Raw genomic sequence first — 144179 nt, 5'->3', positions numbered from 1 at the left:
CTGCTACGTTCTCTCCCACTCCCCAAGACTCACCGGGAAAGGGGGAGCAGTTGGCTTCCATTATGCTTTCTAATCCCACTTTCACACCACCTGTTTCCTTTTCTTTGATGCCTATACTATCCGCCTCTATCACCCATTCCCAGTGTTCTGCACACAGCAAGCACTCAATAAATACCATTGATGGATACACAAAATGTTCTCTGTAACTTCTCAAAAGTCTTCCTAACTTATAGTTCTGGGAACATCTGATGGGCAATTGATTGGCAAGTGCTTCACCTCAGGATTCATATAATAATTGTGATGTTTGTTAAGTGCTAACTATATACCAGCTGCTGTAGTAAGCGCTGGGGTAGATGCAAGATAATTGGGTTGGTCATATTCCTCCAAATACCATGGGATCCTCAGATGTCCGACCTTCCACCTAAATGTACAGAAACCAGGTGGTCCACACATCCAGTTCCATGAAGCTCAGACTTTTAGCCCTTGGTGTCAAAGATAACTTGTCAGGGCCTCTTCCTAAACTCCTGAAGACACTGGCTATAAAAGGAAGAGTGTGGTGGTTATAGTTGTATTTAACCCCATAGGAGAAAATATATTATTGAAAATTATTTTACTCTCTCATGACAGGAAATTGGTAATTCTGCTATTAAAGTTTCCCATAATTCTGAACTTGCTTTCACCAATTAGGAGCCTATTGGTTTGGCAGGGGATGTACCTTCTCTTTCCTTTTAAAATCTTAGTAAAGATGGACCTGTTCTTTGAACACAGTGGGAGCTCAATATATTTTATTACCTATATAATCCCTCAAAGAATGTTAATGAGGGGTGTTGAATTTCACTTGGGAAGTGTTAACTGTGTGTCAACAATAGGAGAGCAAACAACTTGGCTAAACAGAGGACTGTTTATTTTAAAAGCTTCCTGGCCTCAGCCTCAAGGAATAGCTCTGCAAGCAGACCTCAGCTCCACCCTCTTGATCATTATTAAAGATTTCCATCCTCTTCTTATCTCATCCTCCCCACCCAGCCAGCCATTGCTACGATCTGGAATTCGATAGTTTGGGGTTTCACTTTGCTGGGCAAAACGATCGATGTTGACCAACTGACAATGGCTTCCATTAAAAGATTCTCATTAAAGATTCAAATAAAGGCATCAAAAGCTACTACCTGAAATAAAGACTTATCCCATACACAATTCTACTGTATGAGAAATTGATGGAGGGTGAGAAACTAAAGGGGTCTAAATTATGTAGTAAATTTAATCCTAAATTTAACTTAAAGGAAAACTAAGACCTTTTCCAGTGGTATTTTTCAAAATACTCAACATAATTTACTTCCAGATTTAGGGCTTGAGAGATTCTCAATTGGCCACCAGAAGGCTATCAGGGTTGGTCTCTGTCACCTTCAGTGGGTCACAGAGGTGAGGAGAAAAGCAAATGACTTTTTCTGCCAAAATAATTCCAGGTAGAGGTCTTAACTGCAAAAATGTTTACAGCCTTGTTTGCAACATAATGAATGTGAGATCGGTGATCATGTTTTTTGTTACTGTTTATAGGGGTTAGCAGATATCTGAGGAGTTGAGGAATAGAGATAGGTAGGGCTCTTCTGGTCAAAAGTGTGCTTCTTGATTGGCTGGTAATGACACACTTGACAAGATGTTCCCTAAGGGCTGCTGATTATGTGTTTTTCCTCTATCCTTCTGCCAGCTCACCTGGATTCTGGCCCTAAAATAGTAGGACTGTGGATGTGCAGGGATGTTCTAAGCAGCTGACCAATTCCCATAAAATAAGATTACTCATATCAGGCCAATAAAGTCCTATCAACTTTTTCACGGGGTGGACACAGTGTAAAGCAAATGAAATTTTGCTTTCTATGTTATAAGCATCCCTTTCACTGCTAAAACACCAGAGTTACATGTGTAATGAACACATAGGAGCAGTGGCTAGACATTACTGATGCACATTCAAATTACACCTAAATTCCCACTGTGTGGAGGGTTTGGCGGGGTAAGCAGAAAAGGGGAGGAGCTAAACAGAGAGGAAATGTAAGCAGGCAACACCTTGAGGGGGCCTGTGGGTCTTTGTAGATATCTTCTTTTCTTTATATTCCCCTCTGCAGGCTCTGTCACTGATAATTGGACAGCTCTAACTCAGCCCATAAAAAATTGTAAAATGCAACTCCCCAGAGAGGAGGTAAACTCACTGTAAACTCGAAGTGAGGTGTAATATGATTAGTGGTAATAAAGGAAGTTAGATGCACCACACCTCGGAAGCTAGCCATCCCCCTGTCTGGTCACTGTTGGTCACTCTCCAATAATAATAATAATAATGTTGGTATTTGTTAGCCCTCCTTATCCAGGCTGGGAAGGACTACCACCACTGACAACTGACAGTGTTTCCCAGGGGTAAGAGCATGGGCCTGAGAGTCAGCGGACCTGGGTTCCAATCCTGGTACCACCATGTATAATAATAATAATGTTGGTATTTGTTAAGCGCTTACTATGTGCAGAACACTGTTCTAAGTACTGGGGTAAATACAGGGTAATCAGGTTGTCCCACGTGGGGCACACAGTCTTAATCCCCATTTTACAGATGAGGTAACTGAGGCACAGAGAAGTGAAGTGACTTGCCCACCGTCACACAGCTGACAAGTGGTAGAGTCGGAATTCAAACCCATGACCTCTGACTCCAAAGCCCATGCTCTTTCCACTGAGCTATGCTGCTTCCCCTGAGCTACGCTGCTTCTCTAATCTGCTGTGTGACCTTGGGCAAGTCATTTAACTTCCCTCAGTTCTCTTGTCTACAAAATGAGGATCTAATACCTGAATACTTGTTCTTCCTACTTATTCTGTGACCTCCCAGTGGGACCTGATGACCATGTATCCACCCCAGTGCTTAGTATATAGCAAGCACTTAAATACCACAATAATTATTAGGATTGTCATTATTATTACCTTATGCGATTCTAGACTTGCACATCAAGACACCCAGCAAGGCATCCTTTTATGCACCATCCCCATTTGGGTTGTAGATATCTGTCCTTCTCCCTCCTCCTAAACACACACCCCCTTCACACGGGGTGCAGAATAAGCTCAAGAAGGCTGTCTCTTCCTAGCCCCCATGCTAAGAATTCATAATTAATCTAGAGAGTCCTGGTAATGATCATGAACAAAGGAAAATACCTTTGCTTAAGGGGAGAAGAACGAGGAAAGTGATGGAGAAAGAGATGTGAATGCTTTTTTTTCCCCTTCACTGCATCTCCGGAAGCACCTTCGCCTAATGCCCTCTTCTCAGAGGAGGAGGTACTATACTTTCCAACTAGAATTAGCACTGGCATTTTCCCCAAGTAACTAAGTAAGGCCAATCCCTTGTAATTATGCTATTATGCTGAGATGTGCCAAACCATCTGGATGTGTTATAATTAACATAGCTGGCAAAGCATGCAATCTGTAGGTTCACAGACACACCAGGTGCTAGCTCGCTGCCATACAGTTGTCAGGTGGATTCTGTCATGTCAGAGCAAAGCTCACAGATGTGTCACTCCAGACCACTGCCCGGAAGAGGGAGAGCCTGTGGGTTTAGGCATCGGGATAAAACAGTTATTTTAATTCCATACCCCTTTCTCTATTTGCTTAAGGAACACCCAGCTGGCCACCGTGGGGCCAGAACAACATGTGTCTGGGGATACAAAAGCTCTTAAAATGAATACCTAACTCCTTGTGCTCGGCAGAGGCGCTCTGAGACGCTAAGGAGGAGTTGACTATGTATATTACGTGCTGCTTCACATGCTATCAATCAATCTGTGGTATTTATTGAGCATTTACTGTGTGCAGAGCACTGGAGTAAGACCTTGGCAAAGCATACTCTCACAGAGTTGGGAGACGTAATCCCTGTCCACAAGAAGCTTAAAGTCTACAGACTATGCTACGTAAATGCTTTTGTGTGGCTTTATGATTCTCTATTTATATAAATATCCATAAGTGGAACATTCTCAACCGCAAATGTGAAGTAAACTAGTATAGCAAAGGCCATTGTGAATGGTTGCACGGTGACTAAGTGCCCCTTTCAAGCAACAGAAGACTGGAGCTGAGAGCTAAAACATTTCCTTAAAAACCTTTCAAATAATAATAATGATCGTGTTTTACATTAATAAAGCGCTATTTCATTCACAGATCTTCAAGGGTTCGAAAATGGGAATTAGATCTCATAAGGCTCCTTCAAAATGAATGGTCCCTTGAGGAGCAGAAAAGGACACCTGGGTTGTGGGTGGTTTACATAAATAGCCCAAGCAGGTTGTGGCTGGTTCAGCAGTATAACCAAGAGTTCATCATAAACATGATTTCCTTTGTGGTTTTGTAATGCTGGGTATCAGCCACGAGCAGGTGTATACTGAGCACCCAAGGAAAGCAGTCCCAATCAACCTATTCTTTGCTGTCATGCTTCAGTTCGAGGCAGGGATGTGAAACCTAAACAATCAGTGGTATTTACTGAGCATTTACTATGTGTCATAATACACTTCTGATCCACCTGTAAACTCTTCTGCTTCAAAAGACCCTCAGCAGAATCCAATCCAATCCCTCTGAGATAGTTACCCAGGCATTATTGTATGCTGATGTCTGTTTTATTGGCAGATGTCTAACACTTATTCACTATCTATTGCTTCCTATGTTATTTACTGCTTAAGATCTACTTACTATGTACGAAGCAGTGACTAAGCTCTGGAGTAGATACAGTCCATCGGGTCAGATATTATCCCTTTCCCAACCAGGGAAAAAATTCAGATTATTATGGGTTGCCTCTGAGAGTAGGCATACCTTGAAGAACTGACAATGTTCTTAAAAATAACTGAATTGATATGCAATCCTGCAGGAAGGAATCTCCCCACAAAATCAAAGATTTCCACCAGCAACATAGAGCTTAATGTTGCCAGCCAATTCAGTTCTCTAAATAGAATGCTCCACATCGGGTGCCTAGATAAACAAAATAGGAGGAAAGTGATTTAAAAAAGTTAACATCCTTTGGGAGGCTGACAGTGGGTAACAATGAGACTCAAACACAGAACTCCCAAAGATCACGCAATCAATCAACAGTATTTATTGAGAGACTGCTGTACACAGAATAATGTGTTAAGGGTTTGGTTGAGCCCAATAACATTAAGAAACATGATCTCTGACCTCAAGGAGCTTTCAATCTTGCCAGTAAAACGGCCAATAAATTACAGGAAGGAGGAAGAAATGGGAGTCAAAGATGTATACATAAATGCTATACAGGGGAGTCAGTCAGTCGGTGGGTCAATCATATTTTTTTGAGTGCTTACTATGTGCAGACCACTGAACTAAGCACTTGGGAGAGTACAATATAACAATAAACAGACACATTCCCTGCCCACAGTGAGTTCATAGTCTAGAGGGGGAAGGGAGAGGGGAATGAGTACCCAAGATGGCACATTTGTTCTCTTTGAGCAATCGCACCATTAAAAATTATAATAATTGATAATAATAATAATAATGATGGTATTTGTTAAACGCTTACTATGTACCAAGCACTGTTCAAAGTACTGGGGTAGATACAAGGTAATGAGACTGTCCCACGTGGGGCTCCCAGTCTTAATCCCCATTTTACAGATAACTGAGGCACAGAGAAGCTAAATGTCTTGCCCAAAGTCTCACAGCTGACAAGTGGTGGCACCAGGATTAGAACCCAAGACCTCTGACTCCCAAGCCCAGGCTCTTTCCACTAAGCCACGCTGCTTCTCGTGGCTTAGTGGTAAATTCTCATATTTACTATGTACTTAGTATGTGCCAAGCACTGTTCTAAGCACCGATTACAGGATAATCAGGTTGAACATAATCCCTGTTCCACATGGGACTCCCAGTCTAAGTAGGAGGGAGAACACATATTAACCCCTTTATTTGCAGATGAGGAAACGGAAGCCCAAGGAAGTTAAGTGACTTGTCCAAGGTCCCACAGCAGGCAAGTAGCAGAGGCAGGATTAGAACACAGGTCCTCTGACTCCCAGGTCCATGTTCTTTTCACTAGGTCAGGCTGCCTTATCAACATCACCTAAGAGCCATACTCAATATCAAGGCTCACTAAATAGGTCCAGACTGCAGTGTAATGGCACTGAGACAACACTCACTGCAACGGGCTTTGGCGGGAGGAACATGTGTGGAGAATGGGTCAGAGAGGGATACTCTATTTTACAGTCACGTGAAATGGTAGAGTACTGTTCAAACACTTTAAAGATATAATGAAATATATTCTGAAACAACAGTGTCAGAGACAGCAGTGCCAAGTAGACAAGAAGGTTCATGAAGATCAGGATTTAAAAAAAAAAATCCAAAATATTATTCCAGGAGGTTTCCCCGATAAATCTCTAATCTCCCCCAAACTATTTACGTATAGTGGGAGAGCACAATGCATCTGGGGCTCTTCAGGAACAGACGCAGATCCTTTTTCTGCAATGTGGAGAAAGTATCATTTACTGAGTTTCTTTGCCACCTGCCACCCTTCTCTGTCACCAGCTCCTTTTGGGGGAGTGGAAAGATCAGCAGGGACAAAGCAGGCTGAGCAGGAAAACGCAAAGTCAGTTTGATGCATAAGTGGTAGAGAGCATGATGCCACCCAGCGGTGAGAAGAAGAGAACTGGCAACATCTGACCAGCTCACAACGAGTCCCAGAAAGTCTAAGGAAACTTTTAGTTGGCAGCTGGACTTTAAATATTTAAATATATTGAGCTCTCGCTAAGAAGGCCGCCAAGTTTCTCTGCCAAGTTTCTGCCTATAAAAAGCTTTCAAAACTGCTAGTCTAAACTGAAGTAGATTAATATAAGTAAAAACCAAAAGAATATACCATTTAATCAATCTCCATACAGGAATCCTAATATATACGATAGAAGTTCTTTGTTACACATAATAACAATCTTACCCGCCAATATTTCTTGAATATAGCCATCCGTCATTAATTTCCTAAGGGTGGGTGGTTTGTCTTCACATGATTGTCAAAGAGGGCCAAGATAATGGTTCCCGAATATGGACCTTCCCTGGAACGGAGGCCCACCCAGCGGTGGTGGGAGGGGGTGGACAGAGGTGGCCTGTGAGAACTGGGGAATCACAGCTAGGGGGATCAGTACAAAGAGGGAGCTGGAGTGCTGGTGGTGGTGGCGATGGGAGGGGGCAGCTACTCTGGGGCACAGGCAGGAGAGCCAGGGAGAGGGCTAGTCCTGCTATTGTACCTCCACAAAGCTTCCTGGGACCGTATCCCTCTCCCAGCCCTGAGTAGGAAGAAAATGACAAAATCAATAAAGACAGCAATATGAGTCCTAGCATCTCACTTTCCTCTGTCTCCTCTTCCCCATATATGTGTGTAGCAAATAAGGCCAGGAGTTTGGGAAGCCGAATATGCTGAGTTGCAACCATGCTTCTGTGGTACTTCATCTGCGGGCATTAAAACTCTCTAGGCAGGGGTCCTTATGCATTAATTCTATATGACCAATCAATCAATCTTACTGTGTGCACAGCCCTATACTAAATGCTTGAGAGATTATAATACAAATAGAGTTGGTAGACATGAACCCTGCCTCAAGGAGCTCACAATTCTAGTAGGGAAGAACAGTTCTATCATTAATTTTATAACTGTACAGATGGTCTGATTTTATTAAACATGTTGCCCAGCACAGGACTCTTGACCAAGTAGTTTGACTGATAAGGATCATCATGCAACAGACAACCCAGAAGCAAACACTGCTATAGTCTGATGCTTCTAAACTTTATTTTTATTACATAGTCCTGATATGATAATGTTTAATGGATTAATACAGATCCATTGGTATCAAAGGATAGTGTTTTCTTTCAGGACACTTTCTGTATGTAGAATTGTTAATTAAAATTAGTTGCAATATAGGAGAATCAGGAGAAGCATTTTCTTTCTAGCTTAAACAGACATCCAAGAAACACAGATGTTCTCCTTGAAAGAAAGGTGCCCGTTCTTTCCTTAGGGCATCCAGCAGCTATATTTTGCTTTTCTTTGTTCAGAGATGCATATCTCGTGAAGATCAATAGCACCCTTTTTTTTTTTTTTTACTTTGCGCAAGCTTAATTGTGAGAGTTACTTGAGGAAACTCAAAAGGACCTGAAGGGACTCCTTAGGCAAATGAACATTCAAAATAAGGGTGGAATCCAGCAAACTGAACCTTTATAGGCAGAATTCCCATCTCCACCACACCACAGGATTCAAAATAAACACGGGGATGCAGGCCAGGTTTTACCAAGCCTCCTAATTAAAATAAACATTTGTTGGGATTTGGCACTCCTATACACTAAAATATTCTACTTACAAAACCCACCGGAACCTGTTCCTGTAAACATCCCTAGTGAGATGATAAACACTACCTACAGATACAATTTTCTCATCTCTAAATCTCTCAAGAAAAAAGGGCATAGTCTTCTCTCCTAAGCATGGATTATGACATTTTTATTGGTGTCCAACAGATTTATGGTGCACTACACTGTAAGCTTCTTGAGGGATGTAATGGCACTTTATTTTGTTTTTTGTAACTGTCATTAGCATCAGCTTTGAAAATAAAGGGCAACCAGGTATATGCTCATATATATTTGCACAAACAAGCACCGGTGTACACAGGCAAATCCACTGAAAGGAAGCCATTAAAGCACTCCAATAAAAGAATTCCCCTACATAAGCCATCTGGCCCTTTCACCCTTATTAGAGGTACTCACCCCACCCTCAGCTCCACAGCATTTATGTACAGATCCATAATTTAATACCTGTACCCCCTCATGAGACCCTAAGATCCTCACAGGCAGGGAGCATGTCCACCAACTCCGTTATATTGTACTCTCCCAAGCATTTAATTCAGTACTCTGCATATGTCAGGCACTCAATAAATACCACCGATTGATCAAAGTGCTTTTTGAATCATTGAGGATTCATAAGTGCTTTAATAGAGCCTGATCAACTGTTCATAAATCACTCTGCACACAGCCAGTGATCATATATGGCTTTCTTCAGAACAAACACCCTCAAATAATATGGAAGCTCAAGAAGGTTCATGATACACAGCATGCTCCCTAAAACTCAGCTACTTTTATTGCGTTCCTAACCCTAGGTTGCCAACAGCAAAAGTGGAAAACAAATATTCTCAGACTAGTGGGAAAGCTCCACATGCCATGTTCCAATTAATCAAGCGAGTGGGCCTTGATAAACAGAACACTGAATACTTTAAATATCAGCAATTAAGGAAAAGTGTTGTGTGCGGGGGCTATGTGACCCTTTGGGTGTTGACAGACACCTAGAGAAAGAATACTGAGGCCCTCTCTCTCCTCCACAATACTGACAAAGAAAAAAAAGAGATAGAATGAAGGCAAGTTAAACCTCCTGATGAAAGAAGAAGAAGAAAAAAAATTAAGTGCTTTGCAGCTCCACCTTCAAGAGCAAAGAGCTATTTTCCATCTGGATCATCCTTCTTTTGATTGCCCAGGAAGGAACAAAAGAACTGAGAAGTAATTGATTCACTGAGAAACCCAACTGCCACCTCTGCCAAGTCCCTCAATGGCTCAGAACCTCAGTTTCTACTTCTGTCAAATTGGGATAGGAAACTTGGGAGTCTCTGAGAATAATTATGACCAGAGATGCTAAAGCAGTTCTTTGGGAGAAAAGAATGGAAAAAAAAAGCCCCGGTATAATTATTACTGTATCATAATCTAATAGCTAATTTAATAATAATAATGTTGGTATTTGTTAAGCGCTTACTATGTGCAGAGCACTGTTCTAAGCACTGGGGTAGACATAGGGGAATCAGGTTGTCCCACGTGGGGCTCACAGTTAATCCCCATTTTACAGATGAGGTAAGTGAGGCACAGAGAAGTGAAGTGACTTGCCCACAGTCACACAGCTGACAAGTGGCAGAGCCGGGAGTCGAACTCATGACCTCTGACTCCGAAGCCCAGGCTCTTTTCCACTGAGCCACGCTGCTTCCCAATTTAGAAATTTGTCCTTTAATACATTCAGTCCCTATGGGAGCCAGTGCTACTCAACTTTGGTCTAGTAACCTTTGGATCCAGTAGTGGGTTTTAGGCTGCTTTCTGTACGTTTATCAAGAAACTGAATGCTTTTCTCACGGTCTGTTTTATGCTGTCTTTAAAGAGGTGGGATTTTGTCTTTGCCTCCCAGATAATGGGGGAATTCCCCACTCCCCAGGCCTCATGTACTCGTCTTTAAAGCTGTTGCTTCATACACGTAACTAATTTAGTATCTGCCTTCCTCACTATATTGTAACCTTCTTAAGGGAAGGCATCGTATCTACTGTTTCTATTGCACTTTCCCAAATCAGTCAACTAATCAGTTGTATTTACTGAACACTGACTGTGTGCAGAGCACTGTACTAAGTGCTTTGGGAGAGTACAATAAAAGAGTTTTTCCACTGTAAAACGGGATCCATCAGCAGAGCTCAGGAATTCCTTTCACATCGTAACTTGGGGGAGGTCATTTGGGCAGCCCATCCCAATTGTGGTCCTGCTCTTCAAACTCTGTCCCTCTTCTCCCCACGGTGAAGTCCACTTCAGACTGCTACCCTCCCTCCACACCACTGCAACCTGTCCTTTCCTCTTATCTTTGCAACAGTTCCGATACATGATGCATAATGATAGGAATAGCTCCACTTATTGTTACAGTGTCTATTAAGTGCTTGCTCTGTGTAAAGCACTGTGCCAGCTATGCACCTGGGTAGATAGAAGATAACCAGATCAGAATGTCCCAACCCCGCCCAGGACTCACAATCTAAGGGATAGCGTGTCCAGGTATTTTATGCCCATCCTACAGAGGAGGAAATGATAATAAAACGTTGTGGTATTTGTTAAGCCCTTATTATATGCCTAGGGACAAGCACTGTGCTTAGCACTAGGATAGATATAAGATAATGAGGCTGGACACAGTCTTTGTCCGACATGGGTCTCAGTCTAACGGGGTGAGACAGCAGGTATTAAATCCTCACCCTTGTATCTTTAAATAATAATGATGATGCCGAGCACTGTTCTAAGCACTAGTAGATACAAGGTTATCAGGTTGTGCCTCGTGGGGTTCACATTCTTAATCTCCAATTTACAGATGAGGTAACTGAGGCACTGATAAGTTAAGTGACTTGCCCAAAGTTACACAGCTGACAAGCAGCAGAGCCGGCATTAGAACCCACAACCTCTGACTCTCAAGCTCGTAAAAGAAAATGCACAGTAAGTTGCCATGTGTGTGAGGAAATAGGAGGCTAATGGCAGGTCCCTGGTAGAATTCTTGCTTATTAGCAGAAGAAGGGAAATCTATAGTAATTTACTGCAATTTAGTAGTAGTTCACCATCTCTGTGGTATAGAACCTAGTAATCCATCACAATAATCTAGGATGAACATAGTGCAGAACACAAAGAATGGGTTGCTGGTGTAAGTGTTTATATGATTATCTCAAACTAAATGTGACTTGGAAATTGCTACCTTACACTGTCATCGTCTTTGCTTCATCACAAATACATAAGCCTAATTCCTTGGCAGTCTTAAAGCTCCCATCGTCCCAGTTCCCCCTCTCTAGCCTTGACCACTTCATGCAGGGAATTGTTAGCTCACACAAAATCTAGTTTTTAATAAAGGAAAGTATTACAAGTCCCAGGAGACAGAGACATATCCAGGTCTTCTGTACCTGATTCACTATCTCCACCCAAAGCATCTCCTATGCCGGTGCAGGTTCTTGTCTTTTGTAGCTAATTAAGACTCACTAATTTGTCTTGCATGAGACTCCTGCACATATGTGGATGTCAGGAGATAATAGAGCAGTTGGAAACTGGGTTTTCTATCCAATTTCTCGCTAGATTTCAAGTAGCTACAGAAAATAGCACCAGCAAATAGGATAATGCTCCCAGAAATCTATGGGCCACCACACTGAGACACTCCATCACCGACAGAAAAATAGATGTTAACTGGGTACCACTGCTAGCTCTTCAAGATGATGACTTCCCTGAGGTTCCTGCTTATTTTTTATGGTATCTGTTAAGCGCTTACTATATTCCGGCCCTGTACTAAGTGCTTGGGTAGATAAAAGTTAATTGGGTTGGACACTGTCCATGTTCCATATGGGACTCACAGTATGAATTCCCATTTTACAGATTAGGTTACTGAGGCACAGAAAAGTGAAGTGACTTATCCAGGATCACTCAGCAGAGAAGTAGTGGAGCTGGGATCAGAATCCTGGAAATGGCTCTTAACTCCACAAACACTGATACTCGCCCCAGCCCCACAACACTTACGTAAATATTCTTCTATTCTACTATTTCCCCTGTCTGTAAATTATTTTAATGTCTGCCTCCTCCCTGTAGACTGTACAGTCCTTGTGGGCAAGGATCACATATATCAACTCTATTGTACTGTTCTTTCCCAAGCACTTAGTACAGTACTCTACACACAATAAGTGCTCAATAAATAGCATTTATTACATAGAGGATTTTCATTGTCTTAGTAGTCATCACTCCTCAGCTCTCTGTGACATACTGATGATTTTTTAAAATCTGCAATCCAGACCCACCCTTAATTATTGAAAGCAGACCTAAGAAGAGTTTATTGTTCCAGATACTCCCTGAAAAAGAGAACCAAATGAGGCTCTATTTTCCCCTTTCCAAAAGCATCTATCTTCTCAGAATGACTGAAATTCTGACAATGCTCTGCTGAGATGGACTCTGAAATCTTAGTACAGAGTGAAAACTCCCTGTGGGCAAGAAACAGGACACTTCATTGTTTTGCATTTGTCTTGTCGAGCACATAGTACACTCAACTGTCCTACGGGGCTGCTCAATAAATGTTACCACTACTAGGAAAATCAATCTCGCAAGCACCGGGTCTTCCTATGTAATCAATTAAACCACCCATGAAATCCATATTAAAAATATGCTATCATTGGATATAAAATCATGGGGTTTCCTGAGGTTCAGCTTTCATAATATGACCCTTGGACACACATGGAGTTTGAAGTCCCTTCCCTTCTGCTACCAAACCTTCTGAGATTTCCACTTTTCAGCGGGTGAGGGGAAGCTTCCAAGGCAACGGGGCAGTTGCTTGGGAAGGCAGCAGCACCCAGCAGCAGATGTGCAGGGAGGGGAGCCGGGAGAGCTGAGCCGACCCTTTTCTGCTTCAATCCTGTCCCTGCCACGCCGGCTGCCTTACCTGCTGTGCTGCTTTCACTGTGTGTTCTCTGGATTTTTCTGTCACAGAAAACTGTGTCTGCATGGGCTACTCCACTCCGGAAACCTCCATGAACTAGTCCCTACCTGCTAAGAAGATGAGCCAGCAGTAAAAGGGCAGCCAGAGATCATGCTCCGCTCCAGGCAGGTGGGCAGATCCTAGTGCAAGGCAGAGCTACTCTATGCCTCTTCCCTGCCACTGGGGAGATGGCCAGTGTGAGGGATATGTGGGTATGTGTTGGAATGTGAGTGTATTTGTGTGTCTCTTCCATTATATGTGTGTGGGACTATGAGGTCTCTCCCTCTGGATCTGTGTTTGTCTGCTCTCGCACTTAACTCAGTCTTCCAAATGTGGGTTTTTGATCTCACCTCTGGTGGCCCCACCCCTTGGAGGTGCCTCCATTAGAGGGTCCCACTCTGAATGGTTACGGTACGCACGCTCCCTTCTCAAGGCACCTGGATTAAGACCCCTCTCAGAAGGAGGCCGCCTGCCCCTGACGATCGGTACCAATAACAAAATCGATCCCCACTGATGAGCTGTCCCTCAAACTGGGCCTTTCTTTGCCTGTACCTGCAGAGAGCCACATCCCAACGCAGCATGGCCTAGTGGATAGAGCAAAGGCCTGGGAGTTTGAAGAACTTGGGTTCTAATCCCGGCTCTGCCGCTTACCTGCCGTACGACCTCGGGCAACTCACTTTACTGTGCCTCAGTTACCTCAAATGTAAAATGGGGATTGAGACTGTAAGCCCCATAAGAGATAGGGACTGTAAGCCCCATAAGAGATAGGGACTGTGTTCAACCTGATTGGTTTGTATCCACCCAAGCACTTATTACAACGTCTGGCACATAGTCAGTGCTTAGCAAATACCATAACTACTATTATTATTTTAAGGAGATGGAGGATTCTCAAGACACAATACAGAGTATATGCCAAGATGCTGGCCTTCCCTTTTGAAGACTCAGGATTGGTGTCATTAGCACAAACTTGTCTCGGGCCCCAGGGCCATTACTGTTTGGATGGGAACCATGAACATCAACCATTAAGAAGTAATGGTGTTTACTTATTAAACGTTTACCATGAACCCCGGTCTAAGCACTGGGGTAGGTACAAAATAATCAGGCCAGGATACAGTCCCTGCCCACCAGGGGCTTACAGTCTGTGCAGGAGAGAGAATAATTGTAGGATTCCCATTTTACTGTGGACTAAAATGAGTCGCGGTGAAGTTGAATGACTTGGCACTAAAGTTTAAAAACATGTCCAAGTTTATATAGGAGGCAAGCGGTGGAGCTGGGATTAGAACTCAAGTCCTCTGACTCCCAGGCCCATATTTTTACACTGCTTTTCATCAATACCACAGTCCAACTAAATCAGATAAGAAACATCCATGAAGGATTCTTGTCAGCTACTGTGCTTCATTTAAGCTTGTGATTGTTCCTTATGAAGATGTTTTATTAAAAGAACCCCCCAAAGCTACTTCATTATTTCTCCTGAAGGAAGACAAGAACAGATTTGCATTATTAAAGCCACGGAGAAAACTTCATGATCTTTTGGATTCAATGAATGCCTAGACAACACTAAAGCAATCACTTTTGGGAGGCTGACAACCTCTTTATCCTGGGCTGACCTAGAGGCCAGGATTCCAAGAAGGAACCACCAGGAAATCAGGAAACCTGTGCTGGCAGATCCTAACAGCCCAACAAAGGCATAGGCAGAGAAATATGAGGTGTGCTATTAGGATGGAGAGCTTTAGTAAGTCTAAGTCACTGGGATGTGGAAGGTACTGGCCTCCAGATTTACACAAATTCCAATTGCAAATTTAGGGAAGCGAGAACATTCAGAAATCTTCCAATCAGCAAAGTGGATTTGAGGTTTTTCTCTCCCTACTGTTTCCAGGAGTGACTGCCGCAGCATGGAAAGACATTTTATTAATCATTTCTCTCTTCCAAAGGTTACTGGCAGAAAAAAGAGCACCTAGGTTTATTATTTTTTAATAGTTAGAAATTAGAAGTGCTAGAATCAGTACCAGGCTTTCTTCTTCCAATGCCTGCAGCAGTAAGTTGTGTTCCTATTATGTCTTCCATCATTACACTCTGCATTTTGACGTTTAAAGGCTTTATCCCAGGCAGGCTGTAAGGGATCCAGACACACTATGCAAAAATCACACTAATATGCATTAGAGGGCTACAGTGTTATCTGGCAGGAACCATCTGGGGCAGATTACGCAAGCTGTCTCCAGCCGCCGAAACAGGGCACAACCCAAGACAAAGCAGTGTGTCATTTCAGCACTAGGCTCGGAATATCGCAGAGAGCAAACACACTACTTGGGTTAAATTCCCACATTTAAATATCTTCTCCATTTCAATCATTTCCCCCTCCCTCTTTTATCCTCACTTTCAAAGATGGATGGGTGAAAACACACTTCACTATGCTATTCTACTAGAGAAAAAGAAAAAAAAATAACCTCTGACTACTACTCCCTACCTGCTAAGTAGTATTGCTTAATGGATAGAGAACAGGCCTGGGAGTCAGAAGGTCATGGGTTCTAATCCCAGTTCCACCACCTGTCTGCTGTGTGACCTTGGGCAAGTGACTTCACTCCTTTAGCCTGCAATCCCACTGTGGGCAGGGAATGTGGCTGCTTATTGTTGTATAGTACTCTTTCAGGCACTTAGTACAGTGCTCTGCACATAGTAAGTGCTCAATAATTATTGAATTGAATGAACTTCTCTACATCTCAGTTACCTCATCTGTAAAATGGGGATTAAGACTGTGAGTTCCATTTGGTACAGGGACTGTGTCCAATCCAATTTGCTTGTATCCACCCCAGTGGTTAATACAGTGCCTGACACACAGTAAGCATTTACCAAAAACCATTATTTGGATTACTTATCCATATGAATGTTGCCCCTCTAGCCCCCCTCCCCCTCCTGTCCTATGGGAAACAGATGTCAACTATCTTCTCAAAGCCATCCTTTCTTCCTGGGGTTAGTTACAAAAACTGACCTGCAAGTGCAGAGAAAGTCAACTGAACATTTGGAGCCCTGAGTAAAGCTGACAGAAGACTGGGGAAGGGAAGGGCAAGAGAGAGAAGGAAGTCACTGAGGGACACATGGACAGGTGGCAGTCCATAACCTCTTCTTCTACAGGTTGGTGACCACCAGTGGCTTTTACTTGGATGAAATGATGCCTCGTTTGGAGGCCCCAGCACTAGCCTCTCTCCCTCTCTCACTAAGAAGCCAGTCCCCTGGAAAGAAGAGGAGGGGAGTTGATTTGTAGCTCTGATGCCACATGCTGTTTGCTATCAAAAAGGGATGTTACAGCTGCCAGATGCCTTCCTTTCATCTCTTCAAATGAAAGTGGCTGTTCTGTTTGTTTCGGCACTTGCATTCACCCTGGGGGGACTGTGCAAGTGCCCAAACCTCCACATTCTTTTTCTCCCATTTTATTTCTTCCTCTCTGTCTCTCTCTCTCTTCTACACACACACATACACACACACACACACACACACACAGCTCTTATCATAAATCTCACTCATGCTAAACTAAGTCCTTCAGGGCTCCACGCACTGCTACTTGTTTCATGTTTGACAGTTTCTTGCAGAACTAGACTTAGAACATTCCTGGAGACGTGTTATAAATAATTAAAGTAGACAACTTTTTTCTTAATTTTTTTTAGAGCTCTGGAAAGAATACAGTGCCACTGCTGTGGCAAAATCCTAGCAGAGATTTGGGGCACTTGGCTGGGGGTGGGTTGGATTTTTCTTTCTTCTGAAGAGAAGGCAATAGACCTTTTGGAGTAAATAAAAACATTAAAAAAAACCCAAAACAAAGCTGAAATCTATGGGCTTCATACTGTGGTGCTGTGTTGGGTAAATTATAGCATATTTTTGATACATTAAAATTTGTCATTCATAGGTACATTTCATTTACTGAAATGTAGTTTCAGAGCAACTTTATTAAAGATGCAAGACACCAGAACAATACAGCTTTATTTTGAATTGATGCTTTCATAAAAACTTTATCCCCAAACACTTTTGAGAATTAAATAATACAAGCCATCAGGAAGTATTCTGTATAAATTATGGAACACCATGGCATAAAGACAAGGTGTGATGAATAAATTAAAACCTTCAGTCCAAAGGCCAAGTAGTAAAAGCTTAGAGAAATTAAGGAGAAAGAGAGAGAGAGAAAGAGAGATATAGAGAAAGAGAAAGAGATCATCTGGGGATGAAATCTGAAAGGTGAGGAATGGATGCTAAAATATGGCAGCAGAAGATTCTTGCACTTTCTAATTCCTTCTCTCCCACTTCTCTCAATTTGTAGAGCAGAGAATGGACTACAGTGATCTAGGAACTGATGGGGCAAAGTGAAATTTATTGGTACCTTCTGCCCATATTCCTATTCACATACCTATTACCTTGCTTAGCCCTGCTATTGGTCCAGTGGAAAAAAATGCTCCTCTGGAATCAGAAGATTTGGGTTTTGTCCTGGCTCTGCAAGTTGGAGAAATGTATGCTGGAACTATGGCATCAGTAGTGAGGTTTCTCACCAAATAAAGATCACAACAGCCACCAAGGTTGGTCACCTACTGGGATAGCATAGCTTGAGCATTTTGCAATGGATACTTGGGCCATATTTTTTTATGGTATTTCTTAAGCACTTACTACATGCCAGGCACTGTTCTAAGCATTGGAGTAGCTACAAGATAACTAGGTCTGACAGAGTCCCTATCCCACACGGAACTCACAGTTTCAGGGAGAGGGAACACTCCCTCTGCTCTACCCCCCTTCCCGCCCCACAGCACTTGTGTATAGTTGTGCATATTTATTATTCTATTTTATTAATGATGTGTATACATCTATAATTCTATTTATTTTGATGCCACTGATGCCTGTCTACTTGTTCTGTCTTGTCTGTCTCCCCCTTCTAGTCTGTGAGCCCGTTGGTGGGTAGGGATTTTCTCTATCTGTTGCTGAACTGTACTTTCCAAGCACTTAGTACAGTGCTCTGCATACAGTAAGCACTCAATAAATAAGACTGACTGAATGAATGAATGAGTATAGGTACCTTGAACGGGAATGCAAGGGCCCTGGAGTGAATACTGTAGTGGGAGTCTGTGACCCTTATTTATAATTGTATTATTACATAATAATTAAACAATACTACTAATAATAAGTGGTGGTATTTGTTGAGCACTTACTATGTGCCAAAACTGTACTAAGTGCTGAGGTAGATAAACAATAAGATCTGACACAGTCTTTGTCCCTCTTGGGGGTCCTAGTCTTAGTGGGAGGGAGCACCTGTAATGAATCCCCATTTCACAGATAATAATAATTAGGATATTTGTTAAGTGCTTACTATGTGTTAGGCACCGTACTAAGGACTGGGGTGGATACAAGAAAATCGGGTTGGAGACAGACATGTAGGGCCCATGTAGGGCTCATGGTCTCAATCCCCAATTTACAGATGAAGGAACTGAAGCATAGAGAAATTAAGTGACTTGCCCAAGGTCGCACAGCAGACAAGTGGCGGATCCAGGATTAAAACTCACGACCTTCTGATTCCCAGACCCATGTTCTAATCACTAGGCCATGCTGCTAGGTAGCACAGAGAAGTTGTGAGTTGCTCAAGGCATCACAGCAGGCAAAAGGAACAAGCTAGGTGATCTTCTCTGTCCCTACAAAGGGTAGAAGATGAACGAATGAATTCTTACTAGGTGCTACTCCATCTCAGGAGATGTAAAATGGAAAGGTAATAGAACCTTCTAGCTCTCAAGAAGTGCTTCTTTAGAGGTAGTGAGAAAATAACTAGTCAGATAAAACTTTAAGGCTTCCTCCCCAACCCACTTGGCAACCTTATCAACACACAGCAGTAAGATTATTAAAGGAAAGTAGAGATGGGATTGGAAGTAAAAAGGAAATGTCAAGGAAGCAATATAGGCTTTTTCTCCCATTTTTACACATCCAGGATTGAGATAAGATCTTTCGACATTGGATCTTGCACATGAAAAATGAAATGTAGGCCATTAACCATTTCCTCAGCACCAGTGGACAGAGGACAATAGTTGAGAACAACAGGTGGACACAAACTGAATCATAAATTCAGGTAATTCAGTTTTCCTGATGGCCATTTTCCCAAAAATGCAACCCTCTCTGTTCTGCAGTCACAGATATCCCAGAAGCATTTGATGCCAACAAGAAACGGGGACTCTGATCATTGCTAAGCAAATACAGCTGCCCTGAGAAATTCATCAAGATCCCTAGACTCCTCCAAGAGAGAACCATCAGTCAAGTCAGAGTTGAAAGAGCCCTGTATGATTCCTTCCTCATCTCTAGCTGTGTTAAGCATAAAGTGAAGCATATTCATGCTGCCACTGAATTCTCTTGTAGGGGACAGTGAGTGCACTATTCAACGGTACATGGATAGACAAAGTAGTCACACCTTTTAGGAGTGTGGTCTAGGGGGAAGTTGACAGGCCTGGGAGTCAGAGTACCTGGGTTTTACTCCTGGGTCTGCCAGTTGTCTGCTGTGTGACCTTGGGTAAATGACTTAACTTCTCTGTGCCTTAGTTTCCTCAACTGTAAAATGGGAATTCAGTAAATTTTCTCCCTCCTAGTTAGACTGTGAGCCCCCATGTGGGACAGGTACTTTGTCCAACCTGATTAACCTGTATCTATCCCAGCGATTAGAATAGTATTTTCTTTTTAAGGGTATTTCTTAAGCATTTACTTTGCATCAACTGCTAAGTAACCTAGTAAGGGCTTAACAAATACCATGATCAATAAATACATAGACAGTGAGCTGTGTATGGGACACAACTCTGATTATTTTGTATTCATTCAATCGTATTTATTGAGCACTTACTGTGTGCAGAGCACTTGGAAAGTCTGCCTCAACTCTGAGTGCTTACTGCTTGCAGAGCACCATACTAAAGTGCTTGGGAGAGTACAATATAACAAAGTGGGTGAATGTTCCCTGACACAAGGAGCTTACAGTCTAAAGGGAGCTCACATTTTAGTAATTACTTAAATATTATTTTTATTATTATTAAGCTCCATAACAAGTAAAAGGTCTATTAAGCTGTTGTGATGCCTAAACTTCATTGTGGATGAGAGATGGGACCTATTAGCAGAGACACATCCACTGCTTGGAAAGTTTTATCAATGTCACCCACAAATCTTACTTAGCATCAGATGGCATTTTATCAACAAGAAGATTCTGGAATGCAGGCAGCTCTAGACCAATAAAGAAAAGCCACATCAATACAGCTTCAGTGGGTAGAACCCAGGAGAAGAATGGTGATGGCATGTCACCCAGATAATATGGTGAACTGAAAGGGGGCACGCCCAAGCCACAGAGATAAAAGCAATAATTTAAAGAAATTCCAAAGGGAGCAGTCTATTGGGAGAACATTACAGAACACTGACCAGCCTGGGATGGAACAACTGGGAAAGAGGCTTGCTCTTTTTGAGCAAAGACTTTGTTTTCAATGATGGGAGTGCCAAGAGGCAGGTGTGAAAGAGATGGGGCCCTGTATGGGAAAATTCACCAGTGCCCTGTGAAAAGGACTGCCAGCTTTGCATCAGTCTTTTTAGCCACACTTGCATGCACAGATATGACCGCACTATCAATAGCCTCGCTTTTAAGATGAAGGAGAGATGAATGTATACAGACTATAAATGAATTTAGACTGGCTTTGCTCTACTTTGGGCACATTCGTGTCCACCAACTCTATTGTACTGAATTCTCCCAAGTGCCTAATGCAGGGCTCTACAAACAGTAACTGCTCAAAAACCATTAACAGTTTGATTCAGTTTAATTAGGATCTGAGGATGCACTGTAATGGGGAGAGCCGAGTAGTGTGTGGTGCTGTTCTTTCTCCTTACGACAACTAACATATACTTTCTGGTAACAAAGAGAGAAACCCATTCTCAGAACTGCAAACCCAGGTCCTGGGGTATTTGAAGTGAAAAACAGCAGAATACATGCTCATATCATTGCCCAGAACTTTGCTGGAATCCAGAGATATCCTTTCTCATTCTTCAAAACTTTCCCTTTCTCCTTTTGGGACTTCACGGACCCAGTTTCAAAATGTTATTTGAGAAACACGTTCACATTGGCCTGAGATGATCTCCCTTGCTTCCCAAGGATTAGGCTTCTGATTTCAACAGGAGGTGGGTGTTCAAAACTGAGACAACTTTCTCATACCAAACTTCTAATTCGGATTTTTAAGGTAGCAGCTTCAGCCTGTCTAAACTTCTTTAACAGCCTGCCCTGGTGTTTGCTGTCTTCTCCCTCAGGGAACACACAATCAGCATCCCCATGTTTCCAGGGCACAAAATAATAGCTGGACCTTGACATTTTCAGGTCAGTGCTACTCAATTGTTTATATTTAAGAGTTTAAGGGAAAAAAAGCAGGAAGCTGGCTTTCTCTAACACTCATTTTCAGGGCAGGTAACTCCCATTTCCCTTCAATAAGACAGTACAGGGAAACACTAGTGCATGAGTGATAAAGTTGCCAAAGTAACGATGAATATTTCTTTCAAGACAGATAAAATAACCTCTCCATATCCTCGCCCATCAAATCACTACAAACCTTGAATGCAATTTGCATTACGTTGGTTTTATTTATTTCAATTTTAAATGAATGGAACTTTTCAGATGGAAAATGAAAACTAGAATTGGTTAGCTATGAAACTATCACAATAGGTACAGAAAGAAACAACGGAATAGTCTTACCCAATTTCAATCCAGTTGAGGACGACAGTTGATTCTACACATTGAGTTGAGCCAATCTTCATTAAAGACCAAGAGCAGTAAGAGGAATGACATTTTTTGTGCTATATTCAATGTGGATCATACAACCAACTGCAGAGACGAATGAATTAACCAGTATCTCCCGGCAATCCTTCACTTTCTGCATTAAATGCAGATGGAGCTTAGTACAGTTCTCTGCACATAGTGAGTGCTCAAGAAATACCACTGATTGATTGACAGATTTAAGAGGGAAGGTGCCAGAGGCAGGGAGATCAGTTGGAAGGCTAAAAGAGGCTAGGGAGAGGAAAGGACAGATCCAGAAGGTTCTGTTGAGTAAAAATGGACAGGGTTGAGAGACAGACCAAATCTCAGCAGTGAATGTCAGAGAGGAGTCAGTGTGGTCTCCAATACTGTGAGCTTTTGTGGCAAAGAGGATGGTCGTTTTGTCCACTGTGATAGGAATATTAGGAGGATGAATGGGTTTAACGAGGGAAGATGAGTTGCTTACTTTTTGTCCATTTGAGGTTAAGTTGCTAGCAGGTCTTCCCTAAGGAGATTTCCTGGAGACTGGAAGCAAAGGCTGTAAAAGCAGATGAGCGGGAAGGGTTGATGCTCTAGTTTGGAAATTATCCCTATCCAGATGATATCTGAAGCCATGGGAGAAGCCTGAGCGAATACACAGCTCGAGAGAATGAATGCAGACAAGAAAAGTATAGTATTCACGATGGAGGTTTTTGGCAAGACTGGATTGCAAACAACAAGGCCTTGCTTTAAAAATCAGTTCACTAGCTTCAAAGACAGTTCATATCTGTTTCATTAGTTAGGGCCCCCAGACACCTGCTGTAGCATGAACTGAGTGGGATTAATGAGAGAAAAGGATTTTCTTTTTAAGGATGTAGAGAAAAATCAGCCTCAGATAATGCAATCTGCTAGATGATGACTGAATGAGAACGGTGACGGATAGATCAGCCTTGTTCAAGGAAGGAGTAAAAGTTTTGGAAAAGATGGAGAGACCAAGGTGCAAACCTGAGAACGGTCCCAAGTGCTGAAAACAGCAAATGAAATTGTTTTCAGAGTTAACCTGTACTGTTCTTTGCAGCCACCCAAGGACAAATTTCAGCATCACTGGCATCACCTCAGAATATGAAAGGGAAGTATATATGCAGATAGAATATATATTGTTCATGATGGTTTCTTTAAAGGGCTCTACAAGCAGTTGCAACTTTTTTTCTCTTCATGAGCAATCAGCACTTGGGAAAGAGAGCTACTAAGAAATGAGATTATCCACTATTCATCTCCTTAAAGTCATCTTGAAATTCCAGTCAAGATAACTAGTTACAGAAGATAGTTTTCATAATTTATCTTGTGTATTTTGACAGTGTAACCTTATAACCATATCTACCTTCCTCTCCCATTCATTATATCAGTCTTATTTATGCTTTCCAGTTATTAATTGCTCTTAAAATCTACTTGCATTAAAGTCTGAATTACAGTGCTAGAAGCCAGGTCCCTGAATTCCTAGAGCATCTCTGCCTCTGTGGGGCTTCACCCTTAGCTTCTTTGTTTCTCAATTTACTCTACTATAAAGTTAGGAAAGATAGAGTGCAAACCAATCTCTCTAAGGGGTCGTGAGCTTGAACTAATATTTGTCAAATGCTTTCAGGATCTAAAAAGAAAAGGCTACACTTATTTTGAAAGTATTAGATTAAGAATATCAGATGCGGAGAGAACATTAAACCTGGACCTGCTCAATATGGAAAATAATGATAGCAATAAATATATGTCTCTTAATAATCTGTTGCCATATAGCTGCTTGCTTCTCAAAGGCATACCAAAGAAAGCAACAAGTGTATCAAAATGAAGTACCATAGATTTGTAAACAAAGAGGAAAATACTTGGGGGTCTTACTGTCTTTATCACTGTGTTGTTCTTTTATAGCCTAGGGAAATGATATTTGTCATTAAAATGCCCTATTTATGATATGAGAACATCATGCAAACTAAATCCCTACAATAATTTCAAATAAAGGCTAAAAAATTCAGGATTCTCAAGCCAATTCCTCAGGTTTTTTAACAACACTAGTTTTATTTTTAATCTTACTTCAACTTACTGACATGAGTTGTAAGAACAGGTCTCTCTTCCCCCTCCTCCACTCTTGCTAAATCCCTGGCATAGCCCTGGGGCAAACCTTGAACAATTTTATCTTAATTTTGTCAACATGATTCTCGAAACACTCCCATAGCACTGGGCACCTAACTTTCTGCACGGGCTTCTCGAGTGTTGTGAGGTATTCCTTGTAGTACTGGTCAATCTTGTTCTCCTCATCTTGCTGCTTTGTGGCTTGTCCACCCACCAGCAGGCTGGTGGCAGAGATAGGATTTAACTCTCTCAATTCTTCTCTCACAAAAGTCAGGGTAAGATGTATAGCTGAGTGCAATTTTGTTTTGTGATGTTTCAAGAGGTCTAAGTGTTCCTTGTAAAGTGAGGGACACTATCATATACTGACAACTTTACTGCTGTAGTAAATGGTAGAGTTGAGGCCAGGGAACAGATAGTCTTCTCATATGGCACAATAAGGTGCTGTGTGCTAATCCTTCAGTGCCAACTGGCATAGCCTAGCTATCAATTTCTTAAAATTCTTACTCATTCCCATAAAACTGAAAAAGTGACAGTGGACATCCCAAAGAATTATTTGATTTCTTAACAATATACAACAATGTATGTACAAGGTTTTCCAGGTAAAATTACAAGCTTCTTAACAAAAGGGTCCTTGGCAAGGACAACTTGAAGATATTATTTAGGACATATAACAGGATAGTGCAGTTCTAGTTTCAGATAAGTACATAGTAAACCATGTCCCTATTCAATATTTCTAAAGTATCATTGACTGGGCTTGCTGCTATAAAAGTTGTCCAGCTTCATTATTTTTCTCTTCAAAACAGTTACAGTGAAAAGTCCCCAAAGGGCAGCTGTTCTCCCTATTTAGACTGTGCGCCCCATGTGGGGAAGGGACTGTGTCTGACCTGATAGATTTGTATTTATCCCAGCACTTAGAACACCTCTAGACTGTGAACTCGTTGTGGGCAGGAAATGTGTCAATTAACTCTACTGAACTGTACACTCCCAGGCACTTTAGTACAAGGCTCTGCACCCTGAAAGTGCTCAGTAAATAACACTGATTGACACCTAGTAAGCACTTAAATATGCCTACGATTTCTTTACTGGTTTAGCAAAGCACTAGTGACGCTCCAGGTTCATTCCCCATCCCAGTCACCCTGAGAGGCTCTTCCAGAACCACGTTAATGTTGTAAAAGGGTTGACAACCACCTCCCCACCCCATTACTTTCAATTAAATTTATTCATTCAGTCGTATTTACTGAGTGCTTACTGTATGCAGAGCACTGTACTAAGCGCTTGGAAAGTACAATTTGGCAACAGATTAAACTAATGGAGGATTTGCTGCTAATTCTTTGTCAAAATTCAGGTTGATTTTTAGACAGTACACTTAAAGCAGGGATAGTACAGTTTACTTTTACTGCACTTACTCAACTGTCTAGTAAAATTATGTAATAATAATAATAATGTTGGCATTTATTAAGCACTTCCTATGTGCCAAGCACTTTTCTAAGCGCTAGGGTAGATACAGGGTAATCAGGTTGTCCCACGTGAGGCTTACAGTTAATCCCCATTTTACAGATGAGGTAACTGAGGCACAGAGAAGTGAGGTGACTTGCCCACAGTCACACAGCTGACAAATGGCAGAGCTGGGATTCAAACCCATGATCTCTGACTCCCAAGCCCGGGCTCTTTCCACTGAGCCACGCTGCTTCTCATCTATGTGCATAGAGATGCTCAGTAAATAATAATGAATAAAGGATTAAAATGTGTTCAATCAATTAGCAGTACTGATTAGGTGCTCACTATGTCCCAAGCACTGTAGTAAGCGCTTGAGGCAGTACAATAAAATTTGGAGACAGGATCCTGTTTAGAAACTAAACCAAGCTGTGTCTCTTTTCCTAAGCATCGCATAGATGATTTCTGATTGAAGGAGAGGCCCACTGGATTGACACTGCTGCTTGGGGGTGGTCCTCTAAGGTTCTTATCTACTCCTGATTTTCAGAGGCCAGTGTGCTAATTAGAGCTTATTTGCTATTACTTTGAACCAGATTTTGCACAACTCCCTTCTCATAAGACTTTAAGTAGCATATCATTCAGCTGCCACCCACAGCTTCTGTAATAGTGTCTTATTGTTTTAATATGTAGACACCAGGCATTCTTGAGAATGATAGTAACAAGACAATTGTAAACAAACATTTCTCCCTTTTAATTCTGATTATCTGCAGCATGGCACTGCATTCAACACTTAAAAGCAAGACACTAACAGGAGAAATTGTTCCTGCTGGGGGGTGAGGGTCGGAGGGGAAGTTATGGCATCTTGTTCTATGGCTGTACTTCTCCTCAGCCCCTAGTATGAGTGCTGCAAAAAGACATGTAATACATATGATATGAAGACAGATGGGCTATCATGGGCTGGCACACCTTTTCAGACTTAACTCTTCTCCGCAGTCACTGGCATCAGGATTAACTCTTCGAAGAAACCACAGAGACCCTTCAGACTCTGTCACAAACTAAAAGACTGAGGGAGAATACCAAACATTCAAAGGATTAATTGTGAACTCAAAGAGTCCAAACTCCAGGGGTTACTGGGGACTTCTTGATTCTGCATTTCACAGGTTTCCAAAAAGCCAGGAATCCAAAACCCTAGTGTTTAGTCCAGGATTGCACAAGTAAGACGGACTGAGGTACACACGGACGCACACACACACACAACAGAGCTTTTCAGAATAAGACTGTTCATTTGACTCAAGAGAACACTGCCAGATTCTGACATCCTCCACAATACAGGCCGAGAGCTGAGAGGGAATTTTTAAGAATAAGCATTCATGCCAGTGAGAAATCTGTGATGCGGGAAGGCTTAAACTGACACCCACTCTGCAGTGTGGAAAGATCCCCGCTGAGCAGGGCCTGGCCAGGCCCCTTCACAACAGTTCAGCCATTAATTTAATTCCAATTTAAACACTTCACCTCCTGCTGAAGCAGTTCAACTCAGTACCAACAAGTCATCTCTTCAGGATGACATCCGACACAGCAAGAGCTTATAATAAAGTGCCTATCTCACCTACAAATCTAGGTTGCTAAACCCAAACCAATAAAAGCTCCTCTGCCCTGATCAAAGCCCTTTGCCACAGCTAAGCCAAACAGAATTCCTGCCAGAAATGACGAAAACAAAATGTAATTCCTTTACCTACATCTGAAACATAGCTCCTTCCCGATTTAAACATAACATGTTGTCTTCTGGCTTCATATTGTCTGGGCACATGCTAAATTGGGGCAAACTGACAAACCGAAAGGGGTGGCTTCTGGGAAGGATTGTTATATTGTACCCACCCAAGCACTTATTACAGTGCTTTGCCCACAATAAGTGCTCAGGAAATACGATTGACAGACTGATTGATCCAATGATCTAAAGAAGTGCATGGGTGGGATAGGTGCCGTTAGATTTTGGTAGCCTCCCGGAGTTTCATGTTCTCATAATCATTTATAAGTTTTTACAAAACATAAATATATTCATCTGCCTCTTTCAATTTGACTGAAAACTCATTATGGGCAGGGATCATGTCCATTCAACAATATGCCTCCTGGGGTCACTGAGAAGCAGCACGGCCCAGTGGATAGAGAATAGGCCTGGAAGTCACAAGGTAATGGGTTCTAAATTCAGCTCTGCCACTTGTCTGCTGCCTGACCTTCGGCAAGTCGCCTCCCTGGGCCTCGGTTACCTCATCTGTAAAATGGGGATTAAACTCTGAGCCTGATGTGTAGAACGGGGACTGTGTCCAACCCAATTTGCTTGTATTCCCCACCAACACTTAGTACAGTACGTGGCACAGAGTAAGTGTTTAACAAATACCACAATTATTAGAGAAACAGTATGGCAAAGTGGACAGAGCATGGGCCTGGGAGTAGAAGGTAATGGGTTCTAATTCCGGTTCTGCCGCTTGTCTTCTGTGAGACCATGGGCAAGTCACTTCATTTCTCTGGGCCTCAGTTACTTCATCTGTAAAACGGGGATTAAGAGTGTGAGCCCCATATAGTTCAGGGACTGTGTCCAACCTAACTAATTTGTATCTACCCCAGTGCTTATAACAATGCTTGGCAAAAGTAAATGCTTAACAAGGATCATCATCATTATTATTATTATTATTATAGTGCTATCCACCTTCCTGATTCTCAAAAATATTGGCAGACTGGACTCTGACATTAAATCCTTTAACATGTACCTGAATCAAGAAAGGAGAATCATTTAGGCTAGAAGGTTGATTAACAGAGAAAACTCTTAAGGGCCCCACAAAAGTTGTGGTGTTCATAATTCCTTCTGATTTTTTTTATTCTTTGGTAAAAAGTATCTTTTGTGTCCCTCACAGGTGCTCAGCCCTCACACCAGAACAATAATTTGAAGTAGATTGATCACTATATATTCCATTTTATAGAAGAGAATTTTCTACTTTTGTTGGATATTAGAGATGCTCAGTGAGAGTCAATTGGCAGGTTGGATGCGGTCCCTGGGTCTTCCTTTGCCCTCTTCTGACTCGTATACACCCATTTTTCAGTCTGACACTTTCCCACAAGCATAGAAGCAGTAAGTACTTGGAGATTGAAAGAAGACTAGAGGGAGGGATAGCAAATGGAGGACATGGACTGTTTTTCAATGGGAGAATGATTTTATGTTTAGAAGGTTGAACAAGGCAAAAAGATACTTCAGGAAAGAATCCGTAGCCCCACAAGAATTCAAATGAAAGAAAAATTCAGCAAAGAAAATATTTTAGGTGTCTGAAAAATCTGGTTACTTTTTTTTCTCTTTAGGCTTGTGCTTTTTTGGAATCTCCTAAGGACTTGATGCTGCTTGGCAATTTAATTGCTTTAAACTGATTTTCCTTTTTTGCAAAATTGAGATTTTCTATTTTAAACCTCCTCTGGATGCTCCACTCACGTGCTCTTAGACCTAGACCACCTGTGGCTTCCAAAAATCAAACCCACCACATTAACATCCTTCAGTGAATCCTTTGATAATAGACACCTGTGTAGCTTAAGTAGCTCTTGACTTATTTCTTTCCAAATAGGAAAATACTTTTGGCCGCATTCATTTTCCTCAAGACGGCAATTAAAAACCCTGGAAGGTCCGATTTGAGTGCAGCCTCTGAAGTATATTAAGTTGCTTCTGTCTCCACCTCTCTCCCCATGCACTGTTTTACCTTCTTTCACATTCAATTGAAAATATGCCCATCAATCACAAAACCACTGTGTGGTTCAGTAGCAAGACCGAAATAGCAGCTTTCCTCTGCATATACCTTAAAGATTATCCTTCTCTGCTGCCAAAGGCTCTTTTTTTTTTTTTCCAATAGAGAGAGCCACTCCTTGTGAAGGTAACTGCTAATTTGATTCTAACATTCAAAATTGGTCTCAACAGTCAGTGTCAAGAAGTAAGATACACTTCTGCATTGGACTCATCCACTTGCATCTGTGTGAAAGATATTTTTAATCAACGTTTTCAACCTGACCCATGCATCCCTTCTCTGGAAATATTTAAAATATTCAATTTATAGTGCTGTGGAACTATAATTAAAACATGAAATCGGTGTAGGAAAGAAACTTTGATCTGGATTACCTCAGAAAATAGGTGAAATCGCATCTTACTATAGGTGGATGATATTTTTATTTCTTGGAATTAGCTTTCTGATCCATTTGAACAATAGAATGACTTTGAGGACTAGCTCACAATCAGATCTTGTATTGTCTTACAAAGACCTTAGCGGGGAAGAGCAGAGAAATATCTGCACAGAAATCTATTTCCTCCATACAGGCATCCAAAACTTCTTATTGGAGTTAGGCAGAACTATGCAGGGTACCTTGTAAATACTGAACCTAAGAAATGGCAGAGATGCAGAAAAGTACCACTTTTAATTGTCCAGTTAGGACAACAGTAATATTGGGGTTAATTATGCCATTGAGAAGGAACTGAAATTGCTACTCTTCAGTGGTTTGGGCCCCTTCAGAACAGGGTCCCGGGGTGGATACAAGCAAATTGGGTTGGACAAAATCCCTGTCCCAAGTGGGGCTCACGGTCTTACTCCCCATTTTACAGATGATGTAACTGTGGCACAGAGAAGTTATGTGACTTGCCCAAGGCCACACAGCAGATAAGTGGCAGAGCCGGGATTAGAAACCATGGCCTTATGACCCCCAGTTCCATGGCCGATCCACTATGCCATGCTGCTTTCCACAGAAGAAACTGTGAATGAGCAGACAGGGAACCCAGAGGGGAGAGCCTCAGTGATTCCAAGGTTGAATAATGTCTCAAGGAGAAGGGGGTGGTTCTAAGTGTTGTAGGCAGATGAGAAGTCAAGGAGGATTAGGATGGATTACAGGCTATTGGATTTGGCCAGAAGGAGACAATTGGTGAATTTAGGGAGGGCGGTTATATTGTGCCTTTGAAAAATCTTCCAGCATTTTATATGCAGTAGCCTGGTCATTTAAAAGAATGAATTTATGGAATGGATGCCCCCTAGTTATTATGAAAACTGAAAGTTGTATACATTTTTATTCTATCCTTATCCCTCAGAATAAGACGTCTGAGGCACCAAAAGAGAATGCATTTCTAATGCAGTGAACTTGAAATGGCAAAATGGTATTTTGGGTCATGCCATTAAGGAATGCCACTTAAAACGTGCCTTCCAAAGATCTGTCCCTTCGCAATGCATGCCCCCTCCAGCCCTCCTTAAAACTGGATACCCTCCGGCAAGGGATGTCAGCTGCATAATTTAAAGGCAATGGGGTAAAGGGAGGCAGAGAGCAATGGTGCCTAGGAAATGGATTAGTTCAGTCACCTGCACGGGAATGGTTCATAAAGGACTAGATAAAACTGTGATATGAGTAACAAGGGAAAGCTTTTCCTCTGTTCAAAAGGGGAGGGAAGCTTCTCATTGCATAAATTTAGAAGTTGACCTGCCAGCTAAGAAAAATCTTTCCAAGTTCATCCGATCCTGAGAAGTCAATTTAGATTGTCTGCTATCAAAGAGATCTCTACACCTTGGCTCTGTGCTTCATTAATTCAAGGAGAAGTGAGATCCTGTCTCATAAATCAAATGTATGTATTTTTCAGGGAACACAACTGTCCCAGAGACAAATGAGTAAGAGAGGTTAAGATAATGACCTAATCATAGTTAATTTTCTTGGTATTTACTGTAATAATATGAATATCAATGAACACATTGGGATTAATGTAGCTGTCACTCACTGCTGCTTATATAGAATTTTGACTTGAATGCAAACTTAATTAACTAGACCATTAATTTAAACCACGGATGACCGGGATGATAAAACATCAACCAAAGGATAAAGGATATCTTAGTTCCCATGAAGACAAAAGACAATTCTATACAACTACCTTCCATTCCCTTTCAGTCTTTAACAGTTATTTAAGCCCTTGGACAGTCGTTTTACAGCACAGACTTTATTTGCAAAGTAGAATTAGAAAGATTTTCTCATTATCTTTCCTAATCCAGGTTAAATAATACTGGGTCCTAAACTCAGCAGTTCACACACAATGTATGTGTGGCTTAAATAGAGGGAAATTCACTAATAAGGTAAGTGATAAAGGTTGGGATTTCTTCAGACTGCCTATAAAATCTAAAACTGGTATTAAAGGGGATCCCTGGAAATCCCAAGATTGTATGACTGGAAAAAGTATTGATTGAAAAGCACTATGGCCTTATGGATAGAGTACTGACCCAGGAGTCAGAAGGACCTGGGTTCTAGACCCAGCTCTACCAATTGTCTGCTGTGTGGCCTTGGGCAAGTCACTTCATTTCTCTGTACCTCAGTAACTCATCTGTACAATGGGGATTATAACTGGGGCGAGGACTGTATCCAACCTGATTAACTCGTATCTACTCCAGCACTTAGTATACCATCTGGCACATAGTAAGTACTTAACGAATACCATAAAAAAGATTGTATGACTGGAAAAATAATCTAAGTGTCATCTAGGCCACTCCCTGCCTTTCAGGTAAGAGAGCAACTAACCAATGTTGATCAGATCGAGATTTGACAGGGACGACGTTTCAATTCCTCCTCAGAAGGAGACTGTACAACTATCTGCAGTAACTCATTCCCATGTTTAATGATCCTCCCTATAAGACAATTATTTATTACTACTCATTCACACCCACAGTTTGTGTTCAGTCCTGCTCCCCAATTACGGTAACATGGATCTAGGCTACATTTCTTCCTCTTCTCCCTCCAAAAATAATAATTGTGACATTTGTTTAACATTTACTACTTGTCAAGCACTGTACTAAGCACTGGGGCAGATACAAGACAATCACGTCAGACCCAGACACTGTTCTTCAGTGGGGCTCACAGGGAGAACAAGTATTGAATTCCCATTTTACCAATGAGGAAAATGACACACAGAAAAGTGAAGTGATTTGCCCAGTGTCACACAGCAGGCAACTGATTGCATTGGGATTCAAACCCAGGTCCTCTGACTTTTCTCCCTACAGATCTCCCCTGGAGGTAGAGGGGCTTCCAACATGGCCATTCTATTTTCTGGTGACTGAGCCTTTAGCATGGCAATTTAACAAGGGAGAAAAGGCTGAAGAATCCTTCCCCCGTCTGCTCTGTCCACGTTTTAAATTCCAGGAGCACGCTCCCGTTGGCATCAGCACAGTAACTTGAGGATCTAAAGAGATATGGCTCAATGGAATAAGTGACCAATGCTACTACAGGTGCTTTCTGTGGTGCTATGGGGCAGGTGGGCTATGTACGCTACTGAAATGAAGCCGGGGTTATGGGATTATTTTTTTTTACCTGCTCGTTGGCACAATTCCAGCAAGACCAAAGAATCACTACTGGTTTAAATCAGTTTTATCTTGTTGGGTCAGGTTGTGGAACAGGCTATCCCCATTACTAGATGCAGCTGTTCAAATATACTAAATGCTATTAACCGCCAATTTCTCAGCCATCTCCTGAGCCTTCCAAGACTTCCTTCCTTCCTTGTTTTCATGAAACCCTCTCCAAACTGCTCATTCCCCTTAAAAGTTGTCTACCTTAAATGGGACCCCACAAAAATGGGTTTAATAATACTTACTGGCATCTCAGGATTATTGTGAGATCCAAGCGTTAAATTCCCCATGTCATTGTATTTATGTGCCTTCACTGTGACTGTAAGTCAACTCATCTATCTCCTGAGTGGTTCTTATTACCGTTCGGTAAACATTTCGCCTATAAATTTTTATACTAATGCACCATGCAATGCACACAGAATCTAAGATGTAACACTTTGCAGATGTGAAGCAAACTACACAACGAAGCAGAGAGAACTGCAAATAAGGGTGGGGAGATCGGGGAGAAGAATGGGAAAACAGTCCCAAACTGCCTACAGATTCTGTAAAGTCAAAAGCTGGGCTAGCCATAGCACAGTACCAATTTCTAGGTTAAGAGGGCAAAATATGGGGGAACGTTAGAGGAGCCGGCATTTGCCCGTAGGAAGGAGGAGGAGGCATTTACAGGCAGGAGAAGGACACCTAGGCAAGTGGATAAAAACCAATAAGTTTATTCCAACTAAAACAGTGTTGCCTCAGCTTCTTGGGGTAGCTTCCATCTCGGTGACAACAATAATAATAATTGCTATCCTTATCCCAAGTATCATTATTTTAATTATTATTATTATTATCATATTCAAGTGCTTACTATGTGTCAAGCACTGTTCTAAGCAATGGGGTAGATACAAGTTAATCAGGTCGGACACAGTCCCTGTCTCATACGGGACTCACAGTCTACATCTAACTTCTTAAAAACCATAAGGTTGTAGGCTATAAACTACACATAGCTCCAACCTTCATCTTCACACACCAATATATTGGCAAACCATTCTTGGAAGCATGAGGACATTTTATCAAAAGTATTTCACGACTATATTTTCTTCCCTATAAAACAAATTTGCTTATCTTTTTGCATGGTGGTCAGCATTTTTTCAAAGGACTTTTTAAACAATTTCCAAAAGCATTACACTTCATAAAAAATGCTTAAAAATATTATTCAAGCCCTGACAGAGAATTATATTTCCTTAGTAGGTTGTAAATATATAAATTTTAGAGTATTTCTTTAAAAAGAAAAATAGGCTGAGCAATGAGAAGGCAGTTTTCTTGGCCATGCTTGTAAATTAAGGGATTTATTTATTTCCAGCTTTGATGGGCTTAAATGTTTGAGGTGTGAGGGAAATCGGAGCAGTCGGAGAAGGGGGCTATTTCACTGTCAGAGGCCCAATCTCCTCTGGTATGCAAATCAGAGCTCAGCATTTCCTGTACTTTTTTAGTCGGAGTTGCCAGGGTGCATCATTTCCAGTCCCACTTGTTAAGAGGTGAGTTTGGAGCAGAAGAGATCCTTACTTTGCTGTTTAGAAGACAGACCAAAGCTCTGGAAACCTCTACATCCATGACAACATTCTGAGGTACATTTCTGAAGTTCATACTTCCTTAAAATGACTCTTTTTGCTTCTCATCATCTCCTGCTATTAACAAAAACCTAGCCAGTCTTTAGGGAATGTCCTGATTGAATTAACTTGGTGGGAGGGAGGGGGAAGGAGAGTACCATTTCTAGTATTGAACCCATTCAAAAACTCTCTAAATATCCATCAGAGTCAAGTGTCCGGCTCTTAGTAATTCCCCTGTCCTGCAATATTACTGTTTTCATTCGTATTGACTTCCAAGAGAAAAATGAAATAGGAGGCTGGTCTAATCCCAATTCCACCACTTGTCTACTGTGTGACCTTGGGAAAGTCCTTTCACATCTCTATGCCTCAATTACCTAAGTGGGAATTAAGGCTGTGAGTCCCCATGTGGGACATGGACTATCTTCAACCTGATTAGCTTTTATCTACCCTAATGCTTAGTACATAGGAAGTGCTTAACAAATAGGAGAAGCAGCGTGGCTCAGTGGAAAGAGCCCAGACTTGGGAGTCAGAGGTCCTGGGTTCTAATCCCTGCTCTGCAACTTGTCAGCTGTGTGACTCTGGGTAAGTCACTTCACTTCTCTGTGCCTCAGTTCCCTCATCTGTAAAATGGGGATGAAGACTGTGAACCCCACATGGGACAACCTGATCACCTTGTAAACCCCCAGCACTTAGAACAGTGCTTTGCACATAGTAAGCGCTTAACAAATATCATTATCATTATTATGATTAACAAATACCACAAAAAAGGACCTCTGGATTCCATGACTAACTCTAGTCTCATGTGATTTAGGGCAAGCCCAGCCTGTCTCAGTTTTCCCCACCTGGAAAACAAAAATTACACTATTCCCAACCTTAATATTACAGAAAGTTCAACAGTAGCATTTATTGAATGCCAATTACATGAGTGCGCTAGTCTAGGCAATGAGGGCGATGACAAATGTATTTAGAAAATATGGTCACCACCACAGAGAAGTTAGAAAAGAAGTGCACATTCTCCTCCCCTATAGACAGTGAGCAAAGGTTCTAAAACACCCATATGTGTGTGTGGTATGGGGAAAGGGGGGCAGGTAGAAAGAGAGCCGGGAGTTGGGGGAGAGGGAAAGAGAATATGCAGCATGGCCTAGTGAATAAAAGCACTGAACTAGGACCAGAGGACCTGAGTTCTAATCATAGATTCACCTGCTGTGGGTTTTTTTGATGTTTGTTTGGTTTTTTAGGTACTTGTTAAGCATTTACTACAACATGTTCTAAGCACAGATGTAGATACAAGTTAATCAGGCCAAATACGGTCCCTATCCCACATGGGGCTTCTCAGTCTAAGCAGGACAGAGAATGGGTATTGAATCCCCATTTTTCAGTTGAAAAAATTGAGGAACAGAGAAGTTAAGTGACTGGTCCAAGGTTACCCAGCAATCAAGTGGTAGAACTAGGGTTAGAAGCCAGGTCTTCTGGCTCAAAGCCCCATGCTTTATCCAACAGGCCACACTGCTGTGTGACCTTGTGCAAGTCACTTCACTTCTCTGTGCCTCAGCTTCCTCAACTGCAAAATGGGAATTCAATAGTCAATCATTTATTGAGTGTATATTATGTGCACAGCACTGTACTAAGCGCTTGGGAGAGTATAACAGATACATTCCCTGCCCATTCAATACTTTCTCCCTCCTACTTGACTGTGAGCTCCAAGTGGGACAAGGGCTGTATCCAGCCTGATTAACTCCAGCTCTTAGGACAGAGCTTAACACACAGCAAGTGCTCAACAAATACCTTAAGAGAGAGAGAGGGAGAGAGATATTCTGGATCTTAAGAAGGATTCGTGGGCAAGGAGAAGCTAAGACAGGGTTCCTTGCAAATTAATTTAGGAGATTATAAAAACCCCAAGGGAATGCTAGTTAAATAGCTATATGAGACCTGTTAGTGCTTTAGCATCCCAGCAACTCCTGATCCATGTAATTTGCTCTTTCATTCAATCGTATTTATTGAGCACTTACTATGTGCAGAGCACTGTACTAAGCACTTGAAGTTGCCCAAATTGCTTTTTGAGTTTTGTTCCCCAAGTACGAGCTACGTGAATTCCACAAGTAGGGTCAGATTCCTTGAAGTTCTCCCCTAAAGTTTCTCCTTTGAGTTCACCCACTGACTATATTTATAAAAATGTGTCCCAAGTATGAAACTTGCATATTTTACAGAACTATATATCTCCATTTCAAATACAAAAGTTATCAAACATGCTGCACCCACAAGCACTTGAAATTAACTCCCAAAATGTTCATGCTTAGAAGATTTTTTTTTCCTTGCAAACAAGTCCATTTAGGATAAATATTTCCTTGATTAGACTGCTAGGACATTTTCTTCTGACAGGTCTTTGTGTTTCATATTAATGCCTGTCTCCCCACTCCAGAATGTAAGCTCATTATGGGAGAGTGACTGCTACTTCTCTTGTACTGTACTGAACACCATTTAGCACAGTGCTCTGCACATAGTAAGAGTGCAATAAATACAACTGATTGATTTCATGGTGATGGGATCATTTACACCAGCCTAGAAAAGGTTTGATATTTAGTGATAATTTTTTGAGCTTTATAGTTTTCTATTTCTAGTACTTCCTGCTTTCCCCACCAGAAATGCTGGAAATAAAGTATCTTTTGTAGGCATCCCTGTAAGGCTACCTTCTATCGTATCTCCCAAGGTGAAGCTTTTATTTTAATTTTAAAGGGAACTGTCAAGAAGACAGAACAGGTCAGTTGCTACCCTAGGTCCATGTTCCTACCATCTTAGCAAACTAGACATAAGAAAACCCTCCACAAGCCCAATAGACTTCCTCCTTTGTTTAAGCCTTGTATTCACCGAATAAGCTAAGAAAACTCATGGTAGTGGGATGTCAAGGCTGAAAGACTTTGCAGACCAAAGATGTGTAAGTATCTCTGAGTTGTTCACCTGGACCATGTAGTCCACCACAACACTCCTGAAGAAGCAGAAATGGCTTCACCCTCAACAGAGGCCAAGGCAGTGTGGAATTCCAGACTATTCCATCCTACTATCACCTCCAAGAATAAAAGAGAGAGAGTTGACTGTGGAAATTATGGAGGCATCATGTTGCTCTCCAGTGTGGGTAAGGCAGTGTTGTGTTCTAGTCTGTGTTCTACTCCCTTGTCGAGGGTGATACTTCTGGCAATAAAACACTAGGATCTTTGCAATTTACACAGTACAGTATTAGCTGAAAAATACACCCTCCCCCCCCCCCAAAAGACTGCTGGAATACTAAATACAGGAAATCAGAGGATTGAAATGAAGAAAATCCACAATCTGAGGAGTTGGAAGGTACAAACCCCACACTTACTATGGAGTTAAGACCATTTCTGACCCTGTTCAGGTGGTTGGACAGCTAGCTGGAGATCAGAGGCTGCAGATCAGAGCACTGCCAATCTTGGCCACTAGCCCAGTTTGTGGAACTGGGGAAGTCACTTCACTTCTCCGTACCTTGAGTCCACTGCCTGCAAAATTTCAATCGATGCTAGTTCTCTTCCTACCTCTCAGGGATGCTGAGAAAATGAATGAGTTAATACTGGAAGCACTTTGAGCTTCTTGGAAGAAAGACATTATAACTATTAAATCGTTTAAGCTTCAATGCATTTAAAGCCCAAGTGCAGTTATCTTTGTGCCTGATCCTCAAATTGGGCAGAAGTATGAAATTGCTCAGTCTTTCTTTGTACTTATTTTATGTTTTAATCCTGAATTTGGACTTATAGTTCCACATTGAAGCAAAAATTAGGGGATTTCAACCCTTTTTAGATTTTTTGAAACTTCCAATTTGACAGTATCTCTCCATTTTTTAATGAATGCAATTATCGTGGTTATGAAGTGTGATAATTCACTTAATCAATTTCCTGTGGGCCTGAAAGAATTTCGAGACAATTGTGGGCAATTCATTGGTGGCAAGTAGGATGTTGGAATGAGAGACAACTTCAACCGTGTTTAATCATAATTGTTCATGCTAGCTCATGTAAGTCTTCTCATTCTTCTGGGTAAAACGGCACAGAAGACTGGCCTGAGACAAACATGGAGGAAGAAAGTTAACTGCAGTCAACTCATGAAAACCCATTATCCTCTTTGAGGATCTTCCAACAAAGATTTGTATATTCTCCTCAAGAGTGAGTGGATGAATCCAGTGAAGCCCTCTGCACCAGCTACTATGATTTTAGTTTGACAATAAAATTGTATTTCGACACTATCAGGGCATGCTGTAACCTCCTTTCTGGCCCCATTACCACCTTAAATTGCCTAATAAAGGTATGTTGTTTTTTTCCTGTTTGTTTGCTTTGTGATATTTGAGTTTTATCTATTTCCTACTATGCCATAAAACTTTAAACAAAGAGTAAATATTTCCTTTTCCATAATAAGTCATACAGATTTCTGGAATCTAAATGATCCAGGAGAAAAAAATCAATCACTCCAATTTAGTTTTAACAAGAACCACCTTTATTGCTTATTGATTTTCATCTTTCCAGTCAACTAGACATAGGGAAGAAAGATAGGATTTTACCCTGTGACACACCAGGAGTCATCGGCTTCAAAAAATCTATATCATACAGTTGCAGTAAAGAAAGCTCGAGGGTGACCAGGTTTGGGCAGGGGGTAGGAGGAGGGGATCAGGGAGGGGCATCAGTCTCATGGGATCTTGTTGGAGTATACACACAGAATAATGTTTTCTCGCACTGATATTGATGAAAATGTCTGCCATGAAAACATATTACCAGCATCACACTTTCTGCTTTCTTGCCAAAGTATTTAGCATTTGAAGTAAAAAGAAAAGATGGAAAATTTAAACACAAACACCAGAATGTTTGCTCTCACTGTGGTCCATTCAGGAATTATTCCAGTGTAAGCTCAACACGTATGAGTGGATTTTAATGGAGAGCCTAGTTTAGAGTCAGTTTGGGAATTTTTAGATCACAGCAAGGCTGGGCCACTGGGCCCTCTGAGTATAAAAAAATAAGAAATGATCTAAAGGAAACAATATCAATCTTTGCATATCTACATCGCCATTATCCTGGCAGCCTCCAAGGACCTTCCAAACTGCACTTTTGTGGGCGTCACTCACCCAAAAATGAAATAAAGCCACACTGGTGAAGGTAATAGCATTAAATTTGGGTTAAAAATCCTATTCACAGCTTTGCAGAAAGAGAAGTGAAGGTTAATTTTTTCAGCAGCAAAAATGTCTCCCCAGATTCCCCATGTCAGCAGTCCCATTCATTTAATTCATTCAATCATATTTCAGAGCTTACTGTGTGTAGAGCACTGTACTAAGTGCTTGGGAGAGTACAAAATAGCCATAAACAGACATTCCCTGTCCACCACGAGTTTACAATCTTCAAGACGAACTTACAGTCTAGAGAACGAGTATCATTACTACTAATATGACTGCTATTAATAATGATGATAATAATAATAATAACTGTAGTAATTTGTAGCATTTACTATCTGTCCAGCACTGTACTAAGACCTAGAGTAGATTCCATACAAACAGATTGGACACAGTTCTTGTCCCGCATGGGGACTGCAGTCCAAAGGAGAAGGAGAACAGTTATCTTAACCCCATTTGGCAGATGCATAAACTGAGGTCCAGAAAAGTTAAGTGCCTTGCCCAAGGTCACACAGCAGGGGAGTGGTAGAAAAGATATTAGTGGAAGTTCCAGGGGGTCGTCTTTGGCCAGGAGAAATCCCTTCGCCCACAAACACCACTGGTATTGTTGTGGCCATAGCCACAGACAGGCTCTCTTTAAGGAACCCAAATTTTAAAAAGCACTTCTGGTATCTCGAACAGGTATGTCACCTGAAGACAAACCTGGAGTTTGGGTGCAATTGAACAGCCTCTTCTAATTTTAATAAAGCCAATGTTCTCCCCAGGAAGAGTTTTCATTCACTTGCCAGAATGATATGCGAGGATGAGAATTAGGTTTGAACAGTTTAAGAAACTCTCTTCCCCCGAAATGTTGATATCACATAAACTGGAATCGCACAGTGATAATGGGTTTCATTTTCATGTTGCTGCAGAGAGCCCTTTAAACTAATACAATTTCTCCTCCTCACTGCAAGTCTTCGGAAAAGCAATTTTCATTAATAAGTTGCTCTGTATCTCTGGAAGCCTCCTTCAGTTTAAAACTCCCTGTAGAACATGGCAGCATACGAAAGTTAATGCTTGAGAGAAGAGGCGCCACAAATCAAAGCATGAGGAGGGCAGCAGACGTCATGGGTGCCACACAATCTCCGTATGGCTTTACGCTTTCTTTCTCTACAAGAGTAAACTCACAAGTTCTGCAACAGTTTGAATCCAGGAGGTGATGGATGCTTCCACACCACTGCACACCAACTCCTCATTAGTGCGATTCATCCTCCCTCCAGTTTGTTTCATCTCTTTTTGGTGGGAAAACAGAGGAGGTCAAACAGGCACAGAGCTTTCTGGCCTTCCGAAGAGAACTACACAGTGGCTTGAGGATGAATTACTAGCAACTCAGATCGCAATACATTCAAGCACCATTACCATCAACTAGACTTCGTTGTGCCCCCATGATCCCACACAACAAAAGTAAAATGAAGGGAGGGTCCCTATCTGCTGTTAAACGGCTCTAAGCATCAATCAATGGTATTGCGTGCTTACTGTGTGCAGAGCACTGTGTTATAGGCTTGGGAAAAGTACAGTACATTGGAGTTGGTAGTTACAATCCCTGCCCATCAAGAGCTTACATTCTACAAGGGAAGCAGCATGGTCTAATAGCAAGAGCATGGGCTTCAGGGTGAGAGGATGTGGGTTCTGATCCCAGCTCCACTGCTTGTCTGCTGTGTGACCTTGAGCAAGTCACTTCACTTCTCTGTGCCTCAGTTCCATCATCTGTAAAATGGTGATTAAGACTGGGAGCCCCATGTAGGACAGGGACCCTGTCCAACCTGATTGCCTTGTATGTACTCCAGTGCTTAGAAGGAGGTTTGGCACATAGTAAGGGCTTAACAAATACCGTAATTATTAATCATTACTATTACAAGGGGAGACAGACAATAACATAGATTATGGACAGGGAAAATAGTAAAGAATAAGAATATTTACACAAATACCATGATTCTGGGGTATCATAGTGCTTAAGGAGAGGAAGAGGGATTGGTAACTAGCCCCCACCACCTTCAGCCCCCGAATTGTAATCTTGCTGTGGGCAAGAGTGTGTCTACCACATCTGTTGTATTGTGCTCTCCCAAGCACTTAGAACAGTGAGAAGCAGCGTGGCTAGAGAAGCAGCATGACTCAGTGAAAAGAGCATGGGCTTGGGAGTCAGAGGTCATGGGTTTGAATCCTGACTCTGCCACCTGTCAGCTGTGCGACTTTGGGCAAGTCGCTTAACTTCTCTGTGCCTCAGTTCCCTCAGCTGTAAAATGGGGATTAAGACTGTGAGCCTCAAGTGGAACAACCTGATTACCCTGTATCTTCCCCAGCACTTAGAACAGTGCTCTGCACATAGTAAGCGCTAAACAAATACTAATATTATTATTATTAATAGTGCTCCACACACCGTAAGAGCTCGATAAACATGATTGCTTGATAGTGTATCTGGTTACCATGGTGCTCAATTCAGATTGTGCTCATAGAGACCTTGTAGCCAGGTTATGGTTTAGTTTCTCCTTAGGTCGTTCTTCCTGATTGGTCCAGTTATAACCACAATTGACCACCGAAGCCTGAGGGTACCAGTGGCCCTGACTGCTTCTGCAGCTACTTCATACCAGCAGCTCGAGGCTGAATGCTTTCTGCCCCATCTGGGATGGGGCTGCCTCAAGTTCAAAGCCCTGACTTTGCCCTGGATAGAGTCTGGCTCTCTCACATTCTGCAGCTGGCATGGACAGATCTGGAATGGGCCTTTGTCACCTTTAAAACTGTCTGGACAAACTAGGGGCTTCACTCATCCTTACTGGACACCAAAGCAAGGGGCTTGGTGTTCACCTACTGGGTTCTGGGGATAAGGAAGTCCCCATGCTGAGAACAATAAGTTGGCATAAGAGCCTGCCTGATATCTGGGGACTTACTTGATTGCCCGGAGCAGCAGTAGGGTGAAAGATAACCTCTAGGAGCTAATTATTCAGATCGATATGCTGGTATTACAATACCAGGGTGGGCTCCAGAGTGGGGCTACTGGTACAGCACCTGCCTAAAAAAAATGCTCCCTTTGACTGGGGCCATCCCTGCCTGGTTTGTTTTTATGGTATTTGTTAAGCACTTACTATATGCCAGTCACCGTACTAATCGCTGGTAGATACAAGCCTAATTAAGTTGGACACATTCCATATCCCACATGGGACTCACAGTGTTAATCCCCGTTTTGCAGATGAGGTTACTGAGGCACAGAGAAGTGACCCACCCAAAGTCACACAGTAGATAAGTGGCAGAGCCAGGACTGGAACTGAGGTCCTCTGACTCCCAGGCCCATGCTTTTTCCACCAGATCACGTTCCATCTCGACTTCTCTGCATGGTTTACTTAATATAATAATAATAATAATAACAATAATAATAATAATAATAATTTGCCTTTACTCCATGAAGACTTAGGGAAAAGGTTCTTTTAATGGTATTTTTAACAGCTTACTATGTGTCAAGTAATGATGTAAGTGCTGGGGTACATACAAGTTCATCAGGTTGGACAAAGTCTTTATCTCACATGGGACTCGCAGTCTAAGTGAGAGGGAGAGCAAGGTACTGAATCCCTTTTACAGATGAAATAATTGAGGCACAGAGAAGTTAAGATACTTGCCTACAGTCATTCAGCATGCAATTGGCAAAGCCGGCATTAGAACCCAGGTCCTCTGACTCTCAGGACCATGCTCTTTCCACTAGGCCACGTTCCAAGCCTACTTATTACCGGAGGCAAATGCAGTAAGTATAAGAACAGGTAAAATGGGTGAGGAGAGGAAATTTTGGCAAAAATAATATTTGTTAAGTCCTTACTATGTGCCAAGAGTAGTCATGAATGTTGGAGTAGATTCATTATAATCAGGTTAAACATAGTCTATATCCCGAGGCTCACAATCTAAGCAGGAGGGAGAACAGGTATATCTGAATCCCCATTTAACAGACAAGGAAACTGGGGTGTAGGGAAATTAAGTGACTTGCCCAAGATTATACAGCAGGCCAGCAGCAGAACTGAGATTAGAACTCAGGGCCCCAAAGCTGGGGCTGATTTGCACTTTAGGGTTTAGTGGGACTTTGGCAACCTAGAGCTGCTTTTATGGCTGTCCTTAATGACAACCAGGTGAATGCTCAGCCCTCCAGGAACATCTTGCCTCAGAGCTTAATTAAGCCTTAAAAAAAGTCAATCCAGTCTTCTTGGGTTCCGGCAGTGAGGTACAGTAGCCGTCAGTCCTCCCCAGCTTTTCTTGGATCGAAGCTTCCCAGACACATAAGCCCTAACAGCAGTGGGGCTCTCCACCACGATCTTTAGAGAATGAACGCCTCTGCACCCTTTCACAAGGTGAAGGGCTGCTCTGCCTTGCTTTTCCTCAACAATGAGATTTGATATTTTTATGCCACGAAGCCCTCCAAGTAATTTCCCTGAGGGGCATTTCAAATGTTTGAATTCTGTAGGGTGGAGGGAAGGTAATCGTGTGTGCCATACTGCTGTGGCAGAGCTGATGCTGAGCACACAAGATGACTGAGTTCCCTGGCAACTGACCTTGGTGGGGTCAGAGGAAGAGTTTCAGTCTCTAATCCTCATCAGGAGATGACACAGAGGGATAAGCAGATCAGAATGAATTAGGCATACACTGAATGATTCAATTTTACTTCTTTTGCAATCTGTTTAACTCCCTCTGCTCTGGTGCTTCCCAAGGAAACTTATTGCTACTCTTAATACTGTATACTTGGAGAACAGTACAAGTTTAATGTTGTGTAGTATTAAAATCACTCTAATCTTTAATGAGAGAGACTACTTTTTCAACCAGTTAGAGAAAATCTAAGGTGAATACCTGGAACAGGAAGAATAAAATTACATATACATATGTTCAAAAATGCACATATATGAATACATTTATATGTAAATATATATACATCTTTCTCCCCAGTATTTTATTTTTATAACTTTCCTTTTTCTAGGGAGTTTAACCTGACAATAATAATTTAAAAAATGGTATTTGTTAAGTGTTTATTATATGCACAGCACTGTACTAAGCACTGAGGTAGATACAAGATCATCAAGTTCCACATGGGGCTCACAGTCTAAGTAGGAGTGAGAACAGGAATTGAATCCCCATTCTGCAAATAACAGACTGAAGCACAGAGAAGGAAAGTGACCTACCCAAGGTCGCAGAGCAGACAAGTGCCAGAGCCAGGATTAGAATCCAGGTCCTCTGACACTCAGGCCCATGCTCTTTCTACTAGGCTAAGCTGCTTCTTATGGGACGAACTAGGTCAGAATGGAGAGCAGAGAGTATCAAAACAAGTTGGGCAGCAACAGGAAAACCCAGAATGGCCAACTGATTTGTTCAATCTGGCTTTTGGGGGACGATACCGTTTGGTTCATCCATTACATTCCTCATGGTTGCCAGGGCAAGGCTCCAGTACGATGGCTGTAAATACATTCTGTTGCTTGGCAACCCCAAACTACCCTACAATAACAAGACTAAATGTGTAGAGAAAACCAGGATGTTGCTTTTCATCTAAGGAATTATTCAAATCAATTTTTAGGAGGGAAGGTTTAAAATGCTTATAAAAACAACCCAACTACAGTGAAATGCATCATCTGAAAAAAATGAAACAAAGTCAGGCAGGCCAAGGACTTCAAAGCAGAAAGGGCTTCCCTTTCACTATCTCCACGCTCAATTCTGTAAATGAAAAAAAGGTCGGAGACACAAAATAAAGCTAAGGTTGTAGTGCAAGGATTCAAAGATGGATCACCGTCTCCTCACTTCGGAGATTAAAGAAGCATTTCAGACTGAAATGTCAAGAAGACGAACTGAAGGCATGAATAAGAAAGCAGCTGACTAGGATTGTTGTTTCTGAATAAAGTGATTTTGCTATTGCCTGTAAATTATCTTCAGTGTCTCTGTCACCCTTCCTTGTTGTTTACCAAACTATAAAAGCTCCAAGTGCCTTCAATTGACCTTGTCTATGAACTCTTGGCCACTCCTTTCACTGGGGATGTGTTTGACTGGGGCAGGTCAATTCTCTGGTTTCTGTCCGTGCCCCTTAGCGCACTCCCTTAATAATAGTAATTGTGTTTGTTAGGTGCTTGCTTTGTGCCAAACACTACACTAAGCACTGGGATAGATACAAATTAATCTGCTTGGACCAAGTCCCTGTCCTATATGGGACTTTCAGTCAAGTTTCTTCCTTTCCTGAAGGAAACTGAATTTGTATGCAGAGAGCATAATTTCCTCTAATCATGTTATTTTTGTTTGCTTGCGAAGAACGATGAAATGTTTTTATCACTTCTTGAATCTCTCTTCCCAGTTTTCCTACAGGTGTTTAGCTCAGACCAAAGCAAGCACAGTCCACTAGAAAGAGCAGAAGGCAGTGGGAGAAGCTCCAAGAATGAATCCATGCTATGTATTGAGTGTCTAATGTGTGCAGAACTCTGTTCAAGATAATCATATCTCCCCCTCTAGACTGTAAGCTCCTTGTGGGCAGTGAACTTGTTTTCCGACACCGTTACGTGTCTTCCGACGCCATTATACTGTACCCCCCAAGTGCTTAGTACAGTGTTCTGCACACAGTAAACACTCAATAAATACAACTGAATGAATTACATAAACTGGAGATTAAAAAGGAGCTAGAAGTCTAAGTCTCTTCACTCGAGGAACTCACAATTTAATAGGGGAGTCAGAAAGCACTTAAGTAAGTGCTTAAGAAATACCATTAAAAAAATAGAATGTGATGAACAACAGGAACAACAGGAACAACAGGAACAACAAATGAATCTGATTCTTGAGACTTTAGGATGGAGAATCTGCACAGAGGAATTGATTATAGTACTAGTGACTTGCACAGGGCCAACTTGCACTCTCTCTTCCCTGACAACATTCCAGCTGGGAGAGTGGGTTCAGTGAGCATGAAAGCAGGCAGGGATGCAGCCTACTGCCAAGTCTTCCCTCATGTTAGTCAGCTACCAAGAGGGCAGAGATTAGAGGCCAGATATCCTAAATCCCAGAGCAGTGTTCTTTCCAGTGGGCCAAGTGCGTGGCTGAGCCTAGACTCTTACAAATACCCAGAAGCATAAATAATGACCTCACATATACATCATTGTTTGAAATGTACATTCATACAGATGGGGGTTGATCTCGCCTAAACCATCACTCTTGGGGACATAACGAGATACCAGAATACACTTCTGATCCACTTAGAAACTCTTTCAGCTCAACTGGCAATGATGAAAGCAGCTGCTTTCCAATAAAAAAGATTCCAGTAAAATCAGACACCAAAATGAAGAAGAGAAAATAGCAACAGGTGCATTAAGATACAAATACATAGGCATGGCAAACACCACACACACAAACGTGTATCCTCGAATACACCCAAACTTACGAACTGATAGGATCTCACCATTAGTAGAATCTGCTTTATGTGGGTGAATCTCTCTCTCTCTCCCTTTCACACACACATATATACTGGAATGTACCCAACCTTACCAACTGATAGGATCTCACTATTACTAGAATCTGCTCTATACAGATGAATCACAATTATTAATGAATTAACAAATAATGAATACACCAAAATATTGGGAAGGACCAGAATTAAAGATCTCAGGCATCAGATCTGTCAGTCATGGAAAGAATCCAAGATGCAATTTCCTGAGAGAATAGAATCGAAAGGCATAACATTTCCTAGAAAAGAATAGACTCAAACATCGCTTCCATCTGCTTACAGGTAGGATGACCCAAGACAAAATAAGCTATGGGAATACCTCTAATACACAGAAATTCTGAAGGATATATTCATAAGAAACCTTAAAAGTTAAAAATTTCACCACAGCATCTCCACATGAACCATGGCCTACAGCCAAATGGTGAAAACCATAACGAGGGAAACCAATATTTCAAACAAGGAAAAATACCAATGTTAACATTGCACAGCATAGACATAAGAAAACAGCTGATATATTTATCATCTTTATCGTATTCCTAAGAAGAAAGTGTGTAAAACCTTCTTGAAGTCAAGCTTTTTGGTTTCACCTTGAAAAGTGTTCTCCTTTGTCTGTTGTGGATTGGTTCAGTTCAAGTTTGAGTGCTCCTGACAGGAGAAAGGTTGAATCTTCAATGAAATGGCCACAGAATCCCACTGTAAAAGAAGGGGTAATAAAGAGTGTAGGGTAAAACAGCTAATAAATAGAGGAGTGAAATCGAGAAGCAGCATATCCTAGTGGAGAGAACTTGGGCCTGAGAGTCAGAAGATCTGGGTTCTAATTCTGGCTCTGTCAGCTGCTTGCTGCGTGAGATTGGGGAATTTGCTTAACTTCTCCTGTGCCTCAGTTTCCTCAACTGCAAAACGGGGATTCCTGTTCTCCTTCCTACTTAGTCTGTGAGTTCCATGCAGAACGGGGACTAATAAATTTGTACCTACCCCCACGCGTAGCACAGTGCTTTACACATGCTACGGCCTTAACCAACACCACACAAAAAAAAATGACTACGTTCTTGGAATGGTGCCCATGTCATAAAATGTCAGAATGGAGGAGGGCAGCTTTCTCCAATCTTTGAAATGGGACAGGATGTAGTTTGTAGTCTTTGTCTCATGAGGATGGCTTAGTCCTTGAGTCATTAGCACAGCCCCAAGAACCCTGACAGGTGGTTACTTCTGGATGGCTTTTCTTCCACCGATGGCAAAGCAGCCCATCTCCATGAGACAGTATTAATGAGGCCCTGTAAAATAATGTGCTGATTTTCTTTGGGCTTCGCTAAGATTTGTTGATGTTGCACCGAAAACAGATAATCCACTCATTATTTATAGGCTCGCTCACATGATGGAAGATTGTTTTTTTATCAACTACACAATAAAAATGGTTAATTAATGGCACGGGCAAGTGTTAAGCAAAGATTTACTTGCTTTATGGGCTTCCCAAACTCTTATGGCATTTCAAAGTCTTTTCCTCCTAGACGCTGACAAAACTGTTTATTTTTACTGACAACCTACAGAGACGAACACAAAAGAAAGTCTTGCATTCAGATTATTTTGGGAGGAATTCAGCATCAGATAATCTCTGCCCACAGACCCGAGTCTTCGTTCTTAGAGAGCAATCCAAATGCACCTCTCTGTCTCTGCCCATCGCTGAGGGAGGTGGAGCCAAAGAAGGGCTTGTTTGTCAGTCGGACAATACGAGTGGTTCATTAAAATGAGGCCATTGCATTTTATAACTTTATCATGATAAAACTCAAAAACATTCATTCATTCAATAGTATTTATTGAGCGCTATGTGCAGAGCACTGTACTAAGCGCTTGGGATGAACAAGTCGGCAACAGATAGAGACAGTCCCTCCCTTAGCTGATGAAAACCTCCCGAAAGTTTTCAAAACCCACACATAGGATTTGCATCATTCAATTGTATTTATTGAGCGCTTACTGTTGTGCAGAGTACTGTACTGTACACTTGAGAGTGTACATTGTAACAATATATCTGAGTTGGTAGACACATTCCTGGCCCACAATGAGTTTACAGTCTAGAGGGGGAGATTTGCTTTTGTTTTTGTTCTGCTTTTATTGTTTTAGCTTAATGTTCAGCAGGCTTTAATCAGCAAAAGGGCAGACTTCCCCAGTGCTTAGACTATGACAAGGAGGACAAGGAGAGCTAATGCTCCTGGAGGACATCTTAATAATCCATATGCAGACAAAAATAACTTGGAAAATTTGTATGTTGGATCAATAAACGTAAAGGTTGAGAGCCTCTGAGGAAAAGGGGACTCAAGCCAGGGGCTACCCTGAAAAGCACCCAACCCAAAGCTGATCTGAAACCAAGGAGAGAATTACAGACCTGCACAGGTATATTTAGAAATTTTAGACCATCTATCAGTGGTATTTATTGTGTAGAGCACTGCAGTAAGCGCTCTGGGGGAGTACAATACAGCACAGTCAGTGGGCTCTGCCCACAAGGAGTTTACAGACAAGATTACCAATCTGGATCTGTTCCATACTTTTAGAGAAACATCAATTTACCTGGGTGGACCTGTAACTCAGCTGCAGGAACCTGCAAGTTGGGAAAACAACAGGGTTGTGGCTCGCTGCTGCCAGCCAGGCAGGAAGGCTACTTGTGGATTAACTGACTACCAATTACTGCCAGGCCTGGCCTCCTCCCACTAGAAGAGAGGGGGCTGGGGAGGAGGATGGTGGGGGAGGAAGGCACAGGTAAAGACAGGAGAGGGATGAAAGGGGAAGGAAAGAGGATGGAGTGTAGTTTACTGCAAGTGTTCAATGGCAGCAATGTGACAGCTGGTGGGGCTCAGTAGCCCCAGGCCTGGGAGCCAGAGGATTTGGGTGCCTTATGTTAGAGCCAGGAGCAGAGAGGGGTGTTTCAATCCTACCCAGAAGCCTCTGCTGCAGCTCCCTGAGCAGCCAAGTGAGGGGTCCAAGAACAGATGCAGATGAGTCTGATAATATCTCACTGGTATCATTAATACCCCGAGACAAATCTTTCCTTCTCTAACCCATTCTCCGCATCATCTGCTAAATTTGTCAAGCCAATTAACCGTAGAGACCATGAACAGTTGCTTTTAGAGATAAAAAGCCCATGCAAGGTGTTATGAAATAAAACAATGAATCAAAAGACGCGACCTACCGCAGCTAATTCCAACTGAGAGGAATAAACAACTGAAATGGCTTGATGCAGACTATTACCTTTAATGCGTTTAAAGGCAGAGAGGTGTGTGTGTGTGTGTGTGTGTGTGTGTGTATAGGGGGATGTATGAACGTAGTTGGGGATGACTGCAAAATCCATATGGATCTCACATTTCACAGTTGGCTGACTCATCAGCAGGGGCTGCACACCAGTTGGGGTGTGGTGAGATATGAAGCAGATCCAAAGGATCTACTTGACAGGGGAGAGAAACGCTACACAGTTCATCTTTTCTGTAGGGAAATTTAAAGGAAACACCTTACTCTTCTTTATTAGCAAGTATTAAATGAATACAAACAAAAAACCCCTCTAATAAACTTACAGCTGGGCTTTGATTTTGGGTATTGGAATATATCTGTAATTTATTTATCTATACTGATGTCTGTCTCCCTCTCTAAACTGTAAACTCATTGCGGGCAAGGAACACGTCCACCAACTCTGTTACACTGTACTCTCCCAAGTGCTTCGTACAATCCACCTCACATAGTAAATGCTCAATAAGTATGACTGATATACAGTTGGAGAGAGGATCTTTATCCACAGTGGGACTATGCTGCTAGGAAGAACACTCTTACATCTGTCAATAAGGAAACCCAAGGTTACTGGCTGGAATCTCTTAGGCACTCAGATATAAGGTAGTCCTTCTTAGTGTAAAGTCTGGGGAGTGGGAAAACTCCACCCTCCTCTCTCCAATCGTGGATCACACTGATGCCGCCCTCCCATCTTGGGAAGGGAAGGCAGAAAAAATAGCAAGCCTCACGTTCCAAATTTAAACAGGATGAGATTTGAAGGGAATGCTATATGGTTGGCACCGCATGGAAAATTTGAGGTCAAAGAGAACATCAAATTTGATAATGCAAGAGAAAGGCGAAAGGAGAATAAAATAATTCAATTCAGAATGTGCACTAGCAAAAGCTATATGGATGCCCTGGGCAAAGAAGATGGAAAATGTTAACACATAAATAAATGCCCTAGGAAGCAATCAGAAAAAAATGAAAAAAAAAAAAGTGTGCAGCAACGGTGCCTAGTGGAGAAAGCACGAGTCTAGAAATCAGAAGGACGGGGTTCTAATTCAAGCTCCACCACTTGTCTGCTATGTGCCTTTGGGTAACTCATATAATTTCTCTGTGCCTCAGTTGCCTCATATGTACAGGGGGATTAAGACCCTGAGATCCATGCAGGACTGTGTCCAACCTGATCAACTTTATCTTGCACAGTGCTTAGCAGAGTCTCTGGTACGTAGTAAACACTTAACAAATTCCATTGAAAACAAACAAAATAATAGAGATCAAGGTCTCATGGAAAACCAGAAATGCTGAGTTGTTTACAAATAAAGAAGTTAGAAATGGGTAATGTTTGTGATGGATTCCAGGCGTTCTGGACAAGGAACCAGCCAATTTTGAAACTAATCTAAATGGTCCTCATGGCTTCAAACTCAGAGCAATTTGAGCCTTTCACCTTCACTCTCCTCTCCACACAACGGCTATCATATATGGCAGTTACAGTGAGCATCAGACCGGAGTTATGAAGTTCAGAACCACTCCCATTCAACGTGATCATTACAGCAAACAATGCTCAGTAATGGTCTTCATCATAGGAATCAGGCAAGTCATTTTTTCTGAGCTCTCAAAGTGGGCTGATAGGCACCCAAGAGTGCCTCCCGCCAATCCGCCTCCATCTTAGATCACTCCGCCTGCATGGATGGACCCTTCTGTCCAATTCCAAGCCAAGAAATTTTCATTAAATTCATGTTCAAGGCTGCAATGTAAATGAGGGCCAGGCTCCATCAGACTCGGCAGGATGCCGCCACAGCTGCTTCTGCACTCGCAATCTGTTTCAGAGCAGATCAAGGAAAACGCAAGAAGAGGCTGTGTGCGGGTTAAATTATACATTCAAATTGCCTGCGTTTAAAAACCTTTAAAAAGCATAATGGCTTAATTAAGCCACTAACTTGATAACATCCTCCTCCAATCCCAACACCAAGGCAGCCAAGAAGACAGAGTGCTAGGGTTGTCGATTAATAGGATGAACCCTTAAGTGACCTAGATGCTAGGGGACCTGGGGATCGCATTTGTTTCAAGACCAAATCATGTAAGCTGCCCTTGCTTCAAGCATAGCAAACTGTAGTGGTGGAACTGAATTTTGTATTGGAAGCTGACACTACAATCTGCGGCCAAGAACCCATTCTATCGTGTACTGTTAAGACTGTCCTTGATGGGGCTGAGGTGTCTGCCACTTACAGCATTCTGTCACTATTTGAGATTCCGCCTCGGTCTCCTGGTTTTTCTGCAGCTACTGCCAGGGGAGAGCAACGCTACCCAAATGTCTGCATGCCAGCACCAGGCTTCACTGTCTCTTTCTGTCCTCTCTGCTGGCATAGGCCGCGATTCAGTTCATCATACTACCATCATCATATGTGGTTCCTCCGAGTATCATACAGTCACGGCTGGAGGCAGAACCCTGTCCTGGATAGACAACTGGCCTAACTGCACTGGCACTGCTTACCGTCTTGAAGTTGGGAAAATACTGCTATCATCCTTTCTCCTCACATGTCCAGTCTAGCAAAACTGCTGTGGTAAATACTGTCTTGAAACAGTTTCTCAAAATCTTATGGTTGATGATCTTGGCCAGCCATAGCCTAAAACTGTCTATTGCAAGGACAAGAATCAGGCTCCTCAACACCTAATCCCATGATCTTCTCACCTGAATAGACTACACTACCCAGACCATGTGGAATAACACTGCATAGTATCCATAATACTTCAATTTATTTTGAAATAGTCTACGTAGTTCATTTCTCAAGATACTATTTCTCAATTATTAACTCCCGTTGGCTTCAACAGCATTTATTCTCTCAATTTCAGGATACTGAAAATTTATTCTGCTGTTCCTGTTCCATTTTGTCCAAGTACAGTAAAGAATTTTTCACCTCTAACGGATATCTTCATTCAGCTTGGCCAATTTCATTCTTTATAGAGCAGGATAACGGAAGAGGAGTGGGTATCCATCTTCCTCAAGGCTGTGAGCTCCTTGTGGGTAGTGCACATGACTATGAACTTGGTTGTATAGTTCTCTACCAAGCGCTTAATGGAGTGCTCAGCACGCAGTACACATTCAATAAATGTCACCTTTTGACCTTCCTCCCCAGTCACAGCTGAAGAATGCAGCTCCACACTTGTGCACTCTTGTGGCACAGATTCTCAAGGCTTTAGTCCATTACCCCTCCCAGTTGCCACTAACACCAACAATTCAAGAGGAGTCAGCACTAAACAAATACCCAGAAAGAGAAAGAGAGAGCTGCCATTTAAATTAAATGCAGAGAGGAGGTTGCAGACAGTGGAGGGTTTGACATTCCCACAGGTTTTCAGAGCCACTTTTAGAGAAGGTGGAAGGGTTACCCAGAGTTGAACATTTGAAAGGTCTATTGTTTCCAGACTCCCACCACATCCTCAAAATGTCAGAGCTCCTAAACCTTGCTCCAACATTTTGGACACTAGCAGGGCCCAGACTCACAGTAGGGAGTCGGTCTGAAGGGCCACTATTGAAACATAAATTTATCCTTCTGCGTAGTATGCGCTTGCTTTAACGGAGAGATTCAATTTGCTACACACCTTCCACTCTCAGCCCATTTCTATCATTGCATCCTTTCCCAAGAAACATATTCCCAATAAAAGTATTCACTGCCCCAGAACGGATGGGGCAATGTTGGCCAGAAGGGTATAAGGCTGCCAAGTTTTCTTTTGCATCAAACTGAATGAGGGAAATGAGGACACCTAATTTGGGCTCAAAGGAACATCACTCAATCTAGCATATGGAGATGAATTACTGTACAACCTTCAAGGTCTTAGGGTGGTGATGATGGCTTGAAAAATGTCATTAAACTGGATTATTGTCCATGTTTTTTTTTTTTTTTTTAAAAAAAAAGATGCACTCATGGGAATCTGGCAAGAGAGTTCCTCGCTTTAAGGAAGTTGCCTGTTCATCTTTAAATCAAAGGTAAAACCCAGCAAGCTGTGGCAGAACTCCAAAATTTGGAGGCCACGTGCATCTTTTGGCTTTAACTCATTTTCTAAGAGGCAAAAACTCATTCTCAGATTAGCAATGTGTCAAGTCTGATTAGCTGAGACAGCAGAGTGGAGGCAATGTGAGGAGGCCCCTGGTGGCCAGAATGTAGCTTCATCCCTTTCAGGTTTTTAATGGTTGCAGCAGACATTAATCCACACTTTCATTACCTATTAGGCAAATAGAAATGTCTTCAGATAATGTGAATACCTTATGGCGTAAGTGACTTTCTAAAGGAACCGATTAGAATTTATCTGTGTAAATTAAACTGTGTTGGAGCCTGAAAGCAGAGAAGATGCTTCTAAAGAGGGGACTTCTAGGGCACTGTTTCCCCCCCAGACTGGGGAATATGAAGAGGCTATGTTCGTAACCAATTGTTGGTTACTGGGTAAATTGGTTTCTTCATATGAAAAAATCTCATTCCGGGCAATAACCTTTTCAGGTACCATGTCAAACCAGTATATTCACTAGGTGGTACTGATCCACTCTCTCACTGTCCCCTTATAGTAATAAGATGGTATTTGTTAAGCACTTACTATGTACCAGGCACTGTTCCTTATCCACTTGACCCACCCTTCCCAGCTCCTACCTTAACTCTCTGATTTCCTACTACAACCCAGGCTACACACTTTGTTCCTCTAATACTAACCTATTTACTGTACTTTGGTCTTGTCCATGTGGCTGCCTGCCAGTCACTCGCCCATATCCTGCCTTTGGCCTTGAACGTCCTCCTCTGTCTTATCTGACAATCACTCTTACTGCTTTCAAAACCTCACTGAGAGCATACCTCTTCCAACAGGCCTTCCCCAACTAGGCCTTCATTTTCTCTTCTCCTGCTCCCTTCTGCATCACCCTCGTATCTTGAATTCACCCCACCCTCAGCCTCATAGCACTTAAGTACATATTCATTATTTTATTTATATCAATATCTGTATCCTCCCCCTACACTGTATGCTCCTTGTGAGCCGGGAATGTGTCTACCAACACTGTTATATTGCACTGTCCCAAGATCTTAGAATGGTTTTCTGCACACAGTAAAAACTCAGTAAACACAATTGATTGATTGTCTTAAAAAAATATAAAAATATGGGCTCTTCCTACCCCTTGCCCTGGTCCCATGATTCCATTCCAGTTCCTGGTTCTCAATCTGCCAAGCTGGCCCTATTACTCTCAATGCCCCCCAAAGTTGTAGGGCAGAGAGAACAGGGCCTGAGGGAGCAGGGAGGGGAAAAAGGAGAGGGAAATGGGGGATTAGGACCAGGAATGCTGGGGGGGGGGGGATGGGGCTTGCAATGGGGCCAGAAATGGGGCCAGAAATGGGGTGTAATGGCGAGAGGAAGGGAAAAGGTGACAAAAAATACAGATGACATTAGGAAGGCCAAAAAGTTCATTTGCACACTTTGGGAAGATCATTCATGCTTCTAGAGGCCCAATACTATTCTGAACACAAATCCACCACTGGTTGAAGGGTCCATTTTCAGGCTTGGGAAGAGAACAGAACCACTTGATGTCCTTAACATGGCCTAATCCAACCAAGCCCTCGATTCATCAATTCCAGGGCCTTTACACTAGATGAATCCTTACCAACTGGTGGTCCCTTAACATAGGTGACAGTGATACAGAATCCTGAATTCCAGCTCTGGTCACAAGGTCATGGCACAGGGACATCTAGGATCCCCCCTGGCTTGTGTGTGATCTGGATGGAGGTAGGGAGGGGGATGTGTTCCCCATTTAGGGCGATGATAGACCCTGTTGCCTTGTCCTGGATCTGGTTCTACTGAGGAGTGAGGGGAACTTCACCTCAGGGCAGAATTGGGATCTAGAGTTTCCTGTTTTGCACCAGTTAAGGACTTGGAGTAGATCCATGAGTTTGCTAAAACTTTTCTGTGAATATATTTGATATAAAGTTCCAAATAATGAAATGTGCCTGCTAATGGCCCTCTTAGTTTAAGTTGTTGTAATAATGACAACTTAGTTTTTCAAGGCATTCTCTATCCAGGGGTTCAATGTATTTCCCATGCCAACCCACAGATGTTCACAGAATGAACAGAGGGGCACAAGGGCTGATGGAATTACAGAAAGGGAAAGAGAAAGGGATAATGATTAGCCAAAGGTCATGCACTGGTAGCAGCACTGAAATTGTCTGATTCCTTGCCCATTGCCCTTTCCTCTTGGCCAAACTAACTCCATCTAAAGCCAAAGGAATCAGCAGAAGGAGGCTCCTATTCTATTTGAAATACTGGGGGTTCCCATCATTTCCATTGTTGAATAGATCCCAATACCTGGGCATTTTCCCTATCATTTACTTTCAAACTTTAAAATTTACTTTCAAACTTTACCTCTCTTGATTTCATCTTGGTACTTTTGATTCTACCCAAATAGGCATTTGGTCTTTTGAAGATGGGCCCACCTCCATCTTGAAGGCAAACTGCATCTTCAGACTCTGCTTCTGAGCCTTTTCCTGCAAGCTGGGCATTTTGTGCTTGTTTATTTTTATTTTTTCCAACAAAGGTACTGTTTGATTTTTTTTAATGCTGGTCATTTATCTTATCACATAAATCAATTTTCCCCTTCCCCTCATGATTATTGTTGGACTTTCAATTCCTCAACCTAGTTTAGCTAAATAGTTAATTCCTGAAGTTACAGAGTTAAAAGAGAAGCAGATACCATTCTGTGTTATGGCAGAAAAGATTTACGTAGTTAATAGATAAATGATGAGGCAAAAAGTAAGGTCAATATTTACCCAAAGGGACAATAAATCTTGATAAGTAACAAAGCAAGATGTCAATAAACAGGGTGTGTTGAATATTTCTAGGATATTTTCATTAGAAAGCTGTGGAATTACCAAAGACAGACATAGATTCCCATAGTGTTTTCTCTCACTTGGAAGAGAAATGGTACTAAATGAAATAGAAGTCAATTTTTTTTTCAAGAGGTAAGCAGTATTTGGGTGCAGCTCATTAGGAAGCCCTCATTTGCCCATGCATTCTGATTGGTTAAGAACCTAAGCAATACCTCACTGAATCAAACCAGTGGCCCATGTGTCCGAGAATCTTGTTTCCCAATAGTGGAAATGAAAATGCATAGAGAAACAACATGAACTGTAGTCTCTTGATAACCAGCCACATGGCTAGTGATGCAATATCAAACATCTACCTTTTTCCTAATCTAATCTACAATGGAACTCATTCAAAATCACATTCGATCCCTCCTTAAATTTATTGATGTTTCCAAGCGGCACAACTCCCCAAGATGTTCCTTTTTTGTTGTCCTAAACAGACTATCCTGTTCCACTGTAATTTGGTGATCAACCTTTCTGAATTCATCCTTCATGATCATGTAAATTTCAATCAGGTCCCTCCAGAGCTCTGTTTTTTCCAGACGGAAGAGTCTTAATCGTTTCTGTCTATTCTTGTTAGGAAGCTTCGCCATTCTCCTAATTATTTGTGTTGCCCATCTCTGTGCATTTTCCGGCTGTCATGTCCTTTTGATGATCAAGTGACCTGAGCTGCACATAGTATTCCAGATGCAACCACATCGTGGTCCTATTTTTTTAATTTACTGTAATATTTGTTAAACACTGTGTGTTAAATACTGCCCTAAGCCCTAGGGCAGATGAAAGATGAGCAGATCAGACACAGTCCCTGGCCTACAAGAGATTCAGTCTATGAAATGGGGAGAACAGGTATATAATTCCCTTTTTAAAGATGAAGAAATTTAGGCACAAAAAAATTGAAATGACTTGCCCGAAGTCCTTCTGCAGACAAGTGGCAGAGCTGGGATTAGAACAAAGGTCTCCTGACTTCCAGTCCATCAGGCCTTGCTGCTTCTCTAAGATAATGGGACTATGCTCTTATTTTGTTTTATATACCCATCCTGTGGTGGGCCAACACTGTATTGTCACTGCTCATGTTACTATTGGTCAAGGCAAAGCTGACTTCTGAACAGAGGAGATAATTAACATCTTGGGTCAATGGGGCACTTTCAGGTTAGGTAAGCACCACTGCAGTGACTTCTTGGATATTTTTCCCAAGTTCCAAAAATAGTAGATCCTTCTCATATACAAGTCAAGGCCACCAAGATCTAGAGCCTCTTCACAGTTCCATAATAAGAACGAGTGGCTAAATACCATATTTCAAATTCCACCCCATTGAGAACTTCAATTTGAGATTCTACTGTTTGAAATGATTAAAAACAGCTACTCCTTCAAAGGGGATTCTACTTATTAGACTGACTTACTCTTCACTAGTTGCTGCTTTCTTATCATCTGTATTAGGCAGATCCCTTCCAACTGACAGGCCTTTGTGAGCCAGAAGATGCAATGGAAGGGCTTCTATGTGAAAGCACCATTTGCAAGGACATGACCACCTATGCCTGCCTGGTTTGGGCTTTGAAATTTGACTATTTCTCTGTTTTTTTGTTTTGTTTTATGGTATTAAGTGCTTATTATATGTCAGACACTGTAGCAAGTGCTGGGGTAGATATGAGCTAATACGTTTGGACACAATTCATGCCCACGTGGTGCTCACGGTATTAATCCCATTTTACATATGAGGTAACTGAGGCACAGAAGAGTTAAGTGATTTGTCCAAGCTCACACAGTGATAGAGCTGGGATTAGAACTCCGGTCCTACTGGCTCCCAGGCCTGGGCTCCATCCACTTGGCCACATTGCTTCTCTTAAATCTTCCACAGGAAAACAAAATGGGCAACACAGCAGTGAGTATGCCACTGCAATATTCCATTACAATTTTACACATGGTGTAGACATACCTAAAGCACATCATCCCTCCTATCTAGTCCAGTCAGACAAAAAATATAGCAGTACGTAAGCGATAGCTCATGTGGTAGAATTTACTGACTTTAACTCATAACTTTTCATTACTTATCTCACATGCCTGGGCCTGTAAAAGCAACAATAATTCTGGTGAGGACTGGTTATTGATGTGCTGGCATGGAAGAGGTTAGTGAAATGGTAAGTTAAATGGGGTTCCTCTTTGAGAGGAGCTACAAGAGAAAAAATGGAAAGAGCTGCAGAGACTACAAATCATGTTCAACAGCCGTTCCCCATCATGGCTGATTCTGGACCAATACGTCCAGCTTAATTGAAAGGGAAACTGATGTGATAGGAAAACAGATTTTCTAATCATTACATCCAATTACAGGGAATAGTAAATCATTAGGGCTTTTTTTATTATTAGTAAAGGGTCCTGAAGAGAACGTACAGATTCTGAGAATGAGGCTTGCATTTGAAAGCTAGGAGACACACAAGATAGAGGGTTGAGACGACACCTCATTAAGGAAACCAAAATTGCAAGCCATAATAAATCTCCACATAGGAACATAAAATCTGTCCAGCTGGGCAATCAGGTGGGCAATTGCTCCACATTTTCAGGAGGACCACACCCTCCACGGGTAAGCCAGAGTGTGTTTCCCGGCGCATGAAACAATTTGGTGGGGAGGGACAGTAGAAAGAAAGGACCCCAGCTCTGCCACCTGCTTGCTATGTGACCTTGGGTAAATCACTTCACTTTTCTGTGCCTCTGTTACCTCATCTGTAAAATGGGGATGGAGATTGTGAGCCCCACATGGGACAGGAACTGTATCTAACTTGATTTGCTTATATCCACCCCAGCACTTAATACAGAGCCTGGCACAAAGTAAGCACATAAATAACATCATTATTATTATTATGTTATTACCGACTTCCCATTGCCTATTATTTAATTTTCTAGGCCTTACTTTGTTGACAATTCCTGTCTTAGAGCAACCCCATTCATTCTCTCCTATTTCCCTATTCTACTATTAAAATTCTAAATAGTTTATATTTGACCATTTGATGATGCTGTCTGATCATCTATAACAATGGGTTTGTGTTCCAGATTAGTCTCCCATCATTCCACCCTAATTTGTCGCTTGTGTAACTTGTTCACTTAAATCAGTACCCGCTAAGCACTAGGTACTCACCCCCAACACCCTTGCAGCACTTATGTACTTATTATTATACCACTTTGTTTCCTTTTTCAGTAACACATTTTAATGTTTCTCCCCTTTTAGATTTTAAACTAATTGAAGGGAGGGATCATGCGTACTTCCTTTATTGTGCCCTCCCAAGCACTTAGTGCAGCGTCCTGCAAACAGGAAGTACTCAATAAATACCACTGATTGACTGATCGAAGCATCTCACATTGAGCGGAACCTCAAAGGCAGGGATCATGGGAAGTAGCGTGGCCTAGTGGATAGAGCCCAGGCCTCGGTTCAGAAGGACCTAAATTCTAATCCCGGGTCCATCCCTCGTCTGCTGTGCGATCTTGGGCAAGTCACTTAAATTCTCTGGGTCTCAGTTACTTCATCTGTACAATGGGGAGTAAGATTGTGAGCCCCATGTCGTACAGGGACTGGGTCCAACCTGATTACCTTCCATCTATTACAGGGCTTAGAACAGTGTCGGGCACATAGTGAGCGATTAACATATACTATTGAAAAAAAATCATGGCTACCAACTCTACTATATTGCACTCTCCCAAGCACTTAATACAATTCTCTGTGTACAACAAGCACTCAATAAATACCACTGATGGATTGACTGCAGAGAAATCCACTTGTGATACACATTGATGCTGCACACATGTGAAAAATCTTTATCCTTCAGGTATGTTACCAAAAAAAATTGCCTATTTCTTCATTAGTATTCTCTCCAAAATGAATAATGAAGAACACGTGTAAGAGGAGATCAGACTGTATTTATATGAGCTCCTCAAAGGAAAAGAAGATTAATAGAATAACCGGTTGCCCTTTCTTCTAATGTTTTCAAGGGAGAATCACAGTGCTGGCAGAGTTGAGACTGACGTAAAATCCCCACAACCTATTCCTCAGCCTTCAGAGATTCTACTGTTCAGTGCCCTAATGGAAATTAAAAGTGCACAGGGACCTTATTCCAGAGCCAGACAAACAGTACAGATACCCTAATGGTAACAGGCTGCTTGGAGAATTCTGCATTTGGCAGAGCCTGGGGATTCAATCAAGCAATGACATTTATTGAGCACATACTGTGTGCAGAGCAGTACTTTCTCATCGAATAGAAAAAAGGGTTCCCTAATATCTGTTAGCTTTCTTGCAGACAAGGGAAAAAAGAAGCTTTAATCTGAGATTATCTGTCCCATGGTTTAGTTCAGGGAAGACAAGGGTCCTGTATTGAGCAATATTAATCAAATTCCTCTGATGATCAGTCTCTGGGCCTCCTTACCTACTAGTCCTTTCTTTCCCAAAAGGGGCAAACCTCCACTGTACCTTGGGTCAGCACTGATTTTATATCTCAAAACCTTTCTACACCCCAGGTGGCAAAGCAGCTAGTACAATCCAGACTGGAAATTTATATTCTCTCACTAAACTGTAACTCTGGAGATCAGTAAGGGAGGTTTCTAATTAGTGTTCTTTACCCTCTGGGTGCTCAATATGTTCAGGCCACAATGCTGGGAGAAGGGACTAAAAAATAAACCTCCACCTAGCTGGAAGGCCGAAAGGCATCTAGGACCTTTGTTTCCATTCCTCTCCCTCACTTCCCATCCCAGCCCCCCATCAAGGCTCCGTGTGGCAAACACCACAGTCTCTACAATTTTCCCCTAGTGTTCCACCCTATGTGACTTCATATTTCAGCTCAACCAGATCTTTTCTACTTGCATTTCAACAAAAAAACTATAAATATGGGTGAAACACCCAAGTGTTATTGATACAGCATACTTGGATTCTGTAATGGTCAGCAGTAAAGCCTCCAGCCTTTTCTTCAACAATGACACATGGGCCCACCATTTGACTTCACTTTTACGGGTCTGTAAGTAGTCTCCATAGCTGTTCATACTTCATGCACAAGACAAGTAGTCCTGGATTAATTTAGGTATCCATCATTTATTTTAAGTCATGACAACAAACTATATCATAAATACACTAGATCACACAGCAGAAATAATGGAAATGCTGATTTGGGGGGCAGGCAATAAAAATGATTGATTCACAAAGATGCTGTTAACCCGATTTAGCCTGGTTCAGTGCTGATCCTACACACTCCACAACAAAACAGTTCAGAGTAATCCCAGGGCCGGGAATTTGAGCATAGGCAGCAGTGTAAAAATTTACCCCAGAGCAGTGGCTCAGATCTACTAAAGAAATTCATGTTTGGTCAATCAATCAATCAATGTTATTTATTGAGGGCCTGCTATGTGCAGAGAGAGTACACTACAACAGAATTAGTGGGAATATTCCCTGCCCAGAAAGAACAAGCTGAAAAATGTGTACAGAATAAATCCATGCAAATATGAGTCAGCTTTTACTGTTTTTTCAAACAAGTAACTGAAGAGAGATGAGGAAACCATTCTATATTTGTCTCTGACTTGGGAATAAATTCTTTAAGGAAAATCTTCCCTGCTGATCTATAAGAGCGTGTGTAGGTCTGTGCATGCACCTTTATGACGAGTGGAGGGAGAAGCAAATGGTGCTGTAACCATCCCTTTTCTTGGTATTCCCTTCTTGGAAATGCCAAGCTTCCTGGAGGGGTCTAGGGTGGTGAAACATCTGGCTACCCTCTGGCATCTCTGAACAATGAAAGAACTAAACTTTTTTTCTCTGGTGACAGCAGGCTGTAGTGAAAGATCCGCTTTTGGTAACAACATAACAAAAGTCCCATGACCTTGAGCATTATAGAATGAATGTCTCCATGAACATCTCACTGCCTCCCTCCCAAACACCCGCTCCCACATCAGTCCCCCATCACCACGCACAGCTCCCACTCAAAAAGTTAGACTTCTGGAAGCACTTGCTCAGGTTGATATCGGAAAGTGCTTTGATGAAAGCAACCAAGAATCTAACAGCAATGGTGTAATGGAGTTTGAACTTGTGCTTGCTGCAAATTTAAAACCACGACAGGGCATGGGATATACTGTACTGGATCCCAGAAACAGCACTGGCTCTCCTACTCTGACCCTTTGCTCATTTCCTTCTATATGCATTGCATTAACTCCCCCATCAACCACATCCCTACCCACCTTCCAAGCTCTCCCAAAAAGACACCTCTTCCCTGATGCATTCTCCTACTCTTCCACCTCAGGTCATCCCATCACCCACCCCTTAGCACTCAGAATATTTTGATTTATTTATTTGTTTGTTCTTAATAATAACAACGGTATTTGTTAAGCACTTACTATGTGCCAAGCATTTCTTGTCAATTGCATTCATGTTTACCTTTAGTTCCTATTGTAATTACTGTGTTTGCCTATTCATTACATTGTAAATTCACTGAGGGGAGGGTGGCATACCTTCTACCTTCACTGCAGGCTCCCAAGCACCTAATAGATTGCTCTGCACAGAATAGATCCTCATTAAATGGAGCTAATTGTGATGATCACAAAGGCCAAAGAAACCCAAGAACCAAAGAAACTGCAGTGGGCAGCATGCCACCTACAAGATCATTTGTGTGACAGCAAATACAGATTCTGGTATATATTCTGAAGAGTTGAAGGGCCCCCCATTTGCAGGCACAACTTTCTATAAGGGTTAGAGTTCCAGTGTCTATCCCCTTCCCACTCTGTTGGAACAGGTGTTTGACAGCTGAGGGCACACCAGATTGATGGGGCTAGGAAAGGGCAAAAGATGAGGAGGAGGCTTAAAGCCACTCCAGTATTGTTCCTTAAACTGAGCTCAGCGTGCGCGGTTCTGGATCTTGGAGCAGAAGAGCCTCCCAGGCTTGATCCACTGTCATGTCTGTTGCCCTGTATGGCACTACTGCCGATGCTCAAACCGGTTGTGTCTGGGAGTTGACAATCTAAGAAGATATGTCTAAACATCTTTTGGCTCTACTTGGCCAGCCTACTCCCTCCTCTACTTGCCTCACTCACGTGGTTTGGATAAGAGCCTTATACTACATGCTCACCAGGGGAGGAATCATCAGGTCCTGTGTGACCCTAGCCTAAAGACCTACAACAGAACAGCAAAGGGGAATGAAATCCACTTAAGCAGGATGGTAAATTGTTCTCCGGGAAAAAGGCAAGTCGGGATGCAGAGGAGTCTTCTCAAGGGTTGGTGGGGATGGGGCCGGGGGCTGGCGGGGGAGACAAAAGCCAGTAAATGGTCCAGCCCTATGCAGGAGCCTGACTTGACACCCGACACTCATGTCTCTAGCCCTTCTTCAGACTTGTGAGCAAGCCTGCTCTGGCATACAAAAGGGCCTTGCTGTTTGCCACCAAATAGATGCTGCTAAGCAAGCTCAGGCAACCACACAAAGCTATAATTGCTGCTTAATGGAGGGAGCCTCAAGGGGTCCGGGGTCTTAATTATGCTAATCACATCATCCATCCTAATGCCACAAAGGCAACTACTGCGCTTCCAAGAAGCTATAGCTCTATCAGCAAAGCTCACCTTGTTTTCCAGGCCAGGAGAAGGTTGCCCCATTACTATCTCTTTGCCACAGTTCTTAGCTTAGACAGGGTCGAAGCTCTCTGTCTGGATCATACTGCCTGACTTGAGAGGATTCCACCTACCTTTGAACTGTATATATGAAACTATGACATGATCTTGTTTAAAAAAAATGACCGCTTTGAAGAAACTTGTTTCATTCTAAAAGGACTTGCTACTTCCTACTCGACAGCACGCTTCTACATGCCATCTGTAATTTTCCTCTCGGTCCAGTTTCATTTTAAGTTTTTACCCTTTTTAAATAAACAGATGAGCAACTGGGAAATTTTTGCTTTCCTCTCCAATTAGGGTATGTTGCACGGATAACTGATCATTTACTATAATGGGATTTTTGTTTTTTTCAAATGTGCCTTTCTTTGGCAAGGTTTGGGCTGAGAATCAGATTCACCCAGAGGCTACATGGAGAGTGAATTTAGACCGGAATGAAAGAGTCTTTTGAATCTGGGTCACTGCTCTGAAATGAACCTCAACTGATATTTCCCTCTCCCTGGTGGGAGGAGTTCCTTGGTAGCAATTTAGTTCACAGATGGCACAAACCCAGCCACCTAATTGGTTCCACTGATGTCTGTGCTCAGCTCAGAGATTAGGCCTGAAGATATTTTTCATGTACGAAGAGATGATTATTAAAGAAATTCTCTGTCTCTCTCTCTTTCTCTCCCACACTTACTCAATCTCCAAGGCCATAAAGAAGCTGGAGGAGCAGGATTAAGGAAGCCTATCATGAATTGACAGAACCAGCAAATGACAATTGTTGTTTTGTGCTCAGAGGAGTGTGTCAGGTTATCATCGCAGACATATTACCAGTAGTGAGACTCTCTAAGGAGGTACTTCCTGCACAGATAAAGGTGGTGAGCAAGCCGGCCTTCCAGGGCTTTGCTCATTTTGGAAGCCTGCCTTGGGACTCATTCCAATTTCCCTACATTTCTGGGACTCTCATAGTCTCCTCCATTGAAATGCAGTCGGGAAATGGACCACTTTGGGGAAAGTGCATTCATTTTTTATAGACAGCCCAAAATAGCTTTGGACTTTCTACTATCCCTCCTATGTACCGCATTTACTGGATTTTAAATCCCTTTAAGTGCATTTTCGTGAAGTATAATAACTTTACCCTCTTGTGAAATGCCTACAGCACGAGAGCTCTGAATATTATGAGTAGGCTGTTGTCGAAGATAGAGAATGTGTGGGTTAGTTTCCCAACTTTGATTTCTCCTGATCTGTAAGTGGCAGATCTGAGTTCTGACTCTGACAGCCCACTTTGTGTGAGTTAGAAAATGCATTAACTACCTGGGTAAACAAAATATAAGATTAAAATAATTCCTGCATTTCTCTCTCGAGTCCTGATGGATTGTGGCAAACCTTTACTGCAGAATCTCCTTTGCTTTTCATTTATTGCAGCTTAGTCCCATGATGGGAAATAAAAGCATGCCTATTGAGAATCTGTAAGAACACACTGGCTAATGAGAAGGAAAATTTAAGGACGTAGGATATTACATCTCTAAGCTTAGAGAATGGATATCAAGGAGAGCAACTGTCTTACCATCCTACCAGGAGTATTTTGGTTCCTGCTTTCTCCTTTTCAGATATAAAATGCTAAGTTGGGTGGACAATTAGTCCAACCCATTACATCATTTCTTATGTTCTTACTCAGAGGTCCTCTCATGAATATGGCTAAATAATTCAATTTTCTTCCCTGGGGAAAAAAAAATAAAGAGTAGCAGGAGTAGCTAAAATTGATCATCAGAGGGTCCCACATAGGGCTCACATAGGGCTCACAATCTAAGTAGGAGGAAGAAAACAGGGATTAAAACTGTGAGCCCCACGAGGGACATGGTCTGTGTCCATCTTAATTAACTTTTATCTACCCCAGCACTTTGTACTGTGGCTGGCATATAGTAAGCTCTTAATACCACACACACACAAATTCATCCTATATGCTTGAACATACATACCCCTGCAGAATGTCATAAATCTGTAAAGAATGATAGCAAAGCAGGATGTGAAATTACAGCTGAGATATTTTAAGGATATGTTTCCTCAACCACATCTCTAGCAAAGCTAGAGTACTGGTATAATGAATCCTTTGTCTAGAAAGGTCCACCCATAATTATCTGTAGTAACAAGAATATTTACTATGATAATTAAAGGCAATTAACTTTATTTCAGGATCAGAAACAAACATTACCTTCAGTGCCTACTCAAAGCACTTTGTTTCTGGAGGAATGGTGTAGCAATCCGTGATTGCTTTGGTTTCAATTCCTGCAGTTTCTCTGAGTATTCAGTGATGTAAGCTCATTATGGGTAAAGATCGTGTCTGCGAATTCTCTTGTATTGTACTCTCCCAAGCTCTTAGAAGAGTGCCCTGCACATAGTCAGCGCTCAATAAATACCATTGATTGACTGTTTCCATAATTGCAGCATATCCTTAATGTCACCATTGTAAATTACTGAACCTAATATTTTCCACCACAAGAGAAATTGAATTATGTGATGCCAGCATCCTCTGAGTCAGCCTCACCCAAACACACTAGAGGATGGGTGGGGCAGGTAATTGAGAACCTTCTTTCATCAGGAAGCCTGGGTTAAATCATTCTCCACTGTTACTAATTTCCCTCTTGGGAGGGAAGGGAGCCATAATCATTAATAACGATCATTAATGGTACAATACTAATTTAGTTGGATTTTTTAACTAGTTCCACCAAAAAACTAAATAAAAACATTCAGCAAAAACTCACAAAACAAAAGCAAGTCATTGTTTAAGCCCAAGACTATAGTAGGAGAGCTAAGGGATGAAATCAGGCTTCTATGTGGAGGAACAAAATCAAGAATATATGTATGTAATTTTCGTCATTTCAGTTCAAAGCAGGAGTTGGGGTTTTGAGAGATTTTTGTTTGCCTTGGCTTGAATTAGCTGGTTTTCACCTTAAATATCAGGATCACTTTACTAGTGCACACCTGTCTCAGTGGAAATGCATGACAGAGATAATAATAGCTGTGGTATTTGTTAAGTGCTCACTATGTGCCAGGTACCATACTAACCGCTGGGGTAGAAACATAATAATCAGGTTGGACACAGTCCCTGTCCCACATAGGGCTCACAGACTTGATCCCTATTTTACAGAAGAGGTAACAGAGTTGATCGATATGATCCTACAAGGCAAGTGTGTCACCAGCTAGGCGTCCTGCTAAATACCACAATGTAACGTGATGCTTAGTATGCACTGAATTAACAGGGCAATACGAAATCACAGGCTCGGACAAGAATTCTCAAAGAGCTGGAAAGGACTTCAAGAGATCATCTGCTTCAACTCCCAACTTGCTGGCAGCTTTTTACATGGAAGATGAACTTCTAGGGTTGAGTTTTAGAAAGATATTTCTAACTGCTTCTCTCCCCCACATACTCTCCAGTTCTTTAATGGGTGCTAATTTGAGTACAGTATAATAGAAGCATATTCTGTGGGTGTACATTTAACATACTGGAGTTTCTGAAGAAAAAAACTGGGGCTAGGCAACAATGTCTCTTCTCAGTTGTGGCTGGTGACTTCAGGGACTAGCCGGGAACCCTGAAACTTAGTAGACTGAGAAGCAATGAAGAGCGACAGATTTGCAATTTAAGGTTTTTGCTTATAGAAAGGAGAGCACTGATGGAGACTCACTGAACAAAGAGATCTTCCGCCTTCAACTTGGCTTGATAGGTTTTTTTTTTTTTTTGCGTGCACATCAGTAGGTTCTATTTAAGTTACGGTTCACTCGCTGGCATAACCACCCAAGCCACCGCCATTAATTGTACTCATTTCCACTTGGATGTGTATTTATGGTGATTACCAGAAAGGGCTTCAGATAAATTCTGCATTTTATGTGGTAAGAAGCCTGCACTTCAGCAGCATGCTCTAATGTGACAAATACACTTTGTAAGAATGAAGCTGTCAGCAAAATGCCCGGGAGGATGATAAACCTCAGTGAGAAAGGATAATGTGCGTTTGAGATGATGGTTCCGTGACCTGCAAAACTGACTGTAAATCCTGGCTCTCGGTGCCATAGCTGTAGCATTTTCCTCCCATAATGAGCTGGGTGCCTTCGTGGGAAATGGCTGTTTCTACAAGCCCATTAGGCTTGTAGTGATGAGGCATCTGGATTCCCAGTTTCCAGAGTGGAAGTGACTCATCACGAGATGAGTCTCCCAGGAAGGATCAAGCATGTGAGCTAAGTAGAGAACTAAATTGAAGTGTTACCTGCAAGAGTAACTGGTAGAGCTACCTGGAAGTTTGATTCTGAGTCACGGGTGAGGTTTAAAAGGATGAGACTGTAAACCATACGACAAAATGGCTAGTGGCGGGGGAATGCCTTCATGGGCTATGCCATCACTAGTGAAAGTTTATGACCAAAGAACTACCTAGGAGTCTTGTGTGTTGGGCAGGTTCAGAAGGAATCCTGAAAATGAAGACAGCAGCAGCTTCCAACATGGCATCCCTGCTGGCCTATGATTCTACACCACAGTTTAAGTCCTAGGTTGGGGTCACTCTGGCCAGAAATGGGTGTTTCTACATAAAAATCCGGGCAGCCCTACTTGTTGCGCCCACCACCCTAGAAGGAATATGGTTAAGCAAGGATGAGAGATGTAAGTGGCACGAAGCAAACCAATGGCTCTACAATCAATTCTGTCGTGTAGGCTAACAGTCCTGTAAGCTCTGGGACTGGACCGAGATTCATCCATCGTTCTTTATAGGAGATTCCACCCATCGTGCAGCAATACCATAAAGCTACTTTCGCTGCCCAGCCTTGTATATACATGTGAAAAAAGAGTTGTGTAGAACAGTTCCTTTTCAGTAAGCTTTCAAAATAACTAAACCGGTTACCCCCACAATAGTTTTGGAAGGATGGGAGGGGTAGAAATTTTCATGCCTATGAACAGATGAAGAAACTGATTCCAAGACTGAAGTGATTTGCCATGTGACAGCAGCAGAGTTTGGACTACAACCTAAGTCTTCTGATTCCCAGCCCATAATGCTTCGTATTAGACAGTGTTGCCAAACGGAGGATTTAATCAATCCTATTTATTTAGTGCTTAATGTCTGCGAAGCACTGTACTAAGCGCTGTACATTTTAGGCGTACTCTGATGAATATGCCCCGTGATCATATACAATCTTTAAACTGTTACTGCAAAAACAAGTTAATTGGCTAATGCCTACCTCTGAGTTGCCAGCCCTGCTCATACTTCACTTCAAACAGAGATCAGAATTTCCAAGGACAGTCGGAACTCAAGAGCACAGAATGCAAACTTCTCTGTGTGGTTTGAAACCTGTGGGATCCTATGGAACCAGCATAGTGATGAGGCACTTTACCCAGAGGATAACCTTGAATCATCTCAGGAGGGAATAAAGAAAGGCCATTATCCATAAATCAATCAGTCGTCATAACAGAAAACTACCCTCTTTCATCTGTAATTCATTTTTTCCTCACCCAGAGATTAAGAAAAGATTTAATCAGACAATATGAGAACCAGGAAGATTATCTTTCTTGGAATAATAAATTCTGAGTGCAGTAATCACTCTAGGCAGGTCAAGTTCTAATGACAATGTTACACAGGTGCCAATGCAACATAATTTCCTTGAAAAAAAAAGAGATGGATAATCCATCCTTGGTCAATATACTTCAATGAGCAGCTGTGCCTCTTTCCAATCAGGATGGGTGGGAGAGAGGGAATAATAAATGATAAGATCTCCAGACCTCTGAAAACTGCACACACAATTCTCTTTAATTAGATTAACTAGTAATTTACCTGATCTTTTTATTAATTAGCTATTAAACAATGGCATATGCTGTGATTAACTAGTCATCAATCCTTAATATAAAAGGGTATGTCTCGCCATGTCCTTATGGAGGCCAAAATACATCTGTCAGCATCCTCGGCTGATTTTTAATGTTTCTTTTCCCTACTGTTTCACATAATTTGAAATTTGAATTCTCTTTTCCACTTTTTATATAATTTTGCTTCTGGTCAAGCAACCCAGTATAGGTACCAATGCATAATTCTCATAAAGGAAGACCTAAAGGGTACTGCATTTACATCCCACAAACCTAAAAAGGGCCTAATCGAGAGGCCCTACCGAATGCTTCTTCTTTCTCTTTCCCTCTATCTTTTGTGCCTGCTCTCTCTCTCTCAAATACCACCCCCATTTTTTTAATGGTATTTGTTTAGCACTTACCGTGTGCCAGGCACTACTGGGGTAGATACAAGATAAAATGGTTGGACACAGTCCATGTCCCACATTGGGCTCACAATCTTAATCTCCATTTTAAAGATGAGGTAACTGCTGTATAGAAAAGTTACATGACTTGCCCAAGATCACAGAGCAGACAAGTGGTGGAGCCAGATTTAGAACCTTGGTCTTCTCTGATTTCCAGGCCCTTGTTCTTTTCACTTGACCACACTGCTTTTCTCTTGCCCTCTCATCTAGATGGTAAAGAAGTGTTCATTGATCACACTCAAAGTGCATAGCATTGGATGGTGTTCAAGGTACATGCTAAGGACTAGATCTAATGCCTGCCTTCCAGGTTCTTAAAGTCTGATATGAGTGACAAAACTAATTTATAATCCCCAGGCTTGTATTTATTTAGTGATTATGAGAGTTCCCTAACGGTAAAAACTAAGTCACCCATTTTGTAAGTTGAGAGTCAATTGATTTACTGAGTGCTTATTGTGTGCAAAGCACTGTACTAAGCACTTGGGAGATCACAATATAACAGAGATGATAGAAATGTATCCTGCCCACATCAAGTTTACAGGCTAAAGGGGGTTCCCCAAAAGTGGAACTGGATCATTGACTTAAGTGAGGAAAGGGAGGTGGTATGTTTCATATAAAATAATACAATTCTCAAAACATTTAAGGACTACTATACAAGAGAAGTAATCGTTGCTATGCCCGCAGACACCATAATATACTGTAGGTATTGACCAGTGATATGGTGAATATATTCTAAATATCTCAGTGATTGAGTGGTTCTGGAATCCAGGGACCATGACTTCTCTAAGTCCCATGAAGGTTCTTGCAGAAAGTGGATGATGCCAACCTACCATCAGTGAGGACAAGGAGAAAGAGCAAAGCTGCTAATTCAAAGGAAGTTGAGGGCAAGTAAGGCCATTGTTTTTTTGGAAGACTCTAGGAAATGTGAAGCTAAATGGCCCATTTAAGATGGACTCTGTGATGAACTCTGAGAGGAGGCTCCCCACTAGCCCATGCCATGGGAACCAAACAATTGCACATGCTTGCTATAGGGATTTTTGCACTTATTCTCTTAACATCTCTTTCATAGTCTTTGCTTTTCCTCATTCCATCTGCCTGAAAAATAGGTTACAGCAGTAGCAACAATAATCATAAGAGTCATAAAAATGATGATACTCATTAAACAATTACTATGTGCCAAGCACTGTACTAAGTGCTAGGACCCAGCACTTGACCCACACGGGGTTCACGGCCCAAGTTGGAGAGAGAACAGGTACTGAATCCCCATTTAAGAGATGAGGAAACTGAGGCTCAGAGAAGTTAAGTGACTTGCCCAAGGTCATGCAGCAGGCAAGGGACAGAGTCGGGAGTAAAAGCCCGATTCTCTGACTCCCAAGCCTGTATGCTTTCCACTAAACCTGGTGATACCCACAGCAGGCTGTCAACACTGACTAGAATCCAGATCCTTTCTTAAAAAAAAAAATTTCCCTGCAACACTGAATATCCCATTACTCACAGTGATCCAAATTACTTAATTCTGAATTTTGTGCTGCATTTTCTGCAGAATTGTCCCACTTAGCCACGCCAACTGAGCACTAATAGAGATATTCTTTATTCAGCCCAGAGTGACTGTACTGAATATCGCCCTCTCTGGAGCTAGAAAAATAAATTATAGGATAATTATATACGCACTGCTATCTGTTTACATTTACTCATTCGCCATAAATGTGAAAATAAGTATACCTCTATAAATTAACTTCTGCAAGCACATTCTTGGCATCTAGGCGTTAGTTACATATATCATGTGGGTTATCAACAGCACAGCTGATTAATTTTCTTAAATGAATCCACTGAACACTATCTATCCATCAACTATCCCAGACAAATTTACTATGAATTATACAGGTTTTGCCAAAAGCTTGACCACTAATTGTTACAAAAAACTATTAGTCTAACCTTATTTGGTCTTGGAATCCACTCTACTGGGCCTACTTTTAAGCTTAAACGTCTTAAGGAGAAAGACAGAAATAAATTTTAAAGTCAATTTTTTTCCCAAAATGAAAAGTCTTCAAAAGAAGCATCATAAGCAGCCTGCTACAAAGCAACAAAAAGCTTAATTCAGCATTTGTTTCCTAGTATGGCCCCTTCATAGAGACCGATAGCCTAGTTGCTTGGATCTTCCCATCAATATACATCTAGTCAAGGAATTGGAGGTTCCATTGCTCTCAGTGAGTAAACCCAAATCCTGAACTATATGCAGGGATGAGAACCCCTGACCATAAATCCTGGTATATGGACCTACTCTCCTCTCCTCTTTCAGGGGAACTTTACTGCATGTCCTGATGGGTATACTTTTTAGATTAATGGGTCTGCAACAAGCAATCCCAGACCACCTACAGAGAGAAAGAGAGAGAGAGAGAGCCATGATTCAAACTCACTTTCTTCTCCACCTACCTCCTTCTAAGGTGCCCCATCCAGTCTACTTGCTTCTTCCCAGACAGAGCTGTCTCTTGTGGGGAATGGCATATGCATTTCTTACCCCGGACTGGGACCTAGGGCAGTACATTGGGTAAAACTGCTCAACACATTGAGTATTTTTAAAGGGCTCCTTGGATCTTCTTCTAGACTCTGCAACAACAGGACAAGGTCACTTTCTACTCCATATTTGCTCAGATCCTGCTGAATGAGTTCAGCTCCTTGACTGATGCCCTTCAGGAGTTGGTTTAATTCTTTAATCCCACTGGGAGGGCCATTAACAAATGGACCATCTCTTCAGGACCCAGGAGAATATATGTTGTAAATATTTTACATTAGACTCCCCCATTAGAGTGTAAGCTCCTTGTAGGCAGTTAAGGGGTCACTTCTTTATTCTGTGCTTCCCAAAAGCACAACACCAAGTGGACACTCGATAAATCATACTACTTCTGCCATTAGTACCACCATTACTGTAAGGATTACTTCTAGTATTACTGCTCACTACATTGGTCACAGATAGGATTGCTCCAATGGGACCTTAAAATTGAACTTAATCCTGTAGACATGATATAAATCTTTGGCATTATCAATGGTACTAAGTTTTTATCGTGTGCTGGCCATTGGATTAGAGTACATAAAACATTAAAAAAAAATTAAAGCAACACACTTCTTCCCCTTAAGAAGCTTACAGTCTAGTAGGGGAGATGAGTGGTCACAATCTACCAAATACAGAAGAGATGATATGATAAATATAAAAGTGAGGGTATTCCAGGTGATTCCTCAGTGTCCCACTATTCTCTTAACTATATGAATTAGTCAATGATATTTACTGAATGCTTACTATGTGCAAAGCACTCTATTAAGCACTTGGGGGAGTACTCATCTTCATGACTTTCCCTTCTCTGACCAACTGTTCTTCCCCAGTTTTGGTTCTCCCTCCCTTCTGCATATGTGCCCCTCTCTCCCTTTCAAAACCTTCTAAAATGTCATCTCTTTCCTGAGACATTCCCTGACTAACCCCCACCTTCCTGATCATGCCACCTCACAGGCTTCCTTAGCCACATGCATATCTATTTCTCATCTATTTACTGGCTTACTTTTGTTCTTTACCATTTGCATCTAGGCTCTTACTCCTGTTTCTACTGAACATTTGGCCAGCTGAGTCCATTTGATAGGAACCATGTGGTTTTTATTATTAACATTATTATTACTAATAATAATGATATTTGTTAAGTGCTTACTATTTGCCAACCACCGAACTAGGTCCCACATGAGCCTGACAGTAGGATGGAGAACAGGAATTGAATCTCCACTTTACAGATGAGGGAACTGAGCCACAGAGAAGTTAAGTGATTTGCCTAAGGTCCCGGAGCAAGTAAGAGGCAGATCCAGGATTGGAATCCATGTTCTCTTACTCCCAGACCTGTGCTCTTCCCACTAGACCACGCTGCTTCTCATGCTGTTTACTTATGTCATTTACTTATATGCTCTGTACACATAAGGCATCCCATAAATGCTGTTGAGCCTAATGGTCCGTATGCAAGCATAAAGGCAAGTCATATGCTGCATTGTTGGGGACTTCTTGATGTATCAGGACAATCAGTGGTATTTGAGTGCCTACTCTGTGTGTGGAGCACTGTAACTAAGTGCTTGGGAGACTGCCATTCAACAGAGTTGGTAGACAAGCCCCCATCCTCAAGGAGCTCAAATCTAGAGGACTTGGATTGGTAATTACATGGGGCCGATGGAGGAGGTGGGGATTCTTTCCCTTTAGAGAGGGTTTCTTTTACAGGAATGTTGGTACGCTGTTAACAGGACATGGTTGTCAGCAAAAAAGTCCACGAACAGAGAAGGAAAAGTTAGAAGCTCAGGGAGGGTTTCAATAGATTTATGAATGACTAAGTCCAAGATGTGGTCTGAGAGGAAATAATCGCATCCACCCCAACGCTTAGTACAGTGCCTGGCACATAGAATGCACTGAACAAATACCACAATTATTATTATTAGGGCTGTTAGAGGGTCTATCCCTAATCATGTGATTGGTTATCCAGGAAAGGAAACATCTTTGTTACTTCAAGCATACTTTGGGTGCTGGCACAAGAAACATAATCCTGAGCTGGATGGATGACCTCCTACAGAATTGCACATGTTTTTATATTACTGAGGACTTCTTAGAAATTCACGATAGCCCATTTAAAACCAGTTTCTATTTAATGCTACTTGATCCAATCATAGAAGAGGTAAAAACTCCTATATTATCATTGGCATGGAAATGCAGAAAGTAAGTAAATTGTGCACTGGAGATTTGGGAAAACCATAAGGATAAAATTCTTGATGCAGTATCTGCCTTTCTCTCAGCAGAGGTTCCTTGTCTGAGAGGAATAAGAATGTAAACCTTTGGCAAATTTCACTGTTTTAATTGATTTTCAGAGAAAAAGAGATGTAACCTACTCAGCGTTTCCACTGCTTCACTGAAGCATCTCTAATAGTCAGTGTGTCTGGACCAGCCCATCAGTTGCTCTCAGAGGTCAAGAAATAATTGTTTAGGCACTGAATAAACCTATAAGAAACACAAGTAAGAGGAAAGAAACACGATTGAAATGTCTAAATCCTGTGTTATTTCTAAAGGTCAGAGGAGAATGCATATTCTCTTTTTAAATGTCAGTTTAATCTGAATGGCATGGAACCTCGAATAACATTTGAATTTAATGTAAAACTTCTGGAAATAAGGCATTTGCAGAGCTAACAGCCTTCTTAGCTTTGGGGTGAACTCCTGAGTTTGGTTTTCAATTGACTGATGGCAGAAATATCTTCATTTTGTAGTAGGAACATATTTCTTTCTGTTGTGATTACATGGAATAAAAGCAAATTATTAATTCTGGCCAGCATTCTACCCCAGGGGTGGGGGTGAAGTCTTAAAGAGTAAGATCCCTTGAAAATCCAATCCCTACCCTCATGGCCTCTGGGTCTCTCTCAGGCTATTCACCGTCTCCACGGGCTGGGAGTTCTGTGTATTTCTAGGCCTGTGAAAGGGCAGGAACCAATAGCCCTGAAACTTTGGAAAAAGGACCTGGAACATTTTGCTGTATTTTTGCCAAGAATACTTTGAACCATTTCAGTTTCAGAAGAGCTCAAGATTACACTATTTAAACTTCCTTGGCTACATCAAATCCAGCGAGGAGTTTCCCCGTCATGTCAATCTACCACCTAATTATTTTCCAAAAAAAATGGCAGGCAAAGTTTCAGAAATGTTCTCAACAAGGTATTTTGGTATTGGAAAAAACTAGAAATAAACACTGGTGAATGCAGACATTCCACTAAGATGCCACTAAAGTCCAGACAATATAACTAGCTCTGGGCAATCAATCAGTGGTATTCACTGAGTGATTACTGCATGCAGAACATGGTACTAAGCCCCTGGGAAAGTACAACATAATTGAGTTGGCAGAAAATATCCCTGCCCACTTGGAGATTAGCGTCTATAGGAGGAGAGCTTACCGTCTACAGGGGGAAGTCAGCTTTGTATCAAAAAAACAACAAAAAACAAAACCAAAACCCTGACATCACTTCACATTTCATACACTCCAAAAGGGATACATTGAATAATTATATTTAAATATAGCTACATTCATTTACTGGCTAACCTTCTGCAGTAGATGGAGGTGTTTTTTATTTCAAAGGACTGGGTAACCTGTTCTATTTATTGCACAGTCTAACTACTCAAAGTTTCTGGCAGTAGATTTGCCAAGCTGTAAATTTTAAAAGGTACAACAAGAATGAGTTACAGCACTAAGCTATCGCTGCAAAAACTTTATTGGAAGTGAGTTATCAAGATGTCTTTTACACATTCTTTACTAGATATGTATCAGTGACAAATGTATATTGTGATAGACTTACAAATGAATCCAACCAGCGGTTCATTCTTATCTCTACTCATATTACCATATCTCATCAATACTTGTGTCCATTTCTATTTGCTGCCTCATTAATAACCTGTAGGAGAGACTTAAATTAAACTGTCTCCTTTTCCCCCATTAAAGAAAATATTCTGGGAATTAATTACTCCAATACGCTCCCAAGGATGTCCAAATGTTCATTCGGAGGATGAAGAGGAAAGGAGTTTATAGTTCGAGAATAAGGACAGTCAGCCAAGTTGTGGAGGCATCTTCCTTGAATAACAATTGCATGGGGTCTGATTTACACACCCAGTCTTGTCACAATTATTTATTTTTTTTTAGCAATCCCCTGTCCAAGAACTGCTTTGATGTCACCACCCCCAAGTAAACCAACTTCAGTTTAGGCTAAAGATTAAGATGGTAACGAGTTCCCAAACAAGGGACCCTTGAATCTTCTGCTATTTAAACTGAATTAATTTTCATAGGTCCCATTCACCAATTCATTAGCTCTGCATCTGGAAAGATGCCCCAATCAGCTAGGCTTCCCTCAACTTGCCCAGAAATAGTACCTAAGTGAGAAGAGTTTACAATTTCTTTGCCATGACCTTCCCCCACACAACTCTTCCGCTACACCACTCTCATTCACATGGAAAACACTGGCCAAAGATTCCAACTAACTATCCAGCTCACTATCCATTAAGATGTAAGGTTGTTGTGAGGCAGGAAATGTGCCTACCAACTCTGTTTTATGGTAATCAATCATATTTATTGGGTGCAGACTACCCACTTGAGAGAGTACAATATCACAGAGTTGGTAGACACACTCCTTGTCCACAGTGAGCTTATAGTCTTGAGGGGGAACTGTACTTGCTCAAGCGCTTAGTTTCAGGATCTGCACACGGTAAGCACTCAAAAAATACCATTGATTGATTAATTAATCCTAATATTACCCTAGGGTATATTTTCAAATTTTAGAATCCAACAACTGGGATTCTAGACTACAAGCGTTCCTTGGCAAGAACTCTGTCCATTACAGTCAGCACTGCCTCGGTACACATCATATTATCCTGAGGTTCTAAGGCACTTTAACAGAACTGATATTTTCCCAAGAGGAAGGTGCACACATCCTCCGGAGCAAGCATCTAGTCCGGTGTTTCGGAGTCAGCGGGTGCTTAAAAAATATTTGCTGTCAGCTCACTGCTTACTCATCTTTACAGATTTATGGAAGGTGGTGCAGGGGCTTGACCACCTAACCACTTATGTCAAAAAATAATAATAATAATAATGTTGGTATTTGTTAAGCACTTACTATTTGCAGAGCACTGTTCTAAGGGCTGGGGTAGATACAGGGTAATCAGGTTGTCCCACGTGAGATGCACAGTTAATCCCTATTTTACAGATGAGATAACTGAGGCACAGATAAGTTAAGTGACTTGCCCACAGTCACACAGCTGACAAGCGGCAGAGTCGGGAGTCGAACCCATGACCTCTGACTCCGAAGCCCAGGCTCTTTCCACTGAGCCACGCTGCTTCCCTAAAATGAAATTAATACAACTCATTCTGACCAGATCCTGAACTATCACTCTTGGAAATGAAAAGTCATCAAAAGAAGAGTTAAAAGGTGCCAAAAAAGGAGGTGTTAGGCACAGTCTCTGCATTGAAGGCCCTCAGTCCAAAGGAGGAAGGCATAAAGAATAAAGATTTCCACCCAATTGAACTATGTAAATATTTTCACTATTTTAATATAGCATGAACAAATACCTTCCCTGTACTAATATTTTTTCTTTCATTCTTCTTGTGTTCCAAAGGGAACAGTGTATTTCCTGGAGTCCCTCCAGCCTCAATTCCAGGTCCCCTTCTATTCTCCATCCACTCCCTTAGAGAAATCATTGGCTCTCACAGCTTCAACTACCATCTCTTTGATGATAATTCCCAAATCTACATCTCCAGCCCTGATCTCTCTCTCCTCTGCAGTCTTGTGTTTCCTGCTGTCTTCAGGACATTTCTACTGGGATATCTCTCCAACACCTCAAACCTAAAATGTCCAAAAACAGAGCTCCTCTTCTTCCCACCCAAATCCTGTCCTCCCATTGACTTTCCCATCACTCTACACAGCACCACCATCCTCCCTGTCTCACAAACCCATCATCATGGCATTACTGCCTACTCATCTCTCTCATTCTACCTGCCTATTCAATCTGTCATAAAATTTTGAATGTCCTGTCTCCACAATATCACTAAAATCTGCCCTGTCCTCTCTATCCAAACTGCTACCACATTGATCCAAGCACTAACCATACATCCGGCACTGATTACAGCATCGGTCTCCTTGTTGACCTCTCTGACTCCTGTTTCTCTCCATTCCAGTCCATACTTGACTCTGTGGCCCAGATCAGAGAAGCCGCATGGCTTAGTGGAAAGCGTACGGGGTTGGGAGTCAGAGGTTGTGGGTTCTAATCACTTGTCAGCTCTGTGACTTTGGGTGAGTCACTTCATTTCTCTGGGCTTCAGTTACCTCATCTGTAAAATGGGGATTAAGATTGGGAGCCCCAGATAGGACAGCCTGATTACCTTGTATCTACCCCAGGGCTCAGAACAGTGCTTGGCACATAGTAAGTGCTTAACAAATACCATCATTACTATTATTAATTTACTAAAAAAATTCAGTCCATGTTTTCCCACTCATTAAGAACTTCCGGTGTTGTCCATCGTCTGGTCTGGAACTCCCTCCCAATTCATATCTGACAGACAAACACTCTCCCCACCTTCAAATCCTCACTAACATCACATCTCCAAGAGGCCTGCCCCCACTAAGCCCTCATTTCCCTACTCCCTCTCCCTTCTGCATCGCCTTCGAATTTGGATTTATACCTTTTATTCACCCCACCCTCACGACACTTATGTACATAGCCACAATTTATTAATAATGATATTTAGGTGCTTCCCCGTGCCAAGCACTGTACTAAGCACTGGGGTAGACACAAGATAATCAGGTCCCACGTGCAGCTCACAATCTAAGTAGGAGGGAGAAAAGGTATTGAATCCTCATTTTGCAGGGGAGGGAACTGAGGCACAGAAAAGTAAGTGACTGCCCAAGGCCACATACCAAGTAAGTGGCAGAGCTAGGATCAGAAACCAGGTCCTTTGACTCCCAGGCCTGTGCTCTTTCCACCAGGCCATGCTATTTCTCTTTTAATGTCTGTCTTCCCCTCTATACTCTAAAATACTGTGGGCAGGGAATGTGTATACCAACTGTGTTATATAGTTCTCTTCCAAGCGCTTAGTAGAGTGCTCTGCATACAGCAAGTGCTCAATAAATATCACATAGTAAGTGCTCAATTAATATGATTGATAGATTGGAGTTTGGAGAGTAATCTGTGCCCCAAGATATCCTCTCTTGAGTGGGCAGAAGCCTCAGAGACTAACAAGCTAATTCTGCTGGGGTATATTCCCAAAGTTTCACAGTGACTTCAACGCCTGAAAGAAAACAAGGCATCAATCCCCATACCAAGTCCAAGGCTGACGTGGTGGTATCCAATTCCTATAAGACCAGATCTCCTCATATGACCATATACAATGCATACACCCTATCTCCTGGAGCTTACCTACCTGGAGGCTGTGGACTGGGTCAGTTGCTCCTTTGACACTTGAGACCCTTTCAGCACAGTGATTCTATCTGTATTACAATGTAGAACAGTAAAAATCAGAGGAACCCAGTTCTCATTTTGAAAAGGGGATTCTTCTGAGAAGCTGAAATGGGTATTAGACACCATTCCTGTTTCTCCAAACCCAATAAATGCAGCCTGTTACATCTCATGCAATTATTTAGGTTAGACTTAAGCGTGTCACAAGTATTTTAGGAGTATGGCATCAGGTTGGGTTTGTTTTGATTAGCATTTAAAATCACCATAACTCGATCTCACTTCTCACGCCAGCATAAATTTCTGGATAGAGCAAGATGGAGTAAATCAAAATGAATTACTGTGAAAATAATCAAGAGAATATCTTTCAAACTGCTAGAGAGTATGTCATGCTTATAGAAGCCAGACTGTATACTAATATGTCTGCTTTGGCTGTTAGTCTTCTGTTATGCACGTACTACAGTGTTCTGCACATAGTAAGCACTCAAAAATACCACTGAATGATTCTCTCCCCAACTTCAGAAAGAGAGACAAGTAACAGAAAAGTTTCCATTTGTTTCCACTTCAAGATAGAACTTTAGAAAGCACATTGAAGCTTCCCCAAGGATATCTCTGAGACCGTCTTAAAAAAGTGCACTACAGAAGACTGTCATTAATCTTAGCTTTCAGTACTTCAATGCAAAGACACACTATGGCCACATGGTAGCAATGACAGATTTGAGCAGCACCGCTGACAGACAGAACTTGAATATAACTTTGTAGAGATCTTTTTTCTAACATAATTCCTTAAAGTATACAAATAAATTATTTTTGTCTGGCACTGGCACACAAAGCTTGGAAACAGAGATCCATTAGTCCACATTTTAGAAAATTTTAGGAAAACAACAGGGGGTTGTACCATCACCACATGTTGTAGAGAATGTTTTAATAATTAACTACCACCAAGATTAATGGGATGAAATTAATTAAGGGAACATTAGGGGAAATAGCCAGCCTTCAGAAAAGTTTTTCAGATAAGAAGCTCTCTAACTTTTGGATTATTTAAAATAGAACAATGGCAAGGGAATAATTAAAGATGCATCTAAATTTTGTCCTTTGTTGCGCTGGTGGGTTTGTCACCTTCAACAACAGTTGCTTTCTACAGATCTGTCTCAAGGAATCCTAATTTTTTTTTAAATGGCATTCGTTAAGCACTTACTATGTGCCAGGTACTGTAGTGAATGCTGAGGTTGAAACAAGCTAATCAGGTTGGGGACAGTCCACGGAGCTCACAGTCTTAATCCCCATTTTACAGATGAGGGAACTGAGGCACAGAGAAGTGAAGAGACTTGCCCAGTGTCACACACAGCAAAGTGTTGGAGCCAGGATTGGAACCGAGTCCTTCTGACTCCCAGGCCCATGCTCTATCCACTAGGCCACATTGCTTCTCTACATTTTCCCAAAGCCTGTGCTCCAGGAATGGAACCCCTGCCTGATTGATGCTGTCATCTCCCAATGGTATACTCAATCAACCTATCTGTAGTATTTATTAAGCACTGAACACTGGTCTAAGTAGTTGGGAGAGTACAACAGCGTGGATATTCACGATCCCCGCCTACAACGGGGTTACACTGCTGCACTGTGTAGGATTGTGTACTCCATGTTTTTAAAACATTCTATTTTGATAAACCCTGTTTCAATACACCACAAAGCAGCTGCTAAAATATCTTGCTTACGTCCATTCTTGTGACATGATCTGCCCAGTGAAGCTGAAATGAGACAAACATTGCTCTAACACTGGTGAATTGTGTTCCAGGCTTTCACTGTTGGGGAATGCCTATTTTGACATTTCACAATGACTGCATGGCCCGTAAGAGGCCTTGCTAGAACTGCTTGAAAAGGCTCTATCTGCCTTTTGGGGTATGTTCAGGTGTCATGACATACTGAAGAAAGTTGACCAACTACTTAAGCTTTATAGAATTTTAGTTTACTATAAAGTTTTAAGTCCCAGTGTTCATTGCTATTACACTGTGCAGTCTCCCAAAATGTCATACTGGCCTTCTTGATTTAGACTTCTACTTTTTTTTTGCCTATTCATATATCATTGGAAGGTAGCAGAGTCTGACGACTGCATTATTAAATTCTGAAGTATCAGTTTTAAATGGAAGAGGTAGAGCAGCAAAGCCCAGCATATTTGCCTGGTTTTTCATTTCACTGCTTTGGTAATAAGGATGGCGATGGTTATTAAACCCCGCTGAGAAGAGATTGGAAGCTAAAATCACAGAAGGTAGTCAGAGAAAGTGTCAAAGATGGGAAAGAAATCAAAGACCGAAGTTGGGAAAACAAAGTACAGTATGTACCACAGTCATGATGTATCAAAGCTTTCTTCTTTAGAGATCTTGAAGGGTAGTGATACTTGTCTCTGGAATGTCTGCTCTATTGTACTGCATAAAAAACTGTCAACAAAATCTCATTAGCGCTTTTCACTCAGTCACAGCGTTGTGTGCTCTTTTGATAGTGCTTGTTGAAAAAATAATCAGATAAACTGCTTAGAGCCTTTTAAGGAGAATGAATTCTAAATGTGCCCTTTGGTGGAAAGCTAATGAAGATTGCATCCAATTTCCAGCATTTCCCTTTCTAGTTATGACAATAAAAACAATAATCATGATGAATGATAACAACAACAACAATAATTGTGGTATTTGTTATTCACTTACTATATGCCGAGCACTGTACTAAGTGCTTGAGTAGATACAAGATCATCAGGTCAGACACAGTCCATTTCCCACATGGGGCTCATAGTCCAAGGAGGAGGGAAAGCAAGTATTTAATCATTTCAGTAATGACGACCTGAGGCACAGAGAAGTTAGATAACTTGCCCAAGGTAACACTGCAGGCAAGTGGTGGGGTTAGGATTTGAACCCAGGCCGCATAGTTCATCTCCACTAAGACAACAGTGCACGGTTTAGTCAAAGTTTCTCTGGATATTTCATTCTCAATCTTCCTAATAATTGTCAATCCATAAGGCCTGCAACCCATTAAAATGAATTCCAATTTCAAAAATAGAAATTCATTGAGTTCTCCTAAAATGTATAGTTTATGTTTTTGATGATTTTATGTTTTTAGAGAAGCAACCTATCCATGGGTCTGGGAGTTAGAAGGTCATGGGTTCTAATCCTGACTCCACCACAGGTCTGTTGTGTGACCTTAGGAAAGTCACTTCACTTCTTTGTGCCTCAGTTACCTCATCTATTAAATGGGGTTTGAGGTTGTGAGCCCCATATGGGACAGGGGCTTTGTCCAACCCGATTTGCTTAAATTCACTCTAGCGCTTAATACAGTGCTTTGCACATAGTCAGTGCTTAACACATACTATTATTACTATTGATGAAGCTCACAAGAAACAGCATAGCCTCATCAAATGGAAAGAGCACTGGCCCAGGAGCCAGGAAGCCTGGGTGCTAATCCCAGCTCTGCCATTTGCCTTCTGTGTGACCTTGGGTAAACTGCTTAACTTCTCAGAGCTTCAGTTTCCTTATGTGTAAAATGGGGATCGAATACCTGTTCTTCTTCCCTCCTGGACTGAATCTCATATGGAACAGGGGCTGTGTCTGATCTTATTGTGGCTACCCCATTGCTTGGAACACAGTAAGTGCTTAACCAACAATTATTAATTATTACAAAGGAAAGCTCGCGTTACAGAAAGCAAGGCTCAGCCTACACCATACGCATCACTTTGTAGTTTACTCCAATAGATGCATGTTGCTGTTTCCTAGTTGCCTAACAGCACCCTATCCAAAAAGAGAAGTAAAGATTCACAGTATGGAAGAACTTCACATTAGATTTCTGCTTAAAATGGTTAGTTCCTTAAAACTAGGCCAGGTGGATTTGACTGCATCCCAAATCCCAAGGTAAGCTAATTAAGGCATCTAGTTATCACATACTCAAGTCACTAAAGTATGCGTACTCAATCATTATGAAGATTTCTAGTCAGCCTGATGAGAGTAAAACTTGTTGGAATTTAATAGAATTTTGCAACTCTGGAGGACATGGCATGCATCAGGGCAGAAAAGAACTTAGTGGAAATCACTGAATGCAGTTTAGGTCAAAATTTGACCTATATATCCTCTCAGTAAAGCCTACTACAGTCAAAAATCATCCTCCTCATCTCAACCAAAGACTTCCTGGAACTTTAGGGTGGTTACTTCTAATTCTCGCTCCAAATTCAACCATGGGTAAAGGGAAAGACTACAGCCACTTTTAAAGAATGAATACAAATGACCATGCATTCACCCTTTCCTCTCCATTGAAACTGCTTCCATGTTAATCCAAGCATTTATCCTATCCTGCCCTGATTACCGCCTCAACCCCTCTGATGAACTCCTTGCCTCCTGTCTCTCCCCACTCCAGTTCATATTTCACTTTGCTGCCCAGATGATTTTTCTACAAAACTATCCAGTCCATGTTTCCCCAATCCTTAAGAACCTCCAGTGGTTGCCTGCCCACATCTGCAAACAGAAACTCCTTTACCCATAGGACTTAAAATACTCAATCACCTTGGGTCCTCTTACTTTACCTCATTGATTTTCTGCTTCAGTTCAACTCAGCACCTCGCTCCTCTGATGCCTCCCTACTCACTGTACCTCAAGCTCATCTATCTCGCCACTGACCTCTCACCCACGTTCTACCTCTGGCCTGGAACAAACCTCCTCTTCATGTTCAATCAATCACCCTCCCCAGCCTTAATAAAAGAACATCTCCTCTGAGAGACCTTCCTCTACTAAACGCTCATTTCCTCTTTCCCCACTCTCTTCTGTGTCACCTTTTACTTGATTTGCACCTTTATTTGCCCCTCCCTCTCAGCTCCACAGCACAGCACATATCTGTAAGCTATTTATATCAATACCTGTGTCCCCCTCTAGACTGTTAGCTCACTGTGGACAGGGAATGTGTCTACCAACTCTGTCATACTGTACTCTCCCAAGGGCTTAGTTCAGTGCTCTTCACACCATAAGTGGTCAATAAATACGACTGACTGATACTCTGAGTTGTTCCTTTTTATCCCGGTTCGGTTGGTGGAAACATATGTAGGCAGAACAAAGCTTTGCATTCTCATACATTATCCAAGTGTTGAGGATTCCATTGAACCCTGTTGGATGTCAAATTAGACATGCTATCTACCCACTGCAATGAGTAGATAGACATGAGTCATCCTGGTAGGTGACACAAAGCCCAGGAGTTCCACTCCCTGTCTTGACTGTGGAGGAAGAATTGAGATAATCTTAGGTTAGAATGATGAAGTAGATTGACAGCAGCTCAAGCCCTTAGAGAATGAAGAGTGAAATTCCAATTTACAAAGGGCAGAGAGACATTCATGTTACTCAGGCATTATGAAATGTTCTTCCTTATTAATCACAACATGTATTGATTAACGGAATTGCATTCTTTAATCCAGTATCATAAGCACAAGGGACGTCTCAGAGCAAGATCGTTCCAACAATCACTTACTGTGGACTTTCTGACATCTCTTTTTATTTACTTCACTCTGGAAATCATTTGATGTACCCGTACCCCTTTCTGTTTTTTCTTTTCATCAGTGCAGTCAGAAACTCTCCCAGGAGATGGGTTTAAGTGGCTTTAGAAGAAAGGGAAAGTATCTCCAAGAGGAAGGCAATTACGGTTGTTCCTCAGAAAGGGGAGAGCTGCTGCTTTGACTTATGAGATAAGGGGGTTCTATTTGTTTTAGTTTTTTGTTGGGGGGAGGGGGAAGGATTGTCATCAATGTGTGTTAGCTGTAGATATAAGCATCTAAGGGGAAACAGCACCATTTTGCAATGCTCAGGTATTTGTTTACTTACTTTATGCCCTTATTTTCCACCTCCCTCCCCCTCTGAAGATATCTGCATGCTGTTTTGTCCTAATCTAAAAGGACTGGGCTTGTATCTGTCTACCAAATTTGAAGTTCCCCATCTGCAGGCTTGAGTCTTTCTCTTTCATTTGTTTTGAAGTATTCACCACGGTTGAGTGTAATTTATGTCCTCTCCTGTGGCAACCGCTTTAACTCAGCTGGACAGAGCAGGAGAGCTCATTTCTCTCAGAGCCAAAATGGATATTAATCAACAGCCAAGTTCAACTGATCTCACATACCAAAATGAAATTTCTCCTCTCTGCAATGCCCTGGGATCCTGTGCTTTCCTCCTGATTTCTCTGGGCTCCCAGATGGCTGAGTAATAAACTGCTTGCCACACTGAGTGGGAAAAGACTGCTAATCTAACCTCATGTTCAGTCACACCACTGTTACTGTAGGTCATAAGGAAAAGAGTAATACGGGGAGAAGACTGGAGCACGGAAAGATGAATAATCATTGCTGAGAAGCACTAGTTTTAGTGTCTCTGCTGGACAAGAACGTCAGTAATCACACAGTGGATCTTCTACAAAGTAGTATATCAATTGGGTACTCATTTTCTATTGGAACCTGACAGGTTTATTCTCTGGCTATATGGCTATAAAATGTAATTTATTGTGTTGCATAAAACTAAAGCCCAAATTCCCTGACCATATATGAAATACTTTAAAATATTATCAAATTGAACGTAAGAAAATATCATTTGGGAATTAGCTGTAGGAGAAAACAATAATCCTGTTTAACCACCAGGGAAGATATAGGAAGATGTAAAAAAGATACAGCTTCTGGGGGCAAATCTAACCTCATTCATTTCCCAACAGATCCCCAAAAGAAACTAACTCATGATAGCAACAATAATAACTACTACTCTAACATTTTCTTCAAATACCTACTATACGCCAAGCCCTGTACCAAACCCTAACGTACATACAAGATAATCAGATTGGATTATGTCTAGGAGAAAGACAAAACAGGTATTTAATTCTCATTTTGCAGATGAGAAAACTGAGGCACAGAGCAGTTAAGCAATTTGCCCAAGGTCACACAGCAAGAGGCAGAGCAGGAATTAGAATCCAGGTCCTCTGACTTCCTGGCCTGTGCTCCTTCCATTAAGCCATGCAGCTTCTCATTGATTTTACCTAACGCTTGATTATTTTTTGATAGGGTGGTGAAACTGTTGTTCAGCTCCTTCGAGATCCCATTCTCCTCTATCCATTTACCGTCACTTATCCAATAGCACTTATTGAGCCGCGGCTGAGTGCAAAATACTGTGCTGGGTGCTTTGGAGAGGGCAGTAATGGGAAAAGGCATGTTCCCACTTTCAAAGAGCTTACACGCTATCAAACAATGGCATTTAATGGACTTACGGTGTGCAGAACACTGGACTAAGTGCTTGAGAGAATATAATCGATTTGGTAGACACATTCCCTGCCCACGATGAGCTAACATTCTAAAGGGGGAGAAAGACATTAATACTGTGAGTCCCAAGAGGGACAAGGACTGTGTCCAACCTGATTAATTTGTATCGACCACAAAAAACTCAGAACAGTGTTCGACACATAGTAAGCATTTATTACAATGTATAATTATTCTACATCAATAACTACTCCATCTCTCTGTTCCTATAACCATCTACTTCTACTTCTTCAACTAAGAACAGGTACTTATCAATGGCAGACACTAGATAATTATTAAACCGCCAATTTTATTTCTCTTTTCTCTTATACTTTTGTGTTCTATTGCTACCCACGAGCATTTCTATTTCACAGTATAGTTTGTAAAACTCAATTTTACATCATATTCATAGTATAAATAAAATATTCTAATTCACTTCATTATAAGCCCTTATGTATAAAGTGTGGATATTTAAAATTTTAAAAACGCAAACAATGGTTAGTGTGGATTTTCACGTCTGGCCCATCTTGAAGTAAAAAATGACCACATCAGACTTCCCAAGAAAAAATTAATTAAAGTTTAGATCATTATCTTTAGGTAATTGGGTTTTGCATCACCCTCTTGAGGTATTAACTGCATTATATTAAAAGCCATGAGGAGATATTCTCAAATTTACACTCAATGTGTAACTGAAGTTTCTCACTTGTCAGTCTTGTACTGTAACTATTAATGTGTCTATTGCTGGGATCGTTAAGCAGTTCTTTACAAAGAACAATGACAGGCTTCTCTGTTCTACCATATCTAGAGAAACATTATAAGTCAATAAACAAAAATGACATCATGCCAAAGACAGAAAAAAATTTACCTTTTATGCATACGCCAACAGGGTGAACTTTCCAAAAGGATTAACCTACAATTTATATTAGTAGAACTAATTAACTCAACCTTTGTTTGCAGAGTCACAGAAGGCTCTCATTTGTCAGCACAGACATTCTTAAGTAAGAGAATTTCAGGGAGAATATGAAAACCCTTATAGATTTGAGCCAGTTATTTTTACTGTCAAGAACCGGGTCAGTGAGGGGGGAAATAAATATTTCAGGTTGCAGAATTAGGGACTTGATCTTTTCCTGTTCTCCAGAATCTGCCTTTTAGACTGTAAGCTCCCTCCAGACCACAAGCTTATTGTGGGCAGGGAACGTATCTAGCAACTCTGTTGTATTGTATTCTCCCAAGCACTTAGTACAGAGCTCTATAAATATCATTGACGATGATTATAATCATCATCAAAGAGGGAAGAGAAAAGTAGGAATTATTTTCCCTTTAATTGGTTTAAGTACGGAAACACTGAAGCTCTTCTTATAGAGAGTAAACTTCTCTAAGGGTTTGCTAAAATGGACTCCTAATATCCATGTAATGCGATGCATCTGTGTGCACTTAAACAATGATACTGTGATGACTGTGATGGTAAAGACATTTGTTCTGTTAAGAACAATAATTTATGTCTGGATCAGTGTGCTCCAACAATATATGCTGTATACATATACTGTTTGCATGTATATCGATGGCTGAACTACTGAGAAACAGACACCACTCATCCTTCCAACTGTAAATTATAATCTTAAAGAGCAATCCAATCACTTATACAAAAACACACAATGTGGAAGAATTTTGCAACAGAATATCAGAATTCTGTTTATCTTAAATTAGTCAATAAAATGAGCATCTGTGTGCAAAGCAGTATACTAAGCACGATGTTCACTGGGGAAGCAGTGTGGCATAGTGGAAAGAGCACGGGCTTGGGAGTCAGAAGTCGTGGGTTCTAATCCTAGCTCGGCCACTTGTCTGCTGTATGATCTTGGGCAAGTCACTTAATATCTCTGTGCCTCAGTTACTTCATCTGTAAAACGGGGATTAAGACTGTGAACACCATATGGGACAACTTGATTAGCTTGTAACTACCCCAGCACTTAGAATAGTGCTTGGCACATAATAAGCATTTAACAAATACCATCATTATTATTATATATACCTTTGTGTGTATGTGTGTGTGTAGTATGTGTATGGAAATACCAAGTCCACAGTGGTCTACATTTGAAATGATGTTGCATTTTAAAGATTATTTTCCCCAGTAGTTTGATCTAGCAGTCCAGTAGCCCAAGGAATAATCCAATATAAGCCATTGTCTAATAGTAATTAGCTATAGGTAAAGAAAAAGGAAGTTAACTTTTACACTTTCTTTGACTACCAACTCAGTTACCCCAGTGCTTGATTTGAGTCTATTCTCAACCATCTGAGGGAAGTGGGAAATTGTAATTGATATGTATTACCCCAATTCCATTCACTAGTGTCACGTTCATTTATTCGCAAAAATATTAGCAAATTATGTGCAATTTCAATACGTGGAGGTTTAGCTTAGGTAAATAAAACCAAAACTAGATTTTGCTATGGTCAGTACAAACAATATTCCCAAACTGATGTATTTATTAGATCAGATAGACATCACGTGGTTAATCATAACAACAAGATTGCAGCTTTGTTAGGACTGCAATGGATCTTTTTTTACCCCATCTCCCTGCCTCTTGGGCAGATTTTTTTTTTTTTTTAACTCCAAGACTTAGAGATTTCTAGAGTTAGAGATTCACAGCCCATGTAGGAAACTGACTCCACTATCCCACAATGCTTGCAATAGTTGATTTTTACTTCCCATTGTTCTATTTGCAATGGTTGTGAGAAATAGCTGGTTAACTTCCTTATAAAACTCTTCATATACTGCAATACTGATGAGATAGCTTTCTCTTCTCCAAGATAAGATTTGAATACAGGTTTTATTTCAAAATCTGATCATTTGCTTCACTGTCCTCTGAAACCGTTACAACCTCTCAATTTCTCTTTAAAAAGGGGAGCTCTAAGTGGGCCTGACTCTTCTCTAATTAAATGGTGACTTTACAAGGAGGTTAACTTCACAGTGCTTCCTTCTATGAAAACAAGTCTCCCTTTACAGAACCTATGACATATCGGAGGCAGTGCAACAGGCCAATATGGATATTTGTCATTGGTCTCAGCCAAGGAAATACTGATTCAATGTACTTATGCCTTTTAATAATAATAACTGTGGTATTTGTTATTGCTTATAATGTGCCAAACACTGTTCTAAGCACTAGCAAAGGTACAAGTTAATCACATCCCTTGTACCTTATGGGGATCACAGTCTAAGTAGGAGGGATAAAGGCTTTGAATCCCCACTTTACAGATGGAGGAAACTGATGCACAGAAGTTAGGCAATTTGCCCAAGTTCGCTCAGCAGGCAGAACCAGCATTAAAACCCAGATCCTCTGACTCCCAGGCCCGTGCTCTTTCACTAGATCAGCTTGTCTTTATATCCTAAGTACTTAGTTTTCATGTTGGGACAGGAACATGCTGGTCAAGAAAGATGTGTGTGTGTGTACAATCCCTATATTTTTATCTGCTTGAACACATTCTGGGGGTCATATGTTACTGTCTGTCTCACCCACTGGATGGTAAATGCCTTGAGGGGAAGGCCAGGTCTGTTAGCACTATTGCATTCTCCAAACATTTAAAACAGTACTCTGTACATAGTAGGTATTCAATAAATACCACTGATTTGCAGTAGTTTGCTGGAGTTAATGCTACATTGCTGTAGACGGTATTGGACAATTTTAGGAAAATATTCAATTATCTTGGAATTTTAGGGTGAAATGGATTAAGATTTCTTATCTAGCCTTTTCTTGCTCACTTCAAATGTTTGAATTTTTGAGTCCGAGCTGGAACAAGCTCAGTATAAGTTCCTTGGTATTCTGGGATGGAATACAAATATTCCAGAATTCTCTCCCTTCATTCCACTACCACCACCAGCCCTCGTACAATATTCACATTCACATAAATATATGTACATTCAGCAGTGATTGAACATCTACTACGTGTGGAGCACCTGGACGCTTGTAAACATACAACCAAGTTGGTCTCTGCTACCATCCTCACCATGATCTCTAAGTTATTCAAGCTTGTTGTTCCGATACTGTGATTTCAACAAAAGTCTTGTAGCTAGCTTTTCAATTGTCACCTCAACATTTGAGTTCCCTTCTCAAGTATTGAAGTTATCCTGCCTTAGTTATTACTACAATCAGTTGGTCCTTGGTTCCTCTGAGGCAGCTACATGGGTAGAAGCCCCATTTGATCACATTATCTATCGGCCCACCCGCATTAAAGTCAAATGTTACAAGATCTCTCATTTCCTTTGAGAATGAAAAATCCAAACTAACCATCAATATTTTAGCCCCCAGAACTTGGCAATATCCTTTAAAGTGGCTCCATGAAATTCTATCACACTTACCTGATTCGCAAATGCTAGCAAAATATCTATTGTCTGCTCCCTCCTAGCTGGTCGGCCCAGAAGAAAGACTTCCACTGACAGTAAATTATAGGTAATACATTCATAGAGGGAAAAGACTGATTCAGCTGCTGGGACCAACTCCTTGGGAAAATGGGAAAATATATCTCACCCAGAGTTTACAAATGATCTGTGCATTCCAGCTGAAAAAAGTTTCCTATAGATTGTATTACAAGATGAAACAAAGAAAGGGCAGAACATGGGGGACAGACACTTCATTCCTTAGAGTGGTGCTTATGGCTCACTTGAGCTTGGTATCCTTGTCAGCTGTGTGACTGTGGGCAAGTCATTTCACTTCTCTGTGCCTCAGTTACCTCATCTGTAAAACGGGGATTAACTGTGAGCCTCACGTGGGACAACCTGATTACCCTGTATCTACCCCAGCCCTTAGAACAGTGCTCTGCACATAGTAAGCACTTAAATACCAACATTATTCTGTACTCTGAGAAGTGATGACTGTGACTCTCATGTTGGACAGAAGCTATATTTGACCTGATTAACTTGTATCTATCCCAGTGCTTGATACATAGTAAGCGTTTAAAAAATAGAGTAATAATAATAATAATGGTCTCTAGCCCAGCATTTAGTACCTGGGTTAACTCATAGAAAGTGTGAGTAAACTAGTGGAAAAAGCATGAGTCTGGGAGTTGGAGGACCTGGGTTCTAATTTCAGCTGTGCCACTTGTCTCCTGTGTAACTCTAGGCAAGTCACTTCACTTCTCTGTGCCTCACATACTGAAAAATGGGGTTTATGACTGTCAGTCCTATGTGGAAGAGGGACTGTGTCCAACCTGATTATCTTATACTACCCCGGTATTTACTACAGTAAGCATTCTAATGCCATTAAGAAAAGGAAGCACTTAAAAATACTACAGTTTTTTAAATTACTGTTATGGTGGTGGATGAAGATTTTTCTCCAATCATTTTTTCAGGTATTCCATAAAAATAGGCAGTTAAGGGCTTTAAAAAAATAATAGCTTTAACCAATTGCGAGGTTAAAGCTAAACCCAGAACTTCCCCAAGTGAAATATCCTTCATTTAAACAGGAGGTATGCCAATCATTTAAAAAAGTTTTGTTATTCTTCCCCCCTGAAATTTCCAGATAGTTCCAAAAAGTGGACAGTGAGGGAGGGCTTTCTTTCCATAAGCACACAGTTTAAACACAGCTTCATCTTAAAGTTGATGAGGCTACCTGTTCTAAGAATTCTAAATGAGGGTTGTCGGGCAGAAACAGATTGGTTTGAAACAGGTGCTCCTCAAAGCATGGGGCAGGTTCTCATCAAGATCTCCCGTAAATAAGCTCTCCGGGAGCTGCTCTGACATAAGCAAACTTATGATTTCGGTTTCAATAATCTAGTCACGTCTCCTTTCCATTCCATATTCTAATGTTTTTATTTCTGGATACGTTCAGTGGGTAAAGCTGACAAATCTCTCTCCTGGTCTGCATTCATAGGCATATTACAACTACCTCAAACACTCAATTTACTCCTGTCATGAGATTTATTCTCTATCATCAACTAAAACTCTAACGTTCTTTGCCTGCCTCACCCAATTACATCAGAAATGCCCTGTGCCATGAACTGAACAAACGCATTTTCTGATTTTGGAGAGAGCCCCTATGTGCTGGTAGGGGAAAGAGATTCTGAGAGCCCTCAACTGCCCAAATGGAATCCAGCATCTCTCTAAATTGCTTTCTTCGTGGGAATTGGCAAAGGTTAAAAAAAGACCTTTCAGAGACAATGGTTTCTCAAACCGGCCACTTCCTACTCTTCAATCACTTGGTCACTTTTCGCATGCCTGTCCACTGAATTGAACTCCATATTTTAGATGACGACAACTATTTAGAGGACTAGACCCTTACGGGGCTGCATTCGGATAAAGTACAGAAAAAATCAGACCAAGTTGGCTACAAGGGGTTTCATGCTGCCTAGTTTTCATAAACCACTAGAGGGCAAAGGCCGTATCTGAAATAAGCTGGTGGGCTGGATCTGTTCTGTGACCACCCATGGGCACCCAATCAGCTCTCTCTCCCTTATTTATTCTCACTCCTCTCCCACTATAACCTGGTTCGCATGCTTAGCTCCTCCTAAACCAATCTATAACTCACTGGGTCAGTGGAGCGTAAACTTCTCCTAGTCAGTTGCATTTATTGAGTGCTTACCATGTGCAGAACACCGCACTAGGTGCTTGGAAAAGTACAGTACAAGAATATTCAGGCACATTCCCTGCCCACAGCAAGCTTACAGTCTAGACATTGATATAAACAAACAAATGTTTATAAATGCTGTGGGGATGGGAGGGAGAATGAAGGAACAAAGCAAGCCAGGGAAACGCAGAAGGGAGTGGGAGAAGAGGAAAGGAAGGTTTAGTCAGGAAAGGTCTCTTGGAAGAGATCTGCCTTCAATAAGGCTTTGAAGAGGGGGGAGAGCAACTGTCTGTCAGATATCAGAAGGGAGGGCATTCCAAGCCAGAAGTAAGACGTTGGGTGAGAGGTCATCAGCAAGATGGATGAGATCAAGGTACAGTCAGTAGCGTGGCATTAGAGGAGCGAAGTGTGTGGGTTGGGTTGTAGGAGGAGAATACTCCTCCCACTAGAGAAGTGAAGTGGAAGTGACTTGACCTAGGTCATGCAGCAAAGTGGCAGAGGCAGGATTAGAATCCACAACCTTCTGACTCCCAGGCCTGTGCTCTATCCACTATGCCTTACCCATATTACAACCTAGTCCACATACTTCTCAACTCTAATACCAACCTATGCACTGTCCCTCTACCTCACCTACCTCGCCACATCCTGCTTCTGGCCTGGAACTTCCTCCCATTTCATATCCAACAGACAATTACTCTGCCTGCCTTCAAAACCTTACTGAAGACACATTTCCTCCAAGAGGCCTTCCCTACCTAAGCCCTTACTTCCTCTTCTCCCACTCCCTTCTGCACCTCCCTGACTTGCTCCCTTTATTCACCACCATCGTACCCAGCCCCACAGCACTATGAACGTAACTGTAATTTTGTAAATTTATATTGTCTTTCTCCTGCTCTAAACTGTAACCTCATGTGGGCCGAGAATAGGTCTGGTATATTGTTATGTTGTACTCTCCCAACTGCTTAGTCCAGTGCACTGAACACATTAAGTTTTCAATAAATATGACTGACTGAAAAAAAATAAGGAAAATCATTCCTAATTCTGCCTGGAAATATTTATACATGCACATACATATGTACATGCATACATACATACATAAGGGAAATGCCAAGATTGATGAAACATTCTGTATTTTTTTTGAGCTTTCAATTTTTCCAAAAGGGCCATACATACTTTTTACTCCCACCTTTGTGACTAAATACTAATTCAATTTTACACTTTCCTTTTCCACTGGGGAAATGCCCTCCCCAATTATTTGAATCATGCACAGACTCTGCAACAATCTGCTTAAAAGTCATTAATCTTTGATATTTTCTTTTCAAACCTTCAGAATTTCAGAGTTTCATTCTCTCTTGGGATCTACTATAGCCCACTGAGAAAACACCTATTTTGATGTAAGATACTAGAATTTCATCAGCTCAGGAAACTGTACTTTCATTACGCTATAATGCTGTTGAGTATGTTGACTGAAATTACCATGAGATTTCCAACCAAATTTTAGCAGAATCGAGTGCATCAGTCAGGTTCAGGTAAACATCCAAAATGGAATCACTCCTCCCATCTTCTCCAAATAACACCCATCATTATTAGTTTTAGAGCATCTGTCATTTCAAATAAGTCTAGTGCATTTAAAAGTTAAATATATTTGTTACAGGATCCTTTACACCACCGTAACTTTGAAGAAAAATGTCATTTCTAATATGTGAAGGCTGTAGCTGTGCTTTTAATGTCGATTAGATGAACTAGGAAGAAATAAAATATGCATGATCTGTCCATGATCCATAGGACCAGAGAATTAATGTTCTTGGGTTCTTTATTCAGGCAAAGTGTTTCTCCAGGGAATTTTAGGGTTTTTTTCTTTCTACTTTGGATTATCAATCACTTCTGTAGGTATGTGGTTGAAACTCCAATACAAAAATCATTTTTATGGTTTTTCTGATGGAAATTAAGCAAACATTTCATTTTGAAGTCATGTGGATACATACATTTCTTATTATCTAAAATAACACATTCCCTTTGCCCTTGGAGTAGGTCAGAAGTTCTGAGAAATATGACCACAATGTCAGGCTCCAAAATGTTGAACTGGTTTTCCAAACTTTAAGCTTTGTCCCAACCCTCTTCAAAGACATTTTGGAAAGGTTTTTATATAAATATATTGAGATTTAAAAGTGCTAACCTAAGATGTATGTAGTTTTAAAAGTACTAGATAAGTCAAATTGACAGAAATATTTAAATATTTCAAATGCAATAGTTTTAAGTCATCCTGTTCTTGAGACCCAAAATTCAACGCTTGGTATTTCAATCATCCCTACTTTACAACCAATTTTAAGGGCAGTAAGAAATTAATCTCCCCAATTTTCCAGATTCAATAGTCTCTTCCACTCTAAACTTGGGAGGGTGACTTTTCTTGATGTGAAACGTATTTATTGCTAGGAGAGAACTGGAAATTTGAAGATATAAGAGAAATCTGGTTTTGCAGACAGACGGTTCAGAGACAAAAAGACAGAAGATTAAGATGGAATCCATGAATAACACTGTTGGCACAGATACTGCAAATGAGAACTACAGATCTCAGTGTCAACAGTTAATACAATGGATGCTGGGTGCTATGCAGAAGTACATGACCATTTCATTCATTCATTCATTCATTCATTCATTCAATAGTATTTATTGATCACTTACTTTGTTGAGAGCACTGTACTAAGCATTTGGGAAAGTACAACACAACAAAAAACACTGTCATTTCCCTGCCCACAATGAGCTTAAAACCTAGAGGGGGAAGAGAAAAACATTAATACACATAGATAAAATTACAGTTGAGTACGTAAGTGCTGAGGGGCTGGGAGGGGGAAAGAACAGTGGAAGCAAGTCAGGGTGCCATGGAAGGGAGTGGGAGATGAGGAAAAGTGGGGCTTAGGCTGAGAAGGCCTCTTGGAGGAGATGTGCCTTCAATAAGCTTTTCAAAGGGGGCGGGGATAGTAACTGTCTTTCGTTTTGAGGAGGGAAGGCATTCCAGGCCAGAGGCTAAAGGTCAGTGGTGAGACAGGCAATATTGAAGCACAGTTAGAAGGTTAGCACCAGAGGAGCTAAGTGTTTGGGCTGCATTGTACAAGGAGAGAAGTGAGGTGAGGTAGGAGGAGGCATGGTGGTGGAGTGCTTTAGAGCCAACGGTGAGGAATCTTACAAACAGCAACATGGTTTGCCAACCTTCCGTAACCGCTGACACAAAGGCTGTGTATTTCATAAAGCAGCCCTGGCAAGTGACGCCAGATGAGGTGGGGAAGGCAGTGGAGCTGTCCGAGAAGTTCATCATCCTAAATCTCAAGGTATATATTAGAAGATCACTCCCAGTGGGAAGGGCTTGAATGTTGGATATGACTGATGATACCTTGTTGGCAAGTATCACAAGGCAAAATAATTTTGCTTTTGCCACTTCTTTACACAATCAATAAAGCAATCAGAGCTGAGAGCCCTGGGGGCTGCAGGTGATTTTCCTTTTTAGAACCCATCAGAAGAGCACTGCAATTTGCATCCTAGGAAAGAATGGCAGAGGAAAATGTTCCGTGCTGAGCTCTGGTTTTTAGGAGACTTGTAATGTCGATCACTGAATCCTGCTGGTGTGAAAAGCATCATTAAGTCCACCTGGACTGAACCTTTGAACTCCAAAATAAGGATCTCATTGATTATCCTCTGCCAAGAAGAGGGACCAAAGCCCCCATACTCTGTTACCACCCATCTGCATAATTTTCAAATACCCCATTTTATGTTCATCCAACCAAACTGAATCCGGTGCTTAAATACTTCATCAGAAACAAACACAATGCAAGACTTTTGGTGACCTCCAACTCTAAAACAAGTCAGTGGAGGATTCATCTTCTATCCTTTAATTGAATACAGTTAAAGAGCTTATTTCCCAGAAAATAATGCCTGCATGGTTACCCACTCAGCCCTTCCTTATGCCACGGCACATCCTTTTGCTCAACATCCTCCATAGGAGGGGAGGACTCAGGTAGAAGGGCATTCAGGGATGCAGCATGACCTAGTGGAAAGAGCACGGGCCTGGGAATCAGAGGACCTGAGGTCTAATCCCAGCTTCACCACTTGCCTTCTGCATGACCTTGGGCAAGTCATTTAACTTCTTCATAGCTCAGTTACCTCGTCTCTAAAATGGGAATTAAGACTGCGAGCCCCATGAGGGACATGGGCTGTGTCCAATCTGATTATCTTGCATCTACACCAGTGCTTAGAACAGTGCCTGGCACATAATAGGTGCTCAACAAATACCATAAAAAGTTCTCAGCCAAGAGGCTGTTTGCTGAGTCTACCCAGAATCCCTGACTGGGATTGGGAGCCAAATATTTGGAAAAATCTATACAAAGAGCAAGTTGAAACTAAGAGTTCTAAAGGGATCGCCTTTAGGCAAATTGAATAATATGGTTCACAGAATAGGTCTGATTTGAATCTCTCCAAAATGAGGTTGAAAAAATTAGGTTTGTCACATATAGCTTCCTTTGTCAACCTTCTGGTTCTAGAAAGAAGGCACCTTAACATTTGGGCCTGCTCCTTTCTCATCCTTCTTTCTTACCATCCCCAAACTCCTTTCAGAGGGAGATGAGCAGTCTCCGTCTTTCTATTCACTTGGGTTTTAATCAGAGATGTAAATTTACAGTTGCCCCAAATCCTTAATATCTAAGTTACATAGGCTTCTCTTTCACAATGATGGAATTAGACACTGGCATTCTACTGGTATATATGCAGTCCTAAAATGATCCCTAATTGCCCTGAGCATCATGAGAGTAGTTCTAATTATTTTTTTTTTAGGTCTCATCAGCGCTTAGAACAGTGCTTGGCACATAATAAGCACTTAAATACCATCATTATTTTGATGATTTCCTTCTGTATTCCTCCAAAGAATTTCTTTGAATTTTGGTTGGTTAACATACCTAGTTTGGGTTCACCTTAAGTAAAACCATTAAATCTTTTTTCCCAACTGAAAACAAAAATTTAGCTTGGACCCAGACTTTTTTTTAAAAAAGCTTAGTAAGTAGAAGTCAGGGATTTTTATATACTACCAAATATTCGTAAGTGTCTGTGAAAGACTATAACATTCCCCAAAATCCTTTCTTTAAAAACCTGCCCACGGTTTGCAACGTGTAACTAGATCTCCCAACAAGCATTCTCCAAACTTATATCATTAAATTTTCCATATTATTTATAATTCAAAGCATTTACTAAGCATCCATTGTATGCAGGGACCCATACTAGATGCTGGAGTGCATATCACCAATCATCATCAACGGTATTTATTGAGTCCTTACTGTGTGCAGAGCCCTGTACTAAGCACTCAGGAGAGTACACTACAACAGAGTTGCTAGACAAGTTTCCTGCCCACGACAAACTTAGTTTAAAGGGGGAGACATACGTTAATATAAATAATGTATAATGTATGTTTTATAGATGTGTACGTTGAAAGTGGAGTGAATATTGAATGGCCAAAAGTCATAGATCCAAGTATGTGGACAATGCAGAAGGGAGAGGGAGCCGGGGAAGAAGGGGCTTAATCGGGGAAGGCCTCTGGGAGGAGATGTAACCTTAATAAGGCTCTGAAGGTGGGGAGAGTGGTGGTCTGGAGTGGGAGGAAGTTCCAGGCTACATGGAGAACATGGACAAAAGGTCAGCGGTGGTATAGAGGAGATAGGGGCAGGGTAAGCTGGTGCTAGCCATCAACCTCAAGAAGTTTAAAATCTAAGGGGGTATAAATAGATCAGCAGACCACTGTTCATGGTGATTCAAATTGGACTGAGGCCCAAATAAATGTCTCTCTGAGATGCCAGGCAGCAAGTTAAAATGCTCCTGCAGTCGTACATTGTGACAAAATTAAAATTTAGCAATTCTAATTCTATGAATAGTTTAATAGGAAAATGATCAAACAAAAAGATTTTGTCAAGGCTATCATTATGTAGAAAAATAGTTCATTCACTTTTGAGGGTATTTGTTCAGCATCTCATACAAGTTTTAGTAAGGAGAATGATAATTAGTTTAACAAATGCCTGGAGGCCATGTATAGGGGCAATTAGGAGAGCTCCCACTCTCACTGAAAGCAACTGTTCTTTAATAACAGAATTAATGGAAGTGCTTTCTAACCAACAGACAATTCCGTGTGTTTCTGTTGCATCAGCTGGCCACCTTAACAGGCGGATGATCCTGATAGCGAAGTCAAATGCGGGGTTGCACCTTTCAAATTAAAGATGCTTGAAAGCTAAAAAATCCCCAAGACCAGGATATCCTTCTCCCAAGCATGAGGTCTGCTCCAGCATTTCCAAAGACAAGAAATGACCAGGAAGAGAGGCTCAGGGCTGTCTGATAATAATAATTATAATCGTGGCAGGGTAGGTATAATTAGACCAGACAATCTGTCCCAGTAAAGCTCACAGTCTAAGCAGGAGGGAGAATGGGTAGTGAATCCCCAATTTCCTGATAAGGAAACAGACACAGAGAAGTTAAGTGGACTTGCCCAAAGTCACACAGCAGGCATGTGACAGAGCTGGGACTCCAAGAGAGATGGATGTACTAGGCCCAACCCTAGTCAAGTGTTAAAAAGCCCTGGAGTTAAGGAGTCAAATGACATTATCAGTAGGCCAGAGGTAGGAATCCTGACTCCTGTATCAGTTTTCCCTCACACTTTCCTTGAAGCACTTCCACCACCAGAAAAGTAGAAAGTGGGAAGTAGAGAGGAATTGTATACTACTTATTTCTCTCTTTCACCAAATCACATCTCCTTAGCAACAAGAGTTGCCTGCTGTGTTCATTTTGCCCTCTCTCTAAAGATCCCAGTTCTGCAAAATGAGGGATATTGACTATTACTGGATATTGATATCGCTGATATTGGATGGTTATAGCTCTATTTCTGTATGAAGCTCAGAGAATGGTTTAACCCCTTCTTCATGCATTTGGGTGATGAGATTGAATATGATCAGCCTAATCTTAATCCTCACGACACCTCAGGGGATTTGGAGATGAAGATAAGGAAACTGAGGACAGTATGCTTTTGGGCCTCTTCTGAATCTCTGAGTCGAGCCAGGCAAGTAGCCCAAGAACTCAGCCTTCAGCGCAGCTGTGTTGCTTCCACTAGATCAGTCTCTCAGTTCAATACTCAATTAGGCTATTCATTCATTCATTTATGGATCTTAAAACATGATAAGGTGTTTAGAGGTAAACATATTTCAGAGTTTAGAAAATGTATTTCTGCATCAACCTTTTAGCAGGAAGGAATGGCACTCATGTACATAATAATTTCTTCATATTAATGTCTCTCTTGCCCTCTAGACTGTGAACTCATTGTGGGCAGGGAATGTGCCACCAACTCTTTTGTACAGTTCCCTCCCAAAAGCTGGTACAGTGCTCTGCACATGGTAGGTGCTCAATAAATACGATTCATTGATCGAGTATAATGCTGCCACTGGATCAACGACTCTTCCTTGGAGATAAAGGCTGTGGCAGTTGAAGCTGTTGTAAACCAGCACTCCACTGCATCTTATCCCGCTGACAAGACCATGTCCCATCGCAATCATCAAACACAAAACGTCGGTCACTGTAGTTCCACTCTGATTGATGATTTGAAGTGGCAGCTACTTCACCCCCTCCCATTTGATTGTGCCAGCTAGGATGACAGGATGTGATGGAATCCAACATGGATCCTCAACAGCTTTGCCAACAGCAGAGGAAAATGCCAATGCTGATTCAAGACAGGTGCCTCTGCTACTGTCAACAGAAGCAGCATGGCCCAATGGCAAGAGCACGGGCTTGGGAGTCAGAAGTCGTGGGTTCTAATCCTGGCTCCGCCACCTGTCTGCTGTGAGACCTAGGGCAAGTCACTTAGCTTCTCTGTGCCTAAATGATCGCATCTGTAAAACGAGGATTAAGACTGTAAACCCCATGTGGGACATGGACTGTGTCCAACATGACTGCCTTGTATCTACCCCAGGGCTTAGACCAGTGCTTGGCACATAGGAGCGTTGAATTCCCTAATTATTATTATTAATTTGCCCTTTGCAAAGGCTGGTGGGAAGATTGGCTGATGGGTCTTGTTCCTGCAGCCCTTTTCTAAATCAATCAAGCATATTTATTGAGCACTTTCTGTATGCAGAACATTGTACTGAGCACTTGAATTGAACCACGCTTCACTTCCAGCGAGATCAGCATTGAACCGTGAGCCCAGCAGCAGAAGCTTTAGTTGATGGAAACGTCTGGAAAGCCACCCTGGATCGATTGCTATTCCCAACCTGGAAGTGGCTGGTTTTCAAGTCAGAATTCCAGGTCAAGGAGGAGTAAGTTAGCAATCCTGTGGTTGCCAACCTAGTTTGGTTTCACTGGGTGCTTTCCCCTCACCCCGCCCCAAATCTTGACCATCCCTGGAACTCTTCTCACCCCACCACCCCACCAAACTGTAATTCCTTTCTTTTGCCTCAGCCTCCATGAAGATTTCTGCAAAAGAAATTGACCTTGATATAAGCATAGGCACAGCTCTAAACTGTAAGCTCCTTTTGGAAAAGGAAGAGGAAATGTTGCATTGTACTCTCCCAATATAGTGCTTGGCACATGGTAAGCGCTCAATTAATACCATTGATTGACTGGTTAAATCAATCAAGATTATTAAGGAACTCTATCCTTTCACCACATCCAACTACTTCACTGCTTTTTTAGCCTCCTATTGTTTACAGGTGCATCTGCTTACTTTTGGCTTCTTTCAATCAAGCAAATGCCCCCCAATTGAACTGAATAAATCCCCACCTCCTTTCCCCATTCAAAACTGTATTTCATTTCCTAATCAGTCTCATTCTTTCTCTTCCACTGAAGCCTCCCATGGAGTCCAGGGAAATTATGCCTACAACTTGCCTTGGTCAACTCTTCAGGTAACGGACATGAGAATTTCTGCCAAAACACTTAGGCATTCCTTTCCTTCTGTGAATTCATGCTGACTATCATTAATCAGGTTTTTTTCTCTTTCAAAATACATTCCTCCAGCACATCTCCGATTAAGATAAAAATTGAGCCTCTTTGTGCCAGTCGCATCGCTATTCCCCCATTTGTTCATGATTAATACCTAACAAACTAAGCACTTTATTTGTTCAAGTGCTAATTTTGATGTGGACGACTCCCCATAGCCTGTATATTTTTTCCAGTAGAGTCTCTGAAGAAAAAAGAATTTAGGGATAATGAAGATTAACTGTTACTTGCTGGCTCAAAACTGACGGAATAAGGCTAAAGTAAGAAAAATGATACTCGTTTCTTATTTATCTGATGGTAACTTCCTAAACTAAAGATCTAGGCAAAGACATACTGTTATGAATATTCAAAAGATTTTTTTAATGGCTTAATAATTTTTCTTCCTTTGTTTCTAGGAACAAAAATCACAGCACATGCTGAAATAGAGGATTACACTTGTCAGAAACTGATAAAGTCATTCATCATTTGAAGATCTCTGGATCTCTCATCTTATCTCAAAGGGCAAACAAAGCATGCCAAAGATGAGTCACCTCTTCCGTCAGAGTAGGAAAAAGAATATAAATGGAACAGCAGCAAGTTACTCTTGACTATGCCACTGTACAATGAATCCTCAAATTTTTATGGTAAGTCATTCCCTTTTTCGTTTCTAGAGACTTCCCCTCATGCTTCAAAAATCCTGGAGGCAAGTAAGTCTCCTATAGCAAGCTGTGGTAGTTCACTAGAGAAAAGAGGAAGATGAAATACCACTGGCTCCCTTCTCCTATCAGTCAACCAATAAATGGCATTAATTGCAGGCTTACCATGTGCAGAGCACCGAACTAAGTGCTTGGGAGAGGACAATAGAGTTGGTAACCATAATCCCCAATTGATGAGTTTATAATCCAGTGGGAGCATATTACCTAATACTGGAATCCAGAGTTTCTCCTGAAACTCTCCATATTATATTTAATTAGTTCATAGTTCAACTGAGGCACCACCTTAAAATTAGATCAATTCTTGATCTGAGAGGAGTATCTGAGATAGACGTTGACCTTTGGGCAAGTCACTTACTTGCTCTGTGTCTCAGTTTCCCACCTGTAAAATGGTCTTAAAATACCTACTTTTCCTCCCCATTAGACTGCAAGCCCCATGTGGAACAGGGACTGTGTCCAACCTGATTATACTGTCTCTACCCCAGCATTTAGTACCGTGCTTGGCATATAGAAAAGAAGCATTAAGAGAAGGAGCGTGGCTACTTGTAAAGAGCCTGGACTTGGGAATCAGAGGTCATGGGTTCTAATCCTGACTCTGCTACTTATTAGCTGTGTGGCTTTGGGCAAGTCACTTAACTTCTCTGTGCCTCAGTTACCTCATCTGTAAAGTGGGGATTAAGAATGTGAGCCCCACGTGGGTCAACCTGATTCCCGTGTATCTACTCCAGTGCTTAAAACAGTGCTTGGCACATAGTAAGCGCTTAGCAAATACCATTATTATTATTATTACATAGTAAGGTTTTAACAAATACTACAATTATTATCTTTCATCTTTTTAAGTTCTGAGCATCCACAGTCAGTTTTCACCTTTGGCAAGAAAAAAGAAAGGATGAAAAACTGCTGAAATATTGGAGATATTGGAGTTACTGCCTCATTTGGCTAACTGGAGGAAGAATGTGAATTCAAGAAAGACTCCATCCTCATGTGAGCTGATCAAGTTTGAGAAGAATTGTTGAGGTTGCCCAGGGCCAATTATTGAGGAGATCTCCACTAGGTCATTGGGCTGGGGTTAAAATGCTCTCCAAGAACCTGGAGTTTTCCATTGGAAAATAAAGTCAACCATATAGGTCATTCAACATTATTGATTAGAAGGGCAAAGCCTAAAGTCCCTCAGAGTCTCGTCACTCCATAGACATCAACGTAAATGCACTTGCTTGATAATGGCAGTATCTGTTAAGTGTTTACTATGTGCCAAGCACTATACTAAATTACTGGTTACAAGCTGACTGGACCCAATTACTGTTCTCTATTGGGATCACAGTCTAAATAGGAGGGAGAGCAGGCATTTTATCCTCATTTTACAGCAAGTAAACTGAGGCCCAAAGAAGTTAAGTGACTTGCCCAAGATCACACAGAAGCGAAGCGACATATCTGGTTTCGAATTTGTATCTCTTGAAACCCAGGCCCTTGCTCCTTCCACTAGGCTACAACTGCTTCAAACTGCTTTGCTGTTTGCCACATGTTTATTATTTTAAAGACTTTTTTTCAGTTTCGTATTTCATCTTTGAGCAGCTAATAGTTCTGATCTTACTGAAGACACAATGGCTCTGGTAATTTCATAAGTAGAATTGCTCCCATCCCAATTCCAACCCAAAGAAGTTCAAATAAGCCTCAGATAACATCCACATTTGCACATATTTATCTCACCAACTTTTTAGTCTCACCATCTGTTTGCCAAATAATGACTAATAAAATCATCACAAACCGTATTTTAAACTGCTAATGCAATGCTTCAGAATGGTCTATTCATTCATTCAATAGTATTTATTGAGTATTTATTGAGCGCTTACTATGTGCACAGCACTGTACTAAGCACTTGGAATGTACAATGCAGCAACATAGAGACAATCCCTGTCCAATGATGGGCTTACAGTCTAATTGGGGGAGACAGATGGACAAAAACAAGAAAACACAATCATGATAAATAGAATCAAGGGGATGTACACCTCATTAACAAAATAAATAGGGTAATAAAAAATATACTAGTAACAGTGTTCTCCAAGTCATTTCTACATAAAAATGATCACCTTTAATAAATAACCCTAGTGCTCTTAGCAGTTTGGACAGATCTGTTCTTTCTTAGCACTATAGAAACGATGTGTTGATTGGCAGGTGACAAGGCTTTATTTTCAAATCTGCTTTCTGCCTGGTTGGGGACCAAAGATAATAGTTCTTTCTGACACTTGGAGCTCCCTACAGAAACATCATTCCTTCCCGATCGACATGGGAAAAAAACTCAAAGTTTGATCTTGTGGAGGAAGGAGAAGGAGGGATGTTTCTATAAGGAAAATCTCTAAATATGGAAAAAAGCTCTAGGAAGCAGCTTGTTCCCTCCTTCTCTCTGCATGAAGTAGAGATAGAATGTGGCTCCCCAGCTGATGATCTGTCACAGTCAACAAGTACCATCAGGGTAGAAGATTACCAGAATGGATATATCGGGCAGAAGAAATGATTTTAGTTGTTCAGCTTTTTCCATAGCCGAGTGCTGTCTGGCCCTTTCTCCACAAACTTACTTGCGAATGAGATGGGATTTGCGAGGACTTTAGAATATTTGGAAGAAGGAACTGAGACATAAACAATTATATGCCTTCGAAGGGGAAAGAGGATCACTTTTCTCCAGCAGAGGAAAAAAGACCTAGAACAACCCCAAATAAGGTCCTATCATAATCAGATGTTATTCAGAACAATATTTGTTTTAGTATTAACTGATTTTGTTCATCTCCTTACCACCGGCACTTCATCACAATAAGAGAATATTTAAATGACCCAGAGGGATCTTTGACATCATTTAATTAGAGAGCCTACTTTTCCAAAATGTTTACCAATGTACTGTTGACATGACCAGTGATTTCTGGGGGGCCAGATGCTGGTGAACTACTGCGGGTTGACTTGAGAGACACGGGATGAAGCAACAAGTCTCAGCTTTGTCCAACAGATTAATGAGGTGCTGAACAACTGAAACCAAGCCCTCGCTCAAAGAAGTAAACAGGTTTTGCCAGGCAAAGGATCTCTGGATTTCATTTAAATAAATCACAGAGGCATCTTCAAAGAGCAGTGTCCTCAAGGGAGGTGCTTACTCCCAGTAACAATTAGAGTCACAGTCCCAGAAGGGTACGTTCCCCAGAACAACAACTAGTGACCCCAATTTTTTTTCAACCCATTAATCCCTTTCAAAAATCCCCTTTGGAATGTCCTCCTACTACTTCCATTCACAAGCCACGAAAGATAATCATTATTATCTGGCCCAAGAGTGAGGAATTTTGACTATTTATAGCATTTAGAAAATGAAGGCTACACAGGTATATATTGAGTTTTCTTCTGTGTCAATGAGATACAATAGGCACTGTGGAAAAAAATATATTTGGTTACCAAAATGTTACAAAATTCAGATCGCAGGGCGTTGAAGATGAAAACACTTAATGGAAGCAGTACAGATACCCAGATATGGCTAGTTGGGAGATGTAACTGATCATACCTCTTACTGCTTGACTGCAGCATGAGGAGGTGGCCTGGATCCTTGAAAACTGTCATCAAACCGGTTACAACAACCTGGTTTTGCACAACACAGGAAAGAGATACCTAAGAACAAGACAGAAAACAATGAATGAGGGATTCTGTCAAGACTACAAAACACCTTGCGATCATCCAGTCACTTTTGCAAAGACCTTTTTCTGGGCATTCAAGTTGAAGACTTACTGGTGTCACCACTTACTACAGCCACCACACAGGATGCCACACCAGTATTGTTCACTGGTACTCATGCTTTTTCCCTCAGGGTGAGCGGAAAGTGTCCTCAACTTATAAGGTGGGGTCTGAAATCACTTTTTCACATTTCCCCAGGAGCACAGGGAGAGGAAATAGCTTCTGCTACCTTAAATATTCACTTCAGTTTCCTGTGATGCAACCAATGTCGGGAGACTTCCTCATACATCAGGAGGTCAGGTAGCAGGGGGCAGTGCTTTAGAAATGTAATATTTTGGAAATGTTAATGCATGCACATCCAAATGATTGTACTTGGTTAGAACTCCTCATTAGCCTCTTAGGAGAAGCGGGGGGAGGAGTGTTTAGATAACGGTAACTACATTCTCTGCAGCATCAGCTGATTTTCATTACTTCCTTCACAAAAACATGAAAATGCTGCACTTTGCATATTTCATGTCATTAGTAAAGGTTGAACTTCATTCATGTACCAAAGGTCACTTTTTCTCCCTTCTCCCAACAGCTCATACCCTCTCTAAACAAGTCTGTTCATTTGATAACTCCTGGGGCTAAATCACCCCCCATGAATGTGGAAATTGCCTGGAAAGGGTGACAGATAATCTGGCAATAGCTGAAAAATCAGCCTTCTTTCTTTTCTGTTAAAAAGATTGTCCCACCGTTACCGAACCCTTGGCAAATTACAGTAGAAAATTCACTGCAAATGCTATTAACCTCACCAATAGTATTTCCTGGGTTCCCACTGTAAAACACTGAATTAAGCTCTTGAGGAAATTTACAAAAGTTGTAGTAAACAAGAACATGTAAGTTCCTTGAGGAACTTACCATCTAAAATATGCCATTGTTATGAAATTTGTTTGGTGCTATGTGTATAAAGAAGCAGTATGGCCTAATGGAAAGAGCAAGGGGCTGGGAGTCAGTGGTCTTGTCTGGTCTTATGCCGTCGAGTTGTTTTTGACCCATAGCGACACCACGAACACCTCTCTCTCAGAACGCCCCGCTCTCCATCTGCAATCGTTCTGGTAATGGATCCATAGAGTTTTCTTGATAAAAATCCCAAGTTATTTACCATTGCCTCCTTCTGAGCAGTAAACTTGAGTCTCCTCCCTCAACTTTCTCCCATGCTGCTGCTGCCCAGCATGGGTGAGTTCTGACTTGTAGCAGATTGCCTTCCACTCGCTAGCCACTGGCCAAGCTAGGAATGGAATAGGTAGGCCTCGAGAGTCAGAGGCCCTGGCTTCTAATCCCAGATCAGCCACTTGTCCGCTGTGTTACCTTGGGCAAGTCACTTAACTTCTCTGTGCCTCATGTACTCCAACTGTAAAATGGGGGTTAAGACTCTGCATCTATCCCAGCATTAGCTTGTATCTACCCCAGCATTTAGTAAAGTGCCTGGCACATCGTAAGCGCTTAACAAATGCCATTAAAAAAATGTGCCAGGCACTGTACTAGGCAGAGGGGTAGATACAGGCTAATCGGGTTGGCCACAGCCATGTCCCACATGGGATTCACATTCTTAATCCCCATTTTACAAATGAGGTAACTGAGGCAACAGAGAAATTAAGTGACTTGCCCAAGGTTACACAGCAGACAGGGAGCAGATCCAAGATTAGAACTCAGTGTGCCAGGCCATCATCCATTACAATGATCAACAATCTTGTCTATTTCTATTTCCTTATTTATTTCCCATCACTTCTGGCCATTTTCCTGGCTTCTTTCGAAACTGGGAAATGCTGTTCTCCCTGTACAAATCCCAAGACAAGGGGGGACATGTGAAGGAAGAACCAGCCAAACGATCCAACCTATTTCTGATCATCAAAGACCTGATGAAATGCCCTGCTGGGTTCTGTTCCCAACAAAACTTCTATGCCAGTAGAAGTTGCTGGGAGGATTTCTTAAAACCAAGGTACTATCTTCATCATAGATATGAACCACCACTTAAGCTTCTTCAGTACTTATTTATCTAGGATGAACAGACTTGGCGAATTCACAAGGAGAAGAAATAGTCAAACAACCTTACTCAAATAACTTGGCACTAGCCAACTTGCTATTTCTTAGTCAAATTTCCTTGTCATGAATCCATCTTAAATGCATTTTCATTTGGGTGGGAGGAGAGAGATTCTCCTTTGAAGCTTTAAAGATGTGCATTGGGGGGTGACAGATCTATCAAAACTTTGGGTTGCTATTTCCTCCCTTTAGAAATACTATTAGCTGAAACTTTCCCCCTCCCCAGAGTATTATGCCAACAAGATTGAGTGTGTGAAAAGAGGGTCATATTTATAAAGCCATTCTTAAGGAGGCAGGGGCTGGGTCAGCTTTGTCCTTTTTGATAGCCACTGTGATCCCATCTACCACCTTGACAAAGAGCCACTTAGTACAGATGACATTTTGTGGGGTCCATTATGTTATTGGCCACATGGTGTCCATCGAGGAGCATCTCCCATCAGAGAGTCTGTCATGTAAAAGTATCGTTGAGGCTGCTCCTGTTTTGAGTTGCTCCTTTATGGATTTGAAAGGACGAGAAACACGATTGATGGTTGGAAATTAAATATAATGCAGTGATTCATCACTGACAGATATGCATCGTGGATTCTCTGTATATTGCTGGAAGTGGTGTTTATCCCTCTTCTGAAGCCTGCCTCCTTTTCTTTTTTCTCCCTAATAGATTCTAGGGTTTTATTTTTTGCCCTTTCAAATATCCCCCAAACTCCCCTTGCTTGTGATAAGTAGACTACTGTTGGGTAGAGACCATACGTAGCTCAGATCAGCTGTTGCCTATTGGGTAGCCACCAAACATCTCATCCAGTGCTCTTCTGTCCAAAACCTCAGACTACAGTCTTCCATGAAAAGAGCAGTATGCCCTTCACCTTTAAGTTCAGACAGTTGAATGTCACTGTGTTGGTTCCTCTACCTTCCTTTAACATACTGCCTTACAACAAGTTTTCTCTCTGCCCAAGTTCCTAACTACCTCCCATCACTGACACGATCTAGCCCCATCTGAAAAATTGGGACCCACTACAGACTGCCATATGTCCAGGAAAGAAACCTGGCCTATATTGATGATGATGGTATTTGACTTGACATATCTTGTCTTTGCAATCTAACTTGATCCAAGTCGTTTTGGACAATAGTATCATTGTGACATCCGAAGGGGCCCTTTATCTTAGTGGATTTGCATTGGGGAGGCCTAGCTTTCAAAGGTCTTTCTGGGGCAAAGTTGTTTCTGATCTAAAGTTGTCCAGGGTAGCCTGTGCCAAGCTAATTATGAACCTGAGTCTCCTGGGGATGTAGCATTGCCGTTCCAAGAGTCCATACAGTGGGGCTAGGTTCCCTTGACACTCTCCATGACTCTGCCAAAGCCTATTTCAAATTTGAGTTTTGCCTCTAGGAGGGCACCCTTCTGCACTATATTGCAGTCACAGGGCTGCACTACTGAGGTAGGCAGACTGAAGACTCCAGGGCCAGTGGCATTTGGGGCCCCCAAGGCTGTTAGGATTTGGGCTTCGGGATCTTCCAGAGGAATTCGATCTGGTTCAAGATTGAACCTAGTTCTTCAGCTTCAAGACTGAGTTTTTCTTGCTTTGTTCTCCTTCTCACAATAGCTAGGCAGCTTCCCAACACCTCTTTCTCCTGGAAACATTATCCAACCTTGGCTTCATTGATATTATCCTTTCCTGGTTCTCCTATCTCTCTGGCCACTCATTCTCAGGCTCTTTCACAGGCTCCTCCTCTGCCTCCTACCCCTAACTGTGGGAGTCCCTCAAGGCTCAGTTCTGGGTCCCTTTCTATTTTCCATCTACATTCACTCCTTTAGAAAACTCCCCACTAGATGGTAACTTCCTTGAGGGCAGGGATCATGTCTACCAACTTTCATGTGCTTAGTACAGTGCTCTGCACACTATAAGTGCTCAACAAGTATCACTGATTAAGTCATTCCCACGACTTCAACTATCATCTCCACAAGAATGACTCTCAAATCAACCTCTTCAGCCCCAACCCCTCTCTTTCTCTGCAATCTCACATTTCCTCCCGCCTACAGGACATCCCTACTTGAATGTCCTGCTGATACCTCAAATTTAACATGACGCCAACTCTATTGCATTGTACTCTCCCAAAAGCTTAGTACAGGTGCTCTTTATAGAGTAAGAGCTTAAAAAATTCCACTGATTGATCGGCTGACAGAGCTTTCAAGGGTAAGAGGTGAAAGGAGTGGAAGCAAGAGAGAGGAAACTGAAGGGTGGATCTTAGAGATTGTAGAGGAAAGGGGTACTTTAACAGAGTTCCTTTCTGTAGCTGCAAACAAAACTAATGATCTACCCAGGATAAAGGCTATTTAAACGATACAACAGCAGTTACAGGAAGAGCCTTGTTCTTGGAGGATGAAGAGAGCCTACCTGGAGACTCACTAGAATAAAAGAAAACTAAAATCCTCTGAAATGGTATTATGTAAACAGAAAAAACATTTGTGGCATGAGCTGCTTTCTCTTCAAACTTAGAAACACTATCGGCTTGGTGTCTTACTATTCCCTAAACTGCGGGAGTTAACTGAATTACAGAGGAGAAAAAATTGTCCCATGGGAAAAAAAAATCATTTAATACTCTTGTTTCTATATGAACTCCAACAGCTGAATAAAGTAGGGAAGTCAACTAAATTGCAATTCCTTATAAATCCTTAGCAATTATTTTCATTTCTTCCTTGCTAACTTGCAACAAGGCTGACAACATTCCTTTCTTTCATTGGGTGAAAATAAGACTGCAACTGTTTTTTTTACCACACCAGCATTTATTTTGTTCTATTCAGAAGTGACCAACTGCTCCTGAAAATTTAAATCAATCAGTGGCATTTATTGAGCTCATACTCTGCAAAGCACTGTGCTAAGGGCTTGAGAGAGTACAATACAAGAGAGCTGGAAGACAAAAATCCTGGTCTCATGGAGCTTACAGTCTAGTGGGGAAGAGACATTAAAGATGTCAAACCTCCGCTTTCTTCTTAATTATCTCAAGTCTTAAAATTGACTGGGGTGAAGCTATTGGATAAATCTGCCTTGTCTGCAAATACATGAATATTTATAGCATTTATTGTATTTATTATTAATAATTATAATAACTGTGGTACTTGTTAAGTTCTTACTATGTGCCAGGCCCTGTATTAAATCCTGGGGTAGATACAAGTTAATCAGGTTGGACATAGTCCCTGTCCCACATGGGCTTCCCAAGGTCACATAACAGATAAGTGGCAGAGTAGGGATTAGAACCCAGGTCCTTCTGACTCCTAGTTCCACACTGCTTCTCTGTTTATTAGGTGCCAAGCACTTTCCTAAGTGCTGGGGCATACACAGTACAATCAGAACCAGTCCCTGTCCCACATGGGGATCAGAGTCTAACTGGGAGGGAGAACAGAAATTTAATCCCCATTTAACAGATGAGGAAAATGAGGCACAGGGAAGTTCAGTGACTTGCCCAAGGTCATCCAGTGGCATTGGAACACAACTGGAAGGTTGGATATCTGTCTTCTAATACCATCTCCGCCACTAGAATTCAGGTCTACTGACTCCCAGTCCTTGGCTCTTTCCACTAGATCATAGTGTTTCTCACATTCAGGAGTAATTACATTTTAAATTACAGTAACATACACATATTTAGAAAGTGCAGAAACAAAATACAAAAGAATTACAGACAGGTAACTTAATAAGGACATTTATAGTTACATTGAAAATATTGGTATTAGCAGAAAATGCCCCAATTTAAATATTATGAAAGCCAGTTACTATATGATAATAATTAGTAGGTATTCCTCCCATACACACCATTCTCTCAATGAGAAAAAAGGACACTGCAACAGAGAAAAAGATGGCTGATATTTGAATTGCAAATGATTGCTGCAGCCATTTATTTCCCCTAATATTTTAAAGAGTGACTTGAAATTTGTACTGTATGAAGGGATTTTGCTTAATCTAGAGCATCATCAAACCATTTAGCAAGAGTTATCCATTGCTTGCCCTACCAAGGGAGGTAGGGATGTCCAAGACTGCAGAGTAGCAACAACTTGAACTTGTGCAATAGGAGATTTCATTACATCGTGCCTTTGGTTGCAAGCTCACATTCTTTATGCCTGTTCTTTGAAAATCAGAATAAAACCTGACAAGTTACTATTATACCTTTGCCACTGAGCTGGAAATATCAAATGTGCTTTGGTGGAGGGGGATTTAGGGTAGAAGGTAAATGTAACATTTTCTAGCACCTGGACTCTAAGCCTTTCTCATTTGTTCTGCTAAATGAAAAGAGCATTAAATGTATTTCATCAGCATTATAAACCATAAGGTATGGAAACTAATCCCAAGGAATCAACTACTGGGAATGTCTTCATACTGCATCAAGTTAGGCATGTCAAAATTTCTCTGTGCTTTCAGGAGTAATAAGTGCACAATGGTTAACAAGAACAGCAACTTAGATCCATTTATTTTGCACTTTGTAGCTGTTCCCTACACTGCTGAACAAAATAAAGGGATCATTTAAACTATAATAGATATTTTTCAACTCTACAAAGAGAATAGCAGTATTAACAAGGAACAAACTATTCTTTAATTACATAATCATTTAGCAGGTTACAGGTACATACTAGGTAAATACCATGGTAATTTTATGCTCTTGCCGATGGAGATTACCTCCTATGTAATTGAAGTCCTCATTGTATGTTGCCTCAACAGTATACAATCTATTTAGCCCGCTCAAATAACTGCATTTTCCTTTGCATTTAGTCAGATGGCACGTTTACTGGCTCTAAGGATGCTCTGAGAGATTCCAAGCATAAAAATTAAGCATCCTAGGCAAATAAGGAAAAGGCAAAGATGGGGGAAGGAGAAATATCCCTCTCCCTAGAAACTCCTCCTCTAAACTGTAAGGTCCTTGTGGGCTGGGAATGTGTCTACCAACTCTCATATTGTACTTTTCCAAGTGTTTAGAACAGTGCTCTACACACAGTAAGCACTCAATAAATATGGTTGGCTGATTGATTGCTACCCCAGTGAATTCTAAAATCCTACTGACAACAGCTACTGGAGCGTAGGGTAATGGCTGGCTCATTGATCCCTAACCTTGGCACTTGAAAAAATGCTACCTCAGGAATTAACATGGGAGTGAGGGGACTTTAAGAAAGCATGTTGCTGTGTCTTTCTGGAAAAGGCACTGGTGGTCAGCCCTCTCCCTTCCCTCCCTGACAACACCTTTTCTTCTTGCATATAATGTGTGCTATTTCTACTATACCAGCAGTCAGGCTTTTTATTCTTTAGGCTCTTAATGGAGACGAAGCCTGTACTTTTATTAATGAGACGGTTTAAACATCAACATTCCTCCCCCAGTTACAGGCTCAGACAGAAAAGTCTATTATTCAGAGACCTTTTAAAAATAAAGAAAAAACTGATATTAATCTCATGTTTGCTTTTTTTCTCCAGGAAAAGAGTCGAAATCAGAGAGGAAAACAGGGCCAAGGATCTAAATAACAGCAAACTGAAGGACAGCTGCTTTTTTGCCCTTACTGCAGCAGGAGCTGTTTGTCCTGTCTTTGCAGCCTCATTTGCATATATTATTAATAATAATAATAATTGTGGTATTTGTTAAGCACTTACTATTTGCAAATTTAATCATGGTACTTGAAAACTTACTCTGGGCAGAGCACTGTACTAAGCACGTGGGAGAGTACACTAGAGTTCGTAGACCCAATCCCTGCCCTCAAGAGTCTAGTAGGGGAAACAGTTGGGGAAGCAACCCAATACAGATGCATGCCTAAGTCTTGAGGGGAGAGCAACCAGATGAGATAGGGATGGCTAGGCATTTTTTATGGTATTTGTTAAGCGCTTAATATATGCCAGGCACTGAATTAAGTTCTGGGGTAGATACAAGCTAATTAAGTTCAATACAGTCCATGTCCCACATAGGGCTCACAGTCCTACTCTCCATTTTACAGATGAGGTAAGAGGCATAGAGGTTAAGTGACTTGCCCAACTGGCAAGGACAGGACTAGAATCCAGGTCCTTCTGACTCCCAGGCCCGTGCTCCATCCACTAGGCAGAGCTGCTTCCCACTAGGCCATGTGGCTTCTAGGCATCACCATGGATAAGGATCACATGAATTTGGATGACCATCAGTCTTTAAATGATGATCAAGAACCATGTACCTATTTAGTTTGCTCTTACCCGAAGGTCAATGGAATACTCATTCATTCATTCAATAGTATTTATTGAGCGCTTACTATGTGCAGAGCACTGTACTAAGCGCTTGGGATGAACAAGTCGGCAACAGATAGAGACAGTCCCTGCCGTTTGACAGGCTTACGGTCTAATCGGGGGAGACGGACAGACAAGAACAATGGCAATAAACAGAGTCAAGGGGAAGAACATCTCGTAAAAACAATGGCAACTAAATAGAATCAAGGCGATGTACAATTCATTAACAAAATAAATAGGGTAACAAAAATATATACAGTTGAGCGGACGAGTACAGTGCTGTGGGGATGGGAAGGGAGAGGTGGAGGACCAGAGGGAAAAGGGGAAAATGAGGCTTTAGCTGCGGAGAGGTAAAGGGGGGATGGCAGAGGGAGTAGAGGGGGAAGAGGAGCTCAGTCTGGGAACGCCTCTTGGAGGAGGTGATTTTTAAGTAGGGTTTTGAAGAGGGAAAGAGAATCGGTTTGGCGGAGGTGAGGAGGGACGGCGTTCCAGGACCGCGGGAAGATGTGACCCAGGGGTCGACGGCGGGATAGGCGAGACCGAGGGACGGTGAGAAGGTGGGCGGCAGAGGAGTGGAGCGTGCGGGGTGGGCGGTAGAAAGGGAGAAGGGAGGAGAGGTAGGAAGGGGCAAGGTGATGGAGAGCCTTGAAGCCTAGAGTGAGGAGTTTTTGTTTGGAGCGGAGGTCGATAGGCAACCACTGGAGTTGTTTAAGAAGGTGAGTGACATGCCCAGATCATTTCTGCAGGAAGATGAGCCGGGCAGCGGAGTGAAGAATAGACCGGAGCGGGGCGAGAGAGGAGGAAGGGAGGTCAGAGAGAAGGCTGACACAGTAGTCTAGCCGGGATATAACGAGAGCCCGTAACAGTAAGGTAGCCATTTGGGTGGAGAGGAAAGGGCGGATCTTGGCGATATTGTAGAGGTGAAACCGGCAGGTCTTGGTAACGGATAGGATGTGTGGGGTGAACGAGAGAGACGAGTCAAGGATGACACCGAGATTGCGGGCCTGAGAGACGGGAAGGATGGTCGTGCCATCCACGGTGATAGAGAAGTCTGGGAGAGGACCGGGTTTGGGAGGGAAGATGAGGAGCTCAGTCTTGCTCATGTTGAGTTTTAGGTGGTGGGCCAACATCCAGGTGGAGACGTCCCGGAGGCAGGAGGAGATGCGAGTCTGAAGGGAGGGGGAGAGGACAGGGGCGGAGATGTAGATCTGCGTGTCATCTGCGTAGAGATGGTAGTCAAAGCCGTGAGAGCGGATGAGTTCACCGAGGGAGTAAGTGTAAATGGAGAACAGAAGAGGGCCAAGAACTGACCCTTGAGGAACTCCAACAGTTAAAGGATGGGAGGGGGAGGAGGCTCCAGCGAAGGAGACCAAGAATGACCGGCCAGAGAGGTAAGAGGAGAACCAGGAGAGGACGGAGTCCGTGAAGCTAAGGTGAGATAAGGTATGGAGGAGGAGGGGATGGTCGACAGTGTCAAAGGCAGCAGAGAGGTCAAGGAGGATTAGAATGGAGTAGGAGCCATTGGATTTGGCAATACTGAAACTCTATTACTGACTGATGCTCCAATTCAAATGGGTGCAAGGCAAAAGATATTTGCCTCGGCTTATTCAAATGTCCTTATACTAGTTTGAACTTTTGCTCAATGCTTCAAAGTGTTTTGAACCACATTTAGCAAAATTCCAGAGGAAGCTGAGTGACCATGAATCTATCATTTCTTCTAATGAGTCCAGTGCACTTTACAAATATTTAATTTTTCCTCTCAACATCACAGGTTAGGGAGTGGCAGGTGTTTATATGCATCTTTGGATTCAAATTCACATCCATTTAGAGTAATTAGTCTAAGGCAGGCAAAGGGGAGAGGAAGAGTATTTTTAATCTGACCACTATGGGAACAGTGTATTCAGTCTTTAAGACAATTAGGAACATTTTAGCTCGCTAGATCATAAACTTTCCAAGAGCAGGGATCATATTTTCTACTTCTTTTGTACTCTCCTAAAGGCATTCATTATAGTGTTCTGTAAGTTCACTGTGTGCAAGGAACATGTCTACCAACTCTGTTGCAATGTACTCTCCCAAGTGCTTAGTACAGTTCTCTGCCCACAGTAAGTGCTCAATAAATACCATAGACTGATTCTGCACAACATAGTCATTCAATAAATAATCCTGACAAGAGTAATTCAACTTTGCAGCTAATGAAGAAAGACAGGCAGCTGTCCAGGGAACTGTTCAGCAGGAAGGATAGCTCTTTCCACATAGCTACGACCCCAAAAGAAGAGAAAATCCTCGTCCTTCAGGTTTCTGTGGAATGAGATAATCACAGGAGGGATATTTCATAAATATCTCCAAAAGAAAGGTCCTCTCAATACTGCCCACACTCTAAACAAGTTTTGGGGCTAAGGTTGCCCTGCAGATGTCTCAAAACTAAACTGCATGTCCACAATTCTTTCTGTCACTACAGTGACCTGAGCAGAAGGCAAGCTAGTTTTGACAAATGTAGCTCAGTGCTTCAGAGCTCTTGGGTAGTGCTCCTGATATGAGCCCTCTGGAAAGATACTAATAGTTCAGAGCTAAAAGCCACGCAAGTACCCATCCAGACACTGAGGTCATTTAAAGGTCAAGAAATTCATGAATTAAAGCAAACACGGTTTCCACTGTCAAGGCTCATTTGTCATTGAGCCCCTCCGCAATGAACCCAGGGTAACACTGGATAAGTACCTTACCTCAATGGCATTTTTTCAGCCCTGAGACATGCACTATGTAGTTGCCCCAAGTTGACTGCTACATCACATTCCTAAGGTAATGTGACCAATTTATTGATAAACTCTGCCAACAGGTGCAGACTTAAATCTGCTGTCCTTGTCTACCCACTTGTTCAATTTAGTCTTAGTTTCTAATTATCTCATTTCTAATTCAATCTTCCCTTGCCAGGATTAACATTTTCTTTATCTAGACAGGTCAGATCCTTATTTAAAGCTTTCTTAATCCTTTAGCTTTTCAAATGTATTCGCTATTTCAGAAAATGGAAACTGTAGATGCTCGGTGTGCCTCAGCAGCAGGATATCAATTGTTTCCTTGATACTTACTGCTCTGTAAAATCCTAACTAGATGAATGGGACTTGCCATTTACATTAGCATTGGTGAAGTATTTTCATCCACAAATCAAGGCCACTGGATGGAACTTTAGGTAATATTGATAGTGCTGCTGAGATATATGAGTTGTCTTCCTTTGCGTCACTAATCTGCCTATATACTTTGAAGATTAGGATATAGTTTCACAACCTCAGGTAAGAGAAATGAAATATATGGCAAGGCACTGGGATGTTTTGCTAATCTTCCATTAGTGAGGAGTCCACTGGGAACTTTGGCCTAAAATCTTTACTTGAATGGCTCACTTTTAATATACCACCCTTTTTCTGGATTGTGAAGATGGCCAGCAAAGAGACCAATTCGAGCTGCTCTGGGGAGTAGGATCACTTTGTGAATGGGGGCTACACATACAAAGTCACTATCGCCAAGATGAAAGGATTTAATTACTCCTCTAAGCAGACTTTATATCAAGTTTAAGAATCTCACCAGGTACAGCAAATAGGATTCTGGCTCTACGGCTCTAACTCACAGAAAAGGATGAACAAAAATACACTGCGCATGACCAAGTGTTCAAACGGTTATTTCATCATCTTTTTGGAGAGGGGACCAGAGCTCACAGGCAACTGTGATTATGCAAAGGTAAGACAAGGGGAGTAACTGGTGGTAACGGGAAGAAATGGAACAAGACAAACTTTTGGCAAGCTATGAGCATTTAGGAACAAATTTGATTGGATAGGTGAAGTAACCTCTTTGGAGAAGGGTGAAAATTCATCTGCTTTACTTGGGTTACTGAAAACAAGAATAGACATAAGCCTGGAGTCTACTCAGAATGGACTAACACTTTAATGGCCCGGGCACTGTACGTGTTGGATCTCTTGACTTCTCTCTTTCCATGCCATCTTTTCTGCTACAGAGTAAGGATCTCGGAGGAGGAAAGAGAGCAATAGAAAATGAAACACCCCAGCAGGAAATAAAACACTAAAAAGGTATAAAAGAGGCCACAAAGTCCCCTATTACCACCCTTCATTGCCGCAAGACAGTTGACAACATCCAGGACATGGTAAGGCTGAGGTTGATAAAAAACTACTTTGATACTTCAGCCATAATAATAAATCGCACTGCTAGTTGCATGTGTTGTTAGTCAACAATATAAACTCTGGCGCTCATTTGGGAGCTTGTAATTATTTGAGCAGTGGCCAGCCTAGGTAATACCAGGGGACTCATAAATAGTAGGTAGAGGTTGCTATAAAAGCTTTTTAATTTGTTACTCCACAGCTCATTTCCATTAGATGCTATATGTCACAGAAAATACACCTCCAGAGCACAGGGTCGGGAGAAGGAGAACTTTATTTTGTGACAGTGTGTATTATAAAAGGTGTTTTTCCAACGTCACCGAGAGAGATTCGAGAAAGGGTTTCTTAAAGGCATGGTGTATATCATTCAACAGCAAACATGTTTCATCAAAAGTAGTGAACAATTGGGTGCTCTGCTTTGGTGACTAATTGGAGAAACTCTATAGGATCAGAAAATTGGGTTCTCTCAAACAGGAAATCAGGGTTTGGTTTCCCCTCCCTCTTTCAAACAGGTTTAAGTAGCCCTGCCTGTTCCCCGCCAAAGAACAACCCATAAACCAGGAACCACACGAGGGGGCTAGTAAAACTTTCAATGAGGAATCCCCCAAAGCAGGAGTGATATATTATTCTTGTTTTCCTTAATAGCAGAATTATGGTTTTTTAAACTGTACTGATTTATTGTAGAAATCTTCTAAGGTGGCAGTTAATTTAGTACTCCACTGGAGTGATTTCCATCAAACTGATAGGAATGCCCTTTTTCAGATCCTCATATTCACTAATTCTGAAAAAGACTCCCAATAGTTTCACAAATCCTCTAAGCAGCAAACACAAAATTTATATTCCTCATAAACCCTAAGCTTTTCCTCTGATTTGTTTACATATCCTTCCCAGTTATTTAACAATGTCAGCACATCTTAGATTAAATTCATAGATTCCTAAATCATTATTCTTCAACTAAGGTGGTAGGTGCATATTTGGATACATCCTATAGAACGTGGATAACGTTCTTATTTTTAAAACAATTGCTGCAACTCTGCTGAAGCTGACCGGTTTTCATTAGCTGTGTCAGTGTGTTCTCATTTCTCTTGGTAGCAGGTTTATGAATCATAGCTTTCTCTTATTTAAGTCTACCATTAAGAGTGTGGTTTACAAATCATTTCCATTTCTGTTGAAGAAGTGGCTCCCCGACAAACTTCAAATTTTAGAAATGAACAGCATAAAAGGAGTTGAAATCTTTTTTTAAATGGTATTTGTTAAACACTTACTATGCACCAGGCACTGTTCCAAGCACTGGGGTAGATATAAGGTAATCTGGTTGGACATGGCCCACGTCCCGCTTGGGGCTCACAGTCTTAATCTTCATTTTACAGATGAGATAACTGAAGCACAGAGAAGTTAAGGACTTGCTCAAGGTCACATAGCCTAAAAGTGATGGGGCTGTTATTAGAACCCAGGACTTTCTGATTTCATTTAACTGGATGGATCTGTTATTTCATACAGTCTCTGTTTATTCAGATTTTCTGGCAGGCAATATCATAGGGATCATCAAACCTGTAACCAAATACATCTGATACACTCAAAGGATTTAAGAGGTCATAATGTCCCTCCACGAATGGGAGATTAAGGCAGAGAAAAGAGACACAGGGACAGGAGTCCACCAGGAAAACTAAACAATGGGCTGACCGACTGTCACACTGGTTTCATTACATTTGAATAGCAAATTCTGGCTCCTGTTCAGTATTATGCAACTTGGAGGGTGTTCAGAAAATATTACCCAACTCCCTGTTACCCACTTGGTGGTACATGGTGCTGTTTTAGGCGCTATACAAAGAGCATTAAGCTGACACAGCCTGATTCCTTCAGGAATTTATGTCTCTGACAACAGGAACCTGGAAAAATAGCATATAGCCCAAATTAACAAACTGAACAAGTGAAACATTTATTTTACAGGCCACAGAAAGTTACTTTTAAGTAATTCTGAGGAGGAGAAAGTTTCATACCAGATGGAATTTTTACTTCACTAGGTCTCTAGGTGTCAAACTCCTTTGCTAAAGAAGAAGAGATTTGTGGGGGGAGAAGGTATCCTAATCAGAGCTGGGGGGTGCCTATATTCCAGTAGAACAGGCTCTATAGTCACCTCCATCAATCAAAGGTATTTATAGAGCAACAATGTTTGAAGAGCACTGTACTAAGCAATCCCTGCCTTTGGATGCTTGCAACCTAATGGGGGATACAGGCAGACATAAAAGTATTTAGGAATAAAGGAAGCAGAAGTGAGGATAACTGCATAGCGGGTAACAGCATGAGAGTGTCATGGTGAAATGCCTGAGTTGATAACTGAATATTTACCTACACATAAGCACAGAGAACTGAAGCACAGAGAAATTAAGGACTTGTTCAAGGTCACACAGTAGACAAGTGATGGAGTGGGAAAAAAAACTCAGTCTTCTGACTTCAAGCTAATGCTCTTTTCCACTAGGCCACAATGGTGACTGACTGAAACCAGCTAATTAAGGAACAAAACAAATTATCTGGATCTGTTGAGTGGGAATGGTGGTATCAGATTTCCATTAGTACGCATCCTCCAAATTTACTTGGGTTGAGAAGTTAATTGGCAGTCACATTTTCCAGGTGTTTTTCCAAAGAAAACTCAGACATTTTTCCAAATTTTGAGAAAAGGGGAAGGGTCTTAGAGACAAGAAAGCATTTTCATATATTTTAAAATAGAGGAACCACCATTGGACTTGTAAGGCTAACTGGAAGATATCTCAGAAAGAGGATTTTACTTGACAGAACTGAGGAGAATACCAGCGGAGAGAGGAAATACTGGTGATGACTGTAATGTACAGTAATGTATTTAACTATACATGATTCTGCCAAGAGAGATTCACTCATGGAGCCAACCAAATGGATTGCTGCATGCAAAATACCTTAGCTTTTAAACAGATCATTACTAAATCTGAATTTGAGAGAGAAGAACCATTTCATTTCCTGCTTAAAAAGTGTCTAAATGAACAAAAAATGTGACAGCTGAATTTATGAACTTGGTTATAATGGCAGACTTTTTAATGTAGTAGGTACAATAAAAAGGATTTTTAATTCAAAATTTTTGCATGAATGTATTTTCATTTTCCCTTTTTTTGGCGAGTAAGTCCATTTAGTGAAGGTGATGGCATTACAACTGAATGACAGATTTTCCCTGCCCCAGAATTCTAGTATATTCTAAACATAAACCCTCCCTATTTTTATATTTGCTTTGCTTCCCCACTAAATTGGAAAGTTCTTCAGTGGTAAGACCCACATCTTTTCTTTCTCCTGTAAATTTCCTTTACTCCTCAAAGAGTACTTGCCCCATTTAGGCAGCCGCTAAAAGTCATCGACAGATAGGATCTGAATTCTGAAGCAATGAGCTAAACTATCTGGGAAGCAGCATGGCCTTATAGAAGGGCCACAGGTGTGGGAGTCAGAGCACCTGAGTTCTAATTCCAGCTCTACCACTGGCTTGATGTATGTATAACCTTGGACAAGTAACAACTTTCCTGGACCTCAGTTTCAGCTCTAAAATGGGGCTTAAGTTCTCCCTACTACGATGAGGCTGGGACTTTGACCTGATAATTTTGTATCCACCCTATTTCTTTTAATTTATATATTATAAATGATTAATGCTAATTATTCTCCCCCTCTAGATTCCTAGCTCCTCAGGGGTGGGGAATGGGTCTTCTCAACCCTGTTGTATTGTACTACCTGTAAGGACTTAGTATGGTGTTCTGCACATACTAAGTGTTCAATAAATACTATTAACTGGTTTCTTAGCACAGTAGTTGGCACAGTAAGCACTTAAATATCCCTATTATTATGACTATTACTGTTATTAATAATAATAAACAACCTGAATCCTATAGCCTTCTCAGTACTTGTCGTTTTAAGTTGGATTTTCAAAAGGCAAAGTGAGTTTTGTATACCTATGTATTCAGTGTGACCTACTTCAGACCTCAGTACAGTGTATACTACACTGCACTTAAAACACCATTATTACTAACATTAATGTGATCGTGATCAACTTTCACGCTTCCTTAATTTCAACTGAAAACCTATGGAAATTCAAAATATAAAACGCTAAATTCCAAGAGAGGTTTACATTTATAGAAATCAATCACAGAGAATCACACTGCATCTTGATCTAGAACTCACACCCAAATTGATCTGCTCCTTTGGTCACATCAGTTTCCCTGCACCTTTAAAAGCCCCCTAATCTTTATTTTGGAACCAGATTTTCTGCAAGGAATTGAAAAGTACAAGAACCTTACTTGCCATTCCCGTTGAAGTTGGGCCCTCCTCTATTTTTAGGATGACATCCAAGGGCAGACTTGCTTCTGTCGCATGGTTACTGAAAAGTTTCATGCAGGCAACTATTGAGTGATGCCTGGTACCTCTCCCAGAGAGGTGCAGGGTGGAGTGGGCAGGGACTGTCTCTGTTGCTGGACTGTGCTTTCCAAGCGTTTAGCACAGTGCTGTGCACCCAGTAAGCACTCAGTCAATACGACCAACTGAATGCTTTCCAAGTGAGGCCCCTTGAACCTGGCTCCTTCCCAGCTGGACTGAATCCACGTGCCCCTACTAAATCCACGAGCCCCTCCCACCCCTTCATTTGCATAACCCCGCCCCTAGCCGGCCAGGTCCGCTGCCATTGGTCCTCCCAAAGCGGAGCCCACCAACGTGCGCCGTCGTCATTGGCTGCCCCTGCTGTCACTCGGATTCCTTGGCTTCTCATTGGTGGTTGAGCGGGGCATTGATACCCGTTCCTCACTCTTAGCCCCGCCCCCATCTCCTCGTGTCCCGCTTGGGATGCTGCCCGAGCCATCTCCCATTAGTAGCGCTCAATAAATATGAGCAGCGTTTAGTACAGGGCTTTGCACCCAATAAGCACTCAATCAGCATGGCCTAGTGAGAAATGCAAGGGGTTGGGAGTTGGTATTTAATAATGTTGGTATTTGTTAAGTGCTTACTATGTGCAGAGCACTGTTCTAAGCGCTGGGGTAGACACAGGAGAAGCAGGTTGTCCCACGTGGGGCTCACAGTCTTAATCCCCATTTTACAGATGAGGTCACTGAGGCACCGAAAAGTTAAGTGACTTGCCCACAGTCACACAGCCAACAAGTGGCAGAGCTGGGATTCGAACTCATGAGCCCTGACTCCAAAGCCCGCACTCTTTCCACTGTGCCACGCTGCTCTGAGGAGCAGCGTGGAAGTCAGAGGTCATGGGTTCTAATCCCCACTCCGCCACTTGTCAGCTGTGGGACTTCGGGTCGGTCACTTCACTGGGCCTCAGTGACCTCATCTGTAAAATGGGGATTAATAATAATAATAATACTGTTGGTATTTGTTGAGCGCTTACTGTGTGGCAAGCACTGTTTAAGCGCTGGGGTAGATACAAGGTGATCAGGTTGTCCCACATAGGGCTCATAGTCTTCATCCCCATTTTACAGATGAGGTCACTGAGGCCCAGGGAAGTTAAGTGACTGGCTCAAGGTCACACAGCTGACAAGAGGTGGAGGGAGAATTAGAACCCATGACTTCAGATTCCCAAGTCCGTGCTCTTTCCACTGTGACCCTCACGTGGGACAACCTGATAACCTTATATCTATCCCAGCTCATAGAACAGTGCTTGGCACACAGTAAGCGATTAACAAATACCAGAATTATTAGTACTATTACTAGAGGTCGTGGGTTAATAATAATAATAATAATGTTGGTATTTGTTAAGCGCTTACTATGTTCCGAGCACTGTTCTAAGCGCTGGGGTAGACACAGGGGAATCAGGTTGTCCCACGTGGGGCTCACAGTCTTAATCCCCATTTTACAGATGAGGGAACTGAGGCACCGAGAAGTTAAGTGACTTGCCCAAAGTCACACAGCTGGCAAGTGGCAGAGCCGGGGTTTGAACCCATGACCTCTGACTCCAAAGCCCGTGCTCTTTCCAGTGAGCCATGGGGTTCTAATTACTCCTCCGCTATTTGTCTGCTGTGTGACCTTGGGCAAGTCACTTCTCTGGGCTTCAATTACCTCATCTGCAAAATGGAGATTAAAGCTGTGAGCCCCACGTGGGACTACCTGATTTCCCTGCATCTACCCCAGCGCTTAGAACAATACTTGGCACGTAGTAAGCACTTAACAAATACCATAATTATTAATAAATACGACTGAATGAATGAACTGGTAGATTGCCGGGCCCTAGGTTTACTGGAGGACATGGACACAGGCCCAGGATTGACCTCGTTTTGAGCAGCAAATGTGTCTGATGTTGTAGCGTACTCTCCCAAGCACTTAGTACAGTGCTTTGCACACAGTATGCTCAATAAATACAATTTAGTGAATGAATAATAATAGTTAAAGTGCTTACTATGTGCCAGGCACTGTACTAAGCACTGGGGAGGACACTGCCTGGGCTTGGGAGTCAGAATCAGGGGCTCTAATCCCAGTTTTGCCACTTGCCTGCTGTGTAACCTTGGGTAATTCACTTCACTTCTCTGGGCTTCAGTTACCTCATCTGTAAAATGGGGATTAAAACGGAGAGCCCCCTAGGGGACAACCTGATTACCTTGTTTCCATCCCAGCACTTAGAACAGTGCTTGGCACATAGTAAACACTTAACAAATACCTTTATTATTATTGTTACTATTTCAGGCAAATTGGGTTGGACACAGTTCCTGTCCCACACGGGGCTCACAGTCTTAATCCCCATTTTACAGATGAGGGAACTGAGGCACCGAGAAATGAAGTGACTTGTCCAAGGTCACACAGCAGAAAAGTGGTAGAGGTGGGATTAGAACCCAGGTCCTTCTGACTCCTAGGCCCCGGCTCTAACCAGTAGGTGTGCTGCTTCTCCTAGTAGGGGGGCATGGGTCCAGAGGCCCCGGTGCCAGGCGGAGATGGTTTGTGGCAGCAGCCGCTCAGGCTCTGGGGTTGGAGAGGGAAAGGAGACGGACTGAGGAAAGCCTCAGCGGGAGCAGAGGCTCTGCGCATGAGGCTCCAGCGCAGCTGCTCCGTGGTGGAAAGGATGGGCAGGGGCCTACCAAGACAGGCCCGGGTGGAAGCCAACTAGCCACTGGAGTCCAAGCCTAAGGAAGGCGACAGAGAAAATGAAAAGTTCTCTGCTCTACTTATGGCTTCTTCCATTCTTGGTATTTGTATTTTTTTGAGGGAAGGGAATCCATTTTGAATTCTCCGTAAGCGCCAGACAGAGGACTTCATTCTCCACAGCATATAGGGAAAGGTGTGCTCCTTGCCTTCAGTCAAACGATGGTATTTGAGTGCTCACTGTGTACAGAGTACTGTACTAAGAGCTTAGAGCTTGGAAGAGTACAGTGCAATAGAGTTGGTAGACACAATCCCTGCCCTCGAGAAGCTTCAGTCTAGTGAAGCAGTTTGCAATAGATGACTCCTTTACCCACACCAAAGCTGCTCTTCGTTTATTTTGAGGGGAAGGAGAGTGAGTTCACAGGCTGGATTTTTCTTTTGGGAATAATGCACAAGTCTGGTTTTAAATGACTACACAGGCTGAACACAGTAATCCTCCTGGAAATCCTACCCCTGGGGGAGACATCTTCAAACATCTTCAAACAGTACACTATCTAATGTGGAGTTTAATTAGCCCTGTAGAGAAGCAGGTTGCCTTGTTCTGTGAGCTGCTACAGGCAAAGCTGCTAAATATAGGTTACCATTCCAGGAACCTTGGACCAACCTGTGTACTTCCCTTGGTCTGTTAGAGTACCAAGGGCAGTGTACTACTTAGAGAAGCAGCATGGCTCAGTGGAAAGAGCAGGGGCTTGGGAGTCAGAGGTCATGGGTTCGAATCCCAGCTCTGCCACCTGTCAGCTGTGTGACTATGGGCAGGTCACTTAACTTCTCTGTGCCTCAGTTCCCTCATCTGTAAAATGGGGTTTAAGACTGTGAGCCTCACATGGGACAACCTGATTATCCTGTATCTACCCCAGCGCTTAGAACAGTGCTCTGCACATAGTAAGTGCTTAACAAATACCAACAGTATCATTATCATTATTATTACAACTTGGAGGTGAGAAAAGCTGTAAACTCCTCCTCTAGATTGTATGGTCCCTGTGAGCATGGAATGTGTCTACCCACTCTTGTACTGTTCTATAACAGCACAGTTTTCTGCAGACAATAAGCACTAAATAAATTTCACTGATTGATAATGTTAAATCTGGAAAGACAAGGAAAATCTTTTAATGCTTCTGGATCTGGGCTTCCCTAAGGTGGTTCAAAAGTAGTCTGCCCGAAGTCACACAGCAGGTATTTAGAGCAGCTGAGATAAGAACCTTGTTCCCTGACTGTCCGTCTCCCCCAATTAGAATGTAAGCCCGTCAAAGGGCAGGAACTGTCTCTATCTGTTACCGATTTGTACATTCCAAGTGCTTAGTACAGTGCTCTGCACATAGTAAGCGCTCAATAAATACTACTGAATGAATGAATGAACAACCAGACCCTAGCTCTTTCCACTAGGCACTAGATCACACTGCTTCTCTGTTGAGTAGTTTACCAGAGTCTACTTGACAAGAAATCTGACAGTGGCAGCAATATCAACATTTTAAGAGCCAGCATATTAATTAAGAAACATCATGGGAAGTACCACATGAAGAATTTGGAAAGTGATCTTTCAACACCACGGTTAAAGTCCAGCCCAAGACTTTCAGACCCATGGTACTACAGAGAGCTCCTCATAATGGATCAGTGAACCATTCCCATCAGAGCTGAGGCAGGACACCGATTTAGCTGAAGTGGACCAAGTGAGCTGGACAGGACCGTGGAGGCTACTCAATTTTCTAGAAAGAGTCAATTTTTAAAAAATCAAAGAAAGCAGACTTCCAGGCTTTTATATAACAGTTTCCCAAAACTGCTTATCTAGAGAGACTTTATACTCTGGAAAATCCTCACTCAAAATGCTTGTCTGCATGAGGTTTCATATATAACTTCAACTTGAATTTTGCTTTCCTCATGACCCTAGTAATAGCCAATGTATTAAAACTTTTAAACTACAATTTTTGTTCATAGAACACATTTGTACCTTCAAGTTCTTCAATTAATGAAAGAGAACTTCATCTGTATTTATGAAGTAAAATTCTTTTCAATTCAAAATCACCTCATTTAAAATTCAGTCAATAAGCAGGGAAAGCAAAATATTCAGCAGCAAAATGAAAAATCCATGTCAAAACAGCACTCATAATAATCACATAGTACAGATTGCATGGATAAACAATCCAATTTCCATATCCTAATATCTTCCTTTTATGAGGACTTCAATAATTTTCCCCTTATCAGCTCCGAATGGCTGATGAGGATTCAGTGTCACCACGGGCACCAACAGCCATTTTTTTTCATTAGCAGCATGGCCTAGTGGAAAGAGCACCGGGCTGGGAATCAGAAGACCTGAGTTCAAATCCTAGATTCCATCACTTTGCTGTGTGACCTTTGGGAAGTAACTTAACTTCTCTGTGCCTCCATTCTCTCATCTCATGGTAGGATTCAATACCTGTTCTCCTTCCTTCTTAGAATGTGAGCCCACTGTGGGACCAGATTATCTTGTATATACCCCAGCACTTAGTAGAGTACTTAGCAGATAATAAGTGCTGAAATCAGTGCATGCATAGCTTTGAGGTTGGTGCCAAAACATTGCATTTTTCTTCTCTTTGGCAGCCCGACCCAGGCTACTAGGAGCACCGCAACTATAAAAGGGGGTCCCTAGAGCCAATCTACCTATTTCCTGACAGGCTACAAGGTACCTTTAGCAGAATATTTTCACACTGTACACTACTGTGCATATCTCGTCACCTTTTCCATTAGGTTGCAAACTTCTTCACTAGGCCGAAACTCCTTGAGGGTGGAGATTGTGTCTACCAACTCTATTGCACTGTACTCTTCCACGCTCTTAGTACAGTACCCTGCACACAATAAGCACTCAAATACATTGATTGAAGGGAAGGAGAACACCTTTCCCTTCTTTGATGTACTCTGGGGAATGAAGTCCTCTATCTAGTGCTCACTGAGAACTCAAAATGAACCCCCTTCAATCAAAAAAATACAATATACTAAGAATGGAAGAAGCCATAAGTGAAGCAGAGAACTTTTCATTTCATGAATAACAATTTTGGTCATTTCTGAGGAATGACTGGAAGTGTTATAATTTGAGGTACCAGTTAGAATTCCCATTGCTGGTTTGCAACTATGTCTGGTCTGGGGCTGAAGAATAATAAATCTAGTCTTCTAAGCTATTAATAGGGTCTTTCTTCCCCATTTAGATCCCAGGAGACCTAGAACTGAGTTGATAATTATTACCGACATATAGTGCTATCAGTCCACTGGCTGTTTTCTAAATTAATTAGTTTTGCCTGTTTTATCCAACTCAGGGAGTTGGCCCTTGAGCTACACACGGTTCAATCTGTTTTGATGGTACCTAAGAGATCCTGGGAAGCAGAGAGAGGGAGAGGGGAAAGAGTGATTTTTTTTGTAATCAGAAATGAGTTTCCAGATTTGGGTAGTCATGTGCAAGGATGTGAGATGCCAATGATAGGGCCCAGGAGAATGACAATCATCATTACAGAGAGCACTTTCCAACAGTCTTTCAGCCTTTGATCTCTAAGCATTCCACACAAAGTCATTAATTTGGTTTTGTAGCAGCCTTCCAAAGCAGCTCCATTGGTGTACACTAAACTACAGACAACTCCACAGCAAATTGCCTCCCCATCACATCGCATAAGGGATGGGGCCCAGGAAATAAGTTACTGCTTCCAGACTACTGATTGTATGAATAGAGAAAGGGCATGATTAACCCTGCCCTGGGCCTTCTGAGATGAGATGAATTTACTAGCACCTAGACCGACCTGAGCTTACTTTTTAGGAAAGGGGTGAAATCTTTGCTCTGGGTTCCTGGGTGCATTAAAATTACAGTGTGTTTATGCCTTTGGGGAAAGGGCTAACTATAAAACATATTTTAATTCAGTTAGAAGAAATGGTTCATCAGTTTAACTTTCTGAAGTATTTTTGATTAGCAATTGAGCTGAAGAGGACAAGGGTTGGAGAACAACCTGAACCTCTGATTCTGTATTCAAAGCCAAAGTTGCTCATCAGATAACAGGTGAATCAATCAATCATATTTATTGATCACTATGCTCAAGGTAGACTAAGCACTTGGGAGAGTACAACACAACAATATAAGAGACATTCCCTGCCCAAAGTGAGCTTAAAGTCTAGAGGGGATGCTGTTTTCAGTTCCACTAGCTGAGCAATACACCATTCAGTGGCACATGGAAAAAAAAAAGTCTGAATCAAGAAGACCAGTCTTGGAGCTGGATTGTCAAGCATGGCATGAAAGAGGCAGGCATCAAGCTTCAGAACAAGCTGCTTCACTTTAAAGCCTTATTAAAAGCACTTCTCTGCCAAGAGCCCTTTCTGACTAAGCACTCATTCTTTCTTCTCCCACTCCCTTCTGTGTCAATCTTGCAATTGGTTTTGCAATCCTTATTCAGCCCTCCCACGGCACTTACATACATATGTGTAATTTATTTATTTATATTAATGTCTGCCTCTCCCTCTAAACTGTATGCTCACTGTGGGCAGGGAACATGTCTATCACTTCTATTAAAGTGTATTCTCCCAAGCACACTGCATAGAGTAAGTGCTCAATAAACACAATTGACTGACAATTATTAGTTTAAGGGCAGGAATCACACCTGCTATCTCTGTCATACTCCCCCAAATGCCTGGTTCAGTACTTTGCACAGAGTAAGCATTCAATAGATCCTACTAACTGAACATTATTTGAACATTTACTTCAATGCCATTTATGTGTTAGGTGTTATGCAAAACACTAAATGGCACGGTTCTGACAGTCTCCACCTACAAACACCAAAATACTGCTCACTGCAATACGGTCTGGTTGGGCAGGACACATGTTGAATGAATACTAGCAGAAGAACTCACCAGATCACTTTTTATGGTGTTTGTTAGGTGCTTACTCTGTGTCAAGTACTGTTCTAAGCACTGGGGTAGGTATAAGTTAATCATGTTGGACACAGTCCCCCTTCCACATGGGTCTTACACTCTAAGTTGGAGGAAGAGAGATTTAATCCTCATTTTACTGATGAGGAAACTGGGGCCCAGAGAAATTAAGTGACTTGACTAAGGTCACACAGCAGATAAGTGGTGGAACCTCAACTAGAACTCAGGGCCTGTGTTTCCCAAGCCACGTTGCTTCTCTCTGGGAAGGGTGGTCCAAGGTTGAATTCTGAAGAAGGGGATCTGCAGTGCAGAGAGGATCCTCAAGGCTGCCCTGTGCCTCTGAGGACCTGAGCTACCAAAAGTGTAAGAGTCCCACAGCTTCATAGGCCTTGGGGTATCTGGCCCTTACAAGCACTGCAATAAGACTGTACGCCCCGTCTTCTAGACTGTAAGCCCACTGTGGGCAGGGATTGTCTCTCTTTATTGCTGAACTGTATTTTCCAAGCACTTAGTACAGTGCTCTGCACACAGTAAGCACTCAATAAATATGATTGATTGAATGAATGAAGACCTTCACAACTGCATTGCTAGGGACACACAGAAGACCATTGGGCCGTTCAGAAATTGAAAGACACTGCTTCAATCTTAAGAATCATTGAGTTTGTACTTCATAATAGTAGTATTTACTGAACAGTATCCACTCGGAGATATGTGCTGCACTAACAGCTTGGGAAGTATAAAAGAGATGTACCACCTTCTCTGCCTTTAAGGAGATTACATTCTAATGGAGGAAACAGACCTAAAAATATTTACAGAGAGGGCAGTCAGAATAAATGTCTAAATGTATGATTGAATAAACAGATATACAAATGTGCTGAGAATGGGTGTAAATGAGTTGATAGGTGAAGTTTATTGAACTTAACTAGATTGGGAAATGAGAAATGTAACTGGGGAGGGATTATAAATGTGAATTGATCTTTCTGTGACTGAATGGCATCAGAATGTTGGCCTATGTGAGAAGAGCATGAGACTGTAAACTGGAAGACCTGGGAACCAATCCCAGCTCTGTCACTGGTCTGCTGTGTGTTCTTGGGCAAATCATTTGCCTACTTGGACTTCAGTTTCCTCATCTGTAAAACGGAGATAAATTGCCTGATCTCCACACCTCTTATATTGTGAGCTCATGTCAGACAGAGGCTATCTGGATGGATAATCTTCTAGCTACTCTATTGTGGCACTTGTTACCATAACAATCATTACTGGCACAATTCTAGTAATCTAGAGAGTGGGGATCTTTAAGTTATTTTCTGTATCCATTCACTGGCAACAGGATTTCTCTACCCCTGGATAGCAAATGCCAGAGTCAGCTATTTCCTAATGTCTTGTCTATTCTGGGACTGAATTCCTGCCCTTGTGTATTTAATTGGTAATTATAACCTGGAATATGCAAGGCATGTTATTCATTCAATCACGTTGTCATTTGCCACAGAAATAAACCAGCTCAGAAACTAAGCTCAATGTTAAAATGTTAGTGGAGAAAGATCATTTCCTTAGACATTTCACAGCAAATTGAGTCATCTCAGACTTCACTAATCCTTATTCTTTTTGTTTATCTCTAGTTTCCAAAGTGTATTATAAAGAGCCAGGGTTTCTGGAAGGTAGTCAAAGATCTGCATTGTTAGTGATTTTCCAAAAGTGTCTTCTCTCGTCAGGTAGTCAATCGGTCATTTTCCACCCATTTATCACTATGTAGAATGAACTGGATTAATGCTGATTTATTTGCTTTTACAATATTATTGCATTTCTCCCTCTCTTCTACATTCTTATTTGGGATCTTGGTTCATGCACTCTGTGCCCTCTGATTTAGTAATAACAACAAAAACTCAAATTGTTCATCACCATCTATTCTAAGGACTCCAACTTTGCTTTTTCATGGAATTATTTTTTCATTAAAATCATCAAAACATTATTAGGTTCAGCATCTCAGTGGGGAGGCAATGTGGACTCATGGAATGAGAATTAGGTTGGCAGTTGGGAGACCTAATAATAATTAATGATAATTGTGGTAATTGTTAAGCACTTACTATAATATGGTAAAATAAACTGAACTTCTCATCTTCCCACCCAAACCCCATCCTCTCCCTGACTTTACTGTTACTATAAACCACATCATCATCCTCCCCATATCACAAGCCTGTAAACCTTGGCACTATCCTCTACTCTTCTCTCTCATTCAACCCACATATTCAGTCTGTCACTAAATCCTGTCAGTTCTAGCTTCACAACATCTCTAAAAACCTCTTCAAACTGCTACCCCCGCTGATCCAAGCACTCATCATATCCCACCATGACTACTGCATCAGCCTCTTTGTTGACCTCTCTGCTTCCTGCCTCTCCTGCCCTATTTCACTCTGCTGGCAAGATCATTTTTCTGGGGGGAAAAAAATCAATCTGTGTCTCCCTGATCCTCAAAAATCTCCAGTGGTGGTCCATCCATCTCCACAAACAGAAACTCCTAATCATCTGCTCTAACCTTCCTACCTTGCCTTACTGATTTTCTACTATAACCCAAAGGTAGGAGGAGCACAGTTATTTAATTCCCATTTTTATAGATGAGGAAACTGAGGCACAGAGCAGTTAGGTGACATGTCAAAGGTCACATAGCAGGTCTCCTGACTTCTAGGTCTGTACTCTTTCCACTCAGGCATGCTGCTTCTAAGTCTCTGAAGGGCCACTTATTTTCCTGCTTTGTATCCTCAGGCAATCACTCAGTCATTGATATCAAAGTATCAATTATTGAGCACTTACTGCGTGCAGAGCATTGTCCTAAGTGCTTGGATGAGTACAGTAGAGTTGGTAGACATAGTCTTTGCCCACAAGGAGCTGACAATCTAGTGGGGAAGTCATTTTACTTCTCTGTTCCACAGTTCTCTCATCAATAAAATGTGGATTAGGTACGAGCTTTACCTTTCTCTTTTACATTGAGTTCTGAGTGGGACGGGGACTGTGTCTGACCTGATGAACTTGTATCTAACCAGAGTTTTGCACATAGTAAGTACTTAACAAGTACCAGCTTATTTGTAGTATTGTCATTAGCACTGTCCATCATTTAAAATCCCTCCCAACCTCTTCCTCTAAGTGTTAGGGGTTTTTTTTTATCATATCTCTTTTGAAGCCTTGAAAGTCCCAGTTGACTAATCTAGGAAAACCATCTCTAATTAAACAACATATGATGAAAAAAAGTTAAACACCATCCTTTCTCCTTTTCAGCTCTCATCCTCCTACAAGAATCTGAGATGGGGCATAAACCTTCCCTTAAAATAAACACAGAACAGGTTTAATGATGGAAAAAATCCCTTTAAGCCAAGAAAAATCACTTCCAGAAAATGCTCCATCTCTTCACCACATGATGCAAGATTCTGTGACCCGCTCCTGCCCGGGGCAAATCTAATTGTATTAGATTAATTAGCTAGTTATGAACCAGGGTTTTGATAATAGTGCTTATTGTTGTAATTCAGCACAGAGGGGCTCAAAAGCATTAGGTCGAGGACGAGCAGAAAGTTTTTTTTTTTTCTGCCCAGCTCAGCCCCCACTGAAACACGAGGTCATTGTCTAACATGAACCTTGTGTTAGGCAGACTCTGGGGCAAGCAGACCATTCTTCTTGTCGTCCCTTCGAAGACATATCCCGAGAACTTAAAGTCCAAGTTGGCCCCGACACAGGGATTTCCTAGCCCTATAACCACGAGTACAGTGACCGAGAGCTACCAGTAGTTTCGTGGAGCCCAAATCTTATATTTAAGCTTGCCACTTGAGTTTAACTGCTTTAGATTTCTCTTCGTTCCCTTAACAGTACACATCTGTTCCCCCAGAACAAGTCTCAGGTTGGGGAGCCACTGGTACTGAGGCACACTGGTTGAGCCAAAACTGATCAGATGCGACTGAGCTGTCCTTTGAGGACTCTCATATAAGATGCCTTTGCATAGGGCTAGAATTTTGGTGCACACCTAACTGTGGCTTTAAAAAATAATCTTGTTGAAATACTTACATCAGGAGGCAATATGGAACCTGCCCATTTTAGAATGTTAGTTGGGATCCACTGAGTGATTGTAGTCTCAGTGAGACTGATTTGAGGTAGCTCATGAGGTATAATAGAAATATATTTCAGCAGCAGACACTGGAACATTAATATACAGGATACCCAAGCAGAGTGATTCATTCCTGTCTGCAATCAAGTCACTAGACTGGAAGCTCATTATAAGCAGGGAACGTGTCTGCTAATTCTGTTGTATTGTAATCTCCCAGGTGCTTAGAATAGTGCTCTGAACATAGTTAAGTGTTCAGTAAATACGACTGATTGATTGCTATTGGCTAATCCATTAATCCATTAATCGATAGGGTTTATTGAGACTGGGCAGAACACTACTAAGTACTAATAAGAGTACAGTAGAGGAGGTAAACACAATCCCTGCTCTCAATATGGTTATGATCTAATGGGGGAGACAGATATAATAATAAATTATGAGGAATAATAATCATAATAATAATTATGGTACCTAAGTGCTTATGATGTGCCAAACATCTTACTAAGTCGGGGGTAGATACAAGATAATCAGGTCTGTCAGAGTCCCTCTTCCACATGGGGATTACAGTATATGGAGGAGAAAAGACAGGCACCCAATCTCTATTTACAGATAAAGAAACGGTCCCTGTCCTACCTTGGGCACATAGACTGAAGGGAGGAAGAACAAGTATTGAATTCCCATTTTGCAGTCGAGGAAACTGAGGCATAGAGAAGCTAAGTAGCTTGCCCAAGGTCATCCAGCAAGCAAGTGGGGGAGCCATGATTAGAATTTAGGTCCTCTGTCTCCCTGACCTGGGCTCTTTTCCAATAGGTCAAGCTACTTCTACAAAATTTTAATATTTGTACATAAATGTTACCAGGGGTAGGAAGGAAGGGTGAGGCGAGGATGAATACACAAGTGCTTAACTGACATGGAAGTGCTGGAGTGGCAATAGCAGGGTGCAAATAGGATGGTGAGATCATTATAATCATGAATGATATTTACAGAATGCTTACTGTGTGTAAAGCCCTGTAGTAAGTGCTTGGAAGAGTAGACTACAACAGACTTGGTAGACACTTTCCCTGCCTACAATGAGATGAGAGATTAAACAGGAATGGTCTGCCGAAGGAGAGGTAAAGGATATTGTATGCTTGTGGGCCGTTCTTACAGATCTTAACTGGTGTCTCCTGCTAACATGGAAAACCAATATTTTTATATTTTCTCCCTGTTATGGGAACATGCCTCTTCTTTGTTCTGACTTCTTAGTTGTCTAGTACAGTTCACTGCACCAAGTGGTTACTCGATAGATGCTGCTACTATTTCTGCAGAATGTTCCTTATGACATCATTAATTACACTACACTCCGTCACTGGCCAATCTAGGGAGGAGCTGGCCAATTTTTCCTCAGGGTAGTTGAATGTCTGAAGCCTATCCCTTGGTCCTCCTATATTTGTTTCATCTGGTTTGATCCGGTTCTTATTAGACAATCCTGGAAAAGCCATATATATATACATATATATTAAATTAACATCTAACTATATATATATATAGTAACTATATATATAGGCAGGTACTTGTTAAGCACTTACTATGTGGCATAGCATTGTAATAAGTGCTGGGCTAGCTAGAGACAAGATAATTAGGTTGGACACAGACCCTGTCCCACTTGGGGCTCACAGTCTAAACATGAGGGAGAATGGGCATTTATTCCCAATTTTACAGATAAGGTAACTGAAGCACAGAAAAACTAAAACTTGCCTAAGGTCACACAGCAGGCAAGTGGCAGAGCTGGGATTAGAACCCATATCTTCTGACTCCCAGACCCGTGCTGTTTCCAGTAGGCCACTAAGCATTTTTGGAGTGCTCGATACTGAACTTAGCACACCCGCATTCCTCAGCAAATCCAGGATTTTTTTGATAAAATTCACAAACAATAAAAACATTCATACAACCCCTGTTATAAATCCAGAGCAAGCTTAAAATTAGTAAGAGCTAAAATGTTGTAAATATCAGTTCTACAGCAAAGAAAGAAGGTCTCCTCATTTATCTATGCAAGTGCTGTTCCAGAACACGGTGTCTTCTAGCTGATGACTTATTCACTTCTTACTTACTAGGATTCTTTCATCTGTTTATGCTTGAAATCTTGTTTGACATTTTAGAAAAAAATGTCTTGAAAAATAAACTTGAAATAATTTATCTTGCTTTAATGGAAAAGAACAAATTTTTTTTGGAATTTGTTAAGCACTTATCTGTCCAAGGCACTATACTAATACCTGGGTAGATACAAGCTAATCAGGTTGGACATAGTCCCGGTCTCACACGGGGCTCACAGTCTTAATTCCCTTTTTACAAATGAAGTAAACTGAGGCACACAGAAGTTAAGGGAGTCGTCCAAGGTCACACAGTAGACAAGTGGTGGAACCACTTGAATGATGCAGTGATGATCTGGGAAAGTACTAGGGAAGATTTTCAATAAGTGAATGACAACACTTTCCTAAAGTCACATCTGGGAGAGCAAAGTGAAGAAGAGTCATTTTTAAGTTGTTCAGGGAAACAGGCAAAATGTGGGTCAAAGCAGACCAAATGTGACAAAAAATGTGACCAAGATGGCCCACAATGAAAATTTGAAGTCTCTCCACAGACCCACTGATAGTTACATTACTAGGCCTACATCACCTTCTGATTATAGCCTATATTTATACAACATTGGTGAAACTACTTTTTTTAATGGTATTTGTTTAGCGCTTACTATGTGCCTGACACTGTTCTAAGCAGTGGGGTAGATACAAATAATCAGGTTGGACACAGCCCATGTCCCTTATGGGGCTCACGGTCAATCGCCGTTTTACAGATGAGGTAACTGAAGCACAGAGAAGTGACTTGTCCATGGTCACACAGCAGACAAGTGGTGGAGCCAAGATTAGAACCGGGATCCTTCTAACTCCACGGCCTGTGCTCTATCTACTAGGCCACGCCACTTCTCTACGTAGTCACTGGTCACTATCAACTAGAAGTATTTTTTGAGCACTTACTGTGTGAAGGACACTTTACAAATCACACGGGAGAGTACAATTCAGCAGAGTAGGTAGACACAGTCCCTACCCTGAAGGAGCATACAATATATATACATGAAGGCTGCTATCTTCCCACCATCTTAAATGATTAACCCTTGAATCCTTCTTGAGATTCACATCTAATTCATTTGAAAACCATATTATCAATCCATCAATGGTATTTATTGAGCACTTACTATGTGCAGAGCACTGTCCTAAGTGCTCAGGAGAGTACAATACACGAGAATAAGCAGACAGGTTCCCCTCCCATAATAAACTTACATCTAAACTTAGATCTTTGGGCAATTAGAGAAGTAGCATGGCCTAATGAAATGAGCAAGGGTCTAGGAGTCAGAGGTCCTGGATTCTAATCCCAGCTCTTTGTGACTTTGGGCAACTCACTTAACTTCTTTGGGTCTCAGTTTCCTCAACTGTAAAATGGGGATTTAATACCTGTTCTCCCTCCTACTTTGACTGTTATCAACCTGATCAACTTGTATCCTCCGCAGTACTTACAATGCTTAACATATATTAAGGGCTTGACAAATACCACAATAATGGACATATTCTCATTATCCTTTCATAACACTTTTGTGTTGTAGATACTCAAGCTGGCCATTTACAACCATAACAATTTCTAGGTACGTCCTCTTGTAAGCCAGAAACATTGTCAAGACTTTGACTTTAATGTCTCTATTGAATGAAAACTTCTCCCTGGGAAGTGGTAGCCCATTCAAATAACATCTCCAACTTCCCAGTTATCTTCCCCAAATCAGACATCCCATTTGACTTCACTCTTCACGACTCAGACATCTTTCCTGATTAATTTCATTTTCTTTCATTATTATTTCATTTTTCAGTAGTGCCCTGGGCCATCTTCATAGCACAAGTCATTTTGAGTGTTCAATAGTGCACAGCCAGCTATTCTGGCAGGAACCTTCTCTCCTACCAAGAATGCAACAAACTTGGTGATGCATATTTCAATAGTAATTGGGCACTGTCTTCCAAGTAAACACATGTAAATCAGTAGCAGGCAAGACACTGGAAAGAGATGACTGTGATACTGTTGAATTGATTAGGCTCAAACTAAGGACTTTAATGAGTCAAAGAAAGCAAAGGAACTTGCTCTCATCCATCTCTTTAGCTGGTCCTCCTCTCCTCCAATCCCTGAAGGGGTCCCTCAAGGCTTAGTTCTGGGTCCCCTTTTATTAGCCATCTACACCAACTTGTTCGGGGAGCTCATCGTTTCCCATGGCTTCACCTGCCACCCCTACATCGGTGACTCCCAAATCTATGACTCCTTCCCCAGTCTTTCCCCATTTCTGCAATCTCCCATTTTCTCCAGTCTTCAAACATCTCTGTCTGAATTTCCTGCCATCCCTTCAAATTCAACTTGTCTAAAACTTAACTCATTTCTCCTCGCAAACTTTCTCTTCCCTCCCCTGCCCTCAACTTTCCCATCACTATTGACAAAGCCACCATCTTTTCCTGTCTCACAAACCCACAAAACTTGGTGTTATTCTTGACAAATCTTCTCCTTCCACCCACCTATCCAGCTAGTCACTAAATCTTGTTGATTTGATCTCAGCAACAACTCCAGAATTGACTCTTCCATATCAAAGATGCTTAAACACTGGTTCATAATAATAATAATAATAATAATGTTGGTATTTGTTAAGTGCTTACTATGTGCCGAGCACTGTTCTAAACGCTGGGGTAGATACAGGGTAATCAGGTTGTCCCACGTGAGGCTCACAGTTAATCCCCATTTTACAGATGAGGTAACTGAGGCACAGAGAAGTTAAGTGACTTGCCCACAGTCACACAGCTGCCAAGTGGCAGAGCCGGAATTCGAACCCATGACCTCCGACTCCGAAGCCTGTGCTCTTTCCACTGAGCCACGCTGCTTCCATCTCAATTACTGCATCAGCTTTCTCACTGACCTCCTTGCCTCCAGCCTCTCCCCCTCCAGTCCATACTTGACTTTTCTGTCCAGATTATTTTTTTCTAAAAAAAATCATTCTGCATACTTCTTCCCACTCCTCAAAGGCCTCCAATGGTGGCTGTCCACCGCTGAAACAAACAAAAAGTCCCTCTTATCTCACCTGCTGAAAATCCCTTGCTCACACCAGCCCTCCTGCCAGGAGCTTCCTCCCTTTACATATCTGACAGAAGAGCATTCTCCCCATCTTCATAGCCTCATTAAAATCTTATCTCCTCCAGGAATCTTTCCCTGACTCAGCTCTCATCCCCCAACCTCATTTTCCCTCCCAATTGCCTCACCCTTATACTTAGTCCCACCCCTCGGTACTTAGACTCTCACCCCAACCCTGCAGCATTTATGTACATATCTTAACAGGGTTGGTTCCCCTACCTGTATTTTATTTTAATGACTTGTCTTCCCTGCTAGTCTGTATGTTCCTTGAAGGCAGACCTGGATTTTATTCTCCCAAAAGTTTAGTGTAGTGCTTTGCATAAGGTTAATAATAAATACCACTGGGTGATTGACTGATTGGAGGAGATGAGTTTAAACTCTCCCCCAGATAAATTAAGGCTTAATAGAATACCAAAGGAACTTTGAGGATAAATACCTTGCAAATCAGGGCTCTGGGAAATTCGTGTTGAGATTCTCTTCAAATGTCCTCATAAAATCTCAACTCCTCCACAACCCACCCCTATTGAAGTTCCATACATCCCACTTCTCTAACATTTATATACGTACAATTATGTTCATCTTCTCTCAGCACTCATAGATATGTGAATAATAATCAGGTGTAGGGTCAAGTTATCTAGATTAACCTCAATGAAAATATTTTTATGTCACACTCCCCTATTAGAGTGAAAGCACTCTGTGTCCCCCATGCTTCTGTTCCACTTTCCCAAGCACACAGTACAGTGAGCTCCCCGACCAGGGACAGACAGGCACTACGTCTAATTCCCAACTATGTATTCTTAACCAGTGCTTAATACAGCTCTCAGCACACCTAAGTGTTAAATACTATTACTAGTACAATGCATGACATTTAATGCGGGCTCTAATAAATACTTTTACAACTCCTATTATTCCTAGATCTAAGAAGCAATAAAATGGGTTCGTTCATTCAATCATACTTATTGAACACTTACTGTGTGCAGAGCACTGTACTAAGCATCTGGGAGAGTACAGTGTAACCACAAACAGACATATTCCCTGCCCACAAAGAGCTTCCAACTTCTAAGGAGCAATCCTTGAGCCCTTGAATATAGACCAGATCTGAGGGATCCACCGTCACACCTTCAGTTCATACCTTTGTCTATACGATTGCCTAGTTGTGAGATGTTTGATTAGGAAATGAGAACTTTTCAAGTTAGTGGTGTAAATAATGAATCTTTATTAGTGATGTATTTGACACCTTTAACAACGCTAATTTCCTGAACTAGCCTGAGACACTCACACGCCTTGTTTTGTCAGGCACTAAACGATAGTGGGGGGAGGAGGGGGGGAAAAACTATTTTCATGAGCCTTTAAAGAAACACTTTGAATTTAGAAGTATCTAGAATGCCACCTTGTGGACACAGGGGAGAAGGAGTCAGGCTCTCGACTCTAATTTCGAATTTGTCCCTGATGGCCACTTCTCTCTGCCAGGCTTCCCCCACTTCCACCCCAGCAATCACCGTTCCCCAGCAATTCCCGTGGCCCGACAAATCCCCAGATATTCTGGTTAGTTTCGAGAATGAACTCTTCCCCACTGGAGGTCCATACAACCTCTGTTATGGGCTATCTTATGGCCAATTCACTCCTTGTTTTACAGTTTCCAAATTCAGGCTGCATTTCAAAAGAGGAAAAAGAAAACTAATCTTTTGAACGGATATTAGAAAAATAAATATGGACAGGAAAAATCGGATCAACTGCAATTCACACTGGATTTTCCACTAGGCCTAATCTGGAACACTGTTTTGTCATCTCTCCCCCCATCTCCCACTCAGGCATTTATTCTTGGGTGACTAAATAATAGTTAAGTGCTTACTATCTGCCAAGCACTAAGTGTGAGGGTAGATAGATACAAGATAATCAGGTCAGACACAGTCTCATCTAGGGATCACAGTCCAAGGGGGAGGTAGAAAAGGTATTTAAATCCCCATTTTACAGATAAGGAAACTGAGGAACAGACAACTTGAGTGACTTGCCCCAAATTGTGGCTCACACAAACTCACCAATT

General features: G+C 41.6%; 1 long non-coding RNA gene across 1 annotated transcript; it reads right to left on the bottom strand.

Moving 5' to 3' along the window:
- Positions 1-47668: 47668 nt before the first annotated feature.
- LOC114817443 lies at positions 47669-125368 on the bottom strand. The gene is made up of 3 exons (XR_003765304.2): positions 125160-125368; positions 108229-108332; positions 47669-47861 (listed from the first exon to the last, which is right to left on the bottom strand). It is a non-coding gene; the product is annotated as an uncharacterized LOC114817443 (long non-coding RNA).
- Between the last annotated feature and the right edge of the window lie 18811 nt (positions 125369-144179).

The sequence above is a fragment of the Ornithorhynchus anatinus genome, chromosome 16 (genome assembly GCF_004115215.2).
Source record: "Ornithorhynchus anatinus isolate Pmale09 chromosome 16, mOrnAna1.pri.v4, whole genome shotgun sequence".
NCBI classification, from domain to species: Eukaryota; Metazoa; Chordata; class Mammalia; order Monotremata; family Ornithorhynchidae; genus Ornithorhynchus; species Ornithorhynchus anatinus.
This window is presented reverse-complemented; position numbering and strand designations above follow the sequence as displayed.